A 144179-nucleotide genomic window follows, 5' to 3' on the forward strand; every position below is an offset into this window, starting at 1 on the left:
CTTCACTTGGTATATACCATAATTATTATACGCAAGCTCTGTATAGCATACCCCCCCCCTTTCTTTTCACAGACTCCCTTGGAGCCTTACCTTGTGTTACCATCCACCCCATATGGAGAACCTAACTTTCTGGGGAGTGTGTTTGGGGCGTTCGCCCCGTGTGCGGTGTGACTTCCTCAGCTCCTGGAACAGATGACTCATAACAGTTTTTCCCCCCGGTTGCAGTATTACATACCCCTGTTTTTCCAGTCCCATGTAAGTAACGAGACTGTAACAATTTCCATTGCCTTTCCTTGATACTGGAGTTCTTACTAGAACTTACCGGTATCTATATTTATTTGTTTTACAGAGTAATGGATGCATCCATTCCTGATGAAGTGTCTTTACACGAAATGCGTAGATGGGATGCAACCTTGTTCTTCATCTTTGTAATTATCAACCCCCTTATTATTTGCTATTCTCTTACACGGAGTAAACACTCCATACATTGTTAACTGGAATGTGCTGCCATTTTGGTTTTAAGGTTTTATATACATGAACTGAATATGTTTTTATATGTCATTTTCATATGTCTATGAACTGTACTTTTTTCAATATTTACATTATGTAGTGGCTTTTAATGTACTGCATACTGAGTGCACTTCTATACCCTCTTTTATGTGAATAAAGTCATTTAGTCACTGTATATATTTTGTCTTGTTTAGCTGTCACTTGCCTCAAACAAAGTCCCAACTTCCTTTCTATTATTCATTTGAATCAGGGATGGAGGTACATATTATCATATCACTTGACCACTAGGCACTTAAACCCCCTTCCTAACCAAACCAATTTTCAGCTTTCGGTGCTCTCACATTTTGAATGACAATTACTCAGTCATGTAATACTGTACCCATATAACATTTTTGTCCTTTTTTTCACACAAATAGAGCTTTCTTTTAGTGGTATTTAATCACCGCTGGGTTTTTTATTTTTTGCGCTATAAAAGAAAAAAGACCAAAAATTCTGTAAAAAAAAATGCATGTTTCTTCATTTCTGTTATAAAATTTAGCAAATTAGTAATTATTCTTCATATATTTTGGCCAAAATTCTTATATCTTTGGTAAAAATAACCCAAATCGGTGTATATTATTTGGTCTTTGTGAAAGTTAGAGAGTCCACAAGCTATGGTGCCAATCCCTGAAAATTGATCACACCTGATGTACTGACGGCCTAGCTCATTTCCTGAGACCCTAACAAGCCAGGAAAGTACAAATACCCCCCAAATGACACCTTTTTGGAAAGTAGACATACCAAGGTATTTAGTAAGAGGCATGGTGAGTTTTTTGAAGTTGTAATTTTTTTCCCACAATTCTTTGCAAAATCAAGATTTTTTTTTCTTTTTCACAAAATTGTTATATTAGCAGGTTATTTCTCACACACAGCATATGCATACCACAAATTACACCCCAAAACACATTCTGCTACTCCTCCTGAGTACGGCGATACCACATGTGTGAGACTTTTACACAGCGTGGCCACATACAGAGGCCCAACAAGCAGGGAGCACCTTCAGGCGTTCTTGGAGCATAAATTACACATATAATTTCTTGACTACCTCTTACACTTTTGAAGGCCCTAGAGCACCAGGACAATGGAAACGCCCCAAAAATGACCCCATTTTGGAAAGAAAACAACCCAATGTATAATCTATGAGGCATATCGAGTCTTTTGAACATGTCATTTTTTTCTACAAGTTTTTGGAAAAAGTGTAAAAAAAATGAAAATGCATTTTTTTTTTTAAAACAACGTTGTACATTTAGGGCCTGGTATGGATGGGGGGGCACACTTTTTTTCTGAATTTTTATTTGCCGGCAATTATGTTTTCATTCAGTTGCCAGCGGAGAAACGGTTGTTAAGGACACGGCGGCCGGCTTCCCAGCTATTCTGTTCTAACAACCAGCTATTCTTCACACAGAAATTGAATTGGTCGATGACTTTTCGACTGATCCAAACTTTGAATGCCGGCCCCCTTAGGGCATTAGAATGCTGGGAGGGGGGGCAGGGCTTATGGTCATGTGACCATGGGAGCTTTTAGTTAGCAGCCAGTAACAACTCCATCGGCGCTATTGCATGCAAATATGTGGCCGCTCTGCGCCAAGGTCCAGCTGCCAAAAGGCCGCATTTTTTGCGTGCGCTCGACGGCAAAGAGGTTAATTCCTATTAGATTCTCCAAAAATTGTCCATCCTTGTCCTTCGATTCTGGTCAAAACCAACTGTTGTCCCCTTTAAAGGCAGCCTCACACTTGTATAATTTCATTAGAACATTTACATTTTCAGAACATTTGTTCGATTATCTAAGACACAGGTGTCAAACTGGCGGCCCTCCAGCTGTTGCAGCACTACAAGTTCCATGAGGCACCACAAGACTGACAGTTACAAGTATGACTCCCACAGGCAGAGGCATGATGGGACTTGTAGTTCTGCAAAACAGCTGGAGGGCCGCCAGTTTGACACCCCTGATCTAAGAGTAAAAGTGTCACTAAACTCACATGATAGACAAGTAAGTGTATGTAGAATCAATGGGAAGTGTTTGATATTTTTGCAAAAAAAAAAGTACACGAATGCTCTATTGGTACATAGGGGAGCTGGAATTTAGAAAAAAAAAAGTGAACACAGGTGAACTTATCCTTTAAAAGGTGAACAATTCAATCAGTTTTGATTAGAGCCAGCAGTAATATCAAAGGAAAAGGATGGAAATTTTTTTGTAGAGTTTCATGGAAATGAGAGAATTTCTAATCGGTGAATTCGCTCCCAGACGAGAACAATTTTATGCGGGTGCAATTGTCAGATTTAATTCAGAAGCAGAACATTTAGTCTATGAAAATTAAGACATTGGCATGTTACTCAATTTAAAAGTCATTCGATATCAGTCGAGTCCATGAAGAAACCATTAAATGGTAGAACTGGCGAGTTTTATATTTTCTTGTACAAATGAAATTCTACATCAATGTAAAACTAGAATTACTCTTAGATAACCAAACGATCGTTCTGAACATTTCTGTCCATTTTCTAACAAAATCTTACAAGCGTAAGGCCAGCTTAAGGGACGCCACCTGACTTGGATCCACAATCAGCATGGCCAAAATACAACAGGAAGCTCTACACTGTGGAGAGGACTGGAGGGATATTTAGTCTATCTCTTACTACAAGAATACATAAAAGCAAGAATATGTGTTGTGTATTTCTTCCAGATCTGTGCAGTAATCCAGCATAAATCTTTGCCTTTGTGTCGGCGCTTCCTGAAAAAAAAAAGCCAGTGCCTCTCCTTGTTAAAGCGGAACTTCAGTCATTTTTTTTCAACTTTCCATCTATTACTGTAAATCCTCTGCTCTTGTTGTTTTACCTTTGAATAGTAAAAGATTTTTTTTGTCTGCCAGTAAATACCTTATACAGCCACTTCCTGTTTTTTGTCCGGTCATTAGCCAAGGCTTATGACATCATTCACAGCTCTCTCTCTGCCCTGAGAGTTTGCCAGGAATGGAGGGGGGTGAGTCATAAGAGGGCCAACAAGAGCTGCAGAGCTGGAGGTGTGCCTCTGCGTGTCTGTGTAAATCCAGGAAGTGAACAGGCAGCAGCTTCAGCTGCCTACAATTAAAATGGCTGCAGCCAGACTCAGTGGAGGGAGATTTCTGCAGCATATTTGGCAATCTGCAAAGTGGTTGGAGGGAAGCTTCAGAATGGCAAAGATGGCAAAGATGTTTTTATTACAAATTATGTGAGCAGACCGCAGTTCCTCTTTAAAATCGCTCTATTATGCAGCATTGATGCGAAGAATGCTGTCATACAATGAGCCACTAGAGGGAGCTCCTGATCAATATATTATATAATTGTGAGCAACACAATTATGAGTGTATCTCAGTAAGGGAGTAAAATTTAAAAAAAATAAAAAATATATAAACATATTTTAAGTAATGTCACATGTGAATTGCAAAAAAACATTGGCCCTTGATAGTCTAATCAGTAGTTGTCTTACTAGTACTCTGTAGTCGTTAATACTAAAGACAACAGAAAACAGTTACTTAGCACGCAAGCACATCTATTATTGTTATTATTTTGTTTTAGCATACAATTTATTTGTCCTTTTTTGTTTTTTCTTGTGTTTCAACAGTCAGAGGCAAAACATACCACAGTCATTTATATATTAATATAAGTAAAAAAAAGTAAAACATATTTATTTTTCTTAAAAAGGGAAAGCAATAAACATTTTTATCTTATCTTCTGCTTTTAATTAAAATACCACAATGTGAGTTTTTTTTTTTTTTTTTTTTTGCTGGCAGTTGAATTACTTATAAAGAGCCGATGTGCAGAGGGGTGGGCAGATCGATGGCACAAACATGTTAAAACTTGACATGTGAATATTATAAAATAATAATAATATTATATAATATAATCATATATTAACAATGATGGGATCATAGTTTCCAAATGTATAAATAATCTGGTTGTATTTATAAGTGGTGTTATTATATTTCTAAAAGTAATTATAAATAATAAAATCCTATTAATAAACAGAGGGGGGGGTCATAATTTCATTTGATGGAGCCCTATTTATAAATAATATGATTGATCTGGCCTGTCAAGGAAGTATCTACATTGATGTGAACTTTTAGCTGCACTCTACAGGATCCCCAACAGGAGGCGGTAAATGTAACAGAAAGATGGAGGCTGACAGCTGGGACAAGAAGCACATATAAACAGTAAGGTACTGGTAGCTGGAACTGTGGAATGTGGCCAACTCTAGTTCTGCTCCCGCAGAGTTGCCAGAAGATGGCCCAACATACCAGTAGATGGCATGGGACCCCACAAGGCACTGAGTCTTAGGGCCAGTGGTTTTTCTCCAGGAACCCCCTTATGGGGGGTTGGACTTAGTTGTTTGCTGACCCCAGGTAGTGGCCCCTGGGTTAACCCTGCTACAGGCAAAACAGACTACAGAGAACGGGATACAAGCTGTAATGCATTGCAGGCAGTGGACATGGATAAACAGGACACAGGCCAGAGGTCATGACAGGCAGCTGATATTGATATCTAGGAATCAAGCCAGAAGTCAGGGTAGACAGTGGACATGGGTAAGCAGGAACAAGCTAGAGGTTATGGTAGGCAGTCGATATGCATAACCAGGATACAGGTCAGAGGCCAGGACAGGCAGTGGTTATTAGTTTACCAGGGTACAACCCAGAGGCCAGGGAAGGCAGCAAACAGAGATAACCAGGACAAGGGTGAGAATTCAGAGCAGGCAGCAGACATGCATAACCAGGATACAGGCCAGAGGCCAGGGCAGACAACAAAAATAGATAACCAGGATACAAGCCAGAGGTCCGGGCAGGCAGTGGACACAGATAACCAGGATGCAGGCCAGGCCAAGGAGTGGACATGGATAACCAGGATACAGGCCAAGCCAAGCAGTGGACAGAGATAACCAGGATACAGTCCAGGTCAAGGAGTGGGCATGGATAACCAGGATACAGACCAAGCAGTGGACATGGATAACCAGGATATAGACCAGAAGTCAGGGCCAGCAGCAGACATGTTTAACCAGTATACAAGCCAGAGCTCAGGGCAGGTAGTGGGCACAGATAACCAGGATACAAGCCAGAGGTCAGGGCAGGCAGTGGTCACAGATAACCAGGATACAGGATACATGTCCATAGATAACCAAGATATAGACCAGAAGTCAGGGCCAGCAGTGGACATGTTTAACCAGGATACAAGCCAGAGGCCAGGGAAGGCAGCAAACATGGGAAACCAGGGCAAGAGTGAGAATTCAGAGCAGGCAGCAGACATGGATAACAAGGATACAGGCCAAAGGCCAGGGCAGACAACAGACATGGATAACCAAAATACAGGTCAGGAAATGCAATGGACACGCATAACAAGAATACAGGTCAGAAGTCAGAGAGGGTAGTGAACATGGATAACAAGGAAATAGACTGGAAGTCAGGGCCAGCAGGGGACACGGATAACAAGGATACAAGCCACAGGTCAGGGCAGGCAGTGGTCATGAATAACCAGGATATAGACCGGAAAAGTCAGGGCCGGCAGCAGACAGGGATAACAAGGATACAAGCCAGAGGCCAGGGCAGGCAACAGACATGCATAACCAGGATACAAGCCGGAAGTCAGGAAAGGCAGTGGACACAGATAACCAGGATACAGGCCAGAGGTCAGGGCAGGCAGTGAATATGGATAACCAGAAACCAAGCTGACAGAAGTCAATTAAAGTAGAGAACAGGCGAGGGTTAACTGTCAGGGGAACTTTCTCTATGAATAAACAGAGAGGTCCTATTTATAAAGGGTGAGGGCCAAATAATGTGCCCTACTTAAAAGAAACCCAATCCAGTATGTTCATATATCATGCCGTGTGGAGGAGAATCATGCACGTCACAGTTTGCAGCCCTGGGACTGGCGAGTGAGCCCTCGAGCATTCACACCAACTCCAATGGAAAAGTGCCATTTTTTATTAATTGGGTTCAACTTATAGAAAATTCCACCCCCATAAAAATTGATAATTGATCTGCAACAAATTTGCAAAAAAAAAAAAAAAAAAAAGATCAGTTCACACTGGAGTAATGTCACCTTAGTAATATATTTAGTTAAAAAGAAAACTTACATGAAAAATGTTTTTTTTTTTTTTTTTTTAATACAACTCAAAACAATTACTATCAAGTTTTCCCACACATGCTTGATCAGTTCTTAGGAGAATTCCATTATCCTACTTGGCAAGAATTCTTGTCATTGATTGATTTAGCGGTTGCACCAAATCAGTTTTGGCTTCTTCTTGACAAGCCTGAGAACATTTTCTCAATCTCAATTTTGAGTGAAATATCGAAAGCTGACACTAGGTGGCAGCATCAAGACAGAATTTCAAAGTTTGGATATTTGGTGTTTTTAAAGGTTCTGTAAATCCTGTTTGAATTTCAGTGGACCCAAATTTACCAGTAAATTTCACTGAACTCTATGAAGAGGGGTCTCCTTTTATTAGATTCTGACCTTTTTTTACGGCTAATAGGCAGCCTATGGTCAACAAAAAGGCATAGGGAGCTGGCACCAGTACACCAATGGCGAAAAAAAAAAACTACAAGGGGAGGATCTTTTTATGCACCTTTCAGAGCAACATTGAAAATACACAAATCCTTTAACTACTTCAGCCCCAGAAGGTTTTACCCCCTTCATGACCAGGCCATTTTTTGCGATACGGCACTGCGTTACTTTAACTGACAATTGCGCGGTCGTGCGACGCTGTACACAAACAAAATTGATGTCCTTTTTTTCCCACAAATAGAGCTTTCTTTTGGTGGTATTTGATCACCTCTGCGGTTTTTATTTTTTGTGCTATAAACTAAAAAAAATACGGACAATTTTGAAAAAAAAAAACAATATTTTTTACTTAAAAAATATCCAATAAAAAAATAGCAAAAAAATCAAATTTATTCATCAATTTAGGACAATATTTATTCAGCTACATATTTTTGGTAAAAAAAAAAAAATCCCAATAAGCGGATATTGATTGGTTTGCACAAAAGTTAAAGCGTCCTGCTCCTGCTGTGATTGGACGCAGAGGGAGCCAATCAACGAGACCCACCAAACGTTCCCGAGGCAGACAGAACGGCGGTCTCCCTATGTAAACAAGGCAGACCGCCGTTCTGTCAGAGGGGAAGATGGAGATCTTGTGTTTCTGCTAAGCAAGAACACAGATCTCTGTCTTCCCCAAGTCAAAGCACTCCCAGGGAACACATTTAACCCTTTGATCGCCCCTGATGTTAACCCCTTCCCTGCCAGTGTCATTAGTACAGTGACAGTGCATATTTTTCTGATCACTGTATTGTTGTCACTGGTCCCAGAAAAGTGTTAGTTAGGTGTCAGATTTGTCCGCCGCAAATGTCGCAGCCCTGCTAAAAAACGCTGATCGCCGCCATTACTAGTAAAAAAAAAAAAAAATTCCATAAATCTATCCCATAGTTTGTAGACGCTATAGCTTTTGCACAAACCAATCAATATACGCTTATTGGGATTTTTTTTTAACCAAAAATATGTAGCAGAATACATATTGGCCTAATTTGATCAAGAAATTTAATTTTTTATTTTTGTTATTAGACATGTTTTATAGCAAAAAAATAAATAAAACATGTTTTGTTTTTTTTTCAAAATTGTCGCTCTTTGTTTATAGCACAAAAAATAAAAACCGTAGAGGTGATCAAATACCACCAAAAGAAAGCTCTATTTGTGAAAAAAAAGGACATCAATTTTATTTGGGTACAGCGTCGCACAAACCGGGGGTTGAAGTGATTAATTGGTTCCTGTCTAAATTGGTTCTAGTATACGTATGACTGTGAGTTGGGGACCTTAGATTGCAAGCTCCATGAGGTCAGGGACTGATGTGAATGTACATTATATATTATATTGAAAGGTGCTGCATGAATTGTAAGTACCCCTTTAATAGTGAGAGTGACTGGCTTATCCAAAAAAAAAGAAATATTACCCTCTTGCCACCCACGTTGCACATACTGTATGCGTCCTTGGGCAGTCAAACTTTCCGTGTCGGGAGCATGCTCACTGCGCACTCCTAGCACAGAGACAGCTCCCAGTCTCTTTTAATGTTTGGGACCCTGCAGGATTGGCTCCCATTCATGTGACCACCGTGACAGCCAATCACAGTAGTCATGTGATCAGGCAGTCCTTCTTGTCTACCACAAATTTGCTAAAAATTTATTGTGCAAATTTTTCACACCGTTTCCCTATCGTACCTTTGCTCTCCGCGTCGCCAGTGACATGGAAATTTATAGATAGGCAACTCCTATCCTCATATTGATTAGTGGTTCCAAATGAATAATAACTACTGCAGTAGGGAACAGACACAAAAGATACGCTCAGCATCTTTCCAAATAACTGTTCTGCCTTATTATGATGCAATTGAAGGTTTATATACACATGATTGCATAGGTATCACATTAATATTACAATTGTACATTTATGGTAACAAGGGGCGTAACATAGGCAGGATAAATCTAATCAGGACTCGAAAGAATGCAAACATGTAATGAAAACTTTATTAGTGCTGTGTGCACAGTGAGGGCAGTGTGCAATACATACAAAATACAATACAATTATATACAGAACTTACAAATTTCCTTTACACCAGTAATTGATCAGGCCCAATATGTTTTGTGATGGTGCTCCAGTTAGGAAGGAACTGGACACCCCCACCCCCCACTCCTTACCGCTATGCGTTCCGAGGAAAGTAAGCCAAACCATTCCATTCTACACTTGTCACAATGGAGAGAAATTCTTTCTGCCAAATAATGCCGAATCTTCACTGAATCAACACGGCTCATGTTTAGACTGAACTGACTCTGAGAGATAGATTTGTTCATCACAGAGAAAGGAATTTGTGTCATTGTGTACAGTGTATACTAGAACATGTCCAATCACTCTTCATGTAGTCACTTTAAAGTTTACTCTCACAATATTATTCTTTGCATTCCTTCAGACATTCTTTCTTCTGAATTAGAAATTGTATGAGGTGTACAGTGGAACCTTGGATTACGAGTATAATCCGTTTCCAGGAGAAGGCTTGTAATCCGAAGCACTCGCATAACAAAGTGAGTTTCCCCACAGAAGTCAATGGAAAAGAAGATAATTTGTTCCGCATTGACTTCTATTGCATGCAGTACCGCATGTGGCCAGAGGTGGGGGGGCGCTGGAGAGCCTCAGAAATACTCGGGGACAGCTCGGCTGAACTCGGAAACCCTCGGAAATGCTCGGAAACACTCGGGAATAAAGTATTTTCGAGTGTTTCCGAGTGAGTCCGAGTATTTCCCTTGTTACCTCCTCTCATGCTCGCCTTCAGGATTTCTCCAGAGCCTCTCCCATCCTCTGGAACTCCCTGCCCCGATATACCCGATCAGCCCCTACCCTGTCCACCTTTAGGAGATCCCTGAAAACTCACTTATTCCAGGTAAGCCTATCCCATGCCCACCTAACAACTGTCCCCAAGCCACCCCCCATCAAATCATTCTCCGCATTTATTACCTTTTGTACCACCACCGTTTCCCTTTAGAATGTAAGCTCTACCAGCTCGGCCCTCCTGTCCCTTCTGTATTGAACTGTACTGTAATTGTGCTGCCCCCCCCTTTACGTTGTAAAGCGCTGTGTAAACTGTTGGCGCTATATAAAATCATGTATTATAATAATAATAATAATAATATTTCCGAATAGCTGTGTCACCGGCGCCCCCGCACCTCTGGCCAAATGCGGTACTGCACACCACATTAGCTTGAATTCTGCTCGTTTTGCAAGACAACACTCACAAACCGAGTCAGGATTTTTTTTTAAAAAGTTGCTCGTCTTTCAAAATGCTCGTTAACCGCGTTACTTGTTAACCAAGGTTCCACTGTATTCATTTTAAAAAAATCACAGAAAAAAAAAAAATCACAGAACTATTCCTCCTGTACATTTTGTTTTGTGTGAATGCCAGCAAACTTAAATGTTACTAATTTCTCTGCAGGTTGGTTGTTCCTTATTCATAAGAATGGCATCAAACAGCAAAATGCTGCCTTATGGCCACTAGATGGAGCTGATGATAAAAGTTGCCAGCTCCATCTAGTGGCCATAATGCAGTATTTTGCTGATTGATGCTGTTCTTATGAAAAAGGAACAACCAACCTGCAGAGAAAATAATTCGTTAATTTTGCTGGTATTCGCACAGAATGAATTTACAAACAGTTTCTCAGGATGAATAGCTCTGCATATTTTTTTTTTTTTTTTTTTTATTAATTTTCTTTAAAGGACAATTGCCCTGTCATGCAAAACTGTGCCCATGTGACATTTGTATCATTTTTGTGTAATAGAGATTTCTTTTGGTGGTGTTTAATCACCACTTTTTTATTTTATTTTATTTATTTATTTTATTTGGATTTTTTTTTTTTTTTTTGCAAAATAAATGAAAAAAAAAAAAAAGTTTTTTTTTTTTTATTCACAAATTTTATAACAGAAACTAAGTAATGTTTGTCCTTCACTGTCCGCTGGTGAGGCTGCACTGATCGGCACTGATGAGGCTGCACTTGATATGCAGCACTAATAGTCATCACTGATGGGCAGCAATGATGGGCAGCACTAATGGGCACTGATGAGGCTGCACTGATATGCAGCACTAATAGTCGGCACTGATGAGCAGCAATGATAGGCGGCAATGATAGGCAGCACTTAATGGGCACTGATGGGGCTGCACTGATGATCAGTGCCCTGACTATAAGGGTAGATGTCTCCTGTGCGGATTGCCGCTTATGGGCTCTTTCTCTCTCTTTCTCTCTCTCTGTCAGTCAGTGTGAAAAGACTGCTGATAACCGGCAAATCCTGTTTACACTGATCCACTGTGATTGGACACAGCTGATCACATGGTAAAGGGCTGCCGTGATTGGCCCTTTTCCCCTGATCTGTGATCAGCAGTGTCTGAAGGACACAGAGACCACAGAGCACTCCCGATGCCCACCCCAGGGGCATGCGGGGTGGCAGGGTTCTGGGAGGACATCAATAGACACCCTCTATGTGCGACGGAGCTGTAGCCATCATTCAACACGCCCGCTCGTGCTGTTTCTTCAGGAGCGGGGGGTGACGTCATAGCGGCTCCGGCCAATCACAGTGCCAAGAGCCCGCGAACCCGTAAATGACTGCGGGAGACACGTCGCCTGTCACATCGGTGTGCGGGGACCGCTGCAACAGCTTCGATCTAAGGTGAGTATTTCATAATGAGCTAGTAGGCATCACCTACTAGCTTATTATGCCTTTGTCTTGCAGGGTTTTTTTTCTGAGTTTACAACATCTTCAAATGTATTTTTTGTGTGTTGTATTGCTCTGCATCAGGTTATAATTGTTCTGTAGTATCCTGACATCTAGTGGTGGTTTAGAGCCACTACAATTTGTTTACTGGTGTGGGTTGGTACCTCCTCTATGTCTTCTCCTTCTGTTGAGTGCTAGTTAGTTCAGCCCAGGCTATTGTCTTCTTACCCTTTAAAGAACCGGAGAAACATCTTCTGTACTGCAATTGGCCGAAGCAAAATTGCCTTGCATTCAATTCTGTGTCTTGTTGAAGAGTTGAGCTGCCTGTGGATGCTGCCAAATCAGCAGGTGACCGTACTGTCCGGACAGGCTTGGTCTAAGGAGGTATGTCAATGCATAAAGCGGCATTTGAAACAGAACAGGGGCCCTCTGGGTTAGTTCACTTCCTGCCTGCACAATGCAAATATGTCCCCCATCCAATCTCCCGGTTGGAGATGATCAACTTATATCCAAGGGAACCAGCTGAATTATAGACAGACACTTAAAGTGTTACTGAACACACAACAGTAAAATCAGTCTGTACATACAGTAAAGAATGCTTGTTATACTCACTGTGAAATGAAGGGGCTAATCTTGTGCGTTGTGTAAAAAGGCTGTATAATCCTGTCTTCTCTGATCCTCCCCTTCTTCCACTGTCCTCAATCCATCCCCTGATAGAACTTGGGGTCACTCTGCACATGCTCAGTTTGATGTGTATTGCTTTTTTTCTTCTTGGGAGAGTGCATGTGATCAGCACTTTCCAAACAGAGGGTCAGGGGTCCTGGATCCTGATAGGACATTCACAGCAAAATGAAACTCCTCCCACAAGCTTTAACCAGACACTGATAAAAGTAACAAGACTGCTATATACTGCTGATGAGAAAAAATTTATTTAGCAATTTATATTTACTAAAATAATTGCATTTCCATGTTCTGTGTACTGTGGGATACCAGATATAGTGAATGCAGGCTCCTGGGTTTAGTAACACTTTAAATGCACAGATAAATTACTCGTATTTATTGGCGTATAACACGCACATTCATTTTAAGAGGGAAGTTTCAGGAAAAAAAACTTAAATTTTAAATAAGGAACGTTGAAGCAAAATAAGGGTCAGTGCCCATCTGCAGCCTCACCAGTGCCATCAATGCAGCCTGATCAATGCCCATCTGCAGCCTACAGGGGACAGGGAGGGGGGCGGGACGAGCGCCAACCGATTACATACAGTGAGAATCTCCTATGATAGACAGAACAGTGGTCCAATGGCGGCCCAGGAGACGGGACTTCCTATTACAGAGGCCGCCAAGTAAACAGGAGATTCTCCTTTATATAATCTGACGGCGCTCGTCCCGCCCCCCTCCCTGTCCCCTCCGAGGAAGCTAAAATGGAAGTATTGGCGTATAACACGCACACCCTATTTGCACCCGATTTTCATTGCGAAAAAGTGAGTGTTATACGCCAATAAATACAGGTACATATCATGAGAGCTCTTTTACCTGAAATGTGTATTTCTGTCCATCCAGTCCTGAGATTTCCACAGCTTTGCCAACAGCACAGCGCCCATTGAAGAGACCTGATTTTTCTCGGCTGCGGTTCAGTAACACCAAAAAGTCTTGTCCCTCCTCCAGCCTGTGATTGGAGAGTGAGAGAAGAAGCGTCAGACCAATGAGCTCATCTCTCTGCGCTTTCCTATCATGAGGAATGCTGCACAACTGATTGGCTTGTTTCGCTGCTTCTCTCTCCCAGTCTGAGCTCTGCTGTACAGGGCTTATAATAAATAAAATTCAGATACAGTGGAACCTTGGTTAACGAATAACGCGTTAACGAGCGCTTTGAAAGACGTGCAACTTTTTTTTTTTAAATTCTGACTCGGTTTGCGAGTGTTGTCTCGCAAAACTAGCAGAATTCAAGCCAATGGGGTGTGCAGTACCGCATTTGGCCAGAGGTGCGGGGGCGCCGGGGACACTCGGAACGATTCGGACCTGTTCGGAAATACTCGGAATGACTCGGAAATACTCGGTTCCTGAGTGTTTCCGAGGCTTTCTGAGTTCAGCCGAGCTGTCCTCGAGTATTTCCGAGGCTCTCTGGCACCCCCCCCACCTCTGGCCACATGCGGTATTGCATGTAATAGAAGTCAATGCGGAACTAATTATCTTTGTTTCCATTGACTTCTATGGGAAAACTCGCTTTGATATGCAAGTGCTTTGGATTACAAGCATTCTCCTGGAACGGATTATGCTTGTAATCCAAGGTTCCACTGTACTTACACTGCTAGCATTTAATGACGTATTAATGATTATAGAGCTGCATTGATTTCTGTCTTTTATAGCTGGAGTTCAGCTTAATGCTTGCACAGAAATCTGGGGGGAGGGGGGGGGTTGTTGGGGACAGGATGGCGGCTGAGCGGGATTTCTTCTCTCGCACATCTGTGAGATTTTTGAATTGTAGACGACACCTATTAGAACGTTTGAAGTCTCCGGTGACTCGCTAGTGAAGGGGCCATGTGAATGTAAATGGGCACATTGTGTGCAATGGAAAGTGAAGGGGGGGGGGGGGATTTAGCCTTCAGGCAGCTGGAGAGGAAACGAGGTTGTTTGTTCTGGGAATAAAGTTTCCAATTTCAGAAGAAATCCCAGACCAGCAGTCAGAGGAGGACTGGGAGAAAGTGTTACCCAAGTCAGGAGAGTTTAATAGTAAGGTGTGAGGAATACTGAATGATAATATATCACCCGCTTCTAGACCGGAGACCTGCATGGGTCAGTAATGTATAGGCATGTACCCGGCCCAGGTCAGGGACTCCTAAAATTGGCCATATACTATACAATCTGATTGTACAATCTCTGCACAATCTCCTTTAGGGTTTTTCCTAAATCAGAACGTGATTTAGGAAAAACCTGCATTTTGTGCACATTTCCTGCGCTGCATTCAAAACGCACTGGGTGTGCGATCTGCTGCGGGGGTCAGTAGATTCCTAAGAGCACCCCAAACACAGATTGCAAATGTAGTGTGTTTGCCTGCACTGGATTGCATGGCACTGATTGTTTTGTTTTGGTGCAGGAAAAGTGGAAGTTGCCTTTTTAAGGAACCCTCACCAGGGACGAAAGCAACAGGACCCCCCCACTAAGCACCAAGACCCCCCATCTTTCACCACTGAGCACTAGGACCCCCATTTCCTTGACTGAGCACCAGAGCTCCCTTGTTCCCCCACTGATCACTAGAACACCCATCTCCCCCGACTGAGCACCAGTCCCCAATGGTCCCCCCCCCCCAATGAGCACTAGGTCCCCCATCTCCCCCGACTGAGCACCAGTGCCCAATTGCCCCCCCCACTGAGCCCTAGGGCCCCCCCCATCTCCCCTGACTGAGTGCCAGTGCCCCCTTGCTCCCCCCACTGTGTACTAGGCCCCCCATCTCCCCTGACTGAGTGCCAGTGCCCCCTTGCTCCCCCCACTCTGTACTAGGCCCCCCATCTCCCCTGACTGAGTGCCAGTGCCCAATTGTCCCCCCCACCGAGCACTAGGACCCCCATCTCTCCCGTCTGAGCACCAGTGCTCCCCCCCTTATTGCCCCACTGAGTACCAGTGCCCTCATTGTCCCCCCACTGAATACCAGTGCCCCCTTTACCCCCACTGAGTACCAGTGCCCCCCCTCAGTACCAATCACTCACTGTGTGCATTCACAACTGAATCATAGTAAACTGTTTTTACTATGCTTCAGTTTATGAATGAAGATCCGCTCAGCACAGAGTATTTCCCATTTATTCATTGTCCAGTGCAGCAGAGGAGGCTGCAGAGAAAGGGGTTGGGGAATTTGTTCTTATCCCTATTGTCTGTCTCAAAATGAGACACTAGAGGTCTGTTTAGACCCCCTGACATTTCACCAAAACCCCCCCAACAGGGCTCCTAAAAAAATTGTAAAAAAAATAGAAAAAAAAAAAGAACTACTGACACCATCCTCTTCAGGGAAATTGGAAGGAAATGGGGGGGGGGGGGACTAAGTTTTTGCTCAATGTAAAAAAATATCTAGCTTTGCCACTGATTTCTGCTTTCACTTCCTGCGTGCCAGTATGGAGAGTGTGAAATACTGACAACCTGAACACTGAGTCTCCAGTATTATCCCAGGTGTGTATGTCAGCCTAGACAGAGACTACAATGATTCTGGATAGACCGGTTATACTGGCGTTCATTGTCCGGAATGTCTCACCATCAGCGCCGTGTTTCTGTAACCTCAGAAGAAGGTTTTTCTGGACACGGTGTGAATGGTTCCATTATAGGGAAGGTATAATGCGTTCTCAGTAAGTGCCCAGTTTATTAGTGCTCTGCTGGTAATCCGCCTGATCAGCTGGATCAATAAAATCCACCGATTGGATCATATGGATTATGAATCATATGGATGTTTAAAAAGTTCACTTCTTTTTTTTTTAAAGTTGAACTTCAACCAGAAATAAAAGATGCAAATTAATGCAAATATGTCCTTTTTTAACCACTTCAGCCCCCCGGAGGATTTTACCCTCTTCCTGACCAGAGCATTTTTTGCGATTCGGCACTGGGTCGCTTTAACTGACAATTGCGCGGTCGTGCGACGTTACACCCAAACAAAATTGACGTCCTTTTTTTCCCATAAATAGAGCTTTCTTTTGGTGGTATTTGATTGCCTCTGCGGTTTTTATTTTTCGCGTTAAAAAAGAGCGACAATTTTGAAAAAAAAAGCAATATTTTTTTACTTTTTGCTATAATAAATATCCCCAAAAATTATATAAAAAAAAAAAATTCTTTCTCAGTGAGGCCAATATGTATTCTTCTACATATTTTTGGTAAAAATTTAGAAAAAAAATGCTATATTTTTTACTTTTTGCTATAATAAATATCCCCCAAAATATATAAAAAAAAACTATTTTTTTCCTCAGTTTAGGCCGATATGTATTCTTCTACACATTTTTGGTAAAAAAAATTGCAATAAGCGTATATTGATTGGTTTGCGCAAAATTTATAGCGTCTGCAAAATAGGGGATAGTTTTATGGCATTTTTATTTTTAATTTTTTTTTATTAGTAATGGTGGAGATCTGCGATTCTTATCGGGACTGCGACATTATGGCGGACAGATTGGAAATTTTTGACACTATTTTGGGACAATTGTCATTTATACAGCGATCAGTGCTATAAAAATGCATTGATTACTGTGTAAATGACACTGGCAGGGAAGGGGTTGACCACTAGGGGGCGATTTTTTAATATATTTTTGGGGGATATTTATTATAGCAAAAAGTAAAAAATATTGCTCCACCAAAAGAAAGCTCTATTTTGTGAGGAAAAAAAAGGACGTCGATTTTGTTTGGGTACAACGTCGCACGACCGCACAATTGTCAGCTAAAGCGACGCAGTGCCGAATCGCAAAAAATGCTCTGGTCAGGAAGGGGATAAAATCTTCCGGGGCTGAAGTGGTTAATATTGATCGGACCTTTATTTGCCCGGAAAAAACTCTCTCTCCTTCTTCCTGCTGCGAAGCTTGGTGGGGGCTGTAGTTCATCCTCCATTATTTTCAATGGGCAGCCTGTCTCTGGGGACTACATATCCCATGATGCTACTCTTGTCCCTGCTGATTGGTCCATTCCTGTTGCTAGGAAGGAGGGGGAAGAGGCAGAGCGGCTGGCAAGCCGGGATTATCACAGGCAGCCCATTGCCCCTTCAGTGTCCTTCTCCAATCTTCTCTCTGTTTTATTAGTCTCCCCCTGCTGTTGACAGGAGAAGGGGGGAGGAAGAGTCCCCACACACGGTCCACACTACGTGTACTTTCCTGGGAAAACAGCAGGGGGTATTCAGAGATTACACAGAGCCCACTCCTGTTTGTAATCTCTGTGCTGCTTGTAGCGGAAGGGGTCGAACGGGGAATTACACAGACAACCCGCAGTTCACTTCTCCCCTGTCACAGCATGCTCAGTAAACTGGTGGAGAGGGCAGGTAGATGAGTCGGGTAGGGAAAAGAGAAGCAGCGGTCTGGCTATACCAAGAAAACTATTTGTGGGCAGAGCAGGCTCAAGGGGCAGCTGCTTTGGGCCCCAAAACAATGACTGGGTCGGGGGCAGCTGCCCCTTTTGCCCCACGATAAAGACAGCCCTGTTTTTTCTGTTTGTTTTAGGAACGATTTAAAACTCATATCAGATGAGTTTTTTTTTCTATGTCTCTCATAGATGGAACACACAACAGAAAACTAGAACAAATCCTTTCAGGTAAATGGAATTTCAATCATGGAAAGTAGTCACAAGAATTGTCCCTGATAGTGGGTTTTCCCTTGCTTTTACTGCCGCTTTTATTTTTCGGACTTACCCTCACTTTCTGTCCTGATGACAATGGTCATGAAAATGGCCTTAACATTCACTTGACTTATAGTCATGGTGGAAACTATGGAGTACAATTTCACACCCTCCTGTCAATAGTGTATTGCCCCGTACACACGGTCGGACTTTGTTCGGACATTCCGACAACAAAATCCTAGGATTTTTTCCGACGGATGTTGGCTCAAACTTGTCTTGCATACACACGGTCACACAAAGTTGTCGGAAAATCCGATCGTTTTAAACGCGGTGACGTAAAACATGTACGTCGGGACTATAAACGGGGCAGTGGCCAATAGCTTTCATCTCTTTATTTATTCTGAGCATGCGTGGCACTTTGTCCGTCGGATTTGTGTACACACGATCGAAATTTCCGACAACGGATTTTGTTGTCGGAAAATTTTATCTCCTGCTCTCCAACTTTGTGTGTCGGAAAATCCGATGGAAAATGTCCGATGGAGCCCACACACGGTCGGAATTTCCGACAACACGCTCCGATCGGACATTTTCCATCGGAAAATCTGACCGTGTGTTCGGGGCATTAGTCCTCAACTCAGTAAAGAAGCCTACTACTATTACAGATGGTACATGTAGTTGCAGCAACTCAATGACATGCAAAACAAATTTTTGTTTTTCCCTAACAAATGAGCATGGAGTAGAGAGATCAACCTCCGTAATTCTGCTGTTAGCACTTTTAGGATCCTGAAGAGTCTCCATACTCATGTAAGATGGGCAGAAAGATCCTTATGCAGCCCAACAGAGGGAAAACTCACTCATTCCCAAGCAGCCCTATTAAGTTCTAATGAGTGTCAGGAACACACCCCAGTATTTATAGCCACACAGGTAACTCTGTCACCCTAATCCAGTCATCATGGGACATGTCAAGGGAAATTGTCCGAGAACACGATGGGAGGTTTGAAAGTTTAATAAGCTATTCGGTTATAATTACATGATCCCATGGTGCTATGGAGTTTGGAACAGATGTGAAGTTACATGATTGAAAGTATGAAATGTTGTCAAATCACAATGGTAGAGATGTGAAACGGCATCATGATAGTGACAGAGGGTGTTTAATGCCCCCATCCGATGCTGTATCTTGGCCTAGGCCGACAAGACCCAGGCCTAGGGCAGCACTTTGCAGGGGAGCAGCACGGAAATAGTCCCTGCCGGGTTGCGATGTTTATTTTTTACCATCCCTGTCCCATTGCAGAGATTTCCCTTCACTTCCTTCCCCCTAGCCAAACAGGAAGTGAGAGGAAATCTATGCAAATTAAGGGAATCAACCTCCCCAGGCCCTCGAAAATTTCAGGGCGGGTCTTAAACAGCAAGGGTTCTGGCCTTGACAGGAAGGGGTGGGTCATATTTAAATTAGGGAGTGCACAAGTTTAGTCAGATCTAGGGCAGCACAAAACCTAAATACACTACTTCCCCATCCATGGTTAGGGATGGTTGTTTCCGGTTCTACATAGATGGCCTCTTTCATGCCTCCTGCAAATCAGTTATCCTCTCATTCTAAAATGTGCACCTCATTGACCTTCACTGTCTTGGACAATCAAGATTTTCCTTGGCACGTTCCATGGCGCTTAGACTAATGTGACTGAGTTAAGGGTGCAAATGTTGGGGTGATTTCCTGACAGTAATCAGAACTGAATAAGCTGCTTGGATAAGCAGCAAAACGTCTTCAACATTATCTCGTAGTAGTTAGTCACACTCAAACGGACTTCTTCTAAAATGTTGAATCCGTTTCGTACCTTGCTTAAAATGTTAGTTCTCCTTTTAATAGAAGGTGAACTAACGCCGCTCACCCTCTTCACCAACCCTTTTCCCTATTCTCTGTGCAGCACTACTGTGATGGACCGATAGCAATTCTGATTGGTCAGCACCTGCATAGTGAACCACTCTGGTCCATCCTGGAAGTCCTGCACAGAGAAGAGTGTGAAGAATAGAGATTTCAAATGCTTGGACTGGCTGCATGGGCACTAACAGCTCAGACTCTCTGGAGGTAGGGTATGGCTGGGGCTGGAGCGGTGGGGAGAGTGTACAGTGTTATTTCACGTTTTCTTATTTTTTCCATAAAGGTGAACACTTTAAGCCACTTCTTCAGTTCTAATAAGCGACAGGATGATACTACAGCATTTCTGTCTACACATGAAACACATTTATCACCACGGAAGGGCAAATTTTATTTTCTAAGAACAGGTTGGTTGGTATCAAAATTGTGGAACCACACTGTATTAGTTACATAATTTCCATCCTTGATGTCAGGAAGGCTTCATAAATGTTAATCCTTTGATTTTTAACCCAGGAGGCAAGAAAGAGGCCATCTAGGTCAAACTGGAAAAACCACCATTGAACAGGAGTGAAGGCCTTCGCCACCATTTGTCTACCACATATAATGCCATGTTAACATCTCTAGCCTGGCGTTTTGACAAAAATTCACATCTTATGTTGTGTAAACAGAAGGATTAACATTTAAGAAGTTGTCCTGACACCAATGATGGGATTATGTAACTAGAATAGGCTGGATCCACACCTTTTACATCTCCTATGGTGAAAGGAAGGTCTACTAGTAGTCACTCACATACAACTGAACTTGTTTTGTAATGTTAAAAGGGGCGTACACACGGTCGGACTTTTCATCTACAAAAGTCCGACAGCCTGTCCGACAGACTTCCGGCGGACTTGCGGCAGACTTTCTAACGAACGGACTTGCCTACACACGACCACACAAAAGTCCGACGGATTCGTACGTGATGACGTACACCGGACTAAAATAAGGAAGTTGATAGCCAGTAGCCAATAGCTGCCCTAGCGTGGGTTTTTGTCCGTCGGACTAGCACACAGACGAGCGGATTTCGGGGTCCGTCGTAGTTACGACGTAAAGATTTGAAGCATGTTTCAAATCTAAAGTCCGTCGGATTTGAGGCTGAAAAAGTCCGCTGAAAGTCCGAAGAAGCCCACACACGATCGGATTACCAGCCAGCTTTAGTCCGTCGGCGTCCGTTGGACTTTTGTAGAAGAAAAGTCCGACCGTGTGTACGCCCCAAAAGACGTTTCTTAGCTTCTGCAAGCCTCTTCTTCAGCTCCAATGAGTGTCAGGAACATATTCCAGTATTCATATCCACACAGGTAGCACCAACACCTTCATCCAGTCATCATGGGAAGGCAAATTGCATTGTTCAAGAACAGGATGGGAGGTTTGAATGTTGTGGAATCCCCCTGTTCTGGTTACAAAGTCCAACCCTTGGTGTCAGGAAGGTTTCATAAATGGTAATCCCATGGATTTTCATGGTCAAAGGCGTGAATTGTTGTCAAAACGCCAGAGTGAAGATGTTAAAACCTTATATGCCTTAAAAGTCTTATATGTGGAAGACAGATGGTTTGAAGGCCTCCACCCCTGTTCAATTATGTTTTTTCCAATTTCATGTAGATGACCTCTTCTATGCCTCTTGTCAAGTAATCAAAGGATTAGCATTTATATAGGTTTCCTGACACCAAGGATGGGATCATAGTATAGTAACTAGTACACAATGGGAACCACAATTTTGAAACTTCCTTAGACAATAACATTTGTTCCTTCCATGATGATTGGATCAAGGAGCTGGTGTTACCTGTCTGGATATAAATGGTTGAGTATGTTCCTAAAATGCATTCGAATTGAAGAAACGAATTGGAGAAGCTATGAAACACCTTCAACGTTACAAAACAAGTCTAGTTGAATATGACTAACTACCACTAGATATGACCTGGATAAATGAGAACCTTCAAAGACACATACCAGAAATAAAGTACCTAGTACATAGAACCTTCACACACTCACTGGACTATTTTACTATTTAATGTCAACATGGAAAGCGACAGGTGACATCCAATCTAAAGTGTAACTATAGAAACGAGAGGAAAATAAAAGCAAGGGCTGTCATCCCCTGTGGGCTTATACAATAATATACACATAAACACCATATGGCAAAACAACAATAATACAGCAATGTGTAAGAGCTTCTAGACATAGACAACAGAATTTAAAGTGAACCTGTACTTTGACCCACACCTAAACATATAATATTTATTATATTCCAAAAATATATAGAATTCAACAGAGTTAGAGGCATGGCCATAGTCTGGACATTTTGAGCTTCTCTACATTTTCAGGCAACCCCTATATAAAGGGCATAGAGTTTTCTGGAAAAAAAAAATGCATTTAAGGCACATGTCCAGGAGGAAGAAATCCTTTCCAACCCAACTAGCACACATCCAATGTTTTTTAACCACTTGCTGACTGTTCTATAGCCGATCAAGTTCTGGAAGGGTGTCTATTGATGTCCTCCCAGAACCCTGCCCCCCTGTGCGCCCTCGCGGAGAGCATCAGACCCGCTCTATGATCGGTTTGTTCATTGGACACAGCCGATCACATATCAAGGTAAAGGGCCAATCACAGTGGCCCTTTACCATGTGATCAGCTAGGGCCAATAACATTAGCCCTTTACCATGTGATCAGCTGTGTCCAATCACAGCGGATCACATGTAAACAAATGCCGGTTATCAGTATTTCCTTTCCTCAGCATTGTCACTGTGTGAGGAAAAGAAAGCCCATAATTGGCTATCCTGTGACAGGGGACATTTACATTGATAATCAGGGCACTGATTATAAGTGCAGTCCCATTAGTGTCAATCAGTGCAGCCTATCAGTGCCTATCAGAAATTCCCATCTTGGAAAGCATTGTCCCCATTAGAGGTTTTTCCCCTTGCTCTGGTGACAACTCTTATTTTTTGGCTTGACCCTCACATTCGGGCTTGATGATAATGGTCACCAGGAAAAAAATCACCCTAACATACTGTACACTCGACCTATAGTGATGCTGGGAACTATGAAGTACAATTTCACACACTTCTGTCAATAGAGTATGCCCTTGGCTCAATAAAGAAGCCTACTACCATTACATATGGTACATTTAGTTGCAGCAACTCAACAAAATGCACAAAAGGTTTTTGTTCTTCCCTAACAAATGATCATGGAGTAGAAAGATCAGCCTCCAGAATTCTGCTGTTAGCACTTTTAAGAACCTGAAGAGTCTCCATGCTCATGTAAGATGGGCAGAAAGATCCTTATGCAGCCCGGCAGGGGGAAAAACTCACTGTGCCTTTATCTAGTGGTACATGGTTACATTTCACTGGATGTGTTCTGTAATGTTGAAAACTTTTTTTCTTCAGGTCTGAGCAGTTTTATCAAGTTCTAATTAATGCCAGGAACACACCCCAGTATTTATAGCCACACAGGTAACTCTGTCACCCTAATCCAGACACCATGGGACATATAAAGGGACATTGTCCAAGAACATGATAAGAGATTTGAAAGTTTGTTAAGCCACCTGGTTCTAATTACAAAATCCCATGGTGCTGTGGAGTTTGGGACAGATGCTAAGTTACATGACTGAAAGTATGAAATGTCATCAGATCGCAAGAGTAGAGATGTTGAAATAGCACCATGTGGGTAACAGATGGTATTTAATGCCCCTCATCCATGGTTAGGGATGGTTGTTCCAGTTTGACATAGATGGCCTCTTTCATGCCTCTCGTAAACCAGTTGTCCTCTCTTTCCAGAATGTGCACCTCATTGACCTTCACTGTCATCCAGTGGTGATTAAATACCACCAAAAGAAAGCTCTATGTGTCTCAAAAAAAATGATAAAAATGTAATTTGGGTACAGTGTAGCATGACCACACAATTGTCATTCAAAGTGCCACAGCACTGAAAGCTGAAAATTGGCCTGGGCAGGAAGTGGGCCAAGCAGGCAGGTGTTTCAGCACCTACAACCCAAAAAACTCACCTGTGATGTGAGCGTCCATGACACCCCCAGTAGCGGGAACCAATAATCATAAGCTCCTCTCTTTGATCTCTGCTGCTCAGCCAATCAATCTGGTGTCCACTACTCATTAGGAAGTCAAGCTTTAAAGTTTCAGGGCCATGCAAGAACCCTGTGATCTGTGCAGCCAATTGCCAGTGCCCACATGATCATCCTAAACAGTCATGGGCACCACACTTTGGGGCCTTCAACATTACAGAACAGAGGAAGGAAGACCTGGCGTGCCATGCGACTAGAGCTCTAGTTAGGTAATTGGGGCTTTTAGGTTATTTAGATCAGGTTCAGGAGGTGAATGAGAGTTGACTTCTCTGTCTGGACAATTGAAGCATCAGCTTGTATCTCATTATACTCCTCTATCCCTGAATGTTAAAGTGGACCTTTACTCACGTGTAAAAGACATTAAATAACCCTAACCCTCCCTATTATGCATTTGGAATTTTTTATTTTATTTTTGGGAAGCAAGTACTTTTTGTAGTCTTTTTTAATTTCCTTAGCCCTTGCCTAAGTGAGGATGACATCGCCTTGAGCCTCCTGGGACATATGGCGCAAATCCCAGGTGAGACTACAAGACCAGTCTCCCAGGTCCCCCTCCGATCGGGTGCTTGCACAGTAGGGAGCCAGCTGTGACCGACCAGGAAGCTACAGTCAGTACCAGAATCCAAGATGGCAGCACTAGACCAAAGACAGAGCTGAATACTGGTTTCTCGGAAGGCAGAGATGGATTTCATGAACTGGTAAGTGAGTGTTTTTAAAAGTCAGCAGATACTTTACTTGTAGTTGCTGACATTTAGGTTTTCCAATCCCGACTGAAGTTCCTCTAAAGTTTGTGGCTGGTTTGTGCTGGTAAATGCCTTGATGCGGAACTAAACTGTATCTGAGCACCCACAAACTGAATGCACTATTCAATTCATTCTTAATACTCAAAGCAAACTCCCTCATCCATCCGTGTCTCCACTTAGAAAAAACATCCCTCTAGCATTTCTAGCCATGGCCATCTTGAGTAAGGGCAGCTGATTCATATAGCATTTACTTTTTAGAAACCATCTCAGGCATGTGGACAGGTGAATGCGCTTTGCTGAGACAATCCCTCCTCCTTTCCACCAGATGAAGGCCCCTGGGATGTATTTTGGCCTAAACTAGCAACCAGGAATCAACTGAAGAAAAGTAAAAAAAAAAAAAAAAGTAAATATAATAGACCTTCCTATTTATTTATTAATGCTAGCAGCAAAAGGATTAAAATAGGTAATGTTGATTAAGAGAGTTTAGTTGTGCTTTAAAATTCCTTTCTCTCTGTGAAATACTGATTCTCACCCTCACACTACAGTTTACTGTGCCGGCGGAGCTGAGTAGCAGCCACACCCCTTAGCACAGACTTGTAGCCTGGGAGCAGGACGGCCTCTGATCAGTCCGCACTCCCTCTCCTCTCCTCCCCTCCGCCTATCCTCTTCCCGGCTAATCGGGTGATGGGTCTTAGGACTGGCTTTCTGTTTGGCCGGGAGGAGAATCATGAAGTCAATAGGGAATATTAATTCGCTATTGTCACACAACTGGAGGGGGACTCAGGACGCAGCGCTCTGCGCCCCGAGCCCACCCTTTTTTTAAAGCCAATTACATACCTCCCAACTTTTTGAGATCAGCAAAAGTATGCAGGTAAAGGACACACCCCTTGCCACGCCCCCTTAAAGGAGAATTGTGCAAAAAAAAAAAAAAAAAAGTGCATTTTTTTTTACCACTACTATTCCTTTATATTGGCTTTTGGAATTTACAAATGCAGCAATTTAGAAATCAGATGAAAGGTTTAGCGCTGGGAAACACTTTTTGATAGATAAAAAGCGCATTTTATATACAGCTATATAGATCAGACCAAAATGAGGGACAAATGAGGAGGAAAGAGGGACAGAGGGACATTGCTCCAAATCAGGGAGAGTCCCTTCAAATCAGAGATAGTTGGGAACTATGCAACTAGAGATTCTGGCTCTAATCAAGTGCTTAGAAAAAAAAACAAACAAACATTGGAATCTATGCGTCCGGCGCCCTGCGTGTAGATTAGGGTGGTGGTACGCGGTACAGTCTAACATATAAGTCATATTAGGACATCCCTATTGACTGCTTTCAAAAGGACAGTGCAGATTCAACCATGAAAATGCAGGTTGCCAGCAAGATGTCTATCTAACGTCAGTCAGTCATGTCTATCTGTGACTTCAGTTGGGTTTTAACCACTTCCTACCCCGCCCATAGTCAAATGAAGTCCGCAGGAGGGATCTCCCATCTTCGGCGGGCGTCTTATGACATCCTGGGCTTCCCGGCCATCTAGGGGGCGCGCGTGCGCCGTGTCACTCGGGAGCCGATGCACGTGCCCGGCGTCCGCGATGTCCGATAACGCGATTGCGGCCGCGATGTCCGCAATTGCCGGTAACAGAGCCGGGACGGGGATCTGTGTGTGTAAACACACAGATCCACATCCTGTCAGGGGAGAGGAGACAGATCGCGTGTTCCCAGTACAGAGGAACACCGATCGGTTTCCTCCCCTTGTGAGTCCCCTCCCCCTACAGTTAGAATCACTCCCTAGGTAACAGATTTAACCCCTTGACCGCCCCCTAGTGTTAACCCCTTCCCTGCCAGTGACATTTATATAGTAATCAGTGCATTTTTATAGCACTGATCGCTGTATAAATGTGAATGGTCCCAAAATAGCGTCAAAAGTGTCCGATGTATCCGCCTCAATGTCACAGTCACGATAAAAATCGCAGATCGCCGCCATTACTAGAAAAAAAAAAATAATAATGATAAAAATGCCATAAATCTATCCCCTATTTTGTAGACGCTAAAACTTTTGCGCAAACCAATCAATATACGCTTATTGCGATTTTTTTTTTTTTTTTACCAAAAATATGTAGAAGAATACATATCCACCTAATCTAAGGAAAAAACTTTTTTTTTTTTTTTTTTAAATTGGGCTATTTATTATAGCAAAAAGTAAAAAATATTGTGTTTTTTTGTCGCTCTTCTTTTGTTTATAGCGCAAAAAATAAAAACCGCAGAGGTGATCAAATACCACCAAAAGAAAGTTCTATTTGTGGGGGAAAAAAAATGATGAAACTGTCATTTGGGTACAGTGTTGCATGACCGCGCAATTGTCATTGAAAATGCGACAGCGCTGAAAACTGAAAAGTGGCCTGGGCAGGAAGGGGGTGAAAATAACCGGTATTGAAGTGGTTAAAATGTAAACAATGACTAACGATGTATTGGAAAATTCCATTCCCTTGGATATACCCCAGAGAGTAAAGCCCTAAGCATTACATAAAGAGAGCATTATGCATTTACTGTACATATTTTATTTTATGTGTATATTGTCAGAACATAGACCTGAATAATGTAGTCCCCGCTGTAGATGACAGACATGTAATAAATATGGTGCACAACATGCTTCACTCTCATAGGCATGAAACAAATCTACCTCCTCTAGGGAAATGAAAATAAAAATGAAATAAAAAAAGAGAAGTTGTGTTTTTGCAAACTTACATCAGGAATTTCCAGTACATAGGCCTGGCCATGAGTGTTGGTGCCATCTCTTAAATAGATTGTCATACTGCCAAGTCAATCTAATATTTATCTATCTACACTATATTACCCAAAAGTATTGGGACGCCTGCCTTTACACACACATGAACTTTATTGGCATCCCAGTCTTATGCCCCGTACTCACGATCAGATTTTCCGACAGCAAAACCATGGATTTTTTTTCCCACGGATGTTGGCTCAAACTTGTCTTGCGTACACACGGTCACACAAATGTTGTCGGAAATTCCAAACGCCAAGAACGCGGTGAGGTACAACACGTACGACGAGCTGAGAAAAAGGAAGTTCAATAGCCTTCTGCTTGATTCTGAGCATGTGTGAACTTTTGTTTGACGGACTTGTGTACACACGGTCGGACTTTCCGACAACAAGCTCGCATCGAACATTTCCCGTCAGAAATTCTGACCGTGTGTACGCGGCATTAGTCCGTAAGGTTCAATATTGAGTTGGCCCACCCTTTGCAGCTTTAACAGCTTCAACTCTTCTGGGAAGGCTGTCCACAAGGTTTAGGAGTGTGTCTATGGGAATGAGGTCAGGCACAGATGTTGGATGAGAAGGTCTGGCTCGCAGTCTCCACTCCCATAGGTGTTCTATCAGATTGAGGTCTCTCTGCAGGCCAGTCAAGTTCCTCCACCCCAAACTCGCTCATCCATGTCTTTATGGACCTTGCTTTGTGCACTGGTGCACAGTCATGTTTTAACAGGAAGGGGCCATCCCCAAACTGTTCCCACAAAGTTGGGAGCATGAAATTGTCCAAAATGTCTTGGTATGCTGACGCTTTAAGAGTTCCCCTTACTGGTATTAAGGGGCCAAGTCCAACCCCTGAAAAACAACCTCACACCATAATCCCCCCTCCACCAAATGATTTGAACCAGTGCACAAAGCAAGGTCCATAAAGACATGGATGAGCGAGTTTGGAGTGGAGGAACTTGACTGGTCTGCACAGAGTCCTGACCTCAACCCGATAGAACACCTTTGGAATGAATTAGAGACAGGCCTTCTCGTCCAATATCAGTGCTGACCTCACAAATGTGCTTCTGGAAGAATGGTCAAACATTCCAATAGACACACTCCTAAACCTTGTGGATGGCCTTCCCAGAAGAGTTCAAGCTGTTATAGCTGCAAAGGGTGGGCCAACTCAATATTGAAGCTTGCTAATAGTTGCCATGGGGGCATTCAGAAGGGGGGGGGGGGGGCAGGAGCGCTGGTGGGGGATCCCAGAAGAGGAGGATCAGGGCTGCTCTGTGCAAAACCATTGTACAAAACAGGTACTGTAAGTGTTTTGTGTTTGTTATTTAAAAATAAAATCCCTTTACAATCACTTTAATTTGACTGTCAAATCAGTTGTAGAGCGGACCTTCTAAGAGCTACTATTAATATCCCTCTTTCTTTCTCACTTTCTTTAGCCCCCCCGCTCTCTCTCTCTCTCTCCCCTTTTATTTCTTTCTTATTTCTCACCCTCTCTCATTTCTCTTCTTCACTTTCTCATCTCTCTATCTCTCTCTCATCATTCTATCTCTCATCTCTCTTCTTCTCTCTTCTTCTCTCTCATCTCTCTTCGTCTCTCTCTCATCTCTCTTCTTCTCTCTTCTTCTCTCTTCTTCTCTCTCTCTCATCTCTCTCTCTCATCTCTCTTCTTCTCTCTCTCATCTCTCTTCTTCTCTCTCTCATCTCTCTTCGTCTCTCTCTCATCTCTCTTCCTCTCTCTCATCTCTCTTCTTCTCTCTCATCTCTCTTCTTCTCTCTCTCATTTCTCTTCTTCTCTCTCTCACCTCTCTTCTTCTCTCTCTCTCTCTCTCCCTCTTTCTCTTATCTCTCATCTTCTCTCTCTTATCTCTCTTTTTCTCTCTCTCTCATCTCTCTAATCTCTTCTTCGCTTGCTCATTTCTCTTCCTCTCGCTCTCATCTCTCTTCTTCTCTCTCACCTCTCTTCTTCTCTCTCTCATCTCTCTTCTTCTCTCTCATCTCTCTTCTTCTCTCTCTCATCTCTCTTCTTCTCTCTCTCCCTCTCTCTCGCTCTCTCTCTTTCTCTCATCTTCTCTCTCTTATCTCTCTTCTTCTCTCTCTCTCATCTCTCTAATCTCTCTTCTTCGCTCGCTCATTTCTCTTCCTCTCGCTCTCATCTCTCTTCTCCTCTCTCTCATCTCTCTTCTTCTCTCTCATCTCTCTTCTTCTCTCTTATCTCTCTTCTTCTCTCTCTCATCTCTCTTCTTCTCTCTCTCTCTCTCTCTCATCTCTCTTCTTCTCTCTCTCTCATCTCTTTCATCTCTCTTCTACTCTCATCTCTCTTCCTCTCTCTCTCTCATCTCTCTTCTTCTCTCTCTCATTTCTCTTCTTCACTTTCTCATCTCTCTCTCTCTCATCTCTCTCTCTCTCTCTCTCTCTCACGCTCGCTCTCTCTCTCTCTCTTCTCTCTTCCTTTCTCCCTCATACCTCTCTTCTTCTCTCTCTCATCTCTCTTCTTCTCGCTCTCATCTCTACTCTTCTCTCTTCTCTCTCATCTCTCTTCTCTCTCTCATCTCTCTTCTTCTTGCTCTAATCTCTCTTCTCTCTCTCATCTTTCTTCTTCTCTCTCTCACCCCTCTTCTTCTCTCTCTCATCTCTTTTATTCTCTCTCTCATCTCTCTTCTTCTCTCTCATCTCTCTCTCTATCTCATCTCTTTTCTTCTCACTCTCATCTCTTTTCTTCTCACTTTCATCTCTTTTCTTCTCTCTCTCATCTCTCTTCTTCTCTCTCTCTCTCGCTCTCTCTATCTCTCTCTTTCTCTCTCGCGCGCGCTCTCTCTCACTCTCTCTCTCTCTCTCGCTCTCTCTCTCACACTCTCTCTCTCTCGCTCTCTCTCTTGCTCTCTCTCTCACTCTCTCTTTCTCTCTCTCGCTCTCTCTCTCGCTCTCTCTCTCGCTCTCTCGCTCTCTCTCTCGCTCTCTCTCTCGCTCTCTCTTTCTCTCTCTCTCTCGCTCTCTCTTTCTCTCTCTCTCTCGTGCGCTCTCTCTTGCTCTCTCTCTCACGCTCTCTCTCACGCTCTCTCTCTCATGCGCTCTCTCTCGCTCTCTCGCTCTCTCTTTCTCTCTCTCTCTCACTCTCTCTCTCTCTTTCTCTCTCTCTCACTCTCTCTCTCTCTCTCCCTCTCTCTATCTCTCTCTTTCTCTCGCGCGCGCTCTCTCTCACTCTCTCTCTCTCACTCTCTCTCTCTCGCTCTCTCTCTCACGCTCTCTTTCTCTCTCTCACTCTCTCTCTCTTGCTCTCTCTCACGCTCTCTCTCTCGCTCTCTCTCTCGCTATCTCTCTCTCACGCTCTCTTTCGCTCTCGCTCTCTCTCACGCTCTCTCTTTCACGCTCTCTCTCATGCTCTCTCTCTCTCACTCACTCTCGCTTTCTCTCTCTCTCGCTTTCTCTCTCGCTTTCTCTCTCGCTTTCTCTCTCTCTCTTTCTCTCTGGCTTTCTCTCTCTCTCGCTTTCTCTCTCGCTTTCTCTCTCTCTCCACTCTCTTTTTCTGTCTCTTTCTTCCTCTCTCTTTCCTAGATGTAATAAAAGTTTAATAAAGGAAATTGAGCATAAAATGTAAACTGTTGCCGCAGCTATCAGCCAGGTGTTGCTTTGTATTTTTTTAATCAATTAAATGAGAACTCTGATTGGTCTTTGTTCTCACTTTCAATACAATTTTGAAATTTTTCTCTTCTTCTCTCTTTCATCTCTCTTCTTCTCTCTCATCTCTCTTCTCTCTCTCATCTCTCTTCTTCTCCCTCTCTCTCTCTCATCTCTCTTCTTCTCTCTCTCATCTCTTTCATCTCTCTTCTACTCTCATCTCTCTTCCTCTCTCTCTCTCATCTCTCTTCTTCTCTCTCTCTCTCATCTCTCTTCTTCTCTCTCTCATTTCTCTTCTTCACTTTCTCATCTCTCTCTCATCTCTCTCTCATCTCTCTCTCGCTCTCTCTCTCTCTCTCTCAAGCTCTCTCTCTCAAGCTCTCTCTCATCATTCTATCTCTCTTTCTCCCTCATACCTCTCTCCTTCTCTCTCTCATCTCTCTTCTTCTCGCTCTCATCTCTCTTCTTCTCTGTCTCATCTCTCTTCTTCTCTCTCATCTCTCTTCTCTCTCTCATCTCTCTTCTTCTCGCTCTCATCTCTCTTCTTCTCGCTCTCATCTCTCTTCTCTCTCTCATCTTTCTTCTTCTCTCTCTCACCCCTCTTCTTCTCTCTCTCATCTCTTTTATTCTCTCTCTCATCTCTCTTCTTCTCTCTCATCTCTCTCTCTATCTCATCTCTTTTCTTCTCACTCTCATCTCTTTTCTTCTCACTTTCATCTCTTTTCTGCTCTCTCTCATCTCTCTTCTCTCTCTCTCTCTTTTTCTCTCTCTCGTTCTCTTTCTCTCTCTCTCTCTCTCTCTCACTCTCTCTCTCTCTCGCTCTCTCTCTCACATTCTCTCTCTCTTTCTCTCTCGTGCTCTCTCTCTCACTCTCTCTCTCACGCTCTCTCTCTCTCTCACGCTCTCTCTCTCTTTCTCTTTCTCTCGTGCGCTCTATCTCTTGCTCTCTCTCTCTCGCTCTCGCTCTCTCTCTCTTTCTCTCTCGCGCGTGCTCTCACTCTCTCTCTCACTCTTTCTCTCTCACTCACTCTCTCTCTCACGCTCTCTCTCACTCTCTCTCTTGCTCTCTCTCTCGCACTCTTTTTCTCGTGCGCGCGCGCTCTCTCTCACTCTCTCTCGCTCTCTCTCACTCTCTCTCACGCTCGCTCTCTCACTCTCTCTCGCTCTCTCTCTCTCACGCTCTCCCTCTCTCGCTCTCTCGCTCTCTCTCTCTCACACTCTCTCTCTCACACTCTCTCTCTTACTCACTCACTCTTTCTCTCTCTCGCGCTCTCCCTCGCTTTCTCTCTCGCTTTCTCTCTCTCGCTCGCTTTCTCTCTCGCTTTCTCTCTCTCTCTCTCGCTTTCTCTCTCTCTCTCGCTTTCTCTCTCGCTTTCTCTCTCTCTCTCTCGCTTTCTCTCTCGATTTCTCTCTCTCTCTCTCGCTTTCTCTCTCGATTTCTCTCTCTCTCTCTCGCTTTCTCTCTCGATTTCTCTCTCGCTTTCTCTCTCTCTCTCTCTCTCTCTCTCTCTCTCTCGCTCGCTTTCTCTCTCGCTTTCTCTCTCTCTCTCTCTCTCTCGCTTTCTCTCTAGCTTTCTCTCTCTCTCTCTCTCGCTTTCTCTCTCTCTTTCTCTCTGGCTTTCTCTCTCTCTCGCTTTCTCTCTCGCTTTCTCTCTCTCTCCACTCTCTTTTTCTGTCTCTTTCTTCCTCTCTCTTTCCTAGATGTAATAAAAGTTTAGTAAAGGAAATTGAGCATAAAATGTTAACTGTTGCCGCAGCTATCAGCCAGGTGTTGCTTTGTATTTTTTTAATCAATTAAATGAGAACTCTGATTGGTCTTTGTTCTCACTTTCAATACAATTTTAACACCCCCTGTATATCGCTCTCCTTCAGACTCTCTCGTTTTTTTCCTTCTCTCTGTTATTACTCAATAACTTTCAGCCACACAAACCCTCATCTGTTTATTTCATAGTGTTGTGTACATTGGTACAGCTGAAGTTCTAATTTGTCTTTGTGGTTACTTTGTGTCAGTCATTGAGCCCCGGGCCGGCCCTCCTCTGTGGTTAGTCATTGTAAAAGGTTAAAGTAATGCAACATAATCCAGTAGCTTGCCCAGACGTGCATGTTCTTGGCTCAGACGGAGGGGTGTGAGTTTCCTTCTACTGAGAATAGAGCTCCTCGCTTATTATCTCCTACGCAGAGGTGAAGCCCTCAACTACTACTCAAGGCTTCCTCCTTCCTCGCTCCTCAATGGTCATAGACCAGACAAGTGTCATCTCCAATTTCGGGACACCAAATTACGGCTTTTAACTTAACTTAGGAGGGATTGAGGCTAAATTTTTCTCTGTGAATCATATTTACATTTTTAAAAAGTCTGACTTGGGAGGGAGAGCCGACTCGACACACCTGTTTTTAGATTGAGCTACCTGCATAGCCTGACATTAATTTAGTCACTCACCTAAGACCAACAGCCTGGAGGCACCACATGGAGTGTTGAATCATCTAGAGTCACTGGGACCATCTACAACCTCAAGGACCAAGGACCAGCCTTATCCAGAAGGTTTTCATTGAAAGGAGAAGGCACAGGACTGGAAAGCTCACACAAGGTCAGGGAGACAGGAAACTGGCTGACATATGGAAATTTAAGAATCTCTAAAAGTCAAATGAGGACCCTTCATCTGCTGACAAGCACGTATCCCTTAACCAAAGGCTCAGCAATGTTCCTCATCGTTATCTGCTCCGCTCTTCTTTCGGCAGGTAATGATTGGCAATCCATGTGTTTGCCTTATTCTTCAACTTGGTGGGAGTAACATTGCAGAAAGACTCTTTTTGAAAACTTACAGAAGTCATAGCAAATTAAATATTGGCACTGTTGCCCGCACTAACCAAGAGAGACCTAACCAAAAATGACCATTTGTAATATAACTAAAGCCTAGAGCATTACTTGTTATGGATCAGATAGTAGTGTAGTTATAAAAAAATTCACATAGCTGTTTATCCATTAAACCTGCATGTTAATTTTTTCGGTCAGAATGGTGAAAAATCCAGTGTTCTCAGGCTATGTCCTTTGCAAATTGAATGCTATTTAATAAAAAAATAAATAAAAAATCAGTGTAGGTGGAAAAAATAACACATGATGGTACTGAGTATCATAGAAAATACCTATGCTTCTCAGCTTCACTTAGTGTCCATATTGTAGCATTTTTCCCATTCACACTGTTTTTTTTTTTCCCAATGATTAACATTCGAACTGCAGAGAACATAGCCTTACAACATTCAATTTGGACCCATTCGCACAGAATGAATTTACATTCAGTTTTGATGGATGGACAGCTATGTGATTTTTTTTTTTCTTTTTTATGAATATTTCCCCTAACCCTTTCGCTTTAAATGTGTGTAAAATAAATACAAAAACGGCTCTGGCAACCAGAGCCGTTTTTGTATTTATTTTACACACATTTAAAGCCTCATTTTAGGCCTGAAGATTACATAAAACTCCCAAAATATTATACGTTTTCTGAAAGCAGACACCCTAGAGAACAAAATAGTGGTAGTTACAGTTTTTCCATTGTCACACCACATTAGAGGCCCCCGATTTACGAAACAAAAAATTTCAATAGAAATACCCTACAGTTATGCCCCATACACACGAGCGAAATTTTCCGTCGGAAAAATCTTGGATGTTTTTTCCGACGGAATTCCGCTTGGCTTGCATACACACGTCACACAAAAGTTCTCTGAACTGTCGACCGTCAAGAACGCGGTGATGTACAACACTACGACGAGCCGAGAAAATGACGTTCAATGCTTCCGAGCATGCGTCAAATTGTTTCTGAGCATGCGTTTTTTTGCGCGTCCGAATTGCATACAGACGAACGCATTTTCAGATAGGAACTTTTTCCGACCGAAAAATAGAGAACATGCTCTCAATCTTTTGCTGGCTGGAATTCCGCATACACATGGTCGCATTTTCTGACCAAAAGCTCTCATCGGACTTTTTCTGGCGGAATTTCCGCTCGTGTGTACGGGGCATTACTTTGAGGACACATAGATGCAATAGAATGCTCAATATTTTTGTAAAATAGAAAAGATGAGGTTGCGCCAAGTATATCGATACCCAATATGTCAAGCCTTAAAATTACACGTGCCCATGAAAGAGCGGCAAACTTCAGGACCCTATGCTCTCCATAGGTGATGCTTTAAAAGCCCCTACGCGTTATCAGATTCAAGTTAACCATAATCAATTGGTCTAGAATTACTGATCTTGTTCCGGGGTGCACGGAAATATGTTACATGTGTAGCGCAGTAGACTTTTCCATGCCCCTGACATGCGCATTTACATTTGTAAATATATGTGAGTGTATGTGGGGGGGGGGCTCACTTTTTTTTTTTTTTTTTAGGGGGGCTATAAGTGCTTGGGTGTAATTTTTCTTTTTAATTACATAGGGGACAAAAAGTCCCCTATGCAATGCATTTGGTGACAGGTCCTCAATAATGAGACATCAGAGGACTCACCTGCCCTCCAGTGAAAGTAATAGTGTGTAGATTGTACTCCATTAATTTCTTCCCCAGCCAGTGATGTTTTATTTTACTCCTCGCTTGGGGGGCATTAGCAGGAAGGGGGGATACGTTTTTTTTCTTTCACTGCAGCCAATCACATTTCAGGTTTTATTCTTAAATCTACAGAGGGCAACGAGACAAGGGGACTGATTGGTTGCTTTGGGCACCATTCATAATGATGTACGTGAGCCTTTCCATATCTTTACTAGTTTAAGATTTTAATAAAGTCGAGCTAAGCCTTAAGACTGATGGCATCAATATGGAAATTGTCCGTGTTTTATTATATAAATGGGCTATTTGAAGGCTTTCATCAGGATTAGTTATCAGGAATTCAGATCTATATAAGGAATTGTGTCGCCTCAGGACTAGAATTTTATCTCAGTGAAATTAAAAACTAGATATCAATGATCTTATCAACAGGCTTCACTTCTTTTTTTTTTTTAACCACTTCAGCCCCGGAAGATTTGGCTGCTGTCCCCCCAAAAATATATAAATAAATATTTTTTTTCCCTTAGTTCAGGCCAATATTTATTCTTCTACATATTTTTGTTAAAAAAAATTGCAATAAGCATATATTGATTGGTTTGCACAAAAGTTATAGTGTCTACAAAATAGGGATAGTTTAAGCATTTTTCTTCTTATTTTTTTTTTTTCCTAGTAATGGCGGCGATCTGTGATTTTTATTGGGACTGCGACATTATGGCGGACACATCGGACACTTTTGACACATTTTTGGGACCATTGTCATTTATACAGCGATCAGTGCTATAAAAATGCACTGATTACTGTAAAAATGTCACTGGCAGGGAAGGGGTTAAACACTAGGGGGCAATCAAGGGGTTAAGTGTGTTCCCGGTTTGTGTTTCTAACTGTAAGGGGAGGGGACTGACCTAGAGGAAGTGACGCATCGTGGTTCCTAGCTGATAGGAAGTCACGATCTGTCACGCCTCTCAGAACAGAACAGGGATTTGTGTGTTGACACACACTCGTCCCTGTTCTGCCTCTCGTGCCCGCGATCGCTCATGGTATGCGGTCATCGCAACCATCGCCCACGAGCATCGGCACCTTCGCTGAGCAGCGGGCGCCTGCGTTCCCGATCCCGCGAGCCGACGCATAGCTACGACGGCTCGCAGGATCGTGCCGACCTGCCGCAGAAAAATGGCGGCGGCTGGTCGGCAAGTGGTTAAATTGTTTCTGTATATAGTGCCAAAATATTTTTGCCACTATATAATATATTATATTAATATATAATTAATTAATTAATACATTTAATATATTTGCTCAATGTATATTCAGGGTTGGCTTCTGTCTTAAAAGTGTTGCACAGTGACTGTGCTTTACTGCTCCTCTCGCAGTGGTCAAAGTTCATGGCCAGGGATGACCTGCCTAAAAACAACAGGATCTTAAAAGTGCATTGGAGGAGTGACAGGAGACAATCTCTTTGTGTGAAGCCCTTGGGAATGGACCCATTGTCCACATGTGAATTGAGATATATCCTGATTTTATATGTTAAAACATTGGAGTAAACTTTGTTGCTCAATGAAGAGAATGTATATGCCCTGATTAAATTGGATGGTTTGCTAAACATTTTCCACACTCTTGTTGTTAGAGTATATACTTCACTACCGTAACTGCTGAACAATTGGGTTTGCCCACCCACCTCCATGGGTATTGACACCATATATGGCCCCTAACAGTTCCAGTTGAGGGTCTCTGTGCTCGCCCCCCCCCCCCCAAGGGGTTCTCGGTGTTGGATGTCCACCTTCCTCTCCCCCCTTTTTTTTTATAAGGGTCTTGGTCAAGCTGAAGCTATTCTACAACATTTCAGAGCCACACAGGGCCCCTTCGTCAGGCAAGTGACTCCCTTGCCTGATGATGGGACTCTGTGTGGCTCTGAAACGTTGCCTTATGTGTATCATGTGACCATGAGAATAAAGCTTTGGACCCTTGTTGAGGAATCCTTGGTGTGCTGGTGGCATTTCTTCACTTGGATTATCTACGGTTCCAAGCCTGTGGTCATTGCACCACCCATTATCACTTAACCACATAAGGACCGAGCCTCTTTCTGAGATGTGTTGTTTACAAGTTAAAAACGGGGTTTTTTTGCTAGAAAATTACTTAGAACCCCCAAACATTCTCCTTCTTTTTTCTAACACCCTAGAGCAGGGGTGTCCAAACTACGGCCCTCCAGCTGTTGCGGAACTACACTTCCCATGAGGCATTGTAAAACTCTGACATTCACAGACATGACTAGGCATGATGGAAGTTGTAGTTCCTTAACAACTGGAGGGCCATAGTTTGGACCCCACTGCCCTAGAGAATAAAATGGCGGTCATTGCAAAACTTTCTGTCACACCGTATTTGCGCAGCGGTCTTATAAGTGCACATTTTTTTTTTTTTTTTAAATACACTTTTTTGAATTAAAAAATAAGACAACAGTAAAGTTAGCCCAATTTTTTTATAGTGTGAAAGATAATGTTACGCCGAGTAAATTGATACCCAACACGTCACGCTTCAAAATGGCACCTGCTCGTGGAATGGCGACAAACATTTACCCTTAAAAATCTCCGACGTTTAAAAAATTCTACAGGTTGCATGTTTTGAGTTACAGTGGAGGTCCAGGGCTAGAATGATTGCTCTCGCCCTACCGATCATGGCGATACCTCACATGTGTGGTTTCATATGCGGGCACTACTCACGTATGCGTTCGCTTCTGCACGCGAGCTCGGGGGGGGGGTCCGGGGAAGCGTTTTTTTTTTTTTAAATGTTCTTATTTATTTTACCTTTTATTTTTTATTTTTACACTGTTCTTTAAATTAAAAAAAAGTGTTGCTTTCATCCCTATTAAAAGGAATGTAAACATCTCTTGTAATAGAAAAAAACATGACAGGACCCCTTAAATATGAGATCTGGGGGTCAAAAAAAAACTCAGATCTCATATTTACACTAAAATGCAATAAAAAAAAAAAATAATAACATTTGTCATGTAACCACCCTGGCGGTATGATTATGTCAGATTTTTGCATCTCAAAGCGGTACAATTATTTTGCATAGAAATTGGGCGTTTTATATTGTAGGTCTGTAATTTTTAGCAATAACACACATAAATCTGTCTGAGCAAGAGTCTAGTTGACATCTCGGGTATGATAAAGTTTGAAACACAAAATCATAAATTATAATATAATAAATAACTATAAATAATTATAAAACAAAATAATATAATAATGATAAAATGAATTTCCCCACGATTCACTATCACTCAATTCTGCGAGTGATTCTAATTTACTATCACTGTTTTCTAGCTGGTCTAAAACCACTTTTGCTGTAAAGGGACACTTTTTGGTTGCTATGGACAATCTCCAGTTTTCAGGCACAAAGAACAGTATATATCATATAAAACTGCATGCAGGGCACTGGACAAACCACTAGGGACAAAAGGGATGTGAAATAATTTCATACAGTACTGTAATCTGTAAGATTTACATTTTTTGAATTTGCCGCCGGGCTCCACCCCCATGCGTCGAGACGCTCGCAGGGAACGGAGCCCGACACACAGGACATGGGGGCGGAGGACACAGCCCACGGACACAGCGGGGGGACATCGCAGGATCCTGGGGTCAAGGTAAGTACCAGGATCCTGCAATGCAATCCCAAGGCTCAGGGTTACCGCTAATGGTGCTGACATTTAACCCCGAGCCACGGGAAAACCGCCAGGGAGGTTAAAAAAAAAAAAAAAAAGGCCCTTTAAGAGCTATGGGCGGAACTGATGTTTTGACGTCGCTTCCGCCCTGCAATGGTATGGAGACGGGTGGGGGCCATCTTCCCCTCACTCGTCTCCATACCCAGCATGTGAAAGGATCCGATTGCCTCCGCTGCTGCCGATGGCTCCGGTAAGCGGCAGAGGGCACCAGAGCGCAGCGGGAGGGGGCCCTTTCCCAATGCTGATAAAAGTGATCTTGTGGCGAATCCGCCGCAGAGACCACTTTTATCTGAAAGAGGACCGGCGGCCGAAGAAGAGGATACAGGGGTTATGGCAGCTAGCGTCCAGCTAGGACGTATATCAGCATGCGGCGGTCCAAAAGTGGTTAATAGCCATTTTCAGGAGCGTGGATCATTTGCTTCTACAGGTCACATGAATAAAATATATTAAATGCACATATAATTTTATAGCAATATTTTTGTTGGCATGATGGGGTTGTTGGCATGATGATTTTTGTTGGCATGATGGGGTGATGGGGTTTCTTTAACTTTGTTTCAATAACAATAACCTTTAAAAGCCTTTCCATAACTCTCTAAAATGCTATTAATTGCTCTTTATAAGTATCATTTTTTACCACTTTATACAAACACTTGTGTTGAACATTGGTTGAAGTGGTTTTGAATTGTATTTGTGAGATATTTCAATCCTTGGTATCTTCCAGCCGGTCGGCCGTCAGAGAAGCCTTTTTGGGCAGCAATCTGGGAGGAAGCCAGGAGGAAGTCTATAATTACAGAGTCACATACATAGTAGCAGTATGTGTCTTTATATAAACTGTTTTGGCAGTTCTATACAAGAGATACACAATATCACATAAATAAATGTCTAGCTATGTAAACCTTCTATAGAATGATTACAGGATTGCTTATTTGAAAGTCAAATGTTACAGCTGTATTTATGATACCAATCCCATTAATGTGACAGGCGGCAATACATTTTGATAGATGCTGTAACCCTTCCTTATTCTATCCAAAAAATGAATAAATAATGTCTTGACCCTAAAAAGCCCTTTAAGTTGGGATGAGGTTGACTTTTCTATAATATCTCCATATCCCCTAAAAAAATTGAAATAACCTTCCTAAAGCCACATCTGTGCAAACTTGTTTGGAAGAGAGAAAGGGTTAAGGGCCACAGGGCCCTAATTCTGACTTTTCAGGCAAGATGAACAATGATATAGTACAAAAATATATTTTATTAACAATAAGTCGTATCGAACAGGTCAAGTAAAAAAGAGAATTCAAAACATACGATAGGCATACGATAGTAATGAGTATCTAGTGTAAACAAGAGAGATGACACCAAATAAACCACAGTGAGCCCCTGTGCGTCAACGCGTTTCGCTGTTTTGTTTCGTCAGGACACACTTGGGGGTAGTTAGAAGGAACAGGTCTCACTATCAAAGATAAGACTAAGCACTTTTTGCTTAAATGTAACAAGAATCATTTTTTTTCTATAGAAAATTACTTAGGACCCCCAAATATTATATATATATTTTTTAAAGCAGAGGCCCTAGAGAATTAAATTCGTGGGTTTTGCAATTTTTTATGTCACAGGGTATTTGCGCAGCAGTTTTTCAAATGCATTTTTTGGGGAAAAAAATACAGTTTTTTTTCAATTTTAATGCAAAAAAAAAAAAACCCCACAATGCATAACCCATTATGTGAGGTTTCCCCCAGAGGGGTTTTAACCACTTCCCTACCCGCCCATAGTCATATGACGTCCACAGATGGGATCTCCCATCCTGGGTGGACGTCATATGACATCCTGGGATTCCCGGCCGTCTAGGGGGTGCGCGCGCGCCGCCGGGAGCACGCGCGCGCGCCCGCTGCGTTCCTCGGGACCCGGTGCGTGTGCCCGGCGGCCGCGATGTCCGCCGGGCACCCGCGATTGCCCGTTAATCGGGCCGGCATGTGGATCTGTGTGTGTAAACACACAGATCCACAGCCTGTCAGCTCTGAGGAGAGCGATCTGTGTTCCCAGAACGGAGGAACACTGATCGGTCTCCTCCTCTAGTGCATCCTCTCCCCCTTCAGTTAGAATCATTCCCTAGGAAACATATTAACCCCTCCCCGCCCCCTAGTGGTTAACCCCTTCACTGCCTGTCACATTTACACAGTAATCAATGCAATTTTATAGCATTGATCGCTGTATAAATGTGATTGGTCCCAAAAATGTGTCAAAAGTGTCCGATGTGTCCGCCATAATGTCGCAGTCACCAAAAAAAATCGCGATCGCCGCTAAAAAAAATTAAAAAAAATATTTTTTTTTTAAATGCCATAAATCTATCCCGTATTTTGTAGACGCTATAACTTTTGCGCAAACCAATCTATTTGTGGTGAAAAAAAGGATGTCAATTTCTTTTGGGTACAACGTCGCACGACCGCGCAATTGATGTTTAAAGTGCGACAGTGCTGAAAACTAAAAATTGGCCTGGGAAGGAAGGGGGTGAAATTGCCCGGTATTGAAGCAGCAATGTAAATAAGTAATAAATGTGGTTTGGAAAAATACGTTCTTTTTTTATAAGTTATTGACATAAAGATTAAAATATGAGCTCTTTAGGGGAGCATGCCCCAAGGTACAAAGAAAGCAAAAACTGAATTGTACATAACGTTACATGACAATATGTCTAATGTATGACAATGGCTGACGTGTTTCGACCCATGTTGTTGGTGTCTTCTTCAGAGGATAGGTTTGCTGCAAAGAAATTGCATTTAGCACAACAGATTGAAAAATGCATGAAATGCTAGCATGTACAGAAGGTGACCATCTCACATAGAACTGGCAGATGATCCTGTGTGATACAAGGCCAGGTAAAACCCCAGGAGGAGACGACAAGTCACTGAGTGCAGCTTGCAAGGAGTCACACATTTATGTACCCCACATGGCACACCGGGCCGGGTGGGGTGGACACCTGCAGCAGAGTTCCAGAGCATAAATACATAAGATATATGCTAAGTAGTACGTATACAAAATTTGAAAGTTTAATAATTTTATTTATAATTAATGGCACGGTCAGAAGCAAACCCCTTACAATACATAACCCATTTTTTTTGGTAAAATATAAAAGACAATATTACACCGAGTAAATAGATACCAAACATGTCATGTTTTAAAATTGGGCACGCCAGCGCAACGGCATCAAATCATGTAGATTTTACTCTCTATATCTATAGGTGATGCTTTCAAAGCCTTTATAGCAGGGGTAGGCAACCTGGGGCCCTCCAGCTGTTGCAGAACTACAAGTCTCATCATGCCTCTGGGAACAATTGTAACTGCCAGCCTTGCAATGCCTCATGGGAAATGTAGTTCCACAACAGCTGGAGGGCCCCAGGTTGCCTACCCCTGCTTTATAGGTTACCACTTTAGATTTACAGTGCTAGAATTACCACCCATGCTCTGACGTTCGCAGCGTCACATGTGTGGGATTATTGCTGTTTGCGTGCTTGCAGGACCCATGCTTTACATATTTTTTTTATCAATTTTATTGCCTTGTCCTTGAGACAGCAATAGGCAGGTGACAGGTACTCTTTATGGGGCGATCTGGTTTCAATAAGACCCCAAATCCCTCCTCTGCACTTAAAAGCATTCAAAAACACAGAGATCGGTATTTTTGAATACATTTCATTATTTGAAAATGGCACCGAAAACATCCTCGTAAACCAGAAGTGATGCCATGGCTTCCGGATTACCATTACAGACAGCCCATCAAAGCTGATCCCGGCTTAGTTGGGCTTAGGGCTGCAACTAACGATTATTTTCATAATCGATTAGTTGGCCGATTATTGTTTCGATTAATCGATTAATCGGTTAATAACCTTACAAAAGAGTGTGGTGTATAATTTAGTTAATATTTAAAGTTTAAAAAAAAAGGACATTTATTCCTAAATATCTCTATACGTAGGGGTAAATATAAAATAACCAACTATATGGTTAGGGAGTAAAATCTTTAATCCACTCTGAGAATAACAGACAGAAGAGATATACTCTATATACTATTAGAAGGAGATATACTCTATATACTATTAGAAGGCGATATACTCTATATACTATTAGAAGGAGATATACTCTATATACTATTAGAGGTTGAATCTTGTAAATATCATCAGACTCAGATCAAAGTTTTTTTATTGTTTTGCAGATTTTCAAACAGAACTGTAATATTATATGCTTTTCTGCAGCTTCTCCATTGAAGTATATTGAACCAAAAAAGCACTGTTTTGCATTGAAAAAGGTCCTTGACCCTTTCCAAATACACAGCAGCTGAAAAAAAGCATAGATGAGAACGTTAAATGAACTGTAGTGCATTTCTGCAAAAAGCACCAAAAAAACACATAGGTGGGAACCAGGCCTAAGACATTTAGTAACATAATGGAGTTAAAAAAAAAAATTAGCCCTTCGTTTTTTTACTGTGCAACAGTGAAAGTAATGTTTACAGTAGAGATTATTTGCTCTTTTTGTACTATAAAGGGCTAATTTTAGCTTTTTTTAACCCCATTATGTTACTGGCCAATTAATCGATTATGAAAATAGTAATCGATTAAATTCATAATCGATTAGTTGTCGATTAATCGATTAGTTGTTTCGGCCCTAGTTGGGCTGTCTGGCCAGCCAGGGGACGTTTCAGCTGGTCGATTGGGTCTCCCGCTGGGACAGGAAAGAGGGAGAGAGCCATGGAAGGTGGCGGGAGGGGGAACTACCCGCCCAGTGCTTGTAATAGCAATCAAGTGGCTAGTTAGCCGCTCAGGTTGCTATTACAAGAAAGCTGACTGTCAGCTCTAAAAATCATTTGGTGGAGGGGGGATTATGGTGTGGGGGTTGTTTTTCAGGGGTTGGGCTTGGCCCCTTAGTTCCAGTGAAGGGAACTCTTTTTTATGCGTCAGCATACCAAGACATTTTGGACAATTTCATGCTCCCAACAGTTTGGGGGTGGCCCCTTCCTGTTCCAACATAACTGCGCACCAGTGCACAAAGCAAGGTCCATAAAGACATGGATGAGCGAGTTTTGGGTGGTGGAACATGACTGACCTGCACAGAGTCCTGACCTCAACCCGATAGAACACCTTTGGGATGAATTAGACTGCGAGCCAGGCCTTCTCGTCCAACATCAGTGCCTGACCTCACAAATGGGCTTCTGGAAGAATGGTCAAACATTCCCATAGACACACTCCTAAACCTTGTGGATGGCTTTCTCAGAAGAGTTGAAGCTTTTATAGCTGCAAAGGGTGGGCCAACTCATTACTGAACCCTACGGACTAAGACTGGGATGTCATTAAAGCTCATGTGTGTAAAGGCAGGCGTCCCAATACTTTTACAATATAGTGTATATCTCTCAGAGACTGCAGTACTCTAATATCTGAATACAGGATACTTAAAAGTATATACAAAAAATAGGCATTCTGTCACTTTAACATTTCACAAATTCATCTCACCATAAAGTGGATAAGAACAATTCTTATAGAAACATAATCTAAAAAATCCAAATCTATCTATCTATCTATCTATCTATCTATCTATCTATCTATCTATCTATCTATCTATCTATCTATAGAGGTGCAGCGCAGCACTGGAGCCAGCGGTAGAGGAAGCAGAGCCGATGCTTTCTGTATAGCAGGGCCTTCTGTCACATGGGCAGGGCAAAGGGGGTGGAGTCAGGGTGGGGCCAATGGGGGTGGCAAAATTAGGTTTTCGCCTAGGGTGTCAAAAATCCTTGTACCAGCCCTGTGTATACTTGTCAAGCCAACCTTATGCTATCTGAGGAAAGTGATTCAGGCAGCTGTACTGGCCATGGTGGATGTCAGCAGGTAGATTGGAAGGAGATCAGCCAACATCCAGGGCGTGTTGGGTGGACCTACGTATGAGGGCAGAGGAGAGGGAGAGGATAGGGTGAGGAAGAGAAGAGAAGGGGGAAGAGGAGGAGAAAGGAGATGAGAGGAGAGGAGGGTACACAGATTTTCCCCATTTTGCTCATTTGAAAATCAAAATACAAGGTGACGTTAGAAATACGAGGGGAGGCCAATATTTTCTTACCTTCACCATGATCAAAAAGTACTAGGGATCTGATTTTGAATTTCGCAGGTATATAGGAGGATATCCCAGTAATATGCATGTTTTTGTAGGTCATGGTGAATTATAGTTAGAGCCAGGAGAAATGGAGTAAATGCCGAACAAAGTTCGGATGAATGTTGTACCTTAGCCTTTTTGGGGGTGGGTGATGAAGCATGTTTCCATTATTTACTCATTTCTTTAGTCTCAGGATCATATAGATATACCCAGCTTTCATCCACGGTCCATACACAGCTGACATCTCTTCATGGATTTTTTCGGCAGATTTCCCTGATGGAGGAACCTAATCACGGCTCCGTATTCAGCTTTGTTCAGCATGACACCTACTCCATTTCTCTTGGCTCTAACTATAATTCACCACGACCTATAAAAAAAAAAATTGGCATGCATATTACTAAGATATTCACCTATAAACCTGCATAATTTCAGATGATCTAGATCAGGGGTCTCAAAGTACCGGCCCGCGGACCGGTTAAAAATGGCCCGCAGGCAGGGCCGATCCAGGACTAGAGGTCAACCGATATTTGGCCGTTCTATAGCACCAGCCACTGTTCCTCCTCCTTTCTCCACACTCAGCGCTTGATGCTTGTGTGAAACTGACACGTAACAGGAGGAGAGAGACAGAGGGATCTGTCAGATTTGAGGTTGATGTCCGGGGTGGGCGGGACCCGGCCAATATCAAACACCAGCCAATGGGATCTGGGCGGGCCGCTACGTGTATGTGGCCCGCCCCTTTTCTTAAGCAGCCCAATCATTGGCTGATGTTTGATAGCTGCTGGTCCCGCCCACCCCAACATTAACCTCAATTCTGACAGATCCCTCTGTCTCTCTCCTCTGTACTACGTGTCAGCTTCACACAAGCATCAAGCGCTGAGTGTGGACAGCTCCTTGACAGTTTCACACACGGTTACACTCCGCTCAGTGTGAAACCTGCCAGTGCCATCTGTCAGTGCCAGCTGCCACCGCCAATCAGTGCCAACCAGTCTGCCAGTGCCACCTGCCACCACCAATCAGTGCCACCGCCAACCAGTGCCTGCCAGTGCCACCGCCAACCAGTGCCCCTGCCAATCAATGCCACCTGCCAGTGGCAACCAGTGCTACCTTCCGCCACCTGCCAGTGCCACGCCAATCAGTGCTACCTGCCAGTGCCAACCAGTGCCTGCCAGTGCCACCTGCTGCCACCTGCCAGTGCCACGCAAATCAGTGCCACCTGCCAGTGCCAATAGTGCCACCTGCCAGTTCCAAACCAGTGCCACTTGCCAATGCCTGCCAGTGCCACCTTCCAGTGCCAACCAGTGCCACTGCCAATAAGTGCCACCTGCCAGTGCCATTGCCAATCAGTGCCACCTGCCAGTGCCAATCAGTGCCACATGCCACCTGCCAGTGACAGACAGTGCCACCTGCCTAAGCCATCCAGTGCCACCTGCCACAGCCAACCAGTGCCATCGGCCACAAAAATCGGCATCATATATCGACCGCCCCGATTTCTAAATATCGGCATCGGCCAGAGAAAAACCCATATCGTTCGACCTCTATCCAGGACGTCTTTTTGAACTGCACCCAGGCACCGCAGAGGGGGAGGCGCCAAAGAGCTTTACCTCTCCATCTCTTCTGTCCTCTCCGCTGCATGCTGCTGCAGCCCAGAGAGAGAACAGAGCAGAGGAAGGAGCGGAGGAAGGATCCGCTCATCGATCCGCCCACCTAGGCATTGACGATCGACCAGAGCCCCAAACCGGAGTCCTGCTGCCACTTCAGGGCGGGGGATTGTGTTCTCTGGGTCCCCTGTCACTAGGCCTATATGGAAGCCAGGAGGAGAGGACTCGGGAGGCAGATGATCCTAACTGCCAGGAGAGGTGAGTGAGCATCACACTGAGGCAAAGTCCTTAGTGGGGTGACTGGGGTAGAAATTTGTGCAGTGTGGGGGGTATTTTATGCAGTGTGGAGGGTGATTGTGCAGTGTGGGGGGTAATTGTGGAGTGTGGGGGGTAATTGTGGAGTGTGGGGGGTAATTGTGGAGTGTGTGGGGTATTTTATGGAGTGTGGGGGGGTATTTGTGCAGTGTGTGGCTATTTGTGTGTGTGTGTGTGGGGGGGTAATGCTGAGGGTTAATAATGCGTTTGCTGACACCGATGCTGGGTTAATAATGCGTTTGCTGACACCGATGCTGGGTTAATAATGCGTTTGCTGACACCAGTGCTGGGTTAATAATGCGTTTACTGACACCAGTGCTGGGTTAATAATGCGTTTACTGACACCAGTGCTGGGTATAATGCGTTTGCTGACACACCAGTACTGGGTATAGTATAGTATATTATTGCTGGTATAGTTTATTGCTTTTGAAGTTTTAAAAGTTTGCATGCGGCCCCCATGGGATATGAAAACTTGTCATGCGGTCCTCAGGCAATTTGAGTTTGAGACCCCTGATCTAGATCATGGTGAGGGTAAGAACTTATTGGCCTCCCCTCGTATTTCTAACGTCATCTTGTATTTTGATTTTCAAAAGAGCAAAACAGGGAAAATCAGTGTCCTCTCCTCTCCTCTCAACTCCTTTCTCCTCCTCTCTTCCCCCTTCTCTTCTCTTCCTCACCCTATCCTCTACCTCTCCTCTGCCTTCATATGTAGGTGCACCCAACACACCCTGGATGTTGGCTGATCTCCTTCCAATCTACCTCCCCTCGTATTTGTTAGTACTACGTGACCAAACTCCTGTAGCTACACAGAGCTTGTTCTTTCCATGATGACGAAGCTCTGGAATCCCAGAGACTTCCCTGCACGTTGTAGACACATCTGAAATGAATTTCCCAGCTGCCACACTCGGAACTGTAACAACATCCGGAGGTGAAGCCCTACAAGCCCCCGAGGGGTGTGCCGCACGTGGCTATGACACAGCACAGACAAAATGCTTTCAGTTTTCAGGGTTTTAGGTCATGCTAAACCTGTCTGCTATGTATGCAAAAATGAAAGCTTAAATCTCAGCTCCAGGCATGATCTTCATTTTGGTACATTGTAAGTCTCTCCTACCTGATGGGAAGCAGACAATCACTGTTGCCGTTGCCATCACTACAGTAAGGTTGCCAGATTTTCAAAATCAAATCTGGGGACACTCTTCTGACCACCCCCACTTTTAAACTACACCCACAAATTATTGCACCTTTCTTTGCCGCACCCAAAAAATCACGGCCCTTTTAAAGACGTTCTTAAACAGTCGGTTACAGAATTTTGGATCGAGAAGCAAACATTCAAGTTCTAAAGAAAAAAATGAACAAATAAAGAAGCGACGAGGTATGCATGTGAGCATAATTTGTTTGTTCTGGAGCAATGCCAGTCCATGAGCCCTGGGTTTGAATTTAAGGGAATGCCAACGAAAATCATTGCCTAGGGAAGAACATGTGCCTACTTCATTTTAACAGCTTGCTGTCCGATTAAACTTTATTAAATCAACGTAATAATCAGCATTTTTTGCTAAAAAAAAAAAATTTCTTATAATCCCCCAAACATTTTATATTTTCTGAAAGCAGATGCCCTGGAGAATAAAATATTGCCTTTTGCATTTTTTTATGTCACACAGTATTGGTACAGACATTTATCAAACGCAAATGTTCAGGAAATAAATCATTTTAAAATAATTTTAGTGCAATCAAACACAATATAATGCCCAATTTCTTGGTAAAATATAAAAAAATGCTGTGTCAAGTAAATAGATATCAGACATGTCAAGACTTAAATTTGCTCACGCCCGTGAGATGGTGACAAACTGTGGTACCTAAATTGCCCATAGGTGACACTTTAAAATCCTTTACAGCAGGGATCTTCAAACTACGGCCCTGCAGCCGTTGTGGAACTACACATCCCATGAGGCATTGTAAAACTCTGATATTCACAGACATGACTAGGCATGATGGGAATTGTAGTTCCTGAACAACTGGTGGGACATAGTTTGAAGACCCCTGCTTTACAGGTTACCAGTTGAGAGTTAAAAGAGAGGTATGGACTAGCTTTTTATTTTAGATTTATACTTACCTAGGTGGATGCGGCATTGGTCCCCCCTGTCTCTAACACTGAGAACGGAGCGATCTAATACCGCAGATCACTTGGTTCTCAGAGCTCCCCGAGCAGAGAGCTGGTGACTGTCATTCACCGCTCTCTGCTCTGCCCCCCACCTTGCTCACTGGAACGCTGAGCTGTGGATGAGGGGGGCGGAGCGGGCAGCTCAGGCTCTCACTGAGAGCCTGAGCTGGTTGTCGGTTCAGTCATGTGGGCGGACCCCGACTCCATTGTCGTGATCTTGCCTGAGCCTGGACTGGCTCAGTGACGTCAGCAGACTTCAGTCCGCTGTCTGCTGAAAATGAGTCACAGGAGTGCAATTCGTTCTGCACTCCTGTGACTCATTTTCAGCAGACAAATGAGCTTTGGCCGTACTTCTCCTTTAATTGTGAATTATGGCCCAATATTTATTGTTCTCATGTCAACGTTGTTGGTTCACATGTGTGGTGCAATCACTGTTCACACATGCGTGTTGTACCTACGTGACTATTTGTATTTGCATGCATGCACAAGGTGGCTGGGGGGGCTTTTACATTTTTTATTATTTTTATTTATTTTATATACATTTATTTTTTAGCACTTTTTTATTATTTTATTTTATTTATTTATTTTTACACTTTTTATTTATTTTTATGTAATTATATTGTCAGCAAACAAGCCCCTTTGTGATAGCTTTGGGCAGGTACTTTGTATGGAGACATCAGGGGTCTATCAGATATTTTTCAGAATATCCTTTCTGGAAGCAAGTTTAGCTGCAAATTCCTGACATGACATTTAACATTTTACAAGTACTGTTAACAGATTTATTGGAACAAACATTTAATCTGGAACATTGAAAAGTCCACATCATATTCCTACTAGAAAACACTTGGTCTACAGGGGCATTGCATTGCATACATAGAATTAGCTGGACTAGCTTTAGAAGGTGATTACATGATACCATTCTTTATCGTAAGTTAGAAAATACTTCTCTCTATACGTTACACACATCAAACCTTTTATTATTCTATTCCTGGAGATTTTCCTCAGTAATAAAATTCTTTAGACTAGTAATCTCATCAAAGAGAACATCCTGATTTAGATCTATGACACTGGATCCTTTACAAACAAAAGACACCGCCTGTTCAAAAAGTTCCTTATAGGGTGGCCCATATTGTACATTCACATCAGTCCCTACCCTCAAAGAGCTTACAATCTAAGGTCCCTAACTCACATTCATACATACACATACTAGGGCCAATTTAGACAGGAGCCAATTAACCTACCGGCATGTCTTTTGGAGTGTGGGAGGAAACCCACAAAGGCACAGGGAGAACATGCAAACTCCAGCCAGGTGGTGTCATGGTTGGGATTTGAACCAATGACTCTAATGCTGCCAGGCTGAAGTGCTAGCCACTTAGCCACTGTGCTGCCTATACTTTTGGTTGGAAACCTGATAAAGTTTGGAGGCATTTTCCCCAAAACACATTTTGGGGTTGATTTACTAAAACTGGAGAGTGCAAAATCTGGTGCAGCTGTACATGATAGCCAATCAGCTTCTAACTTCGGCTTATTCGATTAAGCTTTGACAAACAAACCTGGAAGCTGATTGGTTTCTTATGCAAAGCTGCACCAGATTTTGCACTCTCCAGTTTTAGTAAATCAACCCTATTGACTTCTCTTGATACTCTTTGGCCGATAAATAATATGGACTAAAAATCTTGAAGTGTCATGAACTTTTATACTGAGCGCTTCTCAACACTCACCCCTCGTAGTTTTGTGATTCAATAGAATACACTCCATTGGTCTGAGGCTTTCATGGTGAACACACCAAGTGGTCACCTTAGAAAAATCGCCGCTCTCCCAGTCCAGTATGTTGACATGTGTGAGATGGCTTCAGCCTTACACCACACTACAAGCCACGCCCTCTTACATGTTTCGCCCCACCCACTGAGGCTTAGTCAAAGAGGACCTTTATAACTAAGCCCCAGTGGGTGGGACAAAACATGTCAGAGGGCATGACTTGTGGAGTGGTGTAAGCCTGAGACCATCTCACACATGTCAACATACTGGACTGGGCAAGCGGTGTGATTTTTCTAAGCATACTACACACTATTAGACAGTACTATTTCATGCTGGCACCCATTTCCTGAGCACCAGCGGGATAATATAGATCTTCCTTTTTTGCTTAGAGGGGCACTACAGGTATGAGCAGGTAACACCAAGCAGTCAGTCACTGAATAGCAGTAGAGTAAAACTCCAGTGAAATGCTCATCAAGAAAATTCTCATGCATAATCCTTCTTCTTTTATAAGTAGAAGAACCTTTTTTAACAGCTGAAGGGATGAAATTGTTATCTTTCCTAGCTGTCAATTTTCCTAACTGCAATAGAAGACTCTACAGGAAACTCTTCCCTTGTTTCCATTTTTTATTGTAGCTTGAAACAAAGGAAGGAGAAACATGCAAATTGCAAACACAACAAAGTACATGGGCCAGAAAAACATTTTTCAAGATAAGAACAGTTTTTTGAAAGAAAAAAGGACTTTACTGCTGGAAACAGCTCGATAATACATTCCTATGCTGGCAACAGAGAAAGCCATCTTACATTGTTGAAGCTCTTCGGCTCCATTGGTGTCTTATAAAGTCACAACAACGAATGTTTGATGGGAGCTTATTGCCGAAAATTCCAACCGCGTGTAGGCTCCATCGGACGTTTTTCTTGTCGGAATTTCCGACAACAAGAATTTGAGAGCTGGTTCTCAAATTTTCCGACAACAAAATCCGTTGTCAGAAATGCCGATCGTGTGTACACAATTCCAACGCACAAAATTCCACGCATGCTCGGAATCAAGCAGAAGAGCCGCACTGGCTATTGAACTTCGTTTTTCTCAGCTCGTCGTACGTGTTGTAGGTCAGCGCGTTCTTGATGAACGGAGTCTCCGACAACATTTGTGCAACCGTGTGTATGCAAGACAAGTTTGAGCCAACATCCGTCGGAAATAAATCACAGGATTTCGTTGTCGGATTGTCCGATCGTGTGTACGCGGCATTTGAGTCGTTCAACCCTGACTGACTAAATATTGAAATGCCCAAACACCTTTTTGACAATTCCATGAATGTCTACACCAGTCTTTGTCAACTTTTATAACACAGAGGAACCATTAAAATAATTTTCTGGTCTCGGGGAACCCCTGCTAAAAATTACCAGATCTACAACTCATGATACATTAGTGTGATGGTCATTGGGAAGAATTACCCCCTTACAGATCGCTAAAAGTGTTAATGGGAACTTATCAGAGAGCCAGAAATTGCTCATTGCTCAAGGAACCCCTAGCAACCTTTGGAGGAACCCTAGGGCTCCATGGAAATCTGGTTGAGAAACCCTGGTCTACAGGAATCATGCAAACTGCTGTTTAAGCACAATTGCACAAAATGTAAGCTGCACATCCCTTCTTTGTCTTTAGAGATAACATTATTGGTACCCTTTGTTTTCAATCCACCAACGTTTGTATTTTTGTGATCAGCTAAAAGTTCAAAAACGTTTCTGTCTAAATTAAAATGTCTTATAACTTTAAGTGTTTTAAGATGAAAAAAATATCTGAGGTTTCACTCTCAATTTCCAAAAAAATCAGCTAGTTTGGTTTTTATTAAAACCTTACATCTGCTCCCTTGGCTGCTTACAACTACATATCTGGCAGGAACAGGAAATTATTTCTGATTTCTAAGGTTGGATGCATCTATTGGAAGAGTTACAAAAGAAGGTTTAGCAATAACTGCCTGTGGCTCCTTTATTGCCCATCATGCTAGAACATTCAAAATCATGGCTTCACATTTTGTTTGAAAACAACTAAATTCCTTTTTTAAAAAAAAAAACATTCTAACTAAAGTAGAACTACAGTTCATAGAAACCTAAACGATGATCATGTTTTACAGCTTGAAATGGAAATATATATTCCTGCAAAACTTTATATTTGATGCCTATGCTCCCTTATATCAACCAAACCAAAAATGAAACCCTAAAATCAAAAGACCCCAAAAACTTACCACCCTAATCATTTCTCGTACAAATAGAAATTATAATATACAATGCTACACAGTGATAAAGCTATTAAATAGTTGGGTCACTTGAACTGACTTATATTATTAATAAGTCAGTTCAAGTGACCCAACCTGGGGTGGGTGATAGTCAATTAATAACTTATAATTGCTATCACCCACCCTAGGTCTAGGCATGCAGACGATACTCCGGACAGAATATCCACTTGAACCAGGCAGGAAAATCGGGTGGAGTCGGTACTTAAACGCAGGATACACTCTTTTATCTTAGGGCTGGGATCAGCCACCAAGTATTGAGTGTGCCCATACATTTTATGGATTAACTTAACTAAAAAATGGTTTGAGACTATAGGACGTTTTTTTCTTCTCCTGTCTCTAATTAGGGAAATCATATAAATAGTGACTAAGCACTACTGACACTTACTGAACTAAAGGTTCCCATGGTCTGGCGAGTGCTCATCCTATTGGGTAAATTATTCCCAACACGGTATTCAGGCAGGGGGAGAAGAACCACAGGGAGAGTTTTTAATAATAATGGTTCACTAAGTGGACATGGATTGTTATGCCACGTCATATTTGCACAGGTCACTTTAAATGTAATGCACAAGCAAAATAGAGGATGTCATATTATATATACCTGCAAGGCTAAAGTAAAATATATATATTTTTTTTTGGTTAAACTTTGAATCCACTTTCTGACTGGTACTTTGTCCATGCATTGCATGCCATTTTAGTGTCTCTTGGAGGCTATGGGGGAGATTTGCTAAAACTGGTGCACACAGAATCTGGTACACTTCTGCAAAGCAACCAATCAGCTTCTAACTTCAACTTGTTCAAATAAGCTTTGACAATAAAACATGGAACCGGATTGTCTACTATGCACAGCTGCACCAGATTCTGTGGGCACCAGTTTTTGTAAATCTTCTCCCTGTGGGTTTTGTGGCACGTGTTCTACCATCATTAGCTACTGTAAATGATACCTGACTCATAGCACATAAAGCATTTGTTTCCTTTTTGCCTTTGCTTAGAAAGTGAAATTCCGTAAGAATAGATTCATTTAACACACATTTCCGTTTCCGTGTTGTTTCCGACATTACGTTTGTGAGAAAGACAAAGATGTGGTAATGGCAGACTAAGAATTGTTTAATAGTTTCAGTGTGAAAAGAGATGACAAAATGGAGAACTCCTTACAAAGTTTCCACAATGAGTGACGCATTCCCATGAAAAAAAACAATAATGCCGCGTACACATGGTCGGACTTTTCGACCGGACTGGTCCGACAGACTTTCCAGCGGACTTTCGACGGACTTTTAACGAACGGACTTGCCTACACACGATCGCACCAAAGTCCGACGGATTCGTACGTGATGACGTACACCGGACTAAAATAAGGAAGTTGATAGCCAGTAGCCAATAGCTGCCCTAGCATGGCTTTTTGTCCATCGGACTAGCATACAGACAAGCGGATTTCTGGGTCCGGCGGAGTTACGACGTAAAGATTTGAAGCATGTTCCAAATCTAAAGTCCGTCAGATTTGCGACTGGAAAAGTCCGCTGAAGGTCCGGTGAAGCCCACACACAATCGGATTGTCTGCCGGATTTGGTCCGTCGGCGTCCGTTGGACCAGTCCGGACGAAAAGTCTGATCATGTGTACGCGGCATAACTCCCATCATAGAAACAGTTATTGTTCAGGTCCAGACTAAACAAGTAGAGAATTTACACTCACAAACACCTTATAGGCAATCACATGCTTGATGTTGGGTCCATGGAAGACCAAACATAGGGGTTGATTTACTAAAACCGGAGCGTGCAAAATCTGGTGCATCTCTGCACAGAAACCAATCAGCTTCCAGGTTTTCTTCTCAAAGCTTAATTAAGCAAGCTGAAGTTAGAAGCTGATTGGCTACCATGCACAGCTGCAGAAAAATGTTGCACTCTCCAGTTTTAGTTAATCAACCCCATAGTCTTGTACTCAGCATGGGAAGTGTGTAACCAACTTAAGAAACTTCTGTAGAGAAGAGGAGTGGGTAATCAGCAAGTCAGTTAAAAACACAATTACCTGATAAGCAAAGCAGCGCTTGATGGGTGGTCACATACTAGCAGTAGATTCTGTGGGAGTTCAAGGACTGTCTTGGCAACCCGAAGGTTCACACTGGTCAATTGGATGGGCTCGTACAGGGAACATGCAGTGGGGCTCAGAAGGATGTGTCCCTGTAGAGAAGAAGGGTGGTTAATCAGTAAGCCAATACCTGATGGGGGGGCTCACATAACATCTGTAGATTCTGTGGGAGTTTGAAGGACTATCTTGGCAACCTGAGGTTTTACATCAAGACATGCTGGTAGGTTAGTTGGCTTCTGTCCAAAATTCGCCCTAGTATATGAATGTAAGTTGGGGACCTTGGATTGTGGGCTCCTTGAGGGTAGGGACCGATGTGAGTGTGTGATGTATGTGTGGAGTGCTGTGTAAATTGACGGCGCTATATGGGTACCTTAAATAAATAATATATAATAGAGGAGTATCTTAATGAGACACAATGTACAGGGATAGGGACAATTGTAGACATGCACCCACACTCACTCAGATTGAACTGGATGGACTGGTGTCTTTATTCAACTTTTACTAACTATGTAACTATGTAACATCAATCAGATGGGTGAGTTTGCTCAGGGAGCATGTAGTGAAGCTAAGCAAAAAGGAAGCTGCCCTCTAGAGAAGATTAGTTAATTAGAAAGCCAATACCTGAAAGGCACATCACCACAGGATGGGTGCTCACATACCAGCAGTAGATTCTGTGGGAGTTCAAGGACTGTCTTGGCAACCTGAAGGTTCACACTGGTCAATTGGACGGGTTCGCACAAGGGAGCAAGCAGTGGAGCTCAGAAGGATGTGTCCCTGTAGAGAAGAAGGGTGGTTAATCAGTAAGCCAATACCTGATGGGGGGGGGGGGGGGGGGCTCACATAACAGCAGTAGATTCTGTGGGAGTTTGAAGGACTATCTTGGCAACCTGAGGTTTTACACCAATGAGATGGGTGAGTTTGCTCAGGGAGCGTGAAGTGAAGCTGAGAAAAAAGGACGCAGCCCCGTGGAGAAGATTAGTTAATTAGAAAGCCAATACCTGAAAGGCACATAACCACAGGATGGGTGCTGACAAACCAGCAGTAGATTCTGTGGGAGTTTAAGGACCATCTTGGAAACCTGAAGATTCCTTCTGGTCAATTAAGTGAGTTTGCATAAAGAACATGCAGTGGAGCTCAGGAGGATGCGTCCCTGTGGAGAACGGTGGTTAATCAGCAAGCCATTACCTGAAAAGCACAGCGGCACATGATGGGTGCTCACATACCAGTCAGTTGGGGCGAATTTGCACAGGGAGCATGTAGTGAAGCTGAGCAAAAAGGACACAGCCCTGTGCAGATTGTGGCATCTGCTCGGCACAGGAGGAGGAATATTGTAGCTATCACCATAGTAGCACCAAATACTACAGTGATTTTCAGCTTACCCAGCAGCCCCACAGGTATGAGATATACAGTATATACTTAAATTGTACCAAACTGGACCAATAGACACATGCAATAAAAGCTACACGTGGAGGTAAGCCGTAATGGTCTCTTAATTCTTCGAAAGGTCCGGAGCCTACAGGTACAAAAATAAAATTTTATGAAAAAAAGAGGCCTGTTTCAAAGATTACAATGGACGTGTATCAATGTATAAATTCCGTCAAATGTATTATATTAAAAAAATAATGACACTACTAGAGAAGTGAACCTGAATGAAAAGGCGCGTATTGCCGCTATGGTCCCTGTATCCAAATCCAGTGAACTTTCGCACTGAATGCTGGCTTGAGAACTCATCCTAGATCTACATGTTCAAACTGAAAGGCAAAAGATCCCAATCGCCACAATACAAACAAACCCGATAGTCATGCAGGTAATAGCAGCTTCCCCCACCCCCAGGGATGCCTGGACGCATTTTGCTCCACCACAGGGGCTTAGTCATAAGGGTCGCTACTAGTGCTGTGTCCTTATACAGATCATTAAAATCTTGGTCTGTCCTGAATCCTGCACCTCATAGGTCTGTATAGAATCTCTAATTCTCTTTTATTACTCAAAAACACATAAAATGGACCCTTTGGAGAAATAATGTCTAAAACACAGGGAGCAACCTGGTAAATTTAAGTGAAAAGTTGTATGTTTAATCCTTGGCCCTAAACACCGGTACTTTACTCTAATTGCGTATTATTTCAGATTGTGTCAACAAATATAGGACCAATAAAAATCAATGGCAGTTCTCCAATGTCCTATAGCTGGGTGAAGTCATCCTGTTTTGCTATACAGCATTTGGTAACTGCCACTGATTATAGCAACAAATGCTGAAGTCATGTTGTTTTGCTATATAGCCTTAGGGAAGTGCCAGTGATCCAATTTAAATTATCTACACAATCTAATATATTGCACAGTTTGCAATGTATCAAAAGGCATTTTGCAAGGTAATAAAAAAAATTTATGGAAAGGAAAAACACTGCAAGTAAGTACAGTATGTAAAATACTTGATACTTCTGTGCTTTTAATATAATTAGGGGATAGTTTTATGGCATTTTTATTTTAATTTTTTTTTTTTATTAGTAATGACGGGACTGCAACATTTTAGCGGACACATCGGACACTTTTGACACTATTTTGGGACCATTGTCATTTATACAGTGATCAGTGCTATAAAGATGCACTGATTACTATATAAATGACACTGGCAGGGAAGGGGTTAACCACTAGGGAGTGATGAAGGGGTTAAGTGTGTCCTAGGGAGTGATTCTAACTGTGGGTAGCGATGGGTAACTAGTCACATGACAGCGATCACTGCTCCCAATGACAGGGAGCAGTGATCTCTGTCATATCACAAGACAGAATGGGGAAATGCCTTGTTTACATAGGCACTTCCCAATTCTGAGGCTCCGTAATACGATTGCCGGGAGACCGGTGGACTCGATGTGGGCACAGTCACACTGTACGCAGTGGGCATGCGCGCACGCCCCTGCAATCCCCAGCTCTTAAAGGGGACGTATAGGTACACCCATTTGCCCACCGCTGCCATTGTGCTACCATATATTGGCGTGCTGAGGTCGGCAAGTGGTTAAAAAGCAATTACCTGCATACGTTATGCACTCATAACCCCTGCTCTATACATGACCCCTGCACTCTTTGCATTGCTTACTCCTGACCCCTGCACTATGTATGGTACTCCTGACTCCTGTCACGTTTCACTCCTGGCACCTGCACTCTGTGTATTATATATTCCTAACTCCTATGTGCTACCTACTTCACTCCATGCATTACGTACTCCTAACCACTGCACTTTTTTTGCATTACACACTTCTGACCCCTGCATTCTGTGCATTAGGCACTCCTAACCCCGGCACTGTGCATTATGCACTTCTGACCCCTGTAATCTGTGCATTATGCACTCTTGACCCGTAGAAAACTAAGCTTCGGTTTTATTTTCTATACCCCCTTAATTCCTCCCACTCTAACCAAAATCTGGCCACATCCACAATTAACTGCCATTTCTCTACTTCTGAAGCCCAAGGTGTTTGTATTCATACATCAAATGTCTTCCTTTTTCTCCGAAAGTCTGGGACCTATTTTTTCAGGGAGTGTTAAAAATGAGGCCACAAATTTGTGGTTGTTGTTACAAAGGAAGAATGGTTTTGTGGGTAAAAGTGGCTGTTGTCAGTAGAGGTGCGCATCTTCACTGGTCTCACGATTTGATCCGATTACGATTATCTGGTCAACGATTCGATTTGATTCTACGATGCATCACGATTACCGACGAGCTCCCACTTCCGCTTGGGCCTGCCTAGGCGGCCCTTCCTCCCTGCAATCTTCTGGGACACATCACAGGTCCCAGAAGATTGCCCGGCTATGCAGGACAGTGCAGTGAGACATGCCCACAGTAGTATTGCCAGTGCCATGGACAGGCGGGGGAGAGAAGGGAGGGTTTGGGTGGCCACGTCGCTGGATTGTGGGACAGGTGAGTGTCTTTTTATTAAAAGTCAGAAGATACTTTTTTTGTAGCTGCTGACTTTTAATAAGCAACTGAATTAAAAATTATCTCACTCCCTTAAAAAGTGCACTAATCGGTGCACTACAGGGTACAGAGATTCACACACACTGCTGCTAGGAGGTCAGGAGGGATTACAATCCACAGCTGACAAACAGCCCTGTGAAGTTCCCTATACTGTCTCTGTGCTGACTGTTCCCTGGCTTTCCTGTTTGCATATTCCAGCACACTAGGAGTTAACACAGTGGAATGTGCAAAGGGGAAGCCAGGGAACTGTCAGCACGGAGCGTGTATGAGGTGTAAGTAGAGTACAAACACATTTGTACTCTACTTACTGTTGTTAAAATTACTGTGTTTTAATAAATCCTGTGTTACAATCAATTAAGTGCCCCGCTGTATGTGCTTTTTAAAAATATGCAGCTTCATACCGCATTTCTCAGTGTGTGTACAATACATGCCGCTCATGTGACTCCCCAGCCTGCCTCTCTCCTCTCACGTCTCTCCTGATGTCAGCGGAGAATTCTGAGCCCCGCCCGCTGACTGTAGCTATCAGATCAGAAGAGAGGTGGGCGGGGCTGAGAATTCCCCGCTAACGTCAGAAGAGAGGAGAGAGGCGGGCCGGGGAGTCACATGAGCGGTATGTATTGTACACACACTGAGAAGTGAGGTATGAAGCTGAATATATTTTTTTAAAGCACATACAGCGGGGCACTTAATTGATTGTAACACGGGATTTATTAAAACAGTTATTTTAACTACTATACACTCGGAGCGCTCGGCAAGTCGGGATGACATCACCCCGGCAATCGATTTTTCTGGTCGTATGCATTAATGCCGCATCAGGGACACCCGAATCGCGATGCATCGATGCAACAATTAATTTCAGCACCCCTAGTAGTCAGTAGGGTGTCCCCAGTTTTCAGTTTGAAAATCTGGTAACCTTGCGTTGGCTTCTTTCGGTATACTGACAATGGAGAGGCAGTGGAGGTCAGGCAGCCACTGTCAAAGAGTGACATTCAGGCAGACTCACAGCCTGCCTGAGTACAGATTCAGTGATAGGAAGGAGACCGAGGAAATGCTTACTCTAGCTAACATCAGACCGATCATCTCAACCTAGGCACACTCACTGGACTGGAACTCAAGGATGGCTTTCTGTTGATAAAAAGCACATTTCTTATGATACTTCATGGCAGGGCTCATGCTCTGACTTCTACTGTACACACATTGTAGTCAAGCTGTTCCTCACCAGATACAGCTGAACTACCAATCTCAACAAGCTCCATCTGGATCCAACAAATAACACAGAGGTAGGGATGTCAAAACCTGTTTAAAGGAACATTGTGTTTGGCTATGAATAGTATCTACATGCGTCTTGTCTCACCTGAAACATAATATAATAGGATTACCATTCATCCTCTAAGTTCCGTGTACTCCGGTTCTCGTCGTTCCCTGGAGGTTCTTGTTTTGTATACACTTTCGAAACACTGTTTGAGGAAGCCACAAACCGATTCCATCCAGATTGTCTGGATTAAGTATATTTATTTTGGAATGAAAGTCCGGAATCTTAGGATACCTTTACCTGACTTTTAGTCAACCATGGGCCTCTTCCAAGCATTTAAAATGGGTTGTGAAATACAGTACTCTTTTCTGTTTACTTGGTAGCAATTTAAAGGGTAAACATACCAGAAGATGAGATAGTATTGCAGGGTGCCACTTCCACTCTGTATTATGTAAAATGTTAATTAAATATATTACGTACTTTTTAGGTACCGAAGAAAGTTTTTTGACTACATTATTTAACCCCTTGACCTCCAGAAGGTTTTTTCCATGACCAGGCCATTGTTTGCTATTCAGCACTGCTTTACTTTAACTGGAAATTGCGCAGTCATGCAACACTGTACCCAAATGTATATCATGTTTCACGCAAATAAAGCTTTCTTTTTGTGGTATTTGATCACTGTTTTTTTTTTTTGTTTTTTTTTTTGCTATATAAACAGAAAAAAAAACTCTGAAAATTGTGAAAAAATATTTTATGCTTTCTGTTATAAAACATATCCAAAAAAAAAAACAAATTTCATCATAAATTTTGGCTACATGTCTTTGGTTAAAAAAAAAATCCCAATAAGTGTATATTGATTAGTTTGTGTGAAAGTTATAGCATCTACAAATGGTATTTATATACTGTATATTTGGAAACTGATCAATTCTAATGTATTGATGGCCTATCTCATTTCTTGAGGCCCAGGACAGTGCAAATATCCCCCAAATGACCCCTTTTTGGAAAGAAGACAGTCTGAGCTATTTAGTAGGAAGCATGGCGAGTTTTATGAAATTGTCATTTTTTGTCAAATTTTTTTTTTTACATACTGTAACCATGCAGTACAGCGTCATCAATTTGATTATGTGGCGGTGATTGGCAGGCATACTGACTGATAACAGTATGAAAAAAAAATTTAAATCATTTTTTTATTACATTTTTTTAACATTTTCTTTCTTTCTTTTTTTTTTTTACATTTTTTTTTCTTTTTTTACATCCTGTCGTCAGAGTAGTTCTGTGTCACCATAGTGGCCAAACCCCCGAACAGACTGGATGACATACAGGTACGTGATCCAGCCTGCCCGTGCCACACACCCACTGTACTGTAAATGTAGTGCTGGAGGTCCGGAAGCGGTTAAATAATTAATACAATTTTTAAATATAATATATTTAAAACAAAACATAGGACTCAATTATTTTTACTCTGGCCTCAGTTGTGTAGATATCACCATCAAGTACACCATAACTATAATTGCATTTCCATAACATTTATGTTTTGGCTAATGAGGCGATGGAATGGGGACCTTTCTGAATGCACTTCTTGGTTACAAACACCGGTTCTTCAGAATTACGTGAGGTTCTTTTGATGGCTGTTAGCTCAACCAACATATGTTCACTGACAATTGTCCCCTGGGCAAGCACAGGGGCCCCAGAGACCCAAGCAATGAAGGGCAACCATAGACTTCTCAACTTGATCTGATATTCAAGGAAGAAACAAAACAGGGTTGTATAACTACAAACCTAGTGGGAGGCTTATGATTGTTGGAAGGGTGATGTTTCTTCAGGTCACTTTCCTGTAGTTGTGCCTAGGATCATTTATGAAGGTGTCATAGTAATAACTTCCCCTAACCAGAATCCAACAAATAGATACAACTCTATTTTGTTCAGGGATCCATAGGCAATAAGGCCAGCACCCAATGTATCCATGTCCCACAGGTGATCCAGTTCCTAGAGCATTTAGTTGTTCGTAGGATCACTTATGGGAATACTATGCTAAAGTAATGGTTACTCCTCACTAACATCGAACAAATAGATCCTATTTTATTTAGGGGTCCATAAACAATAGGGGCCCATGCACCTCCTACAAGCCACTCGCCCCAATCACCACTCCACCAGCTGTATCTCCACCAAACATATTTTCATGGTTGTTGTTTACACTGTCCTCTCAGTATGCTGCTCTGTTCATAAACATCAGGGGTTTTGCCGCTCTGTCTGCCTGTATACGCCATCTGTGTCCCTGGCCGTCACCAATTTAAAGGGTAACCAAGAGAAAAAAATCACCCATTGAAGTTTCACTGAGAATATAAAGTGACACGTATATGATAAAGACATACACAGAAATGCGTGATGTTAAACAAGGGTAGTTAACATTTAGAAGGCGTTCATAAGGGGACAGAACTCTGCCACCATGTAGATCTGCCCCACCTCCCACCCAACTGCCATGCTACCACAGTGGCACTGGTGAAGAAAGGGAGGTAGGATTCTCTTGTGAAAAAGGAAGAGGGGGAGGACGGAGGATTGTAAAAGGTTGAGGGAGTAGCTGAGAACTGATGTAAAAGGTGAGGTGGGGGTTGAGGTCTCTCTTGTGAAAAGAAAGGGGGAGGAGGTGGACTGGTGAACTAAGGACTCTGATGTGAAAAGGGCAGATTGGATGACTGAGTACTCTGATGTGAAAGAGGGGATAGAGGACTTTGATGTGAAAGAGGGTAAGGGACTGAGGGCTCTGATGTCAAAGGGGGGATTGAGGACTCTGATATGAAAGTGGTGGACTGAGGACATTGAGGATTTAAAAGGGGATTTTACATCATACCAAAGGGCGCAATGGAAAAAAAAAAGGCTGAGAAACTCTGCATTACATTTTGAGGCTAGAACTAGGATTACGGCCCCTAACTAGTGGCAGCTTCACAAGGTTTTTTTTACATTTTTTTATTTCTTTCTTCAAAAACCCAAAAAAAAAGATGGCCATAAACAGCTTTCACATTAGACATTTTTATTTCAGATTTTTATGTCTAGCCTGTAGTTCTGCATTAAATCCATGTTTGTATAAAGATTTTCTTGCCTTCATGTCATAACACAGATAGATCTTCTTGTTGAAAAAATATTTGATTGAAGTTGTTGTGTGTCCTCGCAGGCTTCGCCCTGGAGTGTGAAGTGTGTTTCGCTATAAATTCCAATACCTGTACCGGCCACTACGAGACCTGCAAATCTGACCAGAGCCGCTGCATTGTGACTCTCACGGAGACGGTGATGACTGACGGTGAAAGTAATTCATTCTTTTATTAAATGGGAGATGGGATTGTCTCAGTATAAAAAAAATAGAGGAGGTAAAAGTCATGATATGACAGCTCTGTCCCTTAGACTTAAAGTATTAGTCCACCAAATTGTGAAATATTAGTAATAGGTTAGGCCTGGCAGGGTGAGTCAGCTTCGTAGGGTAGGGGAAAGGTAGGGTAGGGGAAAGGTGTGGAGTGATGGATTTCTTCAACCAGTAGATGTTCTTCATCAATTCTGAAGCAGTGTAGAGGAATAGTAGAGTGAGAATGATCCTCCTTATGCAGCTCTCCCAGGAGTGGTGGCGCAAGGTTGGCCCTTTGCTCGAGTAGTGACTGGATGTACAAGGAGGAAAGCACCAAAACCAGAATGTAAAAAGTCCCGATTTAATCTTATTCAGATTCTGGTATCATAAAAGTCCAACAGGTTTCGTGGGTTCAGAGGGTCTCCATTCATCAGGACTTGGTACTGCTAAATGAACCATGTACTGAACTGATAAAGTTGGATGGACCATGAGAGATAATTGCCCATCAAGATGTCCATCAAGCCTTAACCAGCATAGTTCAACAGTGTCAAGCCAAAAAAAAAGGGGGACACTAAAAAAGCATTGGATTTTTAAAGATACAAGAGACTTATTAAAACAAAATCTGCATTTTACACTTTGTTTTAGGCACTTTACTCCTTGCACGCCCAATCCATGGCTTCTTATATGTCTTGAATACTCCAAAAGTGAGATCTCCCTGCCATAGTTCCCGACTCTGTTCCTGTTCAACTGGAAGTTGTGGGTGCTCCAGTCCACCTTTGTGTGTCCCAGCTCTTCCTGTTACATTCTCCATAATATATGATAAAGGCAAAACCCAGCAGGAAATGGTGGACAATGAACACAGCTGGTGTGCATAACCAAGAACTTAGCACAGGGTAGGTGGAAACTCCTCAAAATGGGCACAACAGGTATGCAGACCTGGGAACTCAGCAGAGAGATGGTGGGAACCCCTCATAATGGGCACAGCGGGTGTGCAGACCCAAGAATTTAGCACATGGATGGTGAAACCCCTCTCCCACACCCCCCAATAATGAACACAGCAAGTGTGCAGACCCAAGAACTTAGCACAAGGATGGTGGAAAACTCTCCTAATGGGCACCTGAGAATTGAACACAGGGATGGTGAGAACTCCTCATATCGGGCACAACAGGTGTGCAGACCCTAGAACTTAGCACAGGGATAGTGGGGATCCCTCATAATGGGCACAGCAGGTGTACAGACCTGGGAACTCAGCACAGGGATGGTGGGACCACTTCATAATGGGCTTATAGTTCCACTTTAATAGTTTATGTTGTATATTGCAGACACTTACAGAAATGCCGAGCTGGAGAAGTCTTGTGCCAGCGACTATGACTGCACACACCCGGCAACCTTAAACGCCAAAGACTTCAAAGTAAGAGTGACAAGAAAGTGCTGCGATAAGGATTTCTGCAACAACGGCACTATCACCTGTAAGTTGTTCTCTAGATACATTCTATATGACTTTTATTATTTTATCATTTTTTTTAAATCTTGCAAACATGTAATTTGAGCAGCTGTGTTTTTTTTATTGCATGCCATGTGTAAATGGTTGATCTCATTGGTGGGCATTTGCTTAAAGAAAACCAGTCACGGAGATGCTTATGCAAGTAGATGAATATTCATTGTTAAAACTGAACTCTGGGCATATATAAAAGACACAGTTCAATGCAGCTCTCTAATTCATTAAATATATATTTTTAAATGCAGATAGTATAAGGACCTTGCCTTTCCTGTACAGCAGGGCTTAGACCGGAGGGAGGAAGAAGCAGCATAAGGAGGCAGTCAAGTGTGATGCAGTGCAGGGCATATGCTGATAGGAGGCTAGAACAGAGTGACAGAGTTCATCTGCTGCTTCTCCTTGCACTGTCCAGTCACAGGGGAGGAGGAGACATGCAAGTGAAAACGAAGCTGCAGCTAAGAAAGGTCATGTCCCCTCTTTTTTGCCAGGCTGGACTGTTCTACATGGCGGAACTGTGTAAATCTAAGGTCTGGATGAAAAAAAATACAAATCATTTGGCAGGTAAAATTGAATTTGTATCAGCATCTTGTAATCCCTGTACAGCAGAGTTGGAATAGAGTAAGGGAGAAGCAGCCCAATCCAGTGTGTTGCAATTCAAGGAATATGCTGATAGAAGGAGAGAGCAGAGTGAGAGAGAGATGATCCTGTAATAAAGACCACTCACTGCTGCTCCCTCTCCTTGTGCAGGGTGACTGGTCTTGTCTCCGCCCCCTCCTGTAGTTTTCTGCAGGCAGCCTGTGATGGGTGGAGTGCGCTTGGCCCCTCCCTCAGCTCTGTTCTCTACATAGACTATGTACAGCACAGTGCTGATATCTCTGCTACTTTTACAAGGGAATACACACACACACACACACACACACACACACACACACACACACACACACACACACACACACACACACACACACACACACACACACACACAGTGCAGTTCTATGCATCAGTGACCCCTCCCCTGAGCAGGGCCATAGATAAGAGGGTACCACCAATCCTCCTGTATGGGGCCCAGGAAGCAGAGTGAATTGGATGTGGGCAGGGAGGGTGATCGATCTGGCAGGGGGGCAATTACTGGAACCAACCCCTGTATGGCTCACTCTGCAGCTGCTATAAGCTGGCTTCTTCTGCTGCAGAAACAGACATACAAAGGATTGGTTACAGCAATTGCTTCCCCCTCACCATAATGATCACCCTTCCTGCCCCTGAGTTACAGAATGCCTTGATCTGCCGGCCCCCCTATACAGCTGCAATGTGCAATGGCTGAGTACCTGGGAGCCTGATATTATTTGCATTTACAAGCTCACTTTTTTTTTTGCATATACTTATTCCTAACAATCTTGGGTGTAACTGATTGTCTATAAACAGAATGTTAATCTTCTCTGCACTAAACTTCATATCTAACTCATGAAATATGTCTGGCTGGGAAATCAAGCTTTTTCAATGGATTCAAATTAGAAACACATTTAATATTTGGATTTCCGTCCCTAAATCTGATGGATGTGGAAATTTTAGTTTGAACAGTTTGTTTTGTAAACGAAATGTTGGATCCTCTCCAAATGCACCAATCCAGTTTAAAGGCAAACGCCAAGACCCATAAATACTTGGGTATTGCAGTAATGCATGGAAAGGCACAATTTTTGCCATATGTTTTACCATGCACTACCATATTAAAACATGACCTGTCATTTTGAATGTCACCTCAACACACTTGCACAGTAGCAGGCAATGCACCTGGGCCGGTGCTACCACTAGGCAAACTAGGCAGCTGCCTAGGGCGCACTGCTGCCTAGGGCGCCCGGCCACTGGTGTTCCTACTCTCTTCTCTCTGCAGAGAGCAAATAAGTCTCAGCATCAGCAGGCAGCCGCCGCTCCGTCCAAATGAATGGAAGCAAGCAAACATTCATTGATGGGCACTGGTAGGCTGCATTGATGGGTGCTGGTGAGGCGGCATTTGATGGGCTCTGGTGAAGCTGCATTTGATGGGCGCTGGTGAGGCTGCATTTGATGGGCGCTGGTGAGGCTGCATCTGATGGGCGCTGGTGAGGCAGCATTCATTAAAAAGTTGGGGAATACATGGGCAGGGCAAAGGGGGTGGTGCCAGGGGTGGAGCCAAGGGGGGAGGCAGCAAAATGAGGTTTCGCCTAGGGTGTCAAAAATCCCTGCACCAGCCCTGATTAGGGTGCACTGCCAAAGGATTTGCATAAGACACCAATATGACCTCACTTTTCTTAACTGCAATGAATTAATACAGCTAGCCCATCCTCTTGCCTTCTCCTAATCCCAGCTTGTGACTGGGCAATAAAATAGAAGCAGAACACTGATCAGCTCCTCCCTCTGTTTTCTGCTCCTACCTACATGTTCCTTGCCAAGTCGAGGCATGGGCTCCACTAGACCTCAGAAGGTATGCTGTGGTATCTGGCACCAAGCCATAAGTAGCATATCCTTTAAGTCCTGTAAGTTGTGTGGTGGGGCTTCCATTGATCAGACTTTTTTTTTCAGCACATCTTACAGATGCTTGACAGGATTGAGATCTAAAGAATTTAGAGGCCAAACTCTTTGTGTTCCTCAAACCATTCTTGAATTCATTTAACAGTGCAGGCCACCTTCTTTCATTGCACCGTTTTCCAGTGCTGATGCTCACATGATCATTGTAGGCGTTTTTGGCTGTGGACACCCTGACCGATCTGTGGCTGCCATGCAGCCCCATACACAACAAACTGTAATGCACTGTGTACTCCGACACCTTTCTATCTTTCTATCAGAACCAGCATTCACTTTTTCAGAAATCTAAACTACAGTAGCTGTTCTATTGGATTGAACTTCACAGCAAATGAACAGTAAAAACAACTTCCTGCGCTCAAATGCGGTGCTTAGAGCTTGATAGGTTTTCCACTCTTCTGACCTATTTGCTAGGACTTTCTGCCCATTCGAGGTGTTCTAGTGCGAACCAAACCGGGGGGGGGGGCGTTCGGCCCATCCCTAACCCAGACATTTCTTACAAGGGCACCCAACTTCCGAAATTTCTCTTCCAGGGTGCCAGTGGCTAGACTGTGTGAAGGAAATTTGGGAATGCTCAAACTCTTTCATGGATGGGTGTCCTTCAGAGAGAGAGAGGAAGGAAGGTTGCATGACACAAAATCATGTGACAAGAAGGGAAAGGAAAAGGAAGAGGGGAGAAATATCGTATAAAGTATTATGTTAAGATTAAATAATGTGTACCCCACTTCTAAATGATTTCTGATACAGGATACCAATTGCTGGACTATGAGAAGGTATGAAAAAAGATAAATTATATCATATACAGTATTACACAGTGGCTCCTGGTGCTCAAAATTTTTGGGGGGGTGCAAACAAACTAAAAAATTTTGAAAAAAAACCCCATCAATCACAGCCACTGTGCCCATCAATTGCTGTCACTGTGCCATCAAACGCAGCCACTGTGCCCATCAAATACAGCTACTGTGCCCATCAAATACAGCTACTGTGCCCATCAAATGCAGCCTGTGTCCCATCAAATGCAGCCTGTGTCCCATCGAATGCAGCCTGTGTCCCATCGAATGCAGCCTGTGTCCCATCGAATGCAGCCTGTGTCCCATCGAATGCAGCCTGTGTCCCATAAAATATAGCCTGTGTCCCATAAAATATAGGCTGTGTCCCATAAAATATAGCCTGTGTCCCATCAAATGCAGCCTGTGTCCCATCGAATGCAGCCTGTGTCCCATAAAATGTAGCCTGTGTCCCATCGAATGCAGCCTGTGTCCCATCGAATGCAGCCTGTGTCCCATCGAATGCAGCCTGTGTCCCATCAAATGCAGCCTGTGTCCCATCAAATGCAGCCTGTGTCCCATCAAACCCCCCCTCCCCCCCCGTTCTCCGGACCGACACTTACCTTACCTTGCTGTGGTGTCCTCTCTTCCTGCTCTGTCACCTTCAGTGGGCACTGGCAGTGGCGGTGGAGGAGTCCGCTCCTCACACTTCCTCCGCTCGGTTGCAATGGGACTCAGAGAGAGAAAACCGGAAGTGACATCTAACTCAGATGTCAATCAAACCACCTGGCCTTAGTAATACATACTACGGGCGCCGGGCGAAAGCTGCTCGGCGCTCTGAAATGCGCCGCAAGGCGTGACAAAAGCCTGCAAATGAAGCGCCTTGTCTGCAATCTCGTGATTGCATAGACGTAGCGATTCCCATGGTGCATTGTGTCCGGTGCCCGAACACAGTACAATTAAAGCAGCGTTCCACACAAAAATAGAACTTCCGCTTTTCAGAATCCCCCCCCCCCCTCCGGTGTCACATTTGGCACCTTTCAGGGGGAGCAGATACCTGTCTAATACAGGTATTTTGCTCCCACTTCCGGGCATAGATACCCGCGCCACCTGCGGTTATCTACGTCACTTCCCGTCCCCCCCCCCACTGTCTTCTGGGAGACACATAGGTCCCAGGAAACAGCAGGGACCAGTGGGAATGCACAGCGCGATTTGCGCATGCACAGTAGGGAACCAGGAAGTGAAGCCGCAAGCAAGAAGATGGCGGCAGCACCTGAGAGCCGTGCGACAGATCGGCTTCGGGTGCCGACATCGCAGGCGCCTTGGACAGGTAAGTGTCCATATTTTAAAAGTCAGCAGCTGCAGTATTTGTAGCTGCTGACTTTAAAAAAAAAAAAAAAATTGGCAGAACTCCGCTTTAAAGACCTTTTTTTCAATTTTATTTTTAAAGGGCCATTTTTTTAAAAAAATTTCTTTTTTTTTTTTTGACTGCCTGGAGGTGGGGCGGCGCTGTGCGCCCCCTATGGATGGGCCGCCATTGGTATTATAGAATATATAGTATCATTTAGGCCCCTTTCACACTTATACGACTTGTCCCACGATTTTGTACTGCAAAATCGTATGACAAGTCATTCTCCATGATTTTCAATGACTACCTTTCATATTGCCACGACTTTAAGTCGTGCCGACTTGAAAGTAGTACCTGCACTACTTTGGTCCAACTTCTATGCGAGTTGTACTCCATAGACCTCAGTGTTAAACCCTGAAGTAGCATGCAAATCGTGCCTGAATAATTTAGACACGACTTCAGTACAACTTTGTAAGCACAAGCCTGGCTCGCTGATCGGGAAAGGAAAACTTTTTTTTCCCTTTCGCAATGAGCGACAGGCAGTGCTGACAGCTGTCTGGTATGAATCCTGAAGGGAAAAGCCGCGCCAAGTTTTAAATGAAAAAAACGGCATGGGTTCCCCCCAGGGGCATACCAGGCCCTTAGGTCTAGTATGGATCTAAGGAGAACCCCCTACACAGAAAAATCGGCGTGGGGTCCCCCCCAAAATCCATACCAGACCCTTATCCGAGCACGCAGCCCGGCTGGTCAGGAATGGGGGTGGGGACGAGCGAGCACCCCCGCTCCTGGACCATACCAGGCCGCATGCCCTCAACATGGGGGGGGTGCTTTTGGGCATGGGGGTCACATGGTACCCCCCACCCCAAAGCACCTTGTCCCCATGTTGATGAGGACAAGGCCCTCTTCCCGACAACCCTGGCCGTTGGTTGTCGGGGTCTGTGGGCGGGGGGCTTATCAGAATCCGGGAGCCCCCTTTAATAAGGGGGCCCGCAGATCCCGGCCCCCCACCCTATGTGAATGAGTATGGGGTACATGGTACCCCTACCCATTCACCTAGGCAAAAAAGTGTCAATAAAAAACACAGTACACAGGTTTTTAAAGTAATTAATTAGGCAGCTCTGGGGTCTTCTTCTGACTTCGGGGGTCTTCTTCCGACTTCGGGGGTCCTCTTCCGACTTCGGGGGTCTCTCCGGCGTCTCTTCCCGGTGTCCTGATCTTCTGCTGGCTCCTCCACTATCTTCTGCAGCTCAATTGCTAGCAGTGGCCCGGACTTCTGCCTTCTTCTTTTCTTCCAGAGATGTTGACACAACGCTCTCTCCAGCTGGAATGGTCTCTGAACGCTCCACAATGGATTTATATAGGCGGTGACCCCGCCCCCTTATGAGGTCACTGTCCCGGAGCATGCTGGGACTGTGCCGTCATAAGGGGGCGTGGTCATCACCCGGTGACCATGCCTCCTAAAACGTCACAGTCCCAGCATGCCCAGGGACTGTGACAGCATAAGGGGGCGGGGTCACTGCTTATATAAGTCCGTTGCGGATCGTTCAGAGACCATTGCAGCTGGAGAGAGCATCGTGTCAACATCTCTGGAAGAGAAGAGGGAAGAAGACGATCCAGAAGTCCGGACCACCGCTGGCAAAAGAGCGGCAGAAGATAGCGGTGGAGCCGGCAGAAGATACGGACACCGGGAGAAGACGCCGGAGAGACCCCCGAAGTCGGAACAGGACCCCCGAAGTCGGAAGAGGACCCCCGAAGTCGGAAGAAGACCCCGGAGCTGCCTAATAAATTACTTTAAAAACCTGTGTACTGTGTTTTTTATTGACACTTTTTTGCCTAGGTGAATGGGTAGGGGTACCATGTACCCCATACTCATTCACATAGGGTGGGGGGCCGGGATCTGGGGGCCCCCTTATTAAAGGGGGCTCCCGGATTCCGATAAGCCCCCACCCGCAGACCCCGACAAGCAACGGCCAGGGTTGTCGGGAAGAGGCCCTTGTCCTCATCAACATGGGAACAAGGTGCTTTGGGGTGGGGGGGCTGCAGGGCGCCCCCCCATGCCCCAAAGCACCCAACCCCCATGTTGAGGGCATGCGGCCTGGTACGGTCCGGGGGGGGGGGGGGGCGCTCGCTCGTCCCCACCCCCATTCCTGACCGGCCGGGCGTAGGGGGTTCCCCTTACAATCCATACCAGACCTAAGGGCCTGGTATGCCCCTAGGGGAGAACCCATGCCAGTTTTTTTATTTAAAACTTGGTGTGGAGTTCCCCCTTATGATTCATACCAACTACTGTATGTTTTCATTTGTTAATGCCAAAAATGTGGCAAAGTTGTACAAAGTAGTACTGCTCCCAAATCGCGGCAAAATCGCGACTGCGAAATCGTGGTAAAATCACGCGACTTTGAAGTCGTATAAGTGTGAAAGGGGCCTAAGAGAGATTCACCCTCTCTATTTGTCCTGTTTACTGTTACCACCCAATGTAAAAAAAGATCACAACTTTTGGGGTTTCACCAGAACAGGAATAAATGGGAAATCTTCCAATGGGGACACAAGTTTTGGTGACAACAACCAGTGGTTATTTTTTTTGTTTACAAACTTTTATTGAGGTTAATTTGTGGTACAATAAGAGGTTTCGATTACAGTAAAAATAACATAAAAAAGGTTATTCAGTTATATAGATATTGAAAAATTAAAGTAGAAAATATATTGATACAATCTATCAAGGGTTTTGTACAAATACATTTCTGTACAGTAGTGTAAAGAATATATATATAATGAAAAAATAAATCCTAAAAAAATATAAAAATATAAATTTGAACAAACATGTCTATTCAACAATTTGCATTTCTTAACAATACATCTCCATGTGAGAACCAAGAGTCACATTTTTTATTATAAAATTGTAAAGAGTTGTATAAGTGAAATATTTTTTTCCATCTGGTTAATGTAACTAATTCTTGTTTTTCCCTTACTCTATCTGAGAATGCCTTTAGGTATACTTTAAATACTGTGCACACAGACACTATGTTACTTGGGGTCTTTTTTTCTGTGAAATAATTACTCTGTAATGTTGCTGGTACTACCCAGTCCATTGGATGGTGTGCGATGAAGTTTCCAGAAAAAAAAAATTAAGTGGACCTTGAAATGTATTTCCTGGTTAGCAGGATAAAGCCGGTGGGAAGGCAGAAGAGGTGGCCACCTTGGCCGCTTCAGCAGGAAGGAGTGGGGGTTATAACAAGGTCTGGGCCTGCAACCTATGTTTAACATGAGCCTCGGATTAACCTCCAATATGGGTAAGATGGTCCATCCCTCCAGGGACTCCACTGCTTATCCTCAGATCCAGACTCACATATAAAGATGAAGTACACAAAAGAGCCTCCAATAGTGTAGTACCATTAAAAAAGACCATTTATTAAAACAATAACTGCCTACATCTAAATTCAGTAAGTTGCATTTGAAAGGATAAAAACATCTGCGCTTTCCGCCTCTTATGTCACTTCCGGTCCGCTGGGGAAAGGAAGTGTACCAAGCACCATTTTGTTGTAGTTAGCACTGAAAATGACATTGCGTCCATTTTCCCTGTGTCTAATTCGAAGGATATAGACAATAGAGGACCAAGTAAACAACTGGATGGTCATTTTCTGAGGATCGTAGTAGGTCAGTCATTTTCCCTAAGACACATAAACTAAATAGACAGAGTTAAAAACAACTAATTAAATATCCCAGTTACTATCAGGCCAAGGTAAATGGGTGTTACTGGTGGTACTAAATGTTCCACAGGATGGGTATCTAAACTAATTAATAAAATATTGAAGTACAAGACCTAGCACAAAAAATGTATTGTTTGTTTGCTATGTGAGCCTCAAATTTCATTTCCAGTGTGCGTATTTGATTGGCAGTGGATATCTACAAAATTTTTCACCATTAGCTATAGGTCGATGAATTTCATCCAATTAGATTATTTAATGGTCTTCCCTAGGCTGCCTTGTATTGATCGGCTTGTTTATAATGACCTATTCGTTTATTTTATTTAATTCTTGTACTTCAATATTTTATCAGTTTAGATACCCATCGCTATTAGATTGTAAGCTCTTCTGAACAGGGCCCTCTTAATCCTCTTGTATTTTATTGTATTATAACTGTATTGTCTCCTTTTTATATTGTAAAGCGCTGCATAAACTGTTGGCGCTATATAAATACTGTATAATAATAATCCCGCGGAACATTTAGTACCATCAGTAACACCCATTTACCTTGGCCCCATAGTAACCAGGATATTTAATTAGTTGGTTTTAACTCTGTTTATTTAGTTTATGTGTCTTAGGGATAATGGCTGACCTTCTTCTATGATCCTCAAGGAAATGGCCATGCAATTGTTTACTTGATCCTCTATTGTCTATATCCATCGAATTAGACACAGGGAAAATGACCGCAATGTTATTTCCAGTGCTATCTTCAACAAAAAGGCGCTTGTTGTCTCTAGTATATAAATTGGTTGTTTGAACAATCAATCCGTGTTCCCCTGCAGAAGTCATGTGATGTGCTGTAATGCGTAAGGCGTGGCCGGAGTACACAGCAGACCGGAAGTGATGTAAGAGGCGGAAAATGCCAACGTTTTTATCCTTTCAAGTGCAGCCTGCTAAATTTAGATGTAAGCAGTTATTGTTTTAATAAATGGTCTTTTTTTAATGGTACTACACTATTGGAGGCTCTTTTGTCTACTTCATCTTTATATGTGTGTCTGGATCTCTATCTGAGGATAAGCGGAGGAGTCTCTGGAGGGATGGACCATCTTACCCATATTGGAGGTTGATCCAAGGCTCATGTTATGCACCTATGAGGTGAGAGTTCTGTGAGCACTGAGGTGTTGGTGACCAAGGACTACTTATCACTTATATTTGAACACTCGAATTTCAAGCTTATTTTGGACACTTTATTTGCACATTTACAATCACAATTCTCACTGTTGTTTGTGATTTTTCCTGAATTTTGGATGTATATTGTATGATTTTTATATCTACACATATGGAATAGCGCAGTATGACTTTATTATTATTTATGCTTGTGAAGTTGTGAATTCATCAGGTATTGCACCAATTCCCCACAAGGCTATTTGGATATACATTTTCCCATAGTAGCGCAGAGGATCACTTATTACCTGCAACCTATGCTGCCTGAAGTAGTTCACAACTCATTGGGGGAGGGGTGCACATTGGCCTTTTCACTTTGTGTGCTTAAGGACTTTGCCCCAGAATTTCAGAAACCGGTTTCACATTTTATTTGATGTAAAAAGAAACAATCAAAATGGAGAAAGGGCAAGAGCACAAAACTTTGACCTTATTATGGTTACTCTTGACTTTTATCCTGAGTGAAGCATTGGCTGAGTATAAAATAGAATACAAAATATGGATTATTCTTCAACTTTCATCTTTTTTTTGTCAGGGAACATACCAGAATCAAAATTTAATGGAGTGACCTGTGAATCCTGTTTTTCAAGAGATTCTCACTCTTGTTCTGCAAAAACACCAATTAACTGCACCGGAGATGAAAAGTACTGTGTCCATTATTTGGCACAGAGGGATGGAGGTGAGATGTTTTCCCTTATGAGTTAATAATAAATCTGCATTGTAAGACATATCTAGGCTTTCTTTGGTTTGGTCTTCTGAAAATTCTAGTTGCCTGCCTATGGAACTTTCTTAAAGGATCAGCCCACCCAAAACCCATAGGTGGGCAAGAACAGACTAGAGAACATTGTCGGGAACTATGGCAGGTAGAGTGTTCTGTTGGAGTATCCAAAACATCATTAAAAGATGGTTATACTAACAAGTGCCTGGTTCTTTACTTAGAAGAACTATGGCTTTCTTGTACCTATTAGTGCATGTCAACCCAAATCTTTTTTGGTTTGGATAGAGTAAAGAAGGTTTAGAACCTTTGTTAGGTTTTTACATTGATTCCATTGATAAGCTTTCACCTTGTGTCAATGGCATTAGCTTGACATTTTTATTATTACAGACATATATATAGTGCCAACAATTTACACCGCGTTTTATATACTGTATATAAAGTACATCAACCCCTGCCCCAAGGAGCTTACAATATATGGTCCCTACCTCATATAAACATACTGCATGTAGCACTTACCCGTAAAGAAGCTGCGGTTTTCTCAGCTCCCCTGTTCAAAGTGGTCATGACACTGCAAGCAGCACCATTCTCTCCGACACACCCGTGCTTTGAATATTTTATTTGGGCAACAATCCCAACCACAGCCTCCAGCGGCTCAGTCCTTACAGGTACCCATCTCCAGGTAGATCTCTTCCTTTAGGCAGCACCGTATAATCCGGGTCAAATCACACAAGACCTGTCTGGTAGCAGCAGAGCATGGAGCCAAGTGCATGGGCTACCAGCAACATTCTCTTGTACAGGGACTGGACAGGGATCTCTTAGCTGCAGCACATGTGTCACCAGATACTGTCTCCCCACATGTCTCTCTCCCCATATGGGCTCTCAGTCTCTTCCCTTCTTCTCTGCCTGCTCTCTCTCAACCAGTCCCAGTCAGTCCAGCATACACATCAGCTCACCAGAAATGGCAACCCCTAGTCTTGAAGACACTCCATAGCCAAGCATTGTTCATGATCTTTCCCAAAATGGTCAGAGGAGCTCAACATTGCAGGCAGTTCATTTAACCCTCCTTGGTCACAGGCAAGGAGCGAAGCCTCCAAACAGGGAAAAGTGTTTACAACCACTGGCAAACCCTGATACACATTCCAGGGCAAGTTTACACTGGAGCCAATTAACCACCAACATGTCTTTGGAGTGTTGGAGGAATCCCACACAAGCACAGGGTGAACATGTAAACTCCACGCAGTTCAAGGATTTGAATCAGGGAGCCCAGGGGCAACAAGGCAGAAGCGCTAACCACTAAACCACTGCTTGAGACATGTCTATTGTTCAGAATTAAATGACAGGTGCAGATGACTGTCAGTTGACCTCCTTCTGATTGTATTCCTATAGACTTGTATGGCTGTGCCAAACCCATTGACCATAAGCCAAACTTATCAACACAAACCCTTAAAAAGATTTTCTCTCCCTTGTCTGGATAGTTTCCCCAGACAACAAATGATGAAAAATCTCCGACAGCAACACAGACAGAGATAAAATGCTTTTTTTGGTAGACCAGGAGATGGCTAGAACTCCCGCCAGCTTTTTGTTGCTGGTTTTGTCCTATTGCAGATTTTCCCCCCACATTGTGTTTGATGAAACCATCGCCACTGCAGTCAAAATCCAACAAAGGTTCTAATCCTTTCCCACTCCATCCAAAACTCAAGGAAAACTCTCTGCGAGATCTACATTTTAAATGTAAGTTAAGTGGTTCTAAAGGCAGAAGTTTTTTTTTTTCACGTTAATGCATTCTAAAAAAAAACCTTCTGCATGCAGTACACACCCCCCTCCCCCCTTCGGCACACCCTTATACCCACCAGAGCCGGATTTCGATCCAGTGATGTGCGCAGGAGCAGCCTTTGGCTCCTGCTGCTTTAAATCACAGACAGTGGGGAAGGAGGGGGGCAAGGTTGAGCTGTGCTCTGTATGTCAATGAACACACAGAGTGGGGCTCAAGAACAAGCCCATAAGAGTGCCCGTATAGCAAGCGGCTAGCAATGGGGGCACTTGGCAGGGGAGAGGAGCACCAGCGGAGACTGGAGAAGAGGAAAATCAAGGCTGCTCTGTGCAAAACCACTGTACAGAGCAGGTAAGTATAACATGTTTGTTATTTTAATTTAAGAGAGCATTTACTATCATTTTAAACTCTTATGTTTTCTTGCAATTAAAATTTTAATTTTTAAACAATGTGAAAAAGGAACTGTCTGTATACATGGTGCCGGTCCTGTTGATGTCTCAGAGGAAGGGTGGACATTCCATTTCAAAGCATAGACATGGTTTATTGACTTTGCCTTTTGTTATGTCCAAAAAATTGCACTGATCCTTAAGTTGAAGGACGTTGACACAACATCTTAAGAACATCTCACTTAACATTTGGCAGGAAATTAAAGCAGAATTTGGAAACACCCAAAGAGGAAGCATTTCCTTTTTTTTTTACATCAGTTCCAAAAAAGTTAAAAACAATTAATGCTCAGGACATAACATGAATATAATAGAATATTTCATTCATTCACTTATCCATCCATTCATATCTATATAGTTCTATATGGTTATTGTGTTTCTTTAGATATATTTCCCTCCTTCCTGCATTATCTATCAATCAATCTGTCTATCTATCTTTTATGTTATCTTTTATTTCCCTCCCTCTCTACATATCTATCTGTCTATCTGTGGAAATCTCCACCTACACATAATTAGCCTAACGTATGCTGATTACTCATTCTATCTATCTATCTATCTATCTATCTATCTATCTATCTATCTATCTACTTATCTTTGTTTGCATCTATCTATTTATTGGCCATTTGTCTATTTATACTTTATAACCAAGAGTCCGTGCATACGACTTTAAATCAAGGGGCTGAGCCCCAAAAATGGATGATGAGATATGTAGAGGCACCCATAAAAGAGGAGATGCGTGAGCGTAGACTTTATGGTAAAAGTGAGTCTTTATTGGATACGCACATAACACTATTGACGCGTGTTGTGCAAGCCAGTTCATCAGGATGGTACTTTAGAACACTTTAAAGTATAACTAAAGGCAAAACTTTTTTTTTCTTTAGTTTTGGATGGAGTGTAGATGGATTAGGACACCTGTCAAGTTTTTTTTGCTGTCTGTGTCCCCGTTAGGGTATGAAAATGAGAGAAAATCCCAAATGTTTGGTTGTCACTACAGTCACTACACTACTACTATGAGGATAGAGTGTTTATCTTCCGATGTGGACACTAGTTCTGGTAACAACCAGGGAGTCCCTTACTTAGATTTCCTCTTACTTCCTGTTTTGGCTATAGGAAAGGAAGTAAAAGGAAATTCCCCCAATGGGACACAGATGGCAAAAAAAAAAAAAAAAACTGACAGGGGTTATAATAACCTGCCCTTATTCTAACGAAAATTAAAAACAAATCCTTTAGTTCTTCTTTAAGTGCTACGGAAAAAAGCTCTATATCTTTTCTGCACGTGTGCCTCCTGAGAAATCTTCTAAATCTGGGCAGGTTCACTTCAAAGAAATAACATTGGAAAAGCAGGTGTCAATTTATCAGTGTTCAGTGGAACAAAGCATTGTGTTTTCCCAAAGAACATTCTTTACCGGTTAATAGAATATAATAGAAAAGAAGAATGTCAGCTGTGTAATGAAATTTACAATGGAAGTAAGGGTGGATCTAGGTATTTTGTTTCGGGAAACTTAACAGCTAATACACCTTTTTTCAACCAGGAAAGCAAGAATAACTACTCTAACTGTGACTCACCTTAACTCTTTAAATGCTTTTGAGGCACTCATTTGGTACCTGAATACAAAGACATTTTAGACAATTGTGCTATTCCAATCTTGTAAACTTTTTGAGGAAAACCAGTTTCTGTTTCTAGCAAGACTGTGTCTCTGTGTACAAAGCCAGCTCCATAAGGACATGGTTTGATGAGTATGGTGTAGAAGACTTCAATTGTCCTGCACAGAGCCCCAACCTCAACCCTACTGAACCCCTTCCGGATGAATTGTATTGAGAGTTTTCTCATTAAACATCTCCATAAAGGCATGGGTTATCCAGTTTAATGGGGAAAAGCTGAATATCCTGTACAGAGCACTGACCTCAACCCTACTAAACACATTTGGGGTGAATTGAAACAAGACAGGTTTTCTCATCTAACATCTTCACAGACATGGTTTATCCAGTTAAGTGGGGAGGACCTAGAGTGTCCTGCACAGAGACCTGACCTGAACCCTATGAAACATTTTTGGTATGATTTATAAGAAGCCAGGTCTTCCCATCCAACATTTCTATAAAGACATACTTTGACCAGTTTTGTGTGGAGGAACAGAAGTGTTCTGCACAGAGTCCTGACCTCAACCCTACTGGACATCTTTGGGATGAATTGGATGAATGAGGTCTTCAGTCAGGTCATCAATACCTCATAATTTCTTTTTTAGCCAAATAGGCACATATTCCCACAGAAATATTCAAATCTTATTTAAAAAGCCTTCCTTTTCTTAGAAGAGTGGTGGCTTTTCTAGCAACAATGTTGGGGGCCAACTTCAAATGAACGCCTATGGTTTTGGAATTGGATGTCCAAAAACTCATATAGATGTGATGGTCAGGTGTCCATAAACTGTTTATTATATAGTGTATTTACTTACAGTCGTTATGTAAGGCACATAGTGACATCCCATGATGTACCACCCAAATTTAACATTTTCATGTTATTTAAAGAATTTTTTAAAAAATGGTGGATCTGATAGAATAACATTATCAAGGTAAACCTTGTCCAGTATCTTATACCAGAGGGATTTCAATGGTCATTTTTCCTTTATGTGTGTTGCATGTTGCAATAACCCCTAAATGTCAAAGCATAATTTAACATCAAGGACTATGTGTACATAACAATACCTCAAGTAATGTAAAACATTGAGAGCAGCGGGATATAATGGAGCCATTTACTATAAGCAGAATACTTCCATTATATAGAGAACGTGCACGTTCAGCTAATGGCAAAAGCAGCTCCATTGTGGCTAAAGTTTCGAGATAACTATTATAATACCACAATGATCAGGTTAGAACAAAACCCTAATTACACCATCTGATGCTATATTTTACTTTCCCACTAGAACAAGACTGTTTGGACTGAGAACAGAAAGTGCAATATCTCTTCCATGGGATGGTGACAGCTTTGGGTTCTTGAATTGTGAGATTTTGTTCCCATGCTGTACTTAAGCAGGTTAAACTCCTAATCTTTCAAAATACTTGACTGGAGACAGCCTAGTAGACCACTGTCTTTATAAAAGATCATCAGTCTCATGCATCAAAAAGCTATACTTAAAGTGGAATTTAAGTTCTTAAAGTACAACTAAAATCCTTCTAAATGTTAAATTCTTGGAAGTTTGTGCTATAATGTGAATGTGTGTTGGGGAAATTTGCCCATTATGGGACACTTACCTACTAAAGGGCCCTTCTTCAGTGATGCAACTATCATAGTCCCTCCCCCTAGTCACTCTGTTGTCAGCACTTCCATTTTTGCCTGATCTTCTTCCATGTTTGGAGTCTTGGACCTCCTTGATTGACCGGGATGGCATAACTCCTAAAGGGTTCACATTGGAGTTGCTGCAGAATTGTACAGAGAATGTACACTAAGCTGTGATAGCAAGTAATTTTAAGATACTTACGTTAAACAAATACTTTTAATAATGTTTTAAGATTACAGAGTTCAGCTTTTTCCAAAGAAAAGGCTGATCTGAATTTAGTATTTTTCATTACCTAAGTGGTAGAAAAGGCAATGGAAGGTAGGGCTTTGGGAGAACAATTCTTAAAATGCCAGTTTCAATTTAAGGGTTAAAATAGAATTCCATTTAAAAATCAAATTCTACCCTTGTTTAAGAACTAAAACTTTTATATTATGCTTTTGCTAGATTGCTGAATGTCTAGATTAACCAAGATTAACCAAGACAAGCAAGAATCCCTTGAGCTTTACTGAATGTGGCTGCTCACAGGCACTTCCTTAAAATATTCTGAGTGTCCGTGTATTCATTAGAGCACAGTATATATTAGCCCCACCCTTCCTGCCAATGATCCGCCTCTATCCTAAATAGCCCCACTTCCATCCAGCCTAGCGCCACCTCATTCTTTCTGGCTCCACCCCTATCCCACCTGGCCAGCAACAGGAATATGCTACAGCTCTTCCTAGCATCATTGGGGCTTGCAAACATGTCCAACAGCCACACTGTCGGGAAAAAGTGATGTGCTTTGCAGTCATGTGATGAGAGCATTTTTTAGACAAAAAAGGTACAAGAAAACATCTGCTTAAAATTTCACACACAACACATTACTTTTATTGGGGTATATGAGTGCTGGAGAGTGAGTTAAAGCAAGCCTTTCCTTCTACTTTAAGTGCTCCAAGGCCACTTGCACATGGTCGAAAGGGGGTCATGAACGATGGTATTTATATACCCATACAACTATGGCTTTCAGCCAGTTTGACTTTGGGCTGGCTGTACATAGCTGAAGGAGCCAAATGTCGCTCCCGTGCAGAGAAATACTCCCGAATGCATGATTTGTGGCTCCCCCACAAAAGCTTGCCAAACTATTTCATTTTTATTATAGCACTTATAGGAGACCTGTCTTGAGAGCAACATGTAGGCTTCCATGACTGATTCTTTGGCTTCATCCCTTTGAGTCACCGACGTAGACATCATTTAAAGGTTTTTGATTATTGCGCTAGTCCTACCAACACCAGTCAAAGTTAGGTTTCACAACAAATACATGAAGAAATATGTTTTTTAGCTGCTGTGATTCAGCGACTTTACAAGAACAGGAGGCAGGATTGCATCACATTTAACTACCTCTTACTGGTTGTTCATACATCTTGATAATTGTTTAACTTGGGGGAAATTAACATGACTTTTGTACAGTATAATTAACAGGCTTGCTTAATGTGTACTGATTTAGAAGTGAGGACCATCAGCAGGGTAGTGTTGGGGACGGATACCGTCTATGCTGACCAAGCAGGCTATGCTGGCTAGCTGTTGGTTGCCAGAACACAGAGTCTTTAATTGCTAGAATGCAGATGTATTGGCTGTGCAGTGTCTTTGGTGGCTAGGACACTGGTGGCCAGGCAGTTCAGTCTCATTGGTTGTTTTGGTGCAGGCAGCCTCCTGCACCATCACAGCTAAAGACACTGTGTGGCCTGGGAGATGAACATGCTTTGAGGTCGGAGTGCCTTGTATGGGCATTCCCACTGCCACTAAATTGGAAGTCTCATTTGGCCTTCTGAAAGGCCCTGATGCGAAATAGAAAATGTAATTCATATGCTGAACATGATCATTACTGGTATTACAGTTACCAGAATATACTTTTTACTAAATAGTGCCCCTTTGATGGGTTATTTTATGAGGTCAATCTATTCTCTGTGCATCTATAAGTGCCACCTAAGTTGACAGCCTCAATTGGCCTCATTAATAGCATGGCCCTGATCATCAGTAACCCATGCTGATCGATACAAATAATATAAAATAAACGTTATATACTGTCACCATACTGGTAAACTTGACTTTTTTAAAGCAAGCCTCCATAAATTCCTGATGGCCACAGTATACAGCAACAGTATCAATTTAAAAAAAGCTCCACTTTTTATCTTAAAAAAGTGACCTAGACCTCCAGTTGAGTGAGGTTTCCTAGGCTGAGATAACGTCATCAATATGACGCAGGCCAAAGGAAGCATTTCATCTATCTCCTCTCCCTAAGTAATTACACTGTAGCACTCCAAAATTGCAGCAAGTCACAAGATGAGAGCCTGCAGCAATGGATGAATTGCGTCAGCCATTTGTGAGCACAGCCAGCTACCGATGCCATATTATACATGGCTGAGTCAAAAAATACATCTGACACTAGGTCTTACGCAGAGTAAAGAAGATCTACACCTTCACCCAAACTTTACATGTACTTCTCCTACCCAAATAATAGAGTCAAAAGGTAAAGATAACTCATAACCAGTTATGTTACTTGAGAGATCTTTGCAATTCTTCTACCTTGATGTGATAGAGAAATAATTATGTGGATGGGAAAGGATGAGGGGTCAGGCAGAGCCTCTAAATAGCTAGGTTCCTCCGGTCAATGTTCTGGTACTGGGTCAAGTGATTAATATTAAATTGGTGTCAATATCAATTCTGGAGGACAATAATTGTAGCAAAGAATGCTGGCGCTAAATCAGAGCAGCCTATTATTTGCAGATTCCTATAACAACCAGTTACATGCTGCATTTAAAAGCTGAAAACCCATTGGCTGCTATAAGTAATTGTATTACGTTTTGCTGGTGATACCTTCTTCACATTAGAAAAGGCAACTTTACAAGTAATGGTCTAAGAGAAGTTCAGCCTTTGCCTCTCCTCTAGCTTTGCCAATGACATTAATGTCCAACCTGTGTACATTCTTTTGCAGGATCCCCAGTCAGTGTGGCTGGTTGTGCTTCAGAGAGCATGCAGATGTCCGGAGGGAAAGCTGCTTTTCGAGGATCTTCTGTTATTGTCCGAAACAGCGGATCATCATGGAGACACAATACATATGCCATGGCCTGGGTGGCTACGATAGCCAGATTGTGTTTATTTTTTCACTGACAGCATATAGAGCAGGCTTTCTCAACCTCCCCCACCCCCCCAGATGAACGCCCCAAAAAAAATGTCAGGTCTTTATGAGTCCCTTTCAAAACCAACTAATCGGGAGTCAATGGGGAAATGCCGCTAACATTAGTGGTTAATAGGAAGAATGCAACTCTTATGATGGTGTTTAGAATGGCATAAAAAGATAACTGGGCCATGCTGCTGGTTTTGACACGTAGTGTTGGCTTTGGAACTATGCAGGCACCATCAAATGGGAGGTCAATCAGTCACAGCTCGACAAACCCCTATAATCCTCTGGAAGAACCCTAGTGTTCCACAATACGCTGGATGAGAATGGCTGATATAGATGGTAGGTACCTTGTGTCTGTGAGACTTTGCCAGGAATTTGCCAAGACAGCAATTAATAAAAAAACACAAAATAGGTCATCATAAGACTTTTGGTTGCATGCAGCACTTATACTAAAGTCTAATTTTACATAATTGTAGTGACCTTTACATCCCATTAAAGAGCAGGTAAAGAAATTGTGCATTCAATTAGTTGAAAAAAAATTAATGACATTCACAAATTAATGTAAAAACATTTCAAAAGCCTCCTAAATTTGGGATGCTATTATATATACTGTAAAGGAGATACAGAGAATCAGTGGTGAATAGTCCAAGAGGCTCCTGTGGAAGACCAGTTTAAGGCTTCCCGTTTCTCTGGCCAGTTCCAATGATGTGTTCACTGAGGGAAATTTACCAAGACTGGTGCAGCAAAAAGCCAGTGTCCAAGTCTGTGGTGCACTACCCCTCTGACACATCTAGTAAAAATGGACTCCTAAAGATAGATTTAACTATATGTTTTCTTCCAATCTGTTAATTCTGTAAAAGTCACTGTAGGGCCCTTGTGCGGCAGTTTTTTTTTCTTGGTCTCCCTATTACCTGTTAATCCTGCCAATCCTGCCAATCCACTATTTTCCACTTCCTTTTATTGTGATGATAACACTGAGAAAATATAAATGTGAAATAGAAAAAGCAATTCATATACTATCATTACTGGTATTACCCATATACCAAAATACAATGTTTTCCCTATAGTGGTCCTTTGTTGGGTTACATTATGAGTTTCTGCTGTTCTCTACCTGTTCTGTAAGTTTTTGGGGGGTGTTGAATAGCATTGCACTTCAGCAAATGATTTAGGTCTGGAGACTCAAGCCGCCAATACTTAGCACCCCGATTCTCAAGTGTGTGAATCAGCTCATACCAGGCTGAATATTTATCAGCTCAGTATGACTTGTCTAGTCTGAAAAGTGACCAATCACATGATGCCTTTCTACTATATCCAGTGTGAAGGACCCGAGCCAATTATCTAATGCTTACTTTATTTTTTATATTTCTGAAGTTGATACTGTATATATATTTAGCTCATGGAAAACACTGAAAACTTAGCATGATTATGTGTAGAAAATAAAATGTAATTGCTTCTTTGCACATTTTTTTAATTCAATAAAGAACTAATCATTGTTGTGAGATCTCAAGCATGTTGCATTCACAATAATGCTTTGAAAACTTGAACTGAAATATGTTATTGTTAACACGCTCAAATGAACGTATACTGTATGACCTAGAACATGGGACTCCAAACTACGGCCCTCCAGCTGTTGAGTAACTGCAAGTCCCATGAAGTAATGCAAGACTCTGACAGTCACAAACATGGCTCTCAGAGGCAGATGTCTCATGGTGTATAATTCCTCAACAGCTGGAGGGCCATAGTTTAGAGACTCCTGGCCTAGTGTAGGCAGAGACCCCTCCAAATAACTGAGTTTGGGTATTTACAGTGAAGGGTAGATCATTTTAATCAATTGTAAATAATTGTACATAATGCACAAAAAAGCCTGCAAACAGTTTGCTGAAGACAAGCAGACTAATGACATGGAATACTGGAACCATGTCATGTGGTCTGATGAGACCAAGAGAAACTTATTTGGTTCAGATGATGTCAAGCGTGTCTGGTGGCAACCAGGCGAGGAGAACAAAAACAAGTGTGTCTTGTTTTGGTAGTGGTGGGAGTGTCATGGTCTGGGGCTGCATGAGTGGGGAGCTACAGTTTATTGAGGGAACCATGAATGCCAACATGTACTGTGACATACTGAAGCAGAGCATGACCCCCTCCCTTCAGAGACTGGGCCGCAGGGCAGTATTCCAACATGATAACGACCCCAAACACACCTCCAAGACGACCACTGCCTTGCTAAAGAAGCTGAGGGTAAAGGTGATGGACTGGCCAAGCATATCTCCACACCTAAACCCTATTAAGCATCTTCGGGGCATCCTCAAACGGAAGGTGGAGGAGCGCAAGGTCTCTAACATCCACCAGCTCCGTGATGTCATCATGGAGGAATGGAAGAGGACTCCAGTGGAAACCTGTGAAGCTCTGGTGACCTCCATGCCCAAGAGGGTTAAGGCAGTGCTGGAAAATAATGGTGGCCACTCACTTTTGTTGCTAGCAGTTAAGACATTAATGGCTGTGTGTTGAGTTATTTTGAGGGGACAGCAAATTTACAGTTATACAAGCTGTACACTCACTACTTTACATTGTAGCAAAGTATAATTTCTTCAGTGTTATCACATGAAAAGATAGAAGAAAATATTTACAAATATGTGAGAGGTGTACTCACTTTTGTGAGATACTGTAATTGCTCTATTATGTTAATTGCACAAGCACTTTATGTATAGTTCATGTGATGTATATGAGCAGAGCTAAGTTTAATATCTTGCAAACATGTTTATAATAATACCTACGATTTTGGATGTCCCAAAGAGCTCTGCATACTTTATCTCTTCCTAAACTTTAATCTGAATGTACTCCTTAACATTCTGCCTGAGCCCTTAACAATGAACTCCTAAAATCAGCCTTTAAACTGGGGCATTTGGCTCTTAAGCTCCAGTCAATTGGTTTGCCGAAACAGAGACAATGTCATCAGTCTGCCAAGGGCAGGAGGAAGCTTTACTTAAGTATCCCAACTCCCAGTGATTAAACACCTGGAGTTTTGTATTAACCTCCCCCCCACCACCATCCTCCTTTCTAACATTAACATGACCATGAACTGAAAGTGGGACTACCAAGTCAAGGTCCACCTATTTTCTAGGGCAGGGGTAGGCAACCTCGGCCCTCCAGCTGTTTTGAAAATACAGGTTCCATGAGACATTGCAAGACCCTGACAATAACAGACATGACTCCTAGAGGCAAATGCATGGTGGAATTTGTAGTTTCACCACAGCCGGAGGGCCGAGGTTGCCTACCCCTGTCCTAGGGGCTCCCTCCCCTATGCCAAAAGCTGGAATAAAATGAAAGCAAAAAGAAAAAAAACAACCTGTGGGTAATTTTTTTCCCTAATATACTTAACTTGACCCTGGCATCAGCTTGCAGTGCCTAGACAAGGGTGATGCCACCATCTTTTCAACGGATCTGGGAAAGCAGAGTGGTTCATATCGTGCAAGAAGATGCTACTACATTGGAATCCAAATTCACAAGATTTAGGCTAATCAACAGGATCTCATTGAAAGGATAGTGAGGTCACCCCTTGCTGTATGGAAGTCTGAGGAAAGTATGAGTATATTATCTAACTTTTTTGCCAACTGATTTTTTTTTTTATCATCTAGTGTTTAGCGCCTTCAATATATTAGCAGGCCTGGCTTGTAGAGCAAGGTCCCCGTAGCCCCAAGCATTAGTCAAACCATTGTTCTGTTCCGTACACTCACCTTATTTTATGCAAGGTACAGTTGTACCACATTCTAACAGCTTCCAGGCAGAATATACTGGTGCCAAACTCTCTCCAAGCAATACTCTTACAAGTGAAGGTTTGCAGCACCCATAAACAAAAAATACAGAAAGAGAATGAGGGTGAAATGCTGGACCCAAACATTCAGATGATCGCATGGGTCAATTTTCACATCTGGTTGACTTGGATTAGACAGCTGCACATCAAACCAGGAGGTCCATGGAAGAACCAGGGTCAACCAGACTGAGAAATCCAAATGCATTCAAGGCTATGAGATTTCTCAACCAATGTCTCAATAGTCAAATGTTTTATTACTTTTGGTTATAACACAAAGACAAAAAACATCCAACATGTTTTGGAGGCCAAAGAACACCCTACCCCCTTCATCAAAGCTTAGAACACTGTAATAGGGTGTCTGATGGATTCTAGAATGCTTCTTAGTGGACAAAACTATATCAGAGTTAATCAGACTATATCAAATGGAATAAAAAAGAAGTGAAATGGCCCTACCTTTAATAGCTATACATGACAAGCTATATGGCGCCGTCTTGGGCTACATGATGTGACTAAATCAAGATTAAAGTAAGCCATCCTCTTTTGTTTTAATTTGATGGAAATACAGCCAAAAGAAATAATGAATTTGTTAGTCTTTGGTCTACCACAAAAGCCATCAGAGGAAGGGCAAGATAAAAAGATTTAACAAGTGTGGACACATTTCTTATAAAACCTTTACAGGTAACTTTCCATTCATGGTTGCTCAAGGAGGATTATGAAAGCCAGATCCTTTCATTAGTTAAAACATCTGATTCACTGCGACAATAAAACAGGTCTCGGCATTTAGATCTAATCATCACAAAAATGATTATACCATTTATGTGAGTATAACTGCAATTAAAAAAAAAATGATCAGATTATGCTTCTTTTAAGTCAAGTGTTGCAGATGACTAAAAGTGAATAGAAAATTATACTGAGACATGAAGTTTAGGCCGGAGAATTCAGTATCAGTGGATCACACAATACTCGTATGAGGTCATTAAAGGTATAATATATATAATATAAGGTGCTTGACCTTTTTATTGAGTAGACCTGATAGTTACAGGGGTAAGCCGAAATAAGTGTCTCAATTTCCTCAAAATTTCAGAAAAATTAGGGAGGGTTTGATAAAATGTTGCCATTTCGGTAAAATGGACAGGAGTTAAAGTGGAATTAAAGTGGAGTTCCACCCACTTTTACAACTCTTCAGCATCCCTCACTAAACTGTGCACTGTAAACGAATTGGATATTTTTATTTTTTTTTTCTCAGCACTTACTGTATATCTGCTGTATTCATTTTTCACTTCCTCCTCCCTGGCCGCGGCCCATCGCATCATTTCCTGTTTGCAAAGCCTTCTGGGAAGGGGCGGAAACTTCCTCTGCAACTGCCGTTGCTATGGAAACCTGACCTGAAACCTATTACACTGCTTGTGCTGCACTGAGCATGTGCGAGATCTGCAAGGATGAGATCCAGGAAGAAATCCAGTCTGGCTTCAGATGCCCAGACTTAAGATGGCCACGGCCTGCTGTAAGTTTATAAAATAACAAACTACTGCCATAAACTAACAAAACAGACCTTAGTTTACAGACTAACTTTACTAGAATACATTAAGCTTGGGGTATTTTTATTTAAAAAGTATAATTTTGGCCGGAACACCACTTTAAGCTCTCTCAATCTACATTAACTATTTAGGCTGATAGCATTTGCGAATAGAAAGGAAGATATATTAGATTTACTTGTTTTAAACCTTTCAAATAGTAAATAGAAAGGAAGATATAAATAGAATGGAAGATAGAAATAGAATGGAGGATATATTAGATTTACTTGTTTTAAACCTTTCTTCAGTTGCCTCCTGGTTTCTGGCCTAGACCAAAATGATGTCATACATCCAGGAGTCTTCATGGCCATTTTTTTTTCTTTCATTAGGAGGAGTAGAGAAGGGGCTTACTCAGCTAAGCACACCCTCCTGCCTGCATGCCTGAGCTAAGGGCAGATTGATTCTAGGAAGTACATGCTGCGTGAATCATTGACCCTTACTCAAAGATGGCTATGGCTAAAAATGCTTGGGGGAGGGGGGGCAAATATTTTTTAAAGGGATTTCTTAGCAAAATAATGCATGGAGACATGGATGGATGGGGAACTTTGCTTTGAATATTAAACATGAATTAAATAGCGTTTTCAGTTTGAGGAGCTCAGACACAGCTTTGGTGGCTTATTATGGCGGCATGGGCTTTTTCATAGTTACGTATAGCTACATGGTTAGCCAGGCTGAAAAAAAAGGCACAGCTGCATCTAATTCAACCTATAGAATAAATAAATAGAACAAATTAAAACCTCCATGTAAAGAATCCTACACCCGCAGATGATCCAGAGGAAGTCAAAAAAAAAAAAAAAAAAAAACACAAAACATGGTCCAGTTTGCGCAAACAGGAGAAAAAAATAAATCCTTCCTAAATGATGATTAATATTATTATATTTCTATATCACCTTTCTCCCTGGGGACTCTAATTGGTGGGCAGGCGGTGAGGCAACCATCTTGGGCATGCTCAGTAGAATGTTATACTAGTACCACATTTAGACAGGAGCCATCTAACCTACCAGCATGTCATTGGAGCGCGGGGGGAACCCACACAAGTACAGGAAGAACATGCAAACTCCATGCAGCTAGTGTCTTGACTAGAGTGACCACATGTCCCGGATTACCCGGGACAGTCCCATATTTTGCAGGTCTGTCCCAGGTCTTAGGTTCCTTCATTTGCAAAATACAGTGTCCCAAAAATGAAACTGACACAGCCACCCTGCACAGTGCATTCTGCACACTGATTGGGCAAAGCTTTGCCCAATCAGGGCGCAGTAAAATCCTTAACAACCGAGTCATAAGCTGTCAACGGGCTTCCCTGTTGACAGCTGAATAATAAAAAAAGAAAGGTAGGTAAAAAAAAATAATGGCGTGGAACCCCCCACCCTTCGGGTCCCTGCTGGGATAAGGGTCTGGTATGGAATTTTGGGGGGGACCCCACAGCATTATTTTATTTTTTTTTTTTTCATAGCCGGGTGTCCCGGCAATTACAACTGCGAGTCAATTTAACTGTGATTTGACTCGCTTTTTTTTTCTCTAAGTATGTAATTTTTGCTGCAGCATGTTCTATGCATGCTACAGATTTGCCACTTTACAAGCAGACTAAGGGGATCCCGTGATGTATATCTTTTTTTTTTTTGAGAAGGGGGGGTGGGGTTGGGGTGTCCCTGAATGGCAGCTTGAAAAGGTGGTCACCCTAGTCCTGACCCATACTTGAACCGAGGACCCCAGCCCTGCAAGGCAATGTGCTCCCCACATGGCAATGGAATAAGAATTTATATGTTAGTTCTATTTTTTTTTTCAACAGTTGCTATTTTGAATGCCTGATTGTAATGTAAGACATTAGGGCTGTTAAGACATTATTAAGACATTAGGCTAAGACATTAGGGCTGTTTACAATAAAAAGGGAATGGAATCCCAATTGTCTGTACAGAACATCTAAAAATATCTACATGAATAATAGGAAGTGTAGTTCATTGTATCTATTTCCTATTGTTAGTATCCAGATGACACAGACGATAAGGTGACATTAATCAGCAGTTTAGCAACAGTAACTGGTTTAGAGGAAGTATTGTAAGCTATTACAAAAAAAAAAAAAAAACATCTATGAGCCCATAGTTACTTTAAAGCTGAACATCAGACAGACAGTGAAATATACAGTTTAAATACTCGTATCTGCTATTGGTTTTTAATACAGTTCAGATACTTTTAAGAATTCGGCACCTTTGCCACACAGCCCAGCCAGAGGGGTGACACGGCTTTCTCTGTTAGAGTTAAGCAATACAGCGCCACCCCCAACCTGCTGTTTGGAGAATGAAGCAGCAACACAATGATAAGGCATCAACTCTGCTCTTTCTGCTATTTCCCCCATGTTTAAAAAAAAAAAACTTAAGACAAGCTAGAATAACCATATGCTATTACATCCACACTGGGCTTTCTAATTAAAAAAACCCAGCACTGGATATATGCTTTGGTGCACCCTGTGTTTAACCACTTGACCATTGGGCACTTAAACCCCCTTCCTAACCAGACCAATTTTCAGATTTCGGTGCTCTCACATTTTGAATGACAATTACTCAGCCATGCAACACTGTACCTATATGATTTTTTTGTCCTTTTTTTCACACAAATAGAGCTTTCTTTTGGTGATATTTAATCACCGCTGGGTTTTTTATTTTTTGCACGATAAAAGAAAAAAGACCGAAAATTCTGTAAAAAGAAAAAAAAGCATTTTTCTTTGTTTCTGTTCTAAAATTTTGCAAACTAGTAACTTTTCTGTGTTCCCTAGGTGTGTTCTAACTGTAGCTAGTAGGAACTCACGATTTGCCTCTCCTCTCCTAGAGCCAGAACACACGTGTCCCTGTTCTGGCTCTCGTGCCCACGATCACGCGTGGCCCGGCGGTCATCGCGACCGCCGGCCACGCGCATTGGCACCCTCCGTAGTGCAGCGCGCGCCTGCTATCCCTCTTAAAGGGATTGATGTACAGCTACGACGGCTCGGGTGATTGCGCCGACCTGCCGCAGTATAATGACGGCTGCTGGTCGGGAAGCGGTTAACAAAGAAGATCGTTTTATTTAGTTACACACAACTATGGGAGATTGTGGAAATTTCCAGCTTCTAAAAGATCCGCTCACAGCTATGAGAAGGAACTCGCTGCTTTACAAACATGCCCTTTCAAACTCAATTTGGAACGTGAAGGTTTGAGCACATAGGCTGGTTGGCATTGTTCCTGGGTGGGCACAGGTAATTAATATTTCTCCCGACATGTTGCTTCACATTGCAGGCAGTTGCGCATGTGCCGGACGACGTCACCACTCAACCATACAACGTGGGCACCTGCGTCGTATGGTTGAGTGGTGACGTCGCCCGGCGCATGCGCAACTGCCTGCATTGGGGCCGGAAGACGCCGTGTTGATTAGACCGGCTGCTCCCGGTCTGGTCATCCCTATATAGGGGGCCGCTCTGATGTTCCTTGGTGAGACATACAACAGGCAGCAACCCAGCAGAGCAGTGCACTCCCAGATCCTCCTGTTTTCTATCGTGGGGTAAGTTTAGCTGATGGTTGCCTTCCCTGGCAGGGCTCTTTTATATGCACAACTAACACTGATCTCATTATGCTGATCGCTACTTGTGTTTGTTTTTTCTTTATACATTAGAACTGCAGCTCATACAAGCTACTCTCCTTACCTACAACTAATTGATGTGACATATATTTGGGAGGCCCCTGCTTCTGTTTGCTGCCCGCCTGACCTTTTTCAGATACACCCTTACCTCTGATCGTTTTCAGCGATCCACTGACTAAGTCCACTTTTGTGAACATTTCTTCCTTTTCATATTTATTTGGTAAGCGACTTTTGGCATAAAGCTTGTTAACACAGACCCCCCCTTCCCCTCTTCTCCCCCTTTCCTCATCCCTCTCCCCTTCCCACTTCCCATCCTTTTTACCATCTTTCTCTCCCTCCCCTTTCCCCTTTTTCCCCCCTCCCTTCCCTCCCCCCCCAACAAACCTCCCCTATCTTTCCTTCTTGCTTCTACCCCTTGTTGTTATGTGATTTCTTTCCTTTCCCTTCTTTCCAGTTCTGTGTTCAAGTTTAAAATATCTATGATCACGCACTATTGTAATTTTTCGCTCACTTATTTATCTGTCCACCTAAATTTTATGATTCAAACGTTTCCATAGGCTTCCTCTTTTATGGGCTGCCCTAGACTGCCGGTTTGTGCTGTCTTTCCATCTGAGACCTTAATCTTTTATAGGGCCCTTACCATGCCTCACCACGAGAGGGCGGAATTCTTTACAAAGCTGTTACTCATCCTTTTCCTACAGCATACTTATCGAGAATAGCTTCTAATTATTGTGATTATGACATATGTCTTTTTCTCTGTTTGTATGTATTTTTTAATAGAACCTCTAGCTCCTGAAGAGGCGTTCTGTGTCAACGTGAAACATGTAGAGCAATTTGAGATTATACCACTTTGGAATTCCAGACCTGCAGTGCTCCCTCATTCTCAACTCTACAGGGGAAGTCTACCCTCTCTCTTTTCTGGAATTATTTCTTTAATTGTCTATCATTATAGAAGATTATATAGGAGACTGCAGGATAGGATCCATATTGGTGTATTTAACTGAGTTGTATGTCTATATCTGAAGTGTTTTTAAACTTCCATGTCTACTCCCTGTGTTTTTTGTATGCTATTAATAAAATTTAACCTTTTTATATATTTTTTGGATAGATTGATAGCCATTGGCTCCCGCTGCTGTCAATCAAAGCCAACGACGCGGGCGCCGGGGGGTGGTAGGGCCGAGTCTGGCATTTGTGTCTATGGACGCAAATGCTGGACTCGGGAGCGCGCCCGCAAGGTAACCCCTCGGGAGAGCGCTTCTCCTAGGGGGTTATCTGATGCAGGGAGGAGCCTCGAGAGTCACCGGGGACCCCAGAAGAGGATGTTCGGGGCCAGTCTGTGCAAAACGAGCTGCACAGTGGAGGTAAGTATGACATGTTTGTTATTTAAAAAAAAAACAAAAAAAAAAAACGATCCTTTACAATCACTTTAATGTTTGCCAGGAATATCATCCCTCGTCACTTGTTTTCTTTTCACTAGAAAGCGACCTGAACGGAGGCGACCCGTTTGGACATAGATGCTGCAAGATCTGACGCCCACTAACCAAAGAGCCTTATACCGACTCTGCTGGTGTGAAGATCAATATGTTCATGCTAGCTAATCAATGACCATTCAATTGGTACCCCACACTCCCTTCATGTAGCCCCTTTTTTCTACTCGCCCTAGATTCACCACTGTATATTCTCTAGCACTCAGACATCCACTTGGGTCTGTGCCTTCCTGACACAGTACCCTCTTGGACGGGCTCCGTGATTCGGTGTCTCTTTTTTTGGGGGTGGATCAGTGTGGGCAGAGTGGGGCCAGCCACACACACCCAGGCTCCGGTTTTTTGGATCCGTGGGTGGTTTTGACATATCCGCCACCGTAATTTGGGCAATGGGTGCTCCAACACTGTCATGTTTGGTAAGAGCTTGTCCCACGAGTCGCCCTTGGCAAAGGGACGGTCAGTTTCAGTCCCGAAACGCGTAGGCCTTCGTGGAAGACATTACAAGCATCTTTATCCAATGCACATCAGTACAGCTGTGTTTCAGTTTTTTATTGTGTTCACTGTGTTATGTTTATTAACTATGCTAATGTTTTGTATACATATATACATTTTTCTATGGAATAAAATTGTTTTTACATTACGCTGTTGCCGTCAAAGTCCCACAACCTTATTTGGGGGTATTTTTTTCACCTATTGATTGGCACAGTGGCTGCGTTTGATGGCACAGTGGTTGCGTTTGATGGCACAGTGGCGGCAATTGATGGGCACAGTGGCTGCGTTTGATGGGCACAGTGGTTGCATTTGATGGGCACAGTGGCTGCGTTTGATGGGCACAGTGGCTGTGTTTGATGGCACAGTGGCGGCAATTGATGGGCACAGTGGCTGTGTTTGATGGGCACAGTGGCTGCGTTTGATGGCACAGTGGTTGCGTTTGATGGCACAGTGGTTGCGTTTGATGGCACAGTGGTGGCAATTGATGGGCACAGTGGCTGCGTTTGATGGCACAGTGGTTGCGTTTGATGGCACAGTGGTTGCGTTTGATGGCACAGTGGTTGCGTTTGATGGTACAGTGGCGGCAATTGATGGGCACAGTGGCTGCGTTTGATGGGCACAGTGGCTGTGTTTGATGGCACAGTGGCGGCAATTGATGGGCACAGTGGCTGCATCTGATGGGCACAGTGGCTGCGTCTGATGGGCACAGTGGCTGTGTTGATGGTACAGTGAGGCTGCAATTGATGTTTTTTTTCAGAATTTTTCAGTTTGTTTGTCCCCTCAAAAATTTTGAGCCCCAGCCCCCACTGGCAGTATCGTCAATATAAAGCTAAGGCCAAGAACATGGGGGGGGGGGAGACATGACCTCAAACTACCAAAAGGAACTTTCAAAACTAACCATAGAAAGTATTATTTTGCCAAAAGAGTAGTTGATGCTTGAAACAGACTTCCAGCAAAGGTAGTGAGTCAGTTAATAGTAAGTGGATTTAGTCATGCCTGGGACAAATATAGATCTACACTAAAACAAAAAAGTAAAGAATAAAAAAACTAAAATATTTGATGGACCAGTTTTTTTTCTTCTGTGACTCTTCTATGTTTCTATGGAAGATTCCAGAAAGGAATTCCTTCCTATGTGTGCTCTGCATGTGGCTAAACTCACATTATATTTTTGTTGATGGAACAAGCACAATGTGTACTTACACTCATGTTGATACGGACGTGTTTTTTTGAGGTTTTGAGGGACGTCTGTTCGCGTGTTCGCCGCTGGCCAAACAATAATATTTTTCTTTGGAAGTGTTTCCTGGCTTTGTGGCTGCTTAGATATTCCTAAGAGTTACTTTTAATCTTCTCTTATTTACAGAGTACATCCAAACCTCAAATCAGCAATAAAACAGGGGTGTAAAAAAAGATTTGATCATCCAAGACCCACAAAAATAGGGATTCTATTCTGATGAGTTACAGTCCAGGAACTTTGTTTTGTAGGAAATGAAAGTGGTGCCATTCTCTATCACCAGGTGCACTATTTAAAAGCTATTTGTGGATGGAGGGTTCTTCAGATTAAAAGCATAGCTAACCTCAAAAACAAAAATGTAATGGATTGCAGTTAGCCGTATTTACTATTACCATTACTATAGTACCAAAAGTATTGGGACACCTGCCTTTACACCAGGGGTCTCAAACTGGTGGCCCTCTAGCTGTTGCAAAACTACATTTCCCATGAGGCATTGCAAGGCTGACAGTTACAAGCATGACTCCCACAGGCAGAGGCATGATGGGACTTGCAGTTTCCCAACAGCTGGAGGGCCACCAGTTTGAGACCCCTGCTTTACACACACATGAACTTTTATGACATTCCAGTCTTAGTCCGTAGGGTTCAATATTGACTTGGCCCACCCTTTGCAGCTATAACAGCTTCAACTCTTCTGGGAAGGCCATCCACAAGGTTTAGGAGTGTGTCTATGGGAATGTTTAACCATTCTTCCAGAAGCACTTTTGTGAGGTCAGGCATTGATGTTGGATGAGAAGGTCTCACAGTCTAATTCATCCCAAAGGTGTTCTATCGGATTGAGGTCAGGACTGCAGGCCAGTCAAGTTCCTCCACCCCAAATTCGCTCATCCATTTCTTTATGGACCTTGCTTTGTGCACTGGTGTGCAGTCATGTTGAAACAGGAAGGGGCCATCCCCAAAGGTTTCCAAAAAGTTGGGAGCATGAAATTGTCCTAAATGTCTTGGTATGCTGATGCCTTAAGAGTTCCCTTCACTGGAACTAAGGGGCCAATCCAACCCCTGAAAAAAAAAAAAAACCCACCCCATAATCCCCCTCTCCACCAAATGATTTGGACCAGTGCACAAAACAAGGTCCATAAAGACATGGATGAGCGAGTTTGGGGTGGAGGAACTTGACTGCCCTGCACAGAGTCCTGACCTCAACCTGATAGAACACCTTTGGGATGAATTACAGTGGAGACTGCGCGCCAGGCCTTCACATCCAACATCAGTGCCTGACCTCACAAATGTTCTTCTGGAAGAATGGTCAAACATTCCCATAGACACACTCCTAAACCTTGTGGACAGCCTTCCCAGAAGAGTTGAAGCTGTTATAGCTGCAAAGGGTGGGCCAACTCAATATTGAACCCTATGGACTAAGACCGGGATGGCATTAAAGTTCATGTGTGTGTAAAGGCAGGCGTCTCAATAATTTTGGTAATATAGTAAACGTAAATATGGCTAACTGCAATTCATTACATTTTTGTTTGAGGTTAGCTATGCTTTTAATCTGAAGAACCCTCTGTTCACAAATTGCTTTTAAATAGTGCACTAAATGATAGAGAATGGCACCACTTTCATTTAAAATGTAACAGTTATTTCACTTTCACTACAATCGCTCCTTGTAGTTCTTCAGTCCACTGAGCTCCTGGTCTCTCACTAGATCCTCTGATTCACTGCCACTGAATCCATTGAGCTCCTTCAATCTTCACGGTGGTATCTTCCTCAAGTGTCACCCCCGCTTCTCTGCTGGGTCCCTAGCTTGGCACTCTAGATACCTCTCAAGCTTCACCCACACTTGCCTGCTCGGTCCCTGGCGGTCACCTCCGCTGGTTTGATACCCACTGAAGTTTCCTGATTCACCACTGCCATCAAGAATATCAAACCACTTTTGCCGCCGTCATTCTGTAATAGGGCGGGCGGCAAGTGGTTAAGCAGGACACATGCATGAGGCTTTTATTTTATTTTTTGGTTCAATAATAATGATTTGATTTGTTATATTTTCTATATTTTTGGATACATAGAATGCACTTTTTGGTTAAGTTCTATTGGCAGATATCATGTCTAATTTTATTTGTTTTCTTTTTTTAATGCACAATAAAAAAAATTGTGGAGAATAATACTTGGCTATTTAAAAAATACAATGTAAAATTAACAAGGGACACCAACATAGTTGTATCTTTGATCTTAAAAACTACGGGATAATTGTGTTGTGTAACTTGCCCCCCCCCAAAAAAAAAATAACAAGCATAATAATATAATTCTTGATATCACTAGATAAAAAAAGCCTTTGAAACTTTGTTTGTAATAACTCCATCAGTATCACCAGCAAAGCAGCTTCATTATTATCCCATTAAAGAAGAAGAGAATTGTGCGCTGCATTTCCAGATTTCATAAATTGCCGCGTCACGAATGTTAATTCTCCATTACAAACGCTAGTTTACAAGACCAACCACTTCCAGCTCGTCCTTGCTTCCGAGCATGCGTGTTTGTAGTGTGGACTTTTGTCCGACGGACTTGTGTACACACGCTCGGAAAATCCAACAACAGACATTGGTTCGCGGAAAATTTTAAAACCTGCCATCCAACATTTGTCCGCGGAAAATCCGACAAAACTTGTCCGATGGAGCGTACAAACGGACGGATTTTCCGCCAACAGTCTGTCATCACACAATTCCCCGTTGGAAAATCCGATCGTGTGTATGAGGCTTTAGGCATTGTGGGAGGTTAACCACTTCAATACGGGGCACTTAGACACCTTCCCACCCAGGCCAATTTTCAGCTTTAAGTGCTGTCGCAATTTGAATGACAATTGCGCGGTCATACAACACTGTACCCAAACAATTTTTTTATCATTTTGTTCCCACAAATAGAGCTTTATTTTGGTGGTATTTGATCACCTCTGCGATTTTTATTTTTTGCGCAACAAATAAAAAAAAGACAGAAAATTTTGCAAAAAAACACGTTTTTCTTTGTTTCTGTTAAATTTTTTTGTAAATAAGTATGTTTTCTTCTTCAATGACGGGCACTGATATGGCTGCACTGACGGGCACTGGTAAGGCAGCACTGATGGGCACCGAAGAGGTGGCACCAATGAGGCGGCACTAATGGGCACTGATAGGTGACACTGATGGGCACTGATAGGTGGCACTGGTATGTGGCACTGATGGGCACTCATAGGTGGCACTGATGGGCACTCATAGGTGGCACTGATGGGTACTTATGGGTGGCACTGATGCATACTTATGGGTGACACTGATAGGTGGCATAGATGGGCACTTATGGGCACGGATGGGCACTGATAGGTGTCACTGATGGACACTGATGGGTGACACTGATGACACTGATGGGTGGCATTGCTGGGCATCCCTGTTTTGTAATGTAAATATGATGTGCCAGGCAGTGCCCATTTGTGGGCACTGATTGGCATATTTTGGGCATTTTTTTACATGTGGATGGCCATGGGGGATGTACCTGGCCATCCACATGTTGGGGTCTTCCCTGGTGGTCCTGGGGGCTTCCCTGGTGGTCTAGGGTGGGCATCTGAGGGGGGCTGCGCTGATAAACAATCAGCGCAAACCCCCCTGTCAGGAGAGCCGCCGATCGGCGCTCTCCTCTACTCGTGTCTGTCAGACGCGAGGGAGGAAAAGCCGATCAACGGCTCTTCCTATTTACATCGTGATCAGCCGTGATTGGCTCTTTCTCGGAGGCTCTTTACCGAGATCAGTGTAGCGGTGTGTCAAACTGACACACCGCACCACCAATCGCCGCGATGCGAGCCCCCACGGGCGCGCGCCGCCCTGTTATCCTACTGGACGTCGTATGACACCCAGTCAGGATAACTGAATCACCGCCCGGCCGTCATTCTGCTATAGGCCAGGCAGGAAGTGGTTAAAGGATCTGCAGCTAGCTGGAGGTCTGGGAGGAGGGAGGCCGCAGCCTGTCAGTGTTTAATGCCCCGTACACACGATCGGACTTTCCGACAACAAAACCGTGGAATTTTGTTCGAAGTTTGTTGGCTCCAACTTCTCTTGCATACGCACGGTCACACAAACGTTGGCCAACAATTACGAGTGTAGTGACGTAAAAGACGTACGGTGAGCCGATAAAAAGGAAGTTCAATAGTCATGTGATATCTCCATTACGAACGGTAGTTTTACAAGACCGAGCGCTTTGGCTCGTACTTGATTCCGAGCATGCATGGACTTTTGTCCGACGGACTTGTGTACACACGATCGGAAAGTCCGACAACAAAAATTTGTTGGTGGAAAATTTGAGAACCTGCTAGCCAACATTTGTTAGCGGAAATTCCAACAACAAATGTTTGATGGAGCATACACATGGTCGGACTTTTCGCCAACAAGCTCACATTGAACATTTGTTGTCGGAAAATCCGATCGCGTGTACAGGGCATAAGAAAAAGCATTTTTTTAAATTTTTTTTAAGATTTCTGATTTCCATAAATAAATACCATACACAAAACTGATATTTGAAGAGTAATTTCTCATATGGTCACCGTACCGTACTACTTATCCATGGGATGCTATGCCATAAAGTCTTATCTATATGCTACGTACGCCCTTTAACACTTAAAAATGAGATCCGCGGTGTAAGCCAAGTTCCCTCTTAGTTCTACATTATAAATGTGTTTTTTTTTTCACTGAACTCATGCCAAACTCCCATTAAAGAAAACAATGCATTACATATACCATTAAGTGACTTCCTCTATTTCGGAAAGCACTTCCAATGGGTTACAGGGACAGGAATATTGTTATCATCATTCCTTGGGCTGGCATCTGTAAAGGAAATGGTGAAAGGACAAATGATTACAACATCTATAATATAGAGGATGACTGAAAGAAGACCTAGTGACACATCCTAAAGTAGACAGTCACTGAAATCTCATAGAAGCTTTAACAGGTTAACATCATTTTAAAAGTATATTTTTCAAAGGAATATTTTGTACCGCTTTCATTAAAATAGTACGTGGTGTGGTGATCCTGCTATGCAGCTCCTTGTGAAAGCACTTTCTGTTATAGGGTGACAACCTTCTCCCAGCTGTGCCTCTTTGTTGTCACCTTGTCATCTCCTTCAAGCGGGTGTGCCGACACACATGGCACGAGCATGGTCCACCATTGCCACGATTAGGATCAGAGCAAGTTGGTTCAGAGCAATGATGTGCAGCTATCATTGCGGGTGGTGAATACAGGAGACAGGAAATGGTTGGAGGGGGACCAGCAGCACTGAGATGCAAAATAGGATGAAAAAAGTGGTTATGCAATACACAGTTCTTTAACCACTTAAGGACCGAGCCTCTTTCTGAGATTTGTTGTTTACAAGTTAAAAACAGTTTTTGCTAGAAAATTAGAAAACCCCCAAACATTATACATTTTTTTTTTCTAACACCCTAGAGAATAAAATTGCGTTTGTTGCAATACTTTCTGTCACACCGTATTTGCACAGCAGCGGTCTTACCAGCGCACTTTTTTGGGAAAAAATATACTTTTTTTAATTAAAAAATAAGACAACAGTGAAGCTAGCCCAATTTTTTTATATATTATAAAAGATAATGTTACACCGAGTAAATTGATACCCAACATGTCACGCTTCAAAATTGCGACCACTTGTGGAATGGCGACAAATTTGTACCCTTAAAAATCTCCATAGTTTAAAAAATTCTTCAGGTTGCATGTTTTGAGTTACAGAGGAGGTCTAGGGCTAGAATTATTGCTCTTGCTCTATCGATTGCGGCAATACCTCACATGTGTGGTTTGAACACTGGTTTCATATGCGGGTGCTACTCACGTATGCTTCTGCACACGAGCTTGGCAGGACAGGGCGCGTTTAAATTTTTTTTTTTTCTTATTTATTTTATCTTTTATTTTTTATTTTTACTCTGTTCTTTTAAAAAAAAAAAAAAATTGTCACTTCTATTCCTATTACAAGGAAAGTAAACATCCCTTGTAATAGAAAAAAAAGCATGACAGGACCTCTTAAATATGAGATCTGGGGTCAAAAAGACCTCAGATCTCATAATTATACTAAAATGCAATAAAAAAAAAGTTGTCATTTGAAAAAATTTTTTTTAAAAAAATGACCCTTTAAGAGCTATGGGCTGAAGTGACGTTTTGACGTTGCTTCCACCCTGCCTGTAATGGTCTCCATGCCTAGCAGGAAGAAGGATCTGATCGCTGACTGCTCCGGTAGGCGGAGGTGGGCACCGAAGCGCGGCTGGAGGGGGGGCCCCTCTTCTGCCACCAATAAAAGTGATCTTGTGGCAAATCTGCCGCAGAGACCACTATTATCGGAAACCAGACCTCCCGCTGAAGAAGAGGATACCAGGGTTATGGCAGCTATCTGCTGCCAAAACAAAGATATCCCTCTTCAAAGTTAGGACATATATATCGGCGTGCGGCGGTCTGGAAGTGGTTAACAACTCAAGGTCATCCACTAGTATTTGCCTGCCGAGCGCCCTACAATGCACTACATGTTGCACAGTGCATTCTAAGCCTTGATTAGCTGAAGCAATGCACCTGACCGCAAGGCTTTGCCCAATCAGGGCACAGTGGATAGCTGGTTGTTAAGGAGTCATCCGCTGTCAGCGGGCTTCCCCGTTGACAGCTGAAAAAAAAAACATTGCCGGTAATACAAAAATGTGGAGAAAAATGGTATGGAGCCCCCCCCCAATTCATACCAGGCCCTTAGGGTCTGGTATGGATTTTAAGGGGAACCCCATGCCAATACTTTAAAAAAAAACAAAAAAAACAGGGCCCCTCCCTTTTGAGGGAAAACCCCACGCCAATTTTTATTTTATTTTAAATAGCGTGGCCCCCTCCCCATAATCCATACCAGATGCTTATCCTAGCATGCAGCCTCTCCTGAACCATGCTAGGCCATATGCCCTTAACAAGGGAGGGGTGCTTTGCGGCGCCCTCCCCTACCCAAAAGCACCTTCTCCCAATGTTGATGGGGACAAGGGCCTCTTCCTCACAACCCTGGAAGGTGGTTGTGGGGGTCTGCAGGCAAGGACCCCTACTCATTCACCAAAAAGAGTGTCAAAAATGAATAAAAACACACACAGTTTTTGACAATTCCTTTATTAAAAAGATTAATATGGCAAAGTACTAATGCGCTACCAACAGTGTATCAGTACAAATAAACTGCTTATTAATAAAGTGCATACATATAAAGCGCTAAATGAAAAAAGCAGCTAAACTTCTATAGTGTAACCAACACCTCTAAAGAATGTATATCGTGTAGTGAAGTAGCACTAATATAGCACGTCAACAAAAAAAAAACAGGAATTTCTCAGATGCTCATGCCAAATATAAACTCATATAAAAGTGTTCGAAGTCCTAAAAGGTGCATCCCATTATATATATCTGAGCAGTAATGCAATGAAATCCAGTAAAGTGTATCACATAAAACTAAACTAAAAGTAAATTGTTTCCCAGGAATATTCAGCATCCAAAAAAATCAGGTGACTCAGAGAGATGATCAGTTTCAAAGTGAAAAATATAAATCAGAGTAGATAAGGGGGATAAGGACGAGTGAAAGAGTCCAAATTAAAGATTTATGATGGTAAACATGTCTTTCTGCAATCCTCCCCCAGTGGTGCTAGCCTCTCACCTTATAGATAGACCCCAACGGGTCTAATGGGGCAACAGTAAACGACCAGCCTGTTGTTGAAGCTTTCCTCACAAGGTCCAAGGGATCTCTGTAACTTTTTCTCCCGTCTCCACTGTCCTTTCCTAGAAAAACTTTTCTCCCAATCCGCAAGATGGAAGATAAAAAAAGAAGGCTTTCCATAGTGTAGTAGGTTTAAAGGTTCAAAAGTAATTTATTTAAAAAAATCTAAAAATGGCAACAGCAGGCCAGACAGCAAAAAAAGTGTCAAACAAATGAAAAGACTTCTGGTCACGGCCGTAACCGGATGTGACGTCACCAAGCTCCTCCCGACTAGTTGCGTGACCGGAAGTTTTTTCATTTGTTTGACACTTTTTTTGCTGTCTGGCCTGCTGTTGCCACTTTTATTGTAAAGGAGTTTTTAGATTTTTTTTAATAAATTACTTTTGAACCTTTAAACCTAGGGGGCCTGGTATGGATTTTGGGGGGGACCCCCACGCCATTTTTTTTTTAAATTTTGGTGCGGGGTTCCCCATAATATTCAAACCAGACCCAAAGGGCATGGTAATGGACTGGGGAGGGACTCACACAGTTTTTTTCAATGATTTTTATCTATATTGCCGGGATCCGGCAATACGTTACAGTCGCGAGCAGTTTTAAATGAAATTTTTTCCTTTAGAAATGTTATTTTGCTGTGGTACTGTTTTGAACATGGAAAAGATGCGCTACTTTACAGGCAGACTAAGGAGACTCCCCAGGCACGATATTTAAAGGAGTATTTCATTTTGATTGTTTCACTTTAAACATTATTAAAATCAATGCTCCTGAAAAAACGTCAGTTTTTAATACTTTTTTTGCATTGATACATGTCCCTTGGGGCAGGACCCGGGTCTCCAAACATGGCAATAACTTGCATATAAGGCTTTAAAATGAGCACTTTTGATTTTTCACTTTCGTGTCCCATAGACTTTTACAGTGTTCACGTGTTTGCACAAATTTTTTGCCTGTTCACATGTTCTGCTGCTAACCAAACCGGGGGGTGTTCGGCTCATCCCTAATGATGACTTAACAATTCTGGGGTAAATGCAAGTCAGTTTTCCCGTTTTACCATATCACCCCAGAACCCCTCACCCTGCATAGGTGAGAAATTCTGAGTATTTTATCCTGCTACTTGTCATCCCTTTTAAGGGACCACAACCCAAACAAAGGGGACATATACCTCCTATCAAGGACCCATCGGGTGCCATTTATAATAAACGCAGAAGTAAATAGCACAATCAATTTAAAAAAAAAGTGCAGTCAACATCTTTTAATTCATAAAATATAAATTTGTTATATTACAGATCAAGTTGAATATATAGCCCTTCATCAGGCCGACAAGTAGCATTCATAACAGTTACATAAATAGCTTCCCTGAATCAGATACTGGTTGAATTCAAAAACATTACCCTTTAGTAACATACTGTAATACTTATACAAAAGCCATATTCTATACATAACATAATCATAATAAATAAACATTCTTATCATAGGAATGGAGAGTGTAGGAGGTGTGTGTGTTTTTCAATCCTGATTTTTCAACTTTCACCTGTTCCTAATATATGTATATAGGGGCACAGATTGACCGAGAACCCCAGTCTGGCCTCAAGAATATATGAAGATAAAGTCCACCGTTCAACAGAGACCATTGCTAGATGGTTTGAGGTGGGGTGGGGGTTGCTATGTTTGTTAGGTGTAGCTGTATCCCATTGTTCTATTGTGTCTGTCTGCCTTGGGAGCAACCTATTATGGGATGTCTATGTGGATTAGCTGTGAGAGGGGAGAGAGGGAATTCCTCCAATAGCTCTCCCTGCTGATTGGACAGTCTACTGATGAGACGTTTGTACCTGTGTACCTGTGTTTTAATAAACAGTTCATGTTGAGCAGCCAAGACAAGTACTGCCTAGTTATTGATAGTCAGCAGTTGGAGTATCTGATATCTATATTCAGACTGGAGGAAGCGGCAGAGTGTGGGACATTTTGTTACATTGGTGGCAAGCAGTGGGCCACTTCCTGAAGTCTGGGACATCCAAACCTCTACCGGAATCCAAGATCAGGATAGCAGACTTCGGTCACCCCAGCGGAGATATGGATCTGGCATCAGAGTTCCCGGGGCTGCTGCGGATTGTCCTTTCAGCATACTCCAGGACTGTGTCTGCAGATGAATACCTGGAGTTCAGGCAGCAGATTCGGGTAAGACTCTGGATTGGAGCCCTCCAGGTCACTGGTATGCAACAGGGCAAGTGCTTTTCAACCCCAGAGCAACAAGCCAGTGACCAGCAGGCTTTGCGGATGGCATTCCTGGGGGAGCAGCCCCAGGAGCAATGGGTGACTGAGTTGGACAGGCTGGTTTAGCAGGAGATAGAGCTGGACAATCGTTATCGGGTTCTGCAATGACACGCAGAGCAGGGATATTTAGGGGAGACAACAGAATGCTCTCCGGAGGGATATGACTTTGGCGGCCCTGGATAGATATGGGAGAGCCTTACAGATGGTTATGTGTTTGGCGATGAAAGAGAACCTACCCTTGAGGACCTGCGAGATTATAGAGAGGCTATGCTCGGTCTTGCAGGGGTCTCAGAGCCTAAAATAGATCTTGAATTTTTGCTAAAGAAGGAACAGCATCTGGAAAGGGCATACAGGAAACTGCTAGGACACGTTCAGCAGCATGCCAGGGAGGAGGTGTTTGCCCTTCCTTCCCATCAGTTGGCCAGGGTGGAGGAAGGGATCTTTCCAACCCAGCAAAGATCAGTGCACCTGGGTAACAGTACTAGAGACATGTCGTCCCAGCAGCCATATGACGGTAAGGGGGATAGAGCAGCCGGCTCCCCTTCCCAGCAGCAGACAGCACCCCAGAATGATGCCACCAACCCAGCAGAAAAGCGGGCAACAGAGCAGAGTGCTGCTGGCCTCTGCCCTCAACTAACAAAAGATGCAGTATCCACCTGTATACTCCAGGGATGCTGGACAGTCGGCCCAGATCCCCAACAGCATGATGAAGTGAGCCCAGCCACCCTGTCTTCTTTCCAACAGCTGAAAGGACTCCAGGGAGAAGGGGCAGTCCGCCCTTCTCCCCAGCGGTGGGTATTTTCTCTGAGAGAGGCAGAGGTTGGCTGGGTGAGTAATGCTATGTTTGGGACAATTTATTTGGGGTACTGTGTGGATACCGGCATTGGGGGACTGGAACTACTGACTAACTTTGGAGTCAACCCGTCTGGGGTCTCCTCCTGTGTTAGTCCCCTGCCGAAAGGGGAGATGTGTAACGGGAGACACTTTGGGCGGGGAGGCCCGTGGAACCCAGAATCCCTTGGAGAGGTTGGGAAACCCTTGTTTCATCTCCCCATGCACCTCCTATGTCTAACTAACCCTGTGTCTATTAGGGGCATAGGGTGACCGAGAACCCCAGTCTGACCTCAAGAATATATGAAGATAAAGTCCACCGTTCATCAGAGACCATTGCTAGATGGTTTGAGGTGGGGTGGGGGTTGCTATGTGTTTGTTAGGTGTGGCTCTATCCCATTGTTCTATTGTGTGTCTGCCTTGGGAGCAACCTTTTATGGGATTTATATGTATATGTGGATTAGCTGTGAGAGGGGAGGGGGGAATTCCTAGAACAGTTCGCTCCTGCTGATTGGACAGTCTACTGATGAAACGTTTGAATATACCTGTGTACCTGTGTTTCAATAAACAGTTAATGTTGAGCAGCCAAAATGTGTACTGCCTAGTTATTGGTTGTCAGCAGTTGGAATATCTGATATCTATATTCAGACTGGAGGAAGCGGTATATGATGAAAGCACTCAAGCGGAGTGTGGCGTTACAGCCCTGCCACTGTGAAAATGAATGATGTAGAAAGGACACAAGTTTTGCACATTTGCAGAGTGTGTGGCTCCATATGAGTGGAGAAAACTGTTTTTTTCTGTTTCCTCCAGGTTTCATAATTCTGGATCAGGGTCGGGAGTCCAAAGGCTTCACAAAGTCCTAGGTTGGGTGAAGACTTCAATTGTGTGTCCAGGTCTTATTGGAGACTTGCAGGCCATGTGTCAATATAATCAAGGACCTGGTCATAGTGCAGTGCTCCCATTAGGAGACAGAGGTATTCTACTAAAGAGACGGCACACCATGCTGGAGGAGAGATTCTATGTCCAAAGAACTGGGAGAGTCAAGATGGCTGAGAGACTGAGATGGTCTTGGAGACTTGGAGAGCCGAGACAACTAGGCTAGTCCAGGAAAATGTGGGAATCTAGAGTTCCAGGACAAGGGTGTTTTTTATGTGATAATAGTCTGTATAACCCTTTTTTCTATGGCTGTGTTTGTCGTTTTTTATTTACCCACCAAGATAGGTAAATATCTTTGTTTTGTGAAATGGGACATTATTGTTCGAGCAACTCTGTTTCAACACAAGGGTTGTATAATCTACAAAGAGTTGATCCATTGAAAACTTGGAAAACATATGAATTCACAAAGACCTTTAGTTCATCTGTCTTGAGGCCTAACTAAATTTAACATCTCCACCAGAAGATGATAAAATGTATTATTTCTTCATCATAATTACAACATCAAGGAGTGAGAGAGCCCGGGGTGTCATGAGAACCCCTATGGAGAGGCCAGGGGTATGAGCCTGTGCTGCAACTATGAGGCTGAGTGAGCCAGGAGAGCTGAATTACATGATCTGAGGGACCAGTGAAAAGAGCCGCGGCGCTGCTGAAGAGAGAGCCAGGTGGCCTAGTATTTTTGTTTTATCTGATCTTGCTGGTGAAAACCCCTTGTTTTTGTGGACTTTACTTTTGTTTGTTCAATAAAAGTGGGCTGGCAAGCCTTAAAACCAAAGTTCAGACTGGTGCGGACTCTACAAATGCTTCTACAGTACCACTGAGCAGAATTCCTCAAGATAGATAGATAGATAGATAGATAGATAGATAGATAGATAGATAGATAGATAGATAGATAGATAGATAGATAGATAGATAGAAACATAATAAATACATAACAAACATATATGAAAAACTATATTGAATTAATAATCCTTTAATATATATATATATATATATATATATATATATATATATATATATATATATATATATATATTTGCAACTAATTGTAAACAGGGTATCTGAAATGTACATTCAATGGTTAGGTCTGTTACGTGTTCCCTTCCAAATTATAATTATAATTTTTAATAATTCCTAATGTTTTACAACTGCATATTCTGTTTCCAAAGGTGTTGGTTGTTGTGGGCTTTCTCCTGGAGCTGGTAGTTCAAGTAAAGTGTATATAACACCATCGGAGTCTGCAGTCTGCCCTACCTGAAATAAATATAACATTAACAATATCAAGAAATCATACAAGTACGGGTCTTACATTTGCTATTGGGAGATCGTTGCTTTAGATGGAAAATACGTTTTATAGGTGGTATTGTTTATCTAAGGCAGCATTCCTCTAATTTTTTTTAAAGCACCCTTCCAAAATATACACAATCTTGAGGCACCCCCTTCTGTGAAAAGTAATCCATGCCCCCTTCTATGACACTGCAGTGAAAGGCATGCCTCCACTGCAGCATTTTTATTGGACAGCTTGTTCCAATGGTGCTTTACCATTGGTCCAAGGCTCCAAGCTGTCCATTAAGCTCAGTGCTTCTGACAAGAAGGGAGGAGAGGCACTGTGAGATCATCCTCTCAGTCTGCTGCAAACAGAGTATGGCAGCTTGTATTTAAAGTGGCTGCTATGTATGTAGCTTCTGAGAGGCTGCACAAGAAGCCCCGTATCTCTGGAACTATAGGTGGCAGGAGCCCCAAATTTAACCAGTGGTGGGGTAGGACTTCAGCTACCTACCCCTCAAATTTGGGGTCTCTATGACCCCAGGTCGCCAAGCTACAACCCTTGAAGCTTGATCAATTTTTAGTTAGTTTTTTGTTTTTTTTATGTTTTTTTTTTATGTTCATGGCAGGTGAGACTCTGCCTCCCCTGACTGCACGTCCCTGATTTGCACCCTTCTTTTTCAAGTCCTCTGCAATTCGCCCTGGCATTTACTCCGAGTCCTCAGCAGTCCGATCCCTGTACCTTTTGCAGAATGTCCCCAATGTTTTTCCTGGAGAAAAGTGGCTTCTTTGCTGCCCATCGTGACACCAGGCCATCTTCCAAAAGTCTTCTTCTCACTGTGCATGCAGTTGTACTCACACCTGCCTGCTGCCATTCCTGAGCAAGCTCTGCACTGGTGGTGCCCCGATCCCGCAGCTGAATCAACTGTAGGAGACGGTCCTGGTGCTTGCTGGACTTTCTTGGGCGCCCTGAAGTCTTCTTCACAAATGCAGTGGAAATGCTTTTTATGGGTTTAAGTTTATTTTCATGGCAAAGAGGGATTTCGCAATTAATTGCAATTCATCTGATCACTCTTCATAACATTCTGGAGTATATGCAAATTGCCATCATAAAAACTGAGGCAGCAGACTTTGTGAAAATTTATATTTGTGCCATTCTCAAAACTATTGGCCATGGCTGTAGAACACTCAACATTAGAGGTGATTCTTTTTTTATTTTACAAAGGAAATATACCACACGGCACACTGGTACTGACTAGTTTTCCAGTATTTTTCTTCTCCTCTAGTTTCTCTCCCTTATTCATATAACATGACCCCAGTGCTGGGCAAACAAGGATGCTGTGCACAGATGTAAAAAAAAAAAAAAAAATAGCTCTTGTTTGACCCTTTGTTGGTTCTCCTCCCACAGTGGTTGCATGTCCACTGTGGGAGGAGCATGTCTAGGAGCATGTCCAACTCCATGGAACAATCACAATTGGGCTTTGTCGTAGAGGTCTAATACCCCGTACACACAATCGGACTTTCCGCCAACAAAACTGTGGATTTTTATTCGAAGGTTGTTGGCTCAAACTTGCATACACACGGTCACAAAAATGTTGGCCAGCAATTCCGAACGTGGGAACGCGGTGACGTACAAGACGTACGACAAGCCGAGAAAAAGTAAGTTCAATAGCCAGTGCGGCTCCTTCTGCTTGATTCTGAGCATTTCGTGAACTTTTGTGCGACGGACTTGTGTAAACACGATCAGACTTTCCGACAACAAAGTTTTGTTGGCGGAAAATTTGAGGACCTGCTAGCAAACATTTGTTGGTGGAAAGTCCGTCAGAAAATGTTCGATGGAGCATACACACGGTCAGACTTTACGACAACAAGCTCACATCCAACATTTCCTGTCGGAGAATCCGACCGCGTGTACACGGCATAAGACTAAGCCCAGTCAAGGTGAAACGCGCCAGTAAGTTGTGCCCAAGATGCAGGCACTGTAACTGAAGCCTCTGTTGGCTTACCAGCACATGCGGTTAATCTATGTGGTGTGAGCCCCCTAATTTTGCTATTCTGAGGGATGTTGTACAAGCACCCATCTGGCTCCTTATAATCCATACAATGTCATTGGTTACTGGAATGCCAGCAGCTGGCTCACTGGTACCCAAGGTTGTAATATGGCACAATAAAAACCTGTGGTTTTATGTAACAAAAAAGGCAGGCTTAATCCATAAACTTTTTTTTTTTATGGTATATAAAAAAATAAAAAATATAGCAAGGTGGTAAAATGATGTTAAGGGATATATGCAGCAGATAAAATAGTAGTTTAAAATGTTATGGTGATAATTTAAAGAAAACGAAAAGAATGAACAAATAAATACTAACATTCAACTCAAAAAGTACAGAACACTATTAAAAAACCATTCACTGTCAGTGATATAAGGCATTCTTCGATGGTCTTATCAAAATTCAGGACAACCATGGTTTGGCTGTTACTCCTCCCAGTGGCCAGACATGGAACACAAAATATGGGGTTTATTTACTAGAAGCATCAAATTATAAAATAAGAGTCCATAGTGTTAAAACGGAGGCTTTGTTCAGGGGAAATACTGGAACCACCCACGGTGCAGACAGAGATACAATAAGGTGAACATGAGATTATCCTCCACCGAGCATCAACACACCGGTCCTCTTACCAAAGAAAATGGACCACTGAATTACAGGTGGTCACACAAGCATGATATATCCACAGCGCCACAGAACCAATTCAATTGGATCATAGAAGGCTGGATCTTGTAGTCCCACTCAATGGTAATTCATAAGTACATGCATAGGATACAAGAAAGCAACTCCTCATGGTGTAGGATTTAAAACCAAGGTCAGTTTATTTCTTATAAAAAGCCAGGGTACTCACATTTTGAGAAATTAATACAGGCATATCAAAAGTTGCAATTTGTCATGGATAGCAGATGTTTCCAACCACAAAGATGGCCGCATGTCAGCACGTTACAGTGTCATGACGTCAGAGCTCCACCCTACGCAGCGGTTCGTCCTATAGGAACATCGTCAGGGGCATGGTCAGAGCTCTTCATATCTTCTTTATATAGGAGGGAGGGCGGGATAAGAAAGCCCCTTCCCCCTGCACTCCACGCCTCTCTCTCATCTGGGGGGAAGGAGCGTTCTTATCCCGCCCTCCCTCCTATATAAAGAGGATATGAAGAACTCTGACCACGCCCCTGACGACATTCCTGTTAGACGAAATGCCGTGTAGGGTGGAGCTCTGACGTCACGTCACTGTAACGTGCCAACTGCGACCATCTTTGTGGTTGGAAACATCTGCTATCCATGACGAATTGCAACTTTTGATATGCCTGTTTTTATTTCTCAAAATGTGAGTACCCTGGCTTTTTATAAGAAATAAATTTACCTTGGTTTTAAATACTACACCATGAGGAGTTGCTTTCTTGTATCCTATGCATGAACTTATGAATTACCATTGATTGGGACTACAAGATCCAGCCTTTTATGCTCCGATTGAATTGGTTCCGTGGCGCTGTGTATATATCATGCTTGTTTGACCACCTGTAATTCAGTGGTCCATCTTCTTTGGTAAGAGGCCCGGTGTGTTGATGTTCGGTGGAGGATAATCTCATGTTCACCTTATTGTATCTCTGTCTGCACCATGGGTGGTTCCAGTATTTCCCCTGAACAAAGACTCTCTTTTAACACTATGGACTCTTATTTTATAATTTGATGCTTCTAGCGCTGCATATACTTAACCTTTATAGAAATCAAGCAGCTTCTAACTTCAGCTTTTTCAATTAAGCTTTGGCAATAAAACCTGGAATCTGATTGGTTTCTATGCACAAGTGAGCCATTTTTGCACTCTCCTTTAGGTGGCTCTGCACTATAGTATAAAAACGTATCCAAGAAAACCCACCAAATTATGGCATATTAATAAGATGAAAATCTAATGCCACGTACACACGGTCGGACTTTACGGCAGACTTTGCCCGGCGGACTTTTCTACGTACTTTACGACGGACTTTCTGAATGAACGGACTTGCCTACACACAATCCACCAAAGTCTGTCGAATTCGTACGTGATGACGTACGACCGGACTAAAACAAGGAAGTTCATAGTCAGTAGCCAATAGCTGCCCTAGCGTGGCTTTTTGTCCGTCGAACTAGCATACAGACGAGCGGACTTTTCGACCGGACTCAAGTTCAACGGATTGATTTAAAACATGTTTCAAATCTAAGTCCGTCCAACTTTTGAGAAAACAAAGTCTGCTGGAGCCCACACACGATCGAATTGTCTGACGAAATCCAGTCCGCCGGGCAAAGTCTGCTGTAAAGTCCGCTCGTGTGTACGCGGCATAATAAATGTTACTGATAATTATAATTAAAATAATAATAATGTGACGTCTTTGCATTTGAGAGTCTTGGAAAGAAAGTTACGATAACCTACTTTTTTGTTTTTGATAATGTTGCTTTGTTCTGAATCAGTATTACTGTATATATGAGAAGAATCCCTGTAATATAAAAAACAAGAAAGATGTTCACTATACAAGATAATACAAGTTCTAGGTGCACTAGTGGTTGTAAACCTCAGACATGAAATATGAACAAAGCACATCCCTCTATAGTGTGTACTTGTCTGTATTAAGAGCACTAAGTGACATTTCTGTCTGCCGCCTCTTTCCTCTGCTTTTAGCATGAGTCACTTCTGACACGTTTTCCTGACACCAAGAGAAAAATGGTGACAGAGGAGGGAGCTCCAGCTGATTGACAGCCTCAGCTCTGTTCCTGTGTGTTGTGTAAAGTGGGGTGTGTCTCTTCCCTCCAATCAGCTCCCAGAGCTCTCCTCAATAAGCTCTGCAGAGTGTAATTTCAGCTCTCCGTCCCCTTTTGTCCGAACTCTCAGACAACATTTATAATATCAGCACTCTGAATGGAGGTAGAGAAGTGAGGACTGCAAATAAACAGGTACAACTTAAGTAGGAGGATTTGTTTAATCTCTGTGTATCACCTGAGGCCAGTCACTTCACTGGGTATATGTGAGGGGTTACAACCACTTTAAGTCCAACACAGAAGTAAAATATGTTATACCCAAATATAGACAAGAACCTTAGATGGGGTCATTTTTCTTTATGAGCTCCTGAAGAGTCAGTTCAGCCTACCTGAAAACAATGCCCTCTAAAGATCACTCATTAACTTTTAGTTTTCATGAATATAGTAATTTTAATTAGTGGAACTCACTGTAATTCTGAAGAACTTTCTCTGGGTATAGCCCTCTGTTGCTGATCAACATTTCCATACAGATGATCATCCATTGGTATCGCCTCCTGAACCAATTATTATGCAACAACACAAAGGCTTTAATTAATGCTACAATATACACTTCACCAAAAAAAAAATACACTATATATATATATATATATTTGTATATTTAGATAGATAGATAGATAGATAGATAGATAGATAGATAGATAGATAGATAGATAGATAGATAGATAGATAGATAGATAGATAGATAGATAGATAGATAGGTAGGTAGATAGAGACTGTGTATATATATATATATATATATATATATATATATATATATATATATATATATATATTTAAACATATACAAATAAAACACTTCAATAAAATACACCAAAGAATTTATAGTTTCCCTTTAATGAATTAAATTCAAGAGTAAATAATAAACAGAAGTCAATATTTTAAGCAATATCTTCTAACAACAAAAATATTCAAAAAATATTCTAAGGGATTTTAAAGGTGTCACTGACAACTGACAGCAATAAAGAGTATCTTTAAAATGTTTTCAACTATTCATAGAAATTGTATTAAAATAGAAATCACAATCTTTAAATTGATCTAGGTTCTGTCTGTTATTTGATTTTGTAGGAAATCTACGTTTTGTCTCCTATAAAAAAAAATACTACACCCAACTAAGAGTTGTTAACATAATATAATTTATAAATTTAAAAATGTTTAAATGGCAATCAAACGATACCTGTTGAGTCTTCTCTTCATTCTTCACTTTTAAAACAGAAGTGCTTTTTTTTCTTTAAAAACAAATGAACAAAATATTTAGAGTTTGTATAGTTCAGCAAAAAAATATATATTTTTATTTCTAAATGCTATTTTCAAAATTTTGCTTTTTTTTAACAAATAAAAATTATTGACAGTGCTCTTGCACACATCACAGGCAAGTGATTGTAGCTACAGTCCAAAGTTTACTCACAGCACCATCTGTCGGTGAAGTTTTGTGTTGCAGTGAACCAAAAGAAACCAAGAAGATTGATGGGTAACCATGGGCACTACAACACAATATCAAGATCATAACGTTTATTACCAATGGGACTTCTATCTGTCAGATACTGTATATATCACACATTCATATTTTCATTAAAAAAAAAAAAAACTTTTATCAATACATTGGCAAACATTTGACTTTTAAAAATATCCACATAGGATCGTAATGTGTTTTGTTGAAAACAGCAAGAAAAAAAAAAAAAAAGACAGTGTGTCTTCTGGTACATAGTGTTGCAGTGCAAACATACATAGGTCTATTTTTCATTATTTTGGATTTGCACAACTTTTGCCAATATTTGCCCATTTTTAGGCCAGTATTTTATTTTCACTTTATTTGTCACAGGGGTTTGTGCTGAAGATGTGACAGTTTTTAAACAAGATTCAGGTGCAGTTGCTCCAGAGCTTAGTAAATGAGGTAAAGCTTCACTTTGCAAAGAGTAACCAATCATGTGCAAGGGAAATAAAAAGAATTGCATTTATGCTTGTACGTGATTGGGTGATGGAAGTCAGCAGAGCTTCTGCTCTTCTATTAAGTTCTAGAGCAACTGAACTTGGAAAACTGCTCAGACTATTTGCCTTTAGTAAATCAACCCCTTAATATCCCCTTGCCCCGCTTTGTAAGGAGGTATGTCTTTATGTATACTCAAATGGGATGACGCTCAGTTGATTGATCTTTGCCATTTGCCAGTTAAAATCCATATACTTGTAATATATTGTTGTTAAGCAAGTGAACCTTGTGAAACCAAAAAGATACAATAGAACTAACTGTATTTCATACAATTTGTTTAATAAAAATGATTGAAACTGAAAAAAATATTTGCCTAACATCATCTTTTTCAATGGGAAAAATGCTTTACTGAACCAGTCACCCTCTTTATCTCTTAGTATATGTAGTTTCATTTTACAGTTTCACTGGCACATTATAAATTATTATAGTATATTATTATCTTCTATGTTTCAGTCATTACATACCTTCTACATATGCAGAAAAGGACGATCAATAGAATTATAAACACAAGTCCCACTCCAGTTCCGATCCCGGCATACAGAATTCTTCTTTCATTTCCCGCTGTGATTTAAAAACACATTTTATGTAAGTATTGCCAATGTAAATTTAAAGTGTTACTAAACCCAGGAGCCTGTATTCACTATATCTGGTATCCCCCAGTACACAGAACATGGAAATGCAATTATTTTGCAAAAGATAGTAGGACAAAACCCAAAGAATTCTTAAAAAATATTAATAGTATAAAGGCCAGGTCTCAGCATGTAGGCCCTTTACAAAATAATCTGTAGTGGGTGACTGGGGACAAAGAGAAGGCAATTTTAACCACTTGACAATTGGGCACTTAAACCCACTTCCTAACCAGACCAATTTTCAGCTTTTGGTGCTCTCACATTTTGAATGACAATTACTCAGTCATGCAACACTGTACCCATATAATTTTTGTCCTTTTTTTCACACAAATAGAGCTTTCTTTTGGTGGTATTTAATCACCGCTGGGTTTTTATTTTTTGCACTATAAATCAAACAAGACTGAAAATTCTGTAAAAAAAAAATCTTTGTTTCTGTTAAAATTTATTGCAGAGTATTGGCAAGTATTGTCAGAGTATTGGCAAGTATTGGCAAGTATTGGCAGAGTATTGCACAGTATGGGCACAGAGCAGTGCTGTGGGCACTACAGATCCAGCCCACAGCGCTGCTAAAAACGATCTCTCCCCCTACCCCCCTCTCCCCTCGCACTGTACAGATCGGTACAGAGAGGGGAGGGAGGAACCGGCGTTATGACATGACGCCGGTTTGTTTACAAGTGATCGTTCCGTGATTTGACGGAGCGATCACGTGGTAAACAGCCGCTACAAGCGGCCATTTACCATGATCCGTGATGCGCTGGGTCTTCCAGGCCGGCGGTCACGGATGTTTGCGGGAGCGCGCCCCAGGGGGCACGCGAGAGCAACATTCTGGGAGGACGTCCCACGGACGCCCACCCAGAATAAGCTGACCGTGCTGTAGCCGTCTTTCGGCTATGGCCCGGTCGGCAAGTGGTTAATAAATTACTTTCTTCAGCTCTGTGTATCCTTTGGAGCATGGGGGAGCTCATGTCCATAATGGGGGTGGTATTGACACAGCCCCAAATGATCTACAATGTGATATGGTCCAGAAATATTTATACAGAATAAAGGTGGATAAAGCACCAGGACCAAATGGCATCCACCCACGGATCCTAAAAGAATTGAGCTCTGTAATTTCAAAGCCATTGTTTGTTTAGGGACTCGTTAATGACGGGAATAATACCACTGGATTGGCGCGGGGCCAATGTGGTGCCTATATTTAAAAAGGGATCAAAGTCTTTACCAAGTAACTATAGACCTGTTAGTTTAACTTTTATAGTCGGGAAGATACTGGAGAGTTTAATAAAAGACCACATAGACCAGTTCTTGCTAGAAAAAAATATTTTAAGCAACAGACAGCATGGATTCATGGAAGACAGAAGTTGTCAAACAAGCCTGATTTTTTTTTTATGAGGAGGTAAGTAAAACCTTGGACAGAGGGGTGGCTGTGGACGTGGTATTCTTGGATTTTGCAAATGCTTATGACACAATTCCGCACACACGGCTCATGTGTAAGGTAAAATCTCTACAGGCTTGGAAAGATCAATTTGGAAATAGATAGAAAACTGGTTAATGATTCTTACTCTGAATGGTCTAAGGTTATCAGTGGTGTACCTCAGTGTTCAGTGTTGGGACCCTTACTTTTTAATAACCTTACAAATGATATTGGGTCTGGGATTAAAAGTACCATTTCAGTCTTTGCAGATGACACCAAGCTATGTGATAAAATAACGTCCTTACTTGCAAGCCAACCTCAATGCACTGTCTACTTGGGCAACTAAGTGGCAAATGAGGTTTAATGTAGATAAATGTAAAGTTTTGCACTTGGGGGCCAAGAATATGCATCATACATACTAGGGGGAGTACAACTGGGGGGATCCGTAGTGGAGAAGGATTTGGGAGTTTTGGAAGATCATAAGTTTAATAATAGCATGCAATGCCAAGCTGTGGTTTCCGAGTGGTATGGACTCCAGAGAGAGAGAGATAACATTTTGCCCCCCTGTACAAATCATTAGTAAGACCTCATCTGGACTATGCAGTTCTGTTTTGGGCACCAGTTCTCAAAAAGATTATCGGGGAACTGGAGAAAGTGCAGAGAAGGGCAACCAAACTGATAAGAGGCATGGAGGAGCTCAGCTATGAGGAAAGATTAAAGGGACTGAATTTATTCTCTCTTGAGAAGAGGAGATTAAGGGGGGGATATGATCAACATGTACAAATACATAAGAGGTCCATATAGTGAACTTGGTGTTGACTTATTCACTTTAAGGTCATCACAGAGCACAAGGGGGCACTCTTTACATCTAGAGGAAAAAAGATTTCATCTCCAAATACGGAAAGGTCTCTTCACAGAATTGTGAAAATGTGGAATAGACTTCCTCCAGAGGTGGTTCTGGCCAGCTAAGTAGATTGCTTTTAAGGCCTTTAAGGCCTGTATTCTTTCCTAAATGTACATAATATAACTGGGTGCTGACATTTATAGTAAAGTTGATCCAGGAAAAATACGATTGCCTTTTGGGGCATCAGGAAAAATTTTTTTCCCCTGCTGTAGCAAATTGGAGCATGCCTTGTTGGGGTTTTTAATGCAACAATACTAAAATAAATTGTATGTGTTTTATATATATATATATTTAGGTCATAATATAAAAAAACTATATATATATATATATATATATATATATATATATATATACATATATATATATATATATATATATATATATATATATATATATATATATATATATATATATACACACATATATATATATACACATATATATATATATATATATATATATATATATATATATATATATATATATATATATATATATATATATATATATATATACATATATATATACACATATATATATATATATATATATACACATATATATATATATATATATATATATATATATATATATATATATATATATATATATATATATATATATATTTATTGGGGGGACATCGATAGTTTCAAAAAACTACTTTAACTTATACACAATGATGCTATTAAATTTAATCTCTTGATATTAAAACCTTAAAACAAACCTAAGCTTTGTCCAGGGATTGGATTTAACCCGTTCCCCTAATCCCATCCAAGCAGCAGATTTACCTTTAAATTGTTTCTCAACTGCTGCGTTCAGCAATGGGAGCTCTAAAGGAAATATTTGCTACTTCTGGGTATGGAGGAGCATGTGACAGCTCTCTGCAAATCTGATCACTGTTGTTACATGGGGAGTTTATTGCCCGGGGTAATCTAAAACTCCAGCAACTCCTAGCTTACCTAAACAGAAGAACAGAAGGAAAGCGCTTCTAAGTGCAGATTTCCATATTTATTTTAAAGATAAAATAGCCAATTGGCCACTTACAGGACATATAAAAATAACAGGCTCATCTGATAGTGGGGAGTCCGGGACACAGACGATGAAAGCTGCTAAGGGTCCGCTAGCATTCATTCGGTCAAAGGAGGAAGCCGGCCGGAGGTCCAAGACGGAGTGGACCTGCAGCGTCAGCGGGATGACGTCACTGGAGGGAACAACGCATTTCCAAGCATGCACCATACGATGGCTGGGTATGTGTGCTCCTTTATCAGGCTAGTCATACTCTAAAATGTGTCACTCCCTCTGGTGACGTCATCCCGCTGATGCTGCGGGCCACACGTGCTGTCCACGCCATCTTGGAGCTCCAATCAGCTTCCTCCTTTGACCGACAGCATGTTAGCAGACCCTGGGAGCCCCTCAGTGGCTTTTATGCTCTGTGCCCCAGACTCCCCACTATCAGATGAGCTTGTTATTTTTATATTACCTGTAACTGGCCAATTGGCTATTTTATCTTTACAATAAATATGGAAATCTGCACTTAGAGGTGCTTTCCTTCTGTTTGACATTTAGAGCCTGCTTCTGCCCTCTGGAACGGCTCACCCTGGTGCTTTCTTTTGGACATTTGAACTTTACATATTCATTATATTGCTAAAAGTATTGGGACGCCTGCCTTTACACACACATGAACTTTAATGGCATCCCAGTCTTAATCCAGAGGGTTCAATATTGAGTTGGTCCACCCTTTGCAGCTATAACAGCTTCAACTCTTCTGGAAAGGCTGTCCACAAGGTTTAGGAGTGTGTCTATGGGAATGTTTGACCATTCTTCCAGAAGTGCATTTGTGAGGTCAGGCACTGATGTTGAACAAGAAGGCCTGGCTTGCAGTCTCCACTCTAATTCATCCCAAAGGTGTTTTATCGGGTTTGAGGTCAGGACTCTGTGCAGGCCAGTCAAGTTCCTCCATCCCAAACTCACTCATCCATGTCTTTATGGACCTTGCTTTGTGCACTGGTGTGCAGTCATGTTGGAACAGGAAGGGGCCATCCCCAAACTATTCCCACAAAGTTGGGAGCATGAAATTGCCCAAAATGTCTTGGTATGCTGACGCCTTAAGAGTTCCCTTCACTGGAACTAAGGGGCCAAGCCCAACCCCTGAAAAACAACCCCACATATTATTATTCCTTTGATACTGGGTGATTGTAACATTGATAGCGCCTGCATCCATCTCTTTTTTTCTCATAGCGTACAGAAAACTTTCTTTTCCCTACCAGTGGCTGATCAGAGTGTTGGGGCAGTGAAAAGTTAAGTGTGCTGCTGGGGAGGACTCATTTTAAGTGATTCAACAAGCGTTCAGGTTTAAAGTGCACCTGTGTCCAGAGTCAGACCATGAACAATAACATTCATATGCTTAACGGTAAAATAGTTATAAAATAAGTCCTCACTGACCTCTATAGCTCCATGTACTGTGAAGTAATTCATGTACAAAGATCATAATAAAGACTCTAAATTTGGTTTCAGTCGGTTTAGAACAGTCTTTCTCAACCTACCCTGGAAGAATGCCCTAAAATAATTTTCAGGTCTCTGGGAACCCTTACTAAATCCACTTGGGGAGTAAATAGAAAAATTTCCCATACACTGGTGGTCGGTAGGAAAATGTCAACCCTTCCAGACAGTGAAAATGATCATTGGTGCCATGCTGCTTGGATTGCCAAGTGGTGTTTGGCCTGGAACTATCCAAGCACCACCAAATGTGTGGTCAAATTGCCATAACTCAGGGAATGCCTAGCAAACTCTGGAGGCACCTTAGTTGAGGACAACTGGTTTCAAAACACCTGATGTGTGTTTACAATAGAGGGCTGCCAAGATTCTGCTGCAATAGAAAGTATTAGGAAATTAACTAAGATTTCCGTGCCTCAGTTGTGAATTTTGAAGTCAAATTTGCCCACAATGCCCATGGCTTCAGAGGTGAATGGGTCTTATTTTAAAGTGTTTTTACTGCTTGTTCAGAATTCGTACCTACCGTTTTTCCACAAAAATAAGCCCGGGTCTTATATTAATTTTGGCAACAAAAGACACAGTAGGGCTTATTTTCGGGGTAGGTCTTACCATGTAATGTGCTGTCTTCTCTCCCCCTCTCCCTCCCTGCCTGTCAGGAATCCCCAGTGTGAACTGAGTTAAAATGCTTGTAAAATCCTATAATCTACTCTATTACAGTAGTATATAATGTACAATGTGTGTGTTTCTGTAATATAATTGTGCCAAATGCCTTAGTTATAGCGTCACTCTGCTCTTCTGTGACCTGCCGGAGCTCTCTTCCCCGCAATTATATTACAGAAACACACACATTGTACATTATATTCTACTGTAATAGAGTGGATTTTACAAGCATTTTAAACTAGGTCTTATTTTCAGGGTAGGTCTTATCTTCAGGGGAAACGCGGTACTTTAGTGTGCATAGTCTGGGCACGGGTTCGCTTTAAAGGATACATCGAAAGAGAAAATTGATGTATTATTAAATTTAGTGGAAAGAGGACATAGGCAATGAGGAAGTATTTATGCACATCCGCGCTTACACTACCTGATATCTCTGTTGTCTTGTGAAGTAATCATTGCTAGTTCCCCTCTTTAACCCTACAAAACATTACCGTCCACTCTATGCACTTCTTCTTCTTGCATTATTTATATTAGTTCATAAGCATAAGATCTGAAACTTCTACTTTTTCATATGATGTCTTCATCTATTAAGTGATCATTCCCTCTTGATAATTAGATCAAGCCTTGGGTCTCCATAGAAGATACATGCACTAAGATTAACAACCGTTCAATTACAAGCCACAGGAAGCAGCTCTTAATTCCTGATAAGTTGGTGGTTTTCTGTAAGCTTCCTTGAGGTTTGAGTCACCAACTTTGTATCTACTTTATCAACCCAAACCTAAGGGATGGAGGTCTCTCTATTAACATTAATGGGCTGTGCTATGACTTAGGTGATCTACAGTACATTGTATCCTAAATCCTATGTACAATATCAATAAAAATCTTTCATATTCGCAGCAGTAGGGTAATTATGTCGACAAATATAAGATTCAAGGCACTGTTTTATTCAAAACCAAAGCCTATAAAGCCTTAAAGTCATATTAAAGGCAAGATTAACCACTTGCTTACTAGGCACTTATACCCCCTTACTGTACCCAAATTAATATTTAAATAATTTTTTTTTTCAGACAGATAGATAGACTTTTCTTTTGGTGGCATTTAATCACCATAGTTTTTTTTTATTTTTTGCTACACAAACACAAAAAGCTAAAAATTTAAAAAAAAAACAGTTTCCACAGTTTGTTATGAAATGTTTTAAACAGGTAATTTTTTTCCTTCATTGATGTGCACTGATAATAAGTTGCACTGATAAGGTGGCACTGATAGGTGGCACTGATGAGTACCGATGAGGCAGCACTGGTAGGCACCGATCAGGAGGTACTGATAGGTGGCACTGGTAGGCACTGATAGGCAGCACTGAAGGGCACTGAGGTGTGGCACTGATAGGCAGCACTTATAGGTGGCACTGATGGGTGACACTGATAAGTACCGATGAGGCAGCACTGGTAGGCATCGATCAGGAGGTACTGATAGGTGGCACTGGAGGGCACTGATAGTCAGCACTGAAGGGCACTGAGAGGTGGCACTGATAGGCAGCACTTATAGGTGGCAATGATGGGTGGAAGTGGTAGGTGGCACTGATGATGAGGCACTGATTGGTAGCAATGATAGGTGGCACTGGATAGCAGTACTGATGGACATTGGTAGGTGGCACTGTTGGACACTAATTAGCAGCAGTGCCTGTCACTGTGTGGGACCGATGTCCCTTTTATACAAGCCGGTAAACGGCTTATTAGGGGAAAAAAGCCAATGTCTGTCTTCTGTTTACATCATGTGATCAGCTGTCAATGGCTGACATTTGATCACATGGTAAAGGGCCGGTATTGGCCTTTCACTCCAATCTATAGTCAGCCAAGTCCCAAGGACTCGATCACAGAATGGGCTGCCCGCGTGCCACAGGTTGCACACGGCCAGCGGGAGGACGTCCATGTACGCCCTCCCAGCAATCTAAGCCCACGCTGTAGCCATCTTTTTGCGCGGGCATCAAGTGGTTAAAACAAATAAATAATTAACAAACATGTCATACTGAACTTACCTGTTCTGTGTAGTGGTTTTGCACAGAGCAGCCCCAATCCCAATCCACCTCTTCTCAGTTCCCTCACCGGTGCTCCTGGCCCCTCCCTCCTGCCAAGTGCCCCCAGAGAAAACAGCTTTCTGTGGGGGCACCCAAGCAGACTCGCTCCTGAGCCGCTGCTCTCTATGTCCATTCAGACACAAAGCCACGGCTCGCCCCATCCCCTCTCTCTTCTTATTAGTTCACTGGCTGTGATTGACAGCAGCGGGAGCCAATGAGGAGGGAGAGTCCCCGGAGAGACAAGGCTCTTGTGCACATCGCTTGATCATTGGGGAGGGGGCTGGGGGAGACCCTGCACAAAGTTTTTTACAACCACTTTAAAACTAAATTCCAGGCAGATATAAAAGACAGGAATTAATTAATTTTGTATTTTGTATTCAATAATACATCATTAATTGTATTTTTAATTGAGCGCCCAAGCACAAACTAGACAGCCTGGGCTCAGATAAATAGGGTTGAATGATACTGGCTTTCATTCAACATGGAATTGATAGATGGAATGGATTGATGGTAATGACTAAGCGCTAACATTTGTGTGAAACGCGTCTACCTCTTTGTCTCCTGCTCCATCTGTCAACCATTTGTCATATGAGGCTTCAATAAAAGGATTTTTGCAAGTGCAGCCATCCGGAATAATTTTCTTAGGAAAATTGAGGACATCTAGTGATGGAAAAGAATACTCTTGGGGACAGCTGTGGTTTGAAGGTAAGTATTGCAGCAAACACTTTTTTTTCATCTTTTTAATTTTTTTTTCTTTTTTTTTTACTTTTATATTTTGTTTTGAAATAACAGAGCAAGTGCAGCGCTTCAAAGTGTTTAGTGAATGTCCATGTGTTAGGTAAATAGCTATAGTCCCAAGTGTAATCAATCCCAATAGGCAAAAAGTCCTTAATAGGTTCCAAAGACAACTCGTGACAATGTCATGTGACAAAACCCTCACCAGAAAATAAATGTAAGCCAGCATATAATAATGAACTTGCGGGTCCAAAGTGTTACACAGTGCTCCTTCGCTGTGGTATCTCTTCATCATTCTATGCACTCACCAGATAACAAGCCATTATGAGCCTTGTATCAATATCTTGGAGCTTGGTGACATCCTATCTAGGGTTGTAGACACCAGGGAAAACCTCATAGGAGACTGGCAGAAAGATGGCCACCGCTCCCAGCATAAGGACACAGCGGTAATGGCATCAGTGTGTAGGCCCCCTCCGACACATTTTGTGCGCATGCACGTTTTTAAGGCAGGTTTTCCCTGCTGTCTACAACCCTGGACAGGATCTTAACAAGCTCCAAGATATTGATACAAGGCTCATAATGGCTTGTTATCTAGTGAGTGGATAGAATGGTGAAGAGATAGCACAGCGAAGGAGCACTGTGTAACACTTTGGACTATGAAGTTCATGAATATATGTTGGCTTATATTAATTTTCTGGTGAGTGTTTGTGGACATCACTCTGTCACGGCTGGTCTTTGAACCTATTAAGGACTTTTTTGCCTATTGGGATTGATTACACTTAGGACTATAGCTATTTACCTAACACATGGACATTCACTGAACACTGTGAATCGCTGTATTTGCTCTTTTTTTTATTGTTTATTGAAGGTTGTAGATTCACCTTTATGGGTGCTAGCTGCTTATTAAATACGTTATCAGTGCTTACTTGTTCCATTTTGTTTTATATTTGGTTTTGCTTTAACTACTAAAAATATACAGAAGTGAAATAGAGATAAATACTCATAGTATAAATGTTTATGTAATACTTGCATTGCTTAGTAAACAGATAGGAGGAGAGAGCAGATGGAAAGAGAGATTAACTTGTCACAGTGCTGCTTCTCTTTGACTGTCCAATCACAGACGGGGGGGGGGGGGGGGGGGGTCAGTGACAGCCTGAGCTCAGATGAATAAGGTTGAATGATGCTGGCTGTCATTTAACATGGAAAACTAAATATATACAGTACCTTAGTAACGCTAAAGGAGCACTGTGGGGGACAGCTGAGGTTGGAAGGTGAGTATGGCAGCAAAAGCTTTTCTTTTTTAATTTTTAATGGGCCATTTTTTTACTTTTGCCTGGAGTTGTGCTTCAACAGATAGAAATATATAGAAGTAAAACAGGAATAAATGCAAATAGTATACATGCTTTGTGTTGTATTCATATTCATTTTTTAAACTAATAGGAAGAGAGAGCAGATGGAAAGAAAGATTAATTTGTCACTGTGCTACTTTTCTTTCATTGTCCAATCACAAACTGGGGGTGGGCCCATGACAGCCTGGGCTCAGATAAAAAAGGTTGGACGATGCTGGCTGTCATTCAAAATGGAAAACTGAGGACATCTAGTGGTGGAAAAGAAATACTGTGGGGGAGAGCTGTGGTTTGGAGGTGAGTATTGAAGCAAACTCTGTTTATTTAATTTCATCCTTAATAGACTATTTTTTTTTTCCTTTCCTGTTTGACTGGAGTTCTGCTTTAACTAACAGAAACATATGGAAGTGAAATAAAGATAAATACAACTAGTATACATTATTTTTGTAGTACTCACATTGCTCAGTAAACTTGAACACAGAGGACTCTTCTGTTCCCATATCATTAGTTGCAGCACAGATATATTTTTCTGTTGTTGTATTCTTCACAGATATTTTATCCCCGTGTCCATGTAATAATTTCCCACCTTCACCAATCCGGTACCAGGTGTAATTATTTATCGGGGGATTGGCTTTACTTGAACAAAGTAACGTGACATCATCACCTTCTTGTGTGTTCTCGTTATCATCAACTGATATGGTGACGCTCCTAGGATGATCTGTGCAGTAATAGATAACATATGGCATGATGATTTATACAGTACTATATAAATAAAATAGTATCAATTATATCGCTGAAAGAAAGTGTTTACAACATGCTTCATGGCTGGTGGGGGGGGGGGGTGGGGGGTGGCAGGTTGGTGTACACAGATTTCTGAAAACATCACAACACCCTGCTTCTGTACTCCTCTCAGCCCTGATGCAAGTGGTGAGCTGCCTCTTGGGAGGAGTTACGCAAATATCAAAATGCCTTGATGGATGGATGTCAGTCTGGAGGAGTGGGTAGACTGCATTTGCATGCATACCACCCTAGGTAATGCCCACATGTGATGCTAAGTCTCCATGATTGGTAAAAATGAAAACCATGGAATGAAAGGGATAGGCCAGGGACAGTTAGTCTCGGGGGAAAGAGCTAGATGTTGAACGTCCTCGATCCAGGAAATGAGGCGGGCTCTATCTGACTTATGGCAGCTTCTAATGCACTTTGTGAGAAGCTCACAGTAGGCAGAGAAATCAGAGTAAGTAATTTCCGCTAGGATTGCCACCTTTTCTGCAAGCCAATCCCAAACATTCTTGTACCCATAAAATATGCTTAGAATGCTGTGCCACAAGTAAGACTCTCACAGACATGTATAAACCTCAGCAGAATATTTAAAAAATAAAACTCATCCAATACATATGATTTGTGGACTGAATGACAAAAAAAAACGGATTCCTCTATCCACACAAATTAGGTGGATGGAGGTATTCCCTCCCTTCTTAGGGGGAGGGGGCCAGAGGATCTGGCCATTTCAGATTAGTGCTCTGTGTGGCGAATCAACAGATCGCCCGACTCTGTGGAGGGGGCGGGGGGGGGGGGGTAATAGAGTGTTCCTTCTGCCCAGGACAGCTATCCACAGTTCGGTGTGAATAAATGTGTCCGGGTTTAATGCAGTCTGAAACCCAGACACATGGTTCAAAACCCGGACTGTCCAGGTGAATCCTGGACAGGTGGCAACCCTAATTTTAGCACAGGAGGGGACCCTGTACACCTGTGCAAGACTGAGGGGAAGGCCGGAATAAACATGCAAGTAGGTGCTTACAGGGGAGTTATGTAAAAGTATAGTTCACTTTATTTTTGTATTCATTGCAGATAATGTGAACCGAGATAAAGTTCTATATTGCTGTGCTTTGTAATATATTGTGTAGCGAGTCAGTAAGTTGCCCAAGACTTAAGTCTGCCCACTCCTAGGTGTTCACAGCTCTGCTTCCTCTTGGTGAGCCATAAATACTGGGGGAGGGCTCAAGGTCTCGTTCTCTTCCACATGGAAATACAGAGGAAGGACTGCTGCACCATGTAGTCCTGCTGGAGCATGTGGCCCCCTAGTGGGATTTTGGGATTCAACGGGAAAAGATTCTACCACTAATGGATTTATGCTGAATAGACATAGCTCCTAACTGTCCCTGAATTTGAGGGACTGTCCCTGATTTGGGAAAATGTCCCTCTGTCCCTTTTAGCTCCTTATTTGTCCCTCATCCTGGTCTGATCTCTATAGTTGTATATAAAATGCACTATTTATCTTTCAAAAAGTGTTTCCCAGTGCTAAACCTTTTATCCAGTTTCTAAATTGCTACATTTGTAAATTCCACAAGCCAAAGTAATGGGAATAGTAGTAGTAAAAAAGCACTTTTCACAATTTCTTTTGTATCATTCTCCTTTAAGGGGGCATGACATGCTAATAGATGTCCCTCATTCCCTTTGCAGAAAGTTGGGAGGTATGGAATAGACTCTAGAAGGTATGACCTTGGCTGCCTGAGTTAGCTAGTGGTAGGACTGTGTAAGAAGAACTGTGAGATACTGTATTAAAGTATAACTAAAGACAAAACTTTTTTTTTTTAGTTTTGGATAGAGTGGAGAGGGATTAGAACACCTGTCAGATTTTATTGCTGTCTGTACCACCATTAGGCCCCTTTCACACTGGGGCGGTAGGGGGCGTCGGCGGTAAAACAGCGCTATTTTTAGCGCTGTTTTACCGCGGTATTCGGCCGCTAGCGGTGTGGTTTTAACCCCCCGCTGGCGGCCGAAAAAGGGTTAAAACCCCTCGTATAGCGCGGCTATAGCCGCGGCTATAGCCGCGGTATTACCGTGGTATAGCCACGCTGTCCCATTGATTTCAATAGGCAGGAGCGGTTTAGGAGCAGTGAATACACCGCTCCTTCACCGCTCCAAAGATGCGGCTCGCAGGAGATTTTTTCTTCTCCTGCCAGCGCACCACTTCAGTGTGAAAGCCCTCGGGCTTTCACACTGAACAAACAGCGGAGGCTGTTTAGGGGCGGTTTGCAGGCGCTATTTTTAGCGCAATAACGCCTGCAAACCGCCCCAGTGTGAAAGGGGCCTTAGGGAGATCCACCCTCTCTATTTAACCTGTTTACCATTATCATTGAAAGTGAAGGTAAAAGAAAATCACAAATTTTGGGTTGTCCCCAGATAAGTAAAAAAGGAGAAATCTTCCAATGGGGACACTGGTGACCAGGGGGGGCCATGGAATTCTCTTAATTTGCAGGTATTTCCTCTCACTTCCTGTTTGGCTATGGGACAGGAAGTGAAGGGGAATCCCCACAACCGGACACAGATGGTGAAAAAAAATCTGACAGGGGTTATAACCCTGCCTTGCTCTATCCAAAATGATGAAAAAAAACATTGTGCTTATAGTTATACTTTAACTTGTACTGGCAAAGAAGCTTCAGTAAAGTTCTGTTAATTGACTGGTCTGAAGTATTTTCAAAGGGGTGCATGGAGGTACATGGCATATCCAAAGAACTGGGATTGTAACACACAAGGGGATGAAGAGCAGGAGAAATAGTGCCACCACTGAAGGGTTAATAATATGGAGGAGTTGGCAGGAAGTCATGTCTAACATGCTATGGGTAACCAGGACTGATGGGGATGCAATAAGAGCCAGCCAGTGTGAGAGTGGTACTGGGCATGGGTGACGGTGTCCTCTGGTTTGCGATGGGGTTGATGTACTGACTCCCTACCTAACGATCGGTGCCCCTAGAGTATCCAGGACCGATCTCATGGCACAGAGAACCTACGGACCTAGCTGGAGGTACGGGAGAGTTAAAAAGTTAACATGGTCTACAGACAGAGGTCTGCCCTTTGTGCGTGGCGGGACCGCCACATTGTCACTTGGAGTAAGGTGACAATTAAAGCTAGGCTGGTGGACCGGACACAGGCTCTGTGGTGTCCTCCTCAAAATGCTGCATTCAGGAAGAGAAGGTTTACAGTGTCACGGGAAGAGTGTCTCACGATAAAGAGCCTAAAGTTTAATGTGTATCAGTGCAAGGTGAAAGTCTCACTTCTATGTACGGAGCCGCCTCAGTGCTGATTAACGCATGACCACCGCCCCGCCTAAGCCCAAGCATCAGTGAGCGCGTTCACAGAAGAGTCCTCATTTACTGGGTGAGTAGACACTGCCCACACCTATGTAAATTAAAATTTACTTACATTTAATATTAAGAGTAATTATTTTAACAGATGTTTTATTATTAGAAAAAGTAGCTGCACATTCTAGAACTGTCTTGTCATCTGTATAGGAAGCAGTATAGGTCATTCTGGACTCCATCCTCCACATTCCAATAAAATGCAGATCTTCATGATTCTCCTTTATGGGATGACCAGTGATGTTCCATGTAAGAGTCGGGGGATGGGAGGGACAGGTGTGATTTACAGCACAGGAGATGATCACCGTCTTCTTGTCTTCTATATTTTCAGTTCCTGATATTAATGGTTCTGGTGGTCTGTCTGAAATCAGAAATAGAAACATTTTATCTGAGAAATAAATCCTTGTGATATAAGTTTGACTTTTATAGGTTCCTTCTACCAAACATGGGAAAAAAAAGATTTCCAGTCCTGCGCTCCTCAACCTAATAAACCATTGATTTGATGAAGTTCACAGGGTTCAGCTGCTCTCCCAACAAAAATTACCAACAAGGTCTGTGCTACAATCTGTAATGGAAGATAGGAAAGGAAAAAGACAAGGGAAGCGCTCCCCTAGTGTAAAATTTCCTCTATTTTTACACAATAAGAAAAAATATCAAAATGCACTCCCATGGTTCCAGTGAACACCATGCCTGTCACAGTTGAAATAGAGCCAATGTGATCCCATCCACCAAGCTGAATGGCTGCTCCATGATGTGCTGCCGCCTGCAGCCTGGGGCTCTGAGCCAAGGGCGGCTGCGGGAGTCGGGATGGAGACACTCAAGCATGGAACCCTGTGGTGGTGTGGTGTGGAGCCGAGGCGGCTGTAAATGTGTTGAGGAGGTCATGGAACACAAGTCTGTGTACTCCAAATTGCTATGTATACCGCTTCTGAGGGTGTGGCTTCCTTCTTCGGGCAGCAGCACATCATGGAGAAGCCATTCAGCTTGGTGGATGGGATCACATGGGCTCTATTTGAGGTGTGACAGGCGTGCTGTTCACTGGAACCATGGGGGTGCATCCTAATATTTTTTCTTATTGTGTCAAAACAAAAGGAGGTTTTACACTAGGGAAGCACTTCACTTGTCTTTTCCCCTTTCTATCCTTCTACCAACCTCTATGTCACCACCATGTCCTGCGGTCACATAGGGGCCAGTGGAAAGAAGCACAGAGTGCAGAGGGGGATTAATAAACCTTCACAGCCAGAATTTCTTAGTTTTATGACAGGTTCACTTTAACCACACATGAGCTCCTTTTCTTCTATCTTTACATTGTCACTATAAGTAAGGATAGCTTTGTGAATCAAATCCTGAATTCATCTTTTGCATTATGATGGTCTGTCTGTTTAATACTATTAAATAAGTACCTGGCAAATACACAAAAACCCTTCTACTTTTGAGTTTGTAGGAATTGATATCAATATTTATTCCTGGATAATAATGTTCTGTTTTTTCCACATTGATGATCTTTATGGAGCAATTATTTCCTGTATTCCCAGTAAGAAATATCCGTCCTTTATATTCATCGGCCACATCACTCGGGGTTTTATTGTTGAAGATTTTGGCTTGATCACTTTTTGAGTACCAGAAGAAATTAAAATCTTTAGCATCTTCAGGATGGGTGAATGTGCAGGGGATGTCCACACAGGTACCTTTCAAAGCATCAATAAAGGATGGGAATGTAAACTCCCAGTCCTCACATGATCTGTCTTCAGAGCAACCTGAGAGAAGAAAAAATGTTGAATATATATATATATATGTTCCATCAAAACTTATCCAATTCATCAAAGTGGTTGAAGTGAGTAAACTTCCAATCTCAATCTCTTTTACAAATTGCCTGTCTATGAATGGAAGGCCATGGAGATACTATAGAATCTGAGAATATTGGTAATACTGCTCATTGTATAAAAGAAGTATGTGTCATTGTTTATTGGACTTTTGGGGTGCTAAAGGAACACGTAGTCAATGGTTATATTAAAAGGAATTTACCCAATAATGTTTATTGATGTACAGTTAAGAATTAGCTGTACAAATTTCTACACCTATGTGGTATGGATTTTTATATATCAAATTTTTTAACTGTATATCAATAAAGATTACTGGGTAATTCCCTTTTGATAAAACCTTTGACTACATGTAACTTCAGCACCATGAAAGTCTATCATACAATAACAAATACTTTCTGTAATAATGCAGGATGATGGTGCTATTGTATATTCAATCCCTTTATTTTTATTAGATAAAAGGGTTCCTGTGCATGACATCCTGTATTTCTAAAATAAAAATACATAAAGAAGGAGGTAAATAGAACATAAACGGAGAAAGACTGAACCAATTGGAGAGACAGATTTAGAAGATAAGCCCCGTAGCTCCCAACTGTCCCCCCAATTGTTGTACTTATTCAGAGATGAAATTTAACCTCAGAACTGTCAAAGAACCTAGAATTCCTAAGGAGCCATTTTGAAAAGTCAAATAATAAAATGAGAAAATCCTACACTAAAATTAGTGCACAAATATCACAATATATTCAAAACAGCTGCACTCACTATTACCAACACAAAAAATAATATATAACATAAATACACCTAAAAAGTGTTGTACTGTGATAAAAATTATCAATACAAAATACAGTATATTGACATGATAGTGTCAACAATTCAGATCGCAATTTGAACATTGGAATTATATATGTATATAAAGTTCAGTTAACTATGTCTCCAAAGTCTCTAAATAAAAGAAGAAAGAAATGCATCTAGAGAAAAGACAGTGTCTCCAAATCATGAGATAAAATTCCTCTTTACAGTCACTGCCGTGCACCAGCTTGTCACAAAAAAAACTTTTGCCTTCAGTTATACTTTTAAATATTTTTTTTAACAACATTACCTGTGACTTTGACCCGGACAGTCTGTCTGTTATTAAGGATGTATGAATTTATCTCTTCACCTATTCCTGGATAAAACTGTTCTGTTTCTTTCACATCATTGATTCTCAGTGTGCAGCTGTTTGTTCTGTTAGCAACAAGACTTGTCCGTCCTCTGTACTCTTCTATAACCTGAGAGGGGTTTTTACTATTGAAAATCTGGGGGTATCCTATACTTTGATACTTATACCAAATCAAATTGACCTCACTGAGGTCTATAGGAGCAGTGAATGTGCAGGGAATGGTCACATCAGAATTCTTCAGTGCTTTAATGGAGTCTGGAAATGAGAAGGACCATTGTGTTCTGGGTGCATCTGATGACTCCACTATGAAAAACAAAAACAGAGATAATTCTGTGTAAAATATATCATAGATAATAGGGAACAAATTATGGAAGGTGACTGCAGTCAAGATACATAAAAGGTACATGGGTCTTTTATTTTTATTTCTTGCTTCATGAAAGAGGATCATCTAGGGGAATTAAAAAAAAAGTAAGTGCACCTGTTTTATAGCCTTATTGTAGTAAGATAATAAATAGTATTAAGGATTAGTTTGTCCCCACCCTACGTCTGGAGGCTCCATATCATCCTCGACTAATTTTTACTTTTAATCACTTAAGGACCGAGCCTCTTTCTGAGATTTGTTGTTTACAAGTTAAAAACATTTTTTTTTGCTAGAAAATTACTTAGAACCCCCAAACATTATACATTTTTTTTTCTAACACCCTAGAGAATAAAATGGTGGTCATTGCAATACTTTATGTCACACCGTATTTGCACAGCGGTCTTACAAGCGCACTTTTTTTGGAAAACATACACTTTTTTGAATTAAAAAATAAGACAACAGTAAAGTTAGCCCAATTTTTTATATTGTGAAAGATAATGTTATGCCGAGTAAATTGATACCCAACACGCTTCAAAATTGCGCCCGCTCATGGAACGGAGACAAACTTTTACCATTAAAAATCGCCATAGGCAACGTTTAAAAAATTCTACAGGTTGCATGTTTTGAGTTACAGAGGATGTCTAGGGCTAGAATTATAGCTCTCGCTCTACCGATCGTGGCGATACCTCACACATGTGGTTTGAACACCGTTTTCATATGCGGGCGCTACTCACGTATGGGTTTGCTTCTGCACACGAGCTCGTCAGGATGGGGTGCGTTTAAAAATATTTTTTTTTCTTATTTATTTTACCTTTTATTTTTTTATTTTTACACTGTTCTTTTTAAAAAAAATTGTGTCACTTTTATTCCTATTACAAGGAATGTAAACATCAGTTGTAATAGAAAAAAAGCATGACAGGTCCTCTTAAATATGAGATCTGGGGTCAAAAAGACCTCAGATCTCATATTTACACTAAAATGCAATAAAAAAAAAATTGTCATTTAAAAAAATACAAAAAAACAATGGCCCTTTTGACGTCGCTTCAGCCCTGCAATGATATGGAGACTGGTGGGGGCCATCTTCCCCTCACTTGTCTCCATGTCAGGCTAGGGAAAGGATCCGACCGCCTCTGTCGCTGCTGATGGCAGAGGGCACTGGAGCGCGATGGGAGGGGGGCCCTCTCCCGCCACCGATAAAAGTGATCTTACTGGCGAGTCTCAAGTTGTTGTCTGTATAAATACACACATATGTTTCTTGACATTGTATTTTGTATTTTTGTATAATAGATAAATGAATCATATTGTGACTTCTCATAAGTCACCAATTTATTTTTAAACTTTTCTAATAAAATATCAATATATTTTCATTATATGTATTTGTCAAGAAATTTCTGCCTTTAAAAGTTCCACAGAGGAACCTGCTTGATTTTGTATTCAATTTTCAAGGAAGTGGGCAGCAATTCCGGTTTCATAGATCGATGGTACTATCACAACTTACTTGATAAACTATTAATAAACTATTAATAAAACCTATTAATGATACAATATTATTTTATACAGTTGTGTTCAAAATAATAGCAGTCCAACATCACTAACCAGATCAATCACTGTTTTTGGTATAAATTATATTTCTACATGGCAAATAATTTACTAGTAGATGTAATAGAGCAATAGAAAACCAAAAGACATGACATGCATGCTCCTGATTCTGTGTAATTGAATCGTTAATTAAAATAATAGCAGTGTGGAGTTGAATTAGTGAGGTCATTCAGTCTGTAAAAAAAAAAAAAAAATGGGTGTCACACAGGTGGCCCTCATTGAAGGCAGCAAATGTTGGGAGAGGGGGAAATATATAAAGAATTGCAGAAACTGAAAGGCTGTTCAGCTAAAATGATCTCAAATGCTTTAAAATGGCAACCAAAACCATAAACACATGGAAGAAAACGGAAAACTACCATTTGAATGGATGGAAGAATAGCCAAAATGGCAAACACTCAGCCAATGATCAGCTCCAGGGTGATCAAAGAAGGTGTATGTAAAGAGTACTGTAAGAGGTTACAAGCCAAAGAACACATTGACTACAACATTTTGTAGACTGATGAAAGCAAGATTGTTCTTTTTGGGTCCAGGGGCTACTGACAGTTTGTCAGGAGACCCCCAAACACTGAATTTAAGCCACAATACACTGTGAAGACAGTAAAGCATGGTGGTGCAAGCATCATGATATGGGGATGTTTCTCATACTATGGTGTTGGGCCTATATATTGTATAAAAGGGATTATGGATCAGTTTGAATACATCAAAATACTGGAATCTTATACCGAAGAGGAAATGCCCTTGAAATGGGTGTTTCCACAAGACAATGACCCCAAACACACCAGCAAGCGAGCAGCATCTTAGTTCCAGACCAACAAGATTAATGTTATGGAGTGGCCAGCCCAATCCCTGGACCTTAATCCAATAGAAAACTTATGGGGTAACATCAAAAATGCTGTTTCTGAGGTAAAACCAAGACATGCTGAGGAATTGTGGAATGTAGCGCAATCCTCCTGGGCTGGAATACCTGTTCACAGGTGCCAGAAGTTGGTCGACTCCATGCAACACAGATGTGAAGCAGTTCTCAGAAACAGTGCTTATACAACTAAATATTAGTATAGTATAGTAGTATAGTTTAGTGATTTACGGGAAAGCTAAATCTTTAAAGCGGAGTGCCACCCAAAAGTGTACTCCTCTCCCCCTCCGGTGCCAAATTTGGCATCTTTCGGGGGGAGGGGGGACAGCATACCTGTCTTTCACAGGTATGCTTTCCCCACTTCCGGGAGCCTCAGCCGCGGGTATTGACGTCGTGGCTGGGGCTTCCTCCTCCTCCCTCCTCCTCCCTCCTCCTCCCCTTGTCGCCGGGCCAGTAGGAGAGAGGAGCGGAGCCTCACGCATGCGCAGTAGGGTTCCCGGCGTGAAGCCGATAGGCTACACTGCCAGATTCCCTTACTCGCAATGGAGGCGGCATGCACCGAACAGCTGATGGAAACATCAGCTGCGGTGTCAACATCACTGGACTCCAGGACAGTTAAGTTTCTGATTATTAAAAGTCAAGTCAAGGGGACCTCCAGATCCCAGCCTCCCCCCTGTGTGAATTGGTAGCGGGGTACAAGTACCCCTACCATTTCACAAAAAAAAGTGTTAAAATGGTAAAAAATACAAGAGGTTCCCTCCCACTGACACATCTTCGCTGTGACAGCTCTTATATAACTGAGGGCGGGGCCACCCGGTGACATAACCGGGTGACCCCACCCCCTCTGACGCTACGGGGAAGCCATGGGGAAGCCCCCATGGCATCAGAGGTGGCAGTGGCCCCGCGGCCTGCCAGGTTGCGTGCTCGGATAAGGGTCTGGTATGGATTTTGGGGGGGACCCCTACGCCATTTTTTTTTATTTTGGCGCAGGGTTCCCCTTAAAATCCATACCAGACCTGAAGGGTCTGACATGAATTTTGGGGGGGGACCCCTATACCATTTTTTTAAAAATTTGGCACAGGGTTCCCCTTAATTTCCATATCAGACCCGAAGGGCCTGGCATGGATTTTAGGGGGACTCCCACGCAATTTTTAAAAAAATTTTGGTTCGGGGTTCCCCTTAATATTCATACCAGACCCAAAGGGTCATGCTTTTATTTTCGATGAGTTTTATCTATATTGCCGAGATCCGACAATTCATTATAGCCGCGATCAGTTTTAAATGACAATTTTTCCTGTAGAAATGTCATTTTGCTGTGGTATTGTTCTAAACACTGGAAAAATGCGCCCCTTTACAGGCATACTATAGACACCCCCCAGGCACGATATTTAAAGGAATATTTCACTTTTATTGTTTCACTTTAAGCATTATTAAAATCACTGCTCCCGAAAAAACTGCCGTTTTAAAAAAAAAAAATTGCATTGGTACATGTCCCCTGGGGCAGGACCCAGGTCCCCAAACACTTTTTATGAAAATAACTTGCATATAAGCCTTTAAAATTAGCACTTTTGATTTTTCATGTTCGTGTCCCATAGACTTTAATGGTGTTCTGGCAGCTTTCAAATTTGCTGCGAACACAGCGAATTGTTTGCTGTTCGGTGAACAGGCGAAGACCCGAACACTCACGTTCGACTCGAACATCGGGCTCATTCCCTACTCATAAGTAATTACAATGTAAAAGTGAAGAGCAAGTGGTACAAAAGTAATAAATGTATGAGAGTAAACTGATGGAGAATATAAAAGTTCAGTTGTTAGGTGGAGGTGGGATAGGCTTCTCTGAAGAGATGAGATTTCAGGGATCGTCTAAATGTGGACAGAGCAGGAGTTCAGGGAACAGGTTGGAGTGAGGAGTTGCATAGAATGGGAGAGGCTCTGGAGAAGTCCTGGAGGTGATCATGGAGGGAGGTTTCTTAAAGAGGAGTTCCACCCGAGGTCCAATCAAAAAAAAAAAAAAAAAATTAAAAGTCAGCAGCTACAAATACTGCAGCTGCTGACTTTTAATTGGACACTTACCTGTCCCAGGGTCCAGCGATGCGGGGGATCGAAGCCCCGCTCGTCTCCCCCTCCATTCAGCGGCACCGGCATTGCAACTGTGTGCGCAGGGCTGTGGCTTCACAGCCTGGCACCCATTGCGCATGCGTGAGCGGCGCCGCGCGCCGTGTTTGGCCGCTCAGTCACCTGGGATCTGTAATGGGTCCCAGATGATTGACAGGAGAGAGGGAGGGAGCAGAGCTGAGCTCTTCCTGTGCCGAGGGGGAAGTGATGTCACCAACCCAGGCACTGGAAGAGGCAGACTACGAGGGACCACCTAGCAACAGGCATTTAGAGGTAAGTTAAAAAAAATAAATCCAAATGTTTTTAGTATTTTTTTTTTAGGATTTTTCATGTAGTTTTTTTTTTTTTTTTTTGGGTGGAACCCCACTTTAAGAACACATTCTACTTCTATAGAGAATGTTTTATACACCATGAGATGGATGGAATGAGTTTTCTTACTAAGTGCTACTTTGTGGACATTCTTTGTCATTAATGTAATTCAATAAATGGACTATTGTTTTAACAACATTACCTGTGACTTTGACCCGGACATTCTGGTTGTTATTAAGGATGTAGGAATTGATCTCTTCACTTATTCCTGGATAAAACCATTCTGTGTCTCTCACATTCTTGATTTTCAGTGTGCAGCTGTTTGTTCCATTATAAATAAGACTTGTCCGTCGTCTGTACTCTTTTATAACTTTAGAGGGGTCTTTACTATTGAAGATCTGGGGGTATTCTGAAACATCGTACTTATACCAAATCAGATTGATCGGCTGGCGGTCTATAGGAGCAGTGAATGTGCAGGGAATGGTCACATCAGAATTCTTCAGTGCTTTAATGGAGTCTGGAAATGAGAAGGACCATTCCTTTCTGTCCTCATCTGATGACACCTCTATGAAAAACAAAAACAGAGATTATTCCACATCAGTGTAAAATGTATCATAGATAATAAAGGGCGAGGAATTGAAGCCAAGCCTAATAACAATGCTTACAGGTCATGTTTTTTTTTTTTTTTTTTTCCTTCATGAAACAGTTTAATCTTGCGAAAGTGCAATGTACTTGTTTTATATCCATATTGTAGCAAGATCATTAAAAAGAGTTAACGATTATTTGGTTGCCACTGCTATAGTCTGGAGGTGCCACACCATCCTTGACTAACTTTTTTGATTTAAATGTGCTGACAAACTACCCCAACAATTGTACATTCTGATAATTATTAGGGTATTGCTACACTGTTGTAGTGAGGTATAAAAACTTCTTCTAAAATCTATACATCCAACACAGAGCCATAACTAGAACCTTCAGGGCCCCTTTGCAAGAGATCATAAAGGGCCCCCCTGACCCCCGGCCGGGGCCCCCCCCCCTCGATGACGACACACCAGGGCCTAATCGCAAGTGTGACCTTTGTGACCCTTATTACTGGTGTCAGTATTTATTTATTTGTTGTTATTTTATTTGTTTATTAGTTTTGACCATTTTATTTTATTCATTTTTAATAATTCCTTTTTATTTATTTATTTATTTATTTATTTATTTATTTATGAGCCCTGTTGGGGGGCTTTGGTGAGATATCGGGGGTCTAAACAGACCTCTGATGTTTTACCTTTAAGACAGAGAAAGGAGATGGAGGACACAGCCCTCAATCTCCATATCTAGTCTCAGATGCACAGAATGAATGGACAGGACCTGTTCATTGGAAGCATAGTAAACACAGTTTATTATGCCACAGTTACGAATGAACAGAGTCAGTGATCGGTATATATCACTGACTCTAATCATTAAGACAAGGAAAATGCCAGTAAATGCCTCATTTACCGACCCCTTGCCCACTCTCCATCCTGACACATCCCCTGCAGCAGCTGGCAGGAGAGGGGAGGGGGGAAGCCGGCAGTGCTGCGGGGTATGAGGGAGCCAGGGGAGTACACAGGGGGCAGCAGGTAGATAGGAGGGGCGGTGGGGGTGGCAGGGGAAACGATTACCCCCATTTTCCTCCTACAGCTACTGAAAGGCTGCTGGAGGAAATTGGAGGGGGTTGGTTGCTTTATATGCCACCCCTACCCCCCGTCCTCTCTATGCTGCAATCACAACCCCTGTATATATGCCCCTGTCCCCTCCATCCTGGAGGATATCCTCTCTACTCCCCTAATCCTCTCCAGCACAAATTTTCTTAACCCCCAAAATCCCCCTTCCCATCGCAACACCCCTCCATTCCAGTGCAAATACCCCCTCCCCCCCCCCAATCTTCCAGGGTGGGCACCCAGGGCACTTGCCCTGCATCTCTTGTAGGTTACAAGGGATCACAGATTACAATTACCATCACAATTACAATCTCTTTGATTGGGGGGAGGGGGTAAGAGGATATGTGCTGGGTGGTGCTTTTGGAGGGGACTGGATTTGCTACAAGGTGTGGTGTCAAATACACTGTCCCCCCTCCCAACAGCACCCTGTCCTCTCCTCTCCCAAAGCACCCCCCAGCACATATGGACTGTAGCGTGTTTCTACAAAACTAAAAAAATGCTTAGGTGTAAACCAGGCCTTAGTTTTGAGTCTTCATAATATACCAATGCATAAGGTCTTTGGTTTTGACGGTTTGCCAGAAGCTCAGACAAAAAAATTTAATGGCAACATGGTTGGTTATTGTCTAATTAACATGCCAAAATAAAGTCTTATAATTTTTTTCTTTACTTATGTTGTTTATTGTATTATATATTTTTTACATTTTGCTGTACAATGTGAAAATTCAAAAAAATTTAGCAAAAAAAAACAAAACAACATAAAATATGCTGGAGATTGATAAGAAACCATTCATTCTATTCTATTGATATTACCTTGAAGAAGAAATATGAAAATGTATCTTAACAAGAAACAGGACGCCGGTTTCATTGTTCAGAGTTCTGTTTCTCTTTCTTTTCTTGTGTTCACTTATATTTACTTCTCTACAGAAAGGTAAAAGCGTAATTAGTCACTCGTTGATTACAATACAAGGGGAACATCTTTACACATTGGCAAAAATCTTCAAACAGTAAAATATAGTTGCGAGTTATTTACAAACTTCATCATGTCTGCCTGTGTTGCTGTTGGAGAGTTCCCCTCATTTCCTCTTTGACTGGAAATCTCTGTAAAGGAGTCTCAGACAGCAGTAAGAAGCTGATAGGAGGTCTAACCCTTCCCCCACTCTATCCTAACCTACAAAGAAAAGTTTAGGCTGGACATAGACTTTAACTAGTCCAGGTGCAGCATTGCATACTGTAATCCATCCAGTGACCTTTTACATTTTTAGAGGATCGTTTTTCATTTAGCGCATTAAAAATAACCTGCCAGCACAGAACCACTTACAGCTATAATGTCAACTCTTGCCAACGATATTATCAAGTTTACCAATCAATTGTAAGTATGTAAAGATAGTCCTGGTCCTAAACGTATCATCTGTAATAAATCGGTGCTTACATTCACTTCTCCCTTTCTATAGCCATAAATAATCAGTAAAGTATTTGTTCTTACTTTTGCATTGGCCATCAAAGGTTCCTGTGGTAGGTCAGACCATGTTTGTAACCTCTCTTGTAACCACGTCCTCTCTTCTATGGCTACCTTAACTGTACCAGTTAAAAAGAATTAGTCTACTGGTTTCTGCTTTGTGATTGCACAAGGAGATGCAGAAATCAATAACAGTCCTTGTAGACAAGCAACCCGAATCTACATTAAAAACAAATGTTTTGTGCTATTGCCTCTACCACACTTAATATTCCTTCTACTAATCCTTGGTAAATGTAGAAGGTGCTATCATTTTTTTTGGCTGAAGTTTTTGGAAACTTTACTTTAGCTTCACACCATAGTATACCACGAAAACAGATTTATGATCAATTTTTAGCTTCTCCAAGTCACTTCTTCAGTACTTCAAATAAACTGAAGAAGTGGGTTGGAGAAGCTACTTAAGGTCCTCAACAAATCCAGCTGAATGTGACTAATTTCTACTAGATATACCACAACCAGGATAAATGAGAACCTTCACAGATATACACCATAAATGTAGGTTTTTATGGTATACTATGGTGTGAAGCTAGAGTACGGTTTCCAAAAACTGCAGGGAAAAAAAGATAACATTTTCTACATTCACCAAGAATTAACAGAAAGAATATTAAGTAAAATAATAACATTTAAATTGGTACTCACAGAGATTCAGCAGTCAAACTCGGAGAAGGAAGATAATATGGCAATGTTAGAGAAGGAACTTTGCTGTGATGAGAAATAACTACTGTGTGCCATTGTGGTCAGTCTGTAACTTCCTCAGGAAAAGCAACTTCTCATTTCAACACATTTTGAACTACACAAATGGCCAAAAAACTCCAGGCTATTGGTCAGTTATTTGAAATCCTCTTCGCTATCAACCTCAAAAAGTTTTGTCAGGTGGAAGAAGTACAGAATGAACGGATGCCATGGATATAGGATGTTTTAAATCTTCAACAATTACCAAACCTAACTGGGCTGCTTGTTCTGTCCAATAATAGTCTTGTAATGCTAACAGTAAGTTCAGGAAGAGACTAGAGGCTCAAAGCCCTAACGTTCAACTTTTCCACTTGTATTTTTTGTGGATTCACCCGTTCTCTGCTATATTTAATTAGTTTTACCTTTTCATGGTTCTTCATTTTGCTTTGTACTTCTCACATGATGCTGGTAGTTGGCCTTGGCAGTGACTTAAATGCTCTCATGTGCTCAACATGTTATCACTACTTGCTCAAAGGGCAGCAAAGGAGCCACTTCTGTCCAGGAAAAACATCAGGGGCAGACTGATATTCTGCAAAATGTACAGGGATTGGACTGCTGAGGACTGGGGTAAAGTCATTTTCTCTGATGAATCCCCTTTCCGATTGTTTGGGGCATCCAGAACAAACCTAGTCTGGAGAAGAAAAGGTGAGCGCTACCATGAGTCCTGTGTCATGCCAAGAGAAAAGCATCCTGAGCAGTGACTGTGCGTCCATAAGGGCTCACAGGCGCCACCCCCTCTCTCCAGCCACCCCCTCTATGACCAATGGATAGATTCATGCTATGCATGAATCTATCCATGGCCGCCGCTGCCACCCCCTATTCAGGCGACCGGCCCCTTTTCGGGTGCCAGATGCCT

General features: G+C 42.3%; 2 protein-coding genes and 1 long non-coding RNA gene across 3 annotated transcripts; 1 reads left to right on the top strand and 2 right to left on the bottom strand.

Moving 5' to 3' along the window:
* The first annotated feature begins 33279 nt into the window (after positions 1 to 33279).
* LOC141110447 (phospholipase A2 inhibitor and Ly6/PLAUR domain-containing protein-like) lies at positions 33280 to 86244 on the top strand. Its single transcript, XM_073601793.1, has 5 exons — positions 33280 to 33944; positions 64147 to 64278; positions 65634 to 65780; positions 75920 to 76063; positions 84557 to 86244. The coding sequence occupies exons 1-5, from the start codon at positions 33851 to 33853 to the stop codon at positions 84730 to 84732; spliced, it is 693 nt and encodes a 230-aa protein (XP_073457894.1). The 5' UTR covers positions 33280 to 33850; the 3' UTR covers positions 84733 to 86244.
* Positions 86245 to 105896: 19652 nt separating this feature from the next.
* On the bottom strand, positions 105897 to 127775 carry LOC141109807 (uncharacterized). Its single transcript, XM_073601075.1, has 6 exons — positions 127487 to 127775; positions 117245 to 117341; positions 115971 to 116022; positions 115205 to 115290; positions 114410 to 114477; positions 105897 to 109944 (listed from the first exon to the last, which is right to left on the bottom strand). Exons 1-6 carry the CDS (start codon positions 127773 to 127775, stop codon positions 109829 to 109831), a joined length of 708 nt encoding a protein of 235 aa, XP_073457176.1. The 3' UTR covers positions 105897 to 109828.
* Positions 127776 to 139597: 11822 nt separating this feature from the next.
* On the bottom strand, positions 139598 to 143399 carry LOC141110449 (uncharacterized). Its single transcript, XR_012236294.1, has 3 exons — positions 143231 to 143399; positions 141889 to 141996; positions 139598 to 139952 (listed from the first exon to the last, which is right to left on the bottom strand). It is a non-coding gene; the product is annotated as an uncharacterized lncRNA (long non-coding RNA).
* Between the last annotated feature and the right edge of the window lie 780 nt (positions 143400 to 144179).

This window comes from Aquarana catesbeiana, linkage group LG10 (genome assembly GCF_042186555.1).
Source record: "Aquarana catesbeiana isolate 2022-GZ linkage group LG10, ASM4218655v1, whole genome shotgun sequence".
NCBI lineage: Eukaryota > Metazoa > Chordata > Amphibia > Anura > Ranidae > Aquarana > Aquarana catesbeiana.

Coding starts and splice junctions, on each gene's coding strand:
- LOC141110447 (XM_073601793.1), top strand. CDS start 33,851: ATGAGGACCCTTCATCTGCTGACAAGCACGTATCCCTTAACCAAAGGC. Junction 33,945..64,146: donor CTCCGCTCTTCTTTCGGCAG/GTAATGATTGGC, acceptor GTGTCCTCGCAG/GCTTCGCCCTGGAGTGTGAA. Junction 64,279..65,633: donor GGTGATGACTGACGGTGAAA/GTAATTCATTCT, acceptor TGTATATTGCAG/ACACTTACAGAAATGCCGAG.
- LOC141109807 (XM_073601075.1), bottom strand. CDS start 127,775: ATGCCATATGTTATCTATTACTGCACAGATCATCCTAGGAGCGTCACC. Junction 117,342..127,486: donor GTTCAAGTTTACTGAGCAAT/GTGAGTACTACA, acceptor TTTAAATCACAG/CGGGAAATGAAAGAAGAATT. Junction 114,478..115,204: donor GAAAGTTCTTCAGAATTACA/GTGAGTTCCACT, acceptor TTTATATTACAG/GGATTCTTCTCATATATACA.